The sequence below is a fragment of the Scardinius erythrophthalmus genome (genome assembly GCF_964197995.2).
Source record: "Scardinius erythrophthalmus genome assembly, chromosome: 2".
Classification (NCBI taxonomy): domain Eukaryota; kingdom Metazoa; phylum Chordata; class Actinopteri; order Cypriniformes; family Leuciscidae; genus Scardinius; species Scardinius erythrophthalmus.
In genome coordinates this window covers 63,281,523-63,425,701 of record NC_138222.1, presented here as the reverse complement: position 1 = coordinate 63,425,701, position 144,179 = coordinate 63,281,523, and the positions used below count along the sequence as shown (strand labels likewise).

The 144,179-nt window shown below is 39.0% G+C and overlaps 3 protein-coding genes across 11 annotated transcripts; 2 read left to right on the top strand and 1 right to left on the bottom strand.

Annotated features, from left to right (window-relative positions):
• Positions 1-46,869: 46,869 nt before the first annotated feature.
• On the bottom strand, positions 46,870-67,624 carry LOC308682434 (uncharacterized protein). Of its 2 annotated transcripts, none has more exons than XM_081352149.1 (11): positions 67,200-67,624; positions 60,692-60,792; positions 57,734-57,877; positions 57,578-57,647; positions 57,358-57,455; positions 55,982-56,065; positions 55,349-55,410; positions 55,141-55,227; positions 54,993-55,047; positions 48,125-48,313; positions 46,870-47,968 (listed from the first exon to the last, which is right to left on the bottom strand). In XM_081352149.1, the coding sequence occupies exons 1-11, from the start codon at positions 67,237-67,239 to the stop codon at positions 47,099-47,101; spliced, it is 1,800 nt and encodes a 599-aa protein (XP_081208275.1). In that variant the 5' UTR covers positions 67,240-67,624; the 3' UTR covers positions 46,870-47,098. The 2 variants fall into 2 exon arrangements, with proteins under 2 accessions (XP_081208275.1, XP_081208276.1); XM_081352150.1 differs by having other exon boundaries at positions 60,692-60,789.
• A 4,117-nt stretch (positions 67,625-71,741) lies between these two features.
• Positions 71,742-107,427, top strand: LOC308707769 (uncharacterized protein). 2 transcript variants are annotated; one of them, XM_081394426.1, is made up of 10 exons: positions 71,742-71,835; positions 93,895-94,022; positions 94,648-94,714; positions 94,843-94,946; positions 95,556-95,639; positions 96,559-96,620; positions 96,758-96,844; positions 96,965-97,019; positions 105,040-105,228; positions 105,366-107,427. In XM_081394426.1, the coding sequence occupies exons 2-10, from the start codon at positions 93,897-93,899 to the stop codon at positions 106,239-106,241; spliced, it is 1,650 nt and encodes a 549-aa protein (XP_081250552.1). In that variant the 5' UTR covers positions 71,742-71,835; positions 93,895-93,896; the 3' UTR covers positions 106,242-107,427. The 2 variants fall into 2 exon arrangements, with proteins under 2 accessions (XP_081250552.1, XP_081250553.1); XM_081394427.1 differs by lacking the exon at positions 71,742-71,835 and adding an exon at positions 73,174-73,259.
• A 29,741-nt stretch (positions 107,428-137,168) lies between these two features.
• Positions 137,169-143,968, top strand: LOC308686974 (GTPase IMAP family member 9-like). Of its 7 annotated transcripts, none has more exons than XM_081359121.1 (5): positions 137,175-137,276; positions 138,816-138,971; positions 141,012-141,081; positions 141,572-141,606; positions 141,730-143,968. In XM_081359121.1, exons 3-5 carry the CDS (start codon positions 141,038-141,040, stop codon positions 142,836-142,838), a joined length of 1,188 nt encoding a protein of 395 aa, XP_081215247.1. In that variant the 5' UTR covers positions 137,175-137,276; positions 138,816-138,971; positions 141,012-141,037; the 3' UTR covers positions 142,839-143,968. The 7 variants fall into 7 exon arrangements, with proteins under 7 accessions (XP_081215246.1, XP_081215247.1, XP_081215244.1 ...); XM_081359123.1 differs by having other exon boundaries at positions 137,177-137,276; positions 138,816-138,893; XM_081359122.1 differs by having other exon boundaries at positions 137,219-137,276; positions 138,816-139,320.
• The last annotated feature ends 211 nt before the right edge of the window (positions 143,969-144,179 follow it).

Genomic DNA, 144,179 nt, shown 5'->3' with positions numbered 1-144,179 from the left:
CCTACATGGATGTGATGGTCGGATGATTGTTGGTTGGAAACTAAACACTCTGATGTTCTAATCTCTCAAAGCCAGTATGTTTGTTGTTGTCCATCTCTCACGCTGTCTTTGAGCCATAATCCCCTCGAAGCTGAAGATTCTGTTCCTGCATGTATGCACCAGTCCGATGATTGTTTGCTTAAAACTAACATTATGATGTTCTGATCTCTCAAAACCAGTCATGCTTGCCGTTGCCCATCTTTCACGCCATCTTTGAGTCCAAATACACCGAGGACGAGGATTCAGCCCCCGCACGTAAGAGCGTTTTGATGATTGTGTGCTTAAGAACTAAACATCATGTTGTTCTGATCCCCCCAAGCCAGTAAAGTTACTGCCCACATAGCAAATTTTCTCTGGCCCAGCTCCGGCCCACACAACCAGCTTTTGCTTGGCCCACATACCGCAATGAATGACGGTCCTAGTGTGGACCAGGTCTGGATTCCAGACAAAGGCCATACATGGGCCATAACTGGACCAAGTCTCAGCCAAGTTAATTACCCATAACTGGCCCAGAATTGGGCCAGATCAAAATGTAACATTGGAATCAAAACATAACCTTAAGTAAACCATATCAACACCAGTCTTTAACCAGAAAGCCCAAAACTGAGCCACACCTGAGCATGATCGAATTTTTCTGTGGCCCAGCTCTGGCCCACAAAACTTGGCCCACATACCGTAATGAATGACGGTCCTAGTGTGGACCAGGTCTGGATTCCAGACAAGGGCCACACATGGGCCATAACTGGACCAAGTCTCAGCCAAGTTAATTACCCATAACTCCAATACGCTGGACCAGATGAGTTCCACGTCAGCCTCAACACCACCATAACCAAGCCACTTACACACCCCTCCCAGATGAATAGTCACACCAAGACAGTATTCTGAACAAATATTTAATTGTGTTAAACATCAAAGCATCGGCATCTGTTTTTTCACCATGACATTTTTCCGTTGTACAAACTCCTCTCTAAAATGACACTCCTCTGTCAGTTCAGCTAAAAATAAATAAAAACAAAAATAAAACAAGTGCCGTTTTTTTGGTTTATGACGTTTCACTTTAAATGTTACTTGATCATCCATGTTTCTGGTTATCAAGTTTCATTGCCTTGCCTAATGCTTGAACGTCCACGTTTCTGGTCACAAACAAGATTCACTAAACATATAACACTAGAACATGTTTCATCAACAAGTTTCACTTCACAAAACACTTGAACGTCCATGTTTATGGCTAGGAACAAGTAGTACTCTCCAAATGACTCTGAAACAGTCATGATTCTGTCACTGAACAAGTTGAACTCTGGACAGAGCTTTTGAACATCCAAGCCTAAAGCCTGTTAACCAGTCATATTGTCCTTATGCACTTTGCCAGGGGCGTAGCAGCCATTATAAAAGTGGGGGGGACAAAAGCTGTATGTGACCATAGTATGCGACCCAAAGGTGATGTTCATTACAGTTCATTACATTACAATTTTAATAATAAGATAATTAAATGTGTATTTTTTTGTAGATTATCATATACCCTAATGTGTTTCCCACATTATTTTTGTGGGTGGAGCTTAGTACCTCTAGGGGGGTCCGGGGGCATGCCCCCCCGGAAGAAAATTTTGTACATTTTAAAGATAAATTCATTAATCTGGTGCACTTTGAGTCACCCGAGTCCATAATCCACCCGCAAACCGCCCGATGATATTCTCTGATTTAGATATCTGCATCTGATCATCACATTACAATTATTCAAATACTCAGTGTTAAGTATGCTAATATGGTAACATATCACACTGAAGGCTGATTTAAAATGAACATTTATTTAAAATAAAAGTTCTTTTTTTTTGGCAAAATTACATTTCCTTAATAGCCTAAACAGAGACTTTACATTACTCCGTTTAATTTACTCCCTTCAAACTTAAATTGTCAATGTTTCATTACATTACTGTTTGAAAACACCATTTTTTTATACCTTTATAAAGGGCATTGTCCCCCTAATTTTATTAGCCTAAATCTATTTTTTACAGTCTACGGCCTAAATGTATGCTCCACCTTTCCTTTCAAATTCTTAAATTTGATCAATATATTCAATAAAAATAAGACACTAGGCTGTTACCAATCAAATTAAATAATTTACATTGAAAAAGTATAACTGTTTATTTGGATTATTTTAAATATTTTTGAATATACAAATAAGAAAATGTTGAAAAGAATGATACTTTATGAAACTAAACCGCCAGTAGGAGGCGGTAAGCGACCATCTTAATGAGCGAGTCATTGAGTCATTCATTCAAACGATTCGTTCAAACGGCTGATTTATTCAGAATGAGGCAGTTTATGAATGGGTAATTGAATCTTTGACTCAACCGATTCGTTCAAAACGCTGAATCATTCAGTAATGCAACAAGTGTTGCTGTGAGATGCGCGATGGTTCGGCGGTGATCTTTGTTTGGAACTATTTTCGCTGCTGGAACAGAACAAAAACAGTCATTGTGTCTAAAATGTAAGTGACTTAATTTTAACTATTTGTTTATTGAATTGTTATGAAACCAGTCACGGTTTCAATCTTGATGGCATTCAGGAAAACAGCTGGTAGTGTGTAGCCGATATTGTTTCTTAACTAAAATATGTTATAACTGCGCGAGCCTCAACAGCGCACATTAGGCCTATATTATTATCAACTATGGGCTATCAATCGCCAGTTACATTAAATAAAATAAAACCGAATCATCCTCACGTTTGTGATTCCCTGGTTATTTTTTATTTTTATATAAAAATTTGTTTTAATCAGGGCATTTGTCCAGTTGGGCAAGTAGTAGAACTACAATTCTGCGTGTTTGAAAAAAGGATGTAATCGTCCTCTGCTTTTTTTCTGGGGTTCATTTTACCCCAGACGGCCAAACAACAAAGTAGGAACACAAAGAACGAAAATTGCAAGAGCAACAAGAGATTTGAAGCTCATGACAGACACGCAGAGATGATTCGCGCTGTGATTGGCTGAATGTTAGTTCACTCAAGTCTGAGAACATGGGCAGAAATATTGGCGCTCGCTGGGTCAAAAAAAAAAAAAAAAAAAATGCGGGGGACAGAATCACCTGTTTCTAAAAGTGAGGGGGACGTGTCCCCCCCGTCCCCCCCGGTTGCTACGCCCCTGCACTTTGCTCTTCATCCTTTCTTTCCGTCCACCATCTCTGTCTGGGGCCAGATACAGCCATCTTTTAACGGTGGAATCAATGTCTTTCTCTGTGGCATCAGATGTTAGACGGTTACGTCTCACAGCCGCTGAAAAACACAAGCACACATGATGTATAATTAACTTATGCATCATCAGGTAATGTGGATATTGAATCAAATGCAATATTACAACAAAACCTGAACCCAGATTTAAATTCAAATTCTGACTGTCTACTACAGGTGAAAGATCATTCAAGATCATGTTTATTTTTACTTTTTTTTTAATTCAGTGTATGTTTTTGTTATGCAACCTTGAGCTTGTATTGAGGCATATACATAAAATGTTCTCTCCCTCCTTCACTTTCTTAATCTCTAATATAGTGCATTCATGCTCAACCATGCTGGTTCCAGATTTGTTTTTTCCATTCATGCTTTAAACATTTAAGTAAAGAGAGAAAGAGAGAAAAAAATCCTTTGAGGGGTCAATCTCCACACTTAACTTTGATTTGAACTTTGATTTTTTTTTTAACTGGGTAAAAAGACAAAAGGTACAATACTGTGTAATTAAAGGCTTTATAAAAAGAACTGCAACCCAATGAAGCACTACATAATCAAATTAAAAACAGCATGACAGAGTAGTTTTTCAAAAAGAATTCCACTTTCAAACTATTACTTAAAAAATAAAAAAAAATAAAAAAGCAAGCTGATAGCTTAGGTAGAACTGACTACAATCAATTAACAAACTTGTAGCTCACATAAAGTCTGTCTTTGCAGGTTTACAAAATGGTGTTAAAATTTAATTTCAATTTTAGCCTGGAATTTTTACTTCCGGAACCTGACGGTTGCACTATGTTACTTCATCTGCTCTCTCCTTTTCCTCTGCCCTTCTTTTCACCCCTCCTCTTCCCATTTCCTCTTTTTGTCCTCCCATGCTCTCTTCTTCTACTCATCTAAAACTTGAAAATCTATTAAAATAACTTTTTATATTAAAAGTATAAATGACAATTTATATTTGTAAGGATCCACCTACCAGCCACAAAAGGAATCCAGTGGCCTGGTCGAAGGTTTAATGTATATTTTGTCTTTTACTTGCGCTTCTAATTTTTTCAGGATTTAATTTCATTTTTAGTCTATCTCCATGTTCAATCTGACTCTAATTTCAAGTGATCATTTAATTTAGGCAAAATTAATTATTAAAAACTGATCACAAAAATCAATTGTGTGTTAATTTAGATATTTAATTATTCTGGAAATCCAATACTTTCATATTCATATTCATTATTCATTCATTAAGGACCTAACATTGCTCAGAAATTCACTCTGTGAACAGTGAACGCACAGACACAAACTTGCCAGTTCTGTAAATTACTCAGAGAATACATGGTGATTATAATACTTTTAAATACTTAACTACTCAATGCTCAATACTGTTTATTACTTATTGTCAACTTAATTTAAAGGTTGGCAATGTCAAAATTCAACATATTACAGTATACGGATCTTCATAAGTAGGGTTGGGTATTGTTTGAAATTTTCCGGTTCCGATTATGGTTCCATTTAAATGAACTATTATAAAGTGCTACCACCAGACCCGGAGATCGGCTGAATGGATTTGAAAACGGTAAAACTCAACTTTTTAACTCTAGGGAAGTTGGAAAATTAGCCTATTTTCAAAAAAAGTGGAGTGTTCCTTTAAGGATGGGTGAAGGGACAGATGAGCAAATGGTCTTTCTCCCAAATCTTCCCGTCAGATTAGAAACTTTATTGTTTTGTTGGATGTCATGCGTGTTGCGAGAGTTCCTGAGTTTTGGATTCACAAGGAATTGATTTCATAAGGAAATAGTTTCACTCCTTACATATTGGGAATAAATGGCAACTTACCAATCACAACATCTCGTATCTGTAGGCGTAGGAAGCTAATCTTTCCATTCAATCCTCTCATGTTAACTTTCCTCGCCAAGGAGTTGGTAAACAGACCATGCATGATTCTCCAAACAGACTCCTGCACGTTCGCCCCACCTTTAAGAGCCAGTGTGTTTACCTGAAATCATTTATGTAATTAGTTTAAAGCAGTGGTTTAATATTTTAGAACTTCAATCACTAAATACAAAGATTATTATAGTTGAAATTGGTCCAAAAATTATCTCTTTTAAAAAAAAACAAAAAAAACAATTGTGTGACTGTGCACTTAAGAAACTTATTGTGTGCTCCCGAGAAACTGTTTAGGTGCTCACACATTACAATTTCTGGCTAATCTACTGTAACCATTTCCTTTGTGCATCACTGACATTTTACTGTGGGAAAAAGGAGAGCAGAGATGCAAATTAATTAAGGAAGATGGCTTTCATTAAGGCCCTGTACGCATGGATAAGTTTTTTGTTCGTTCAGTGTCAAAAAGAAGTTTGAAATGATCAGCGGTATTCACCTTATTTTTCCCCTAATGCTGAAAACTTTGAACTGTTATAATCAGTTCAGATGTCATTATCTATCACAAACACACTAGTTTGGAAAGAAAATATTTTTACCTTATACAGCATTTGAACAAGCTGGACTTCGAAACATGTTGCGTTTATATATATATATATATATATATATATATATATATATATATATATATATATATATATATATGTGTGTGTGTGTGTGTGTGTGTGTGTATATATATATATATATATATATATAGTCCTACATAATGGAAAGCAGTTTTACAGTATTAAAAATGAAAAACTGTGTCAGTGTTTAATTTCATCAGAAGTACAAGTCTAAAGCCCTCAAAAGCATATTTATCTAGCAGATGTGTCAGTCTGACCATTGGGCTGAACAAAAGATGAGCATCGCCATAGATGACTTATGTTATATAAAGGGGAAGCTCATGAGTCAGCCAATGATAAACAATATGTAGCTAGGTTCAGGCTACATATCCAACAAAATCCAAATCTGCACTTTTCACTGTACCAATTTTTTCTTTTCTTTTTTCTTTTATGAACCATTAACCCTATACATTTTATAAACATGCAGAACAATGCAAACGGAGCCGCTGTGTGCCCCATACAACATCTAGTCATAGTTTTTACAAACAATATGATTACAACAGTGTGATCAGAACATCCAGTGTTCATTATTGTGTGGGCTTTCATGGCTTTGCTTAAACAGTTAGGCCACCAAAAAATAAAGTTTGTTTTAGTTTATAAAGTTGTGAAAAAAAAAATTGTTTTACTTTAGAAAGCCTTTATTAACACCCCAGAGCCATGTGGGTTGCTTTAATGATGGATGGAGGATTCACTTTTTTGGGGGCTTCAACTAAACAAACTAACCAATTCTGTTCATCTGAAAGGTGAAAAAAATGAATACACCAATAATTTTTATTTTTGGGTGACCTATCCCTTAAAGCTAAAGAGAGAAAAAGAAACTTATTTAGAAAATAAAAGCCAGCCACCTAGGATTTAATGTTATAAAAAGAAATGCTCACATACCAATTGCTTATGGAGGTCAGGAGTACTCTGCAGATTGCCCTCCATGTTCTGTAGAGAAGTGAGATCTTTGAGAGGCAACAAATTTCGATCTAGGCCTATCTCTGTCTCCTGACTTGATTGCATACACTGGAGGGTCTTCATGATAATTCGCATTTGGTCCATAAGCATCTCCTGTTTAGTTAATATATTACGAAGAAGAACTAAGAGGAAAAAAAGATAAAAGACAGACAGATTCGGGGTTTTTTTGTTGTCCAAATTTTACTTGCCACACACCTATAGAAAACATAAAATGTCTACATTTAAACAAAATTTAAATTCAGAAACCTATAAATTGCAATTATATACCAAAACACTATTGGTGTTGACATTATTTAATAAGTATAAAAACAACATTACACATGCATTCACATGGGACACAGCAAGCAAGGGAGCACTAAATAGCTATCAATTTTATAGAGGAAGTGTTTTGTGCAGATGACTGTGAGCATGCACAGATTAGGGATGGGCATTTTTGGCAATTTCGATCATCGATAGGTTTCAAAATCGATTAATCGAGTACTCAGGGGGAGGGGCTTGTGCAGGGGAGGGGCAATGCCGTAATGGAGATAATAAAAATCTGTTATGAAAATGAATGTTAAATATAAAAATATGACATGCAAACATGTCTATCAAACATGAACACATGATTATAACAGTTAGATTATGATTATGATGCAGAAATGTTATTAAAAAAGAACCATCTAAAAAAGAATAGCTACCTGAGGTAAAGCTGACTTTATGCCAATAAACTGAAACCCGTTCTATGACACTTCCTATGATATTAATCAGATAACTTGGATACATAACATTGACGTTAACATTACAACTTGTATCTGTACAAAAGGATGCATATGCCAGTGAACTAAGTTATGCACTAGCGAGAGAGAGTAAGAGATGCAAGAGAGAGCGAGAGCAATATGACCGTCTCAAATAACTCAATCATTGTCGGGCATTACACTTGAGCATGAAACTAAACATGTAATATTCAGTGCATTCAGCATGTTAATAAATGTTAATATCCCAATGCATCCTATATTAGATTAATTAGATGTAGCCAACCCAGACATCACTATATGACTTCGAAGCCATGCATTGCTCTCTTCTCACGTCTATACTTTGAACCTCATGCTGTTGCAAGCTAAACAATAAGAGCTCATGGTGCCACCCAAAGTGTTGCTGTAACTAATCAGAATTTTTTTCCACGATCATCGTTTTCATGATTGATCATCGCTGTCACGGCCGAGTACTCGATCACTGTTGCACATCTCTAGCACAGATTGCGGAAAATCACTGGCAATGTTAGAATTAAGCAAAATCAGACAATCCTGAGGCTAATCCCATGACACACTATCAGTGCATTCTCTGTGTGAAAAGGGCTAAACACTAATATACTCACAAATTTGGTGACTGGATGTTTGCTCGATGTCCGTGGTCTGGTGTGGCTCAGGGAGCCTTGAAGGTTCGGATTGCCTTTTTTTATGGATCTCTTTACTTTTGTGGGCTGGTCTTCTGACCTCAATGTTGGCTTGGCTTAAAAAGGTCTCAGTGCTTGATTTACTTGATGTACAACTCTCGGAGAGAACATTCCAGCCTGAGGATAACATAGCAATGCTGGTCTGCTGACTTGAGTGGATCTCAGGAGTGCTGTGGCAATCTGCATACAAGTCAGGACTGTAGCAACTTGGGAGAAGATTGGGACTCTTTTGGCCATGTGGACGAAGATGAGGACTGCTTCGGCCATGTGGGGTAACATCAGGACTTCTTTGGCCATGTGAATGAAGGTCAGTTCTGCCTTGGCCACTAAGGTGGAGGTTGTCTACTGCAGGAGAAATCTGTTCCCTAGAGATCACTGGAGCATTAGGTAAGGCATACCTCCTGCAAAGTACAAAACATCTTAGTCCTTTAACAGCTGTGATAAAATGCACTGTAATTTAAAAAGGCTGATGCTTCTTACTTTTTTTTGGACTTTGTTCCTTTAATGCCTTCCATCTCATCATTGCGGAGGTCAAGAGTACTGTGGAAGATCTTAGGGCAGTTTGGCTTTCCTGGGTCTAATTTGTTGGCATGTCTAGCAATTTTCGGAGCATCAGGTATAGAATACCGTCTGCTTAAAAGTACACAATGTCTTAGTCATTTATCTGCTGTGACAAAATACATTATCATTATAAAAAGCAGAAGCTTCCTACCCTTTTCTTGATTTTGGCTCTTTCAGGTGCTCTTCCATCGCATTATCATCGTCGTCGTCTTCTCCAGGGAAAAGAATGTTCTTGGGTCTATCATCACATTTATCAATTTCAAGATAGGCTTTTTTTTGTAAATGTGGTGCAAAACATTAAACAAACAAACCAAAACCAAACCTACATTCTTTTTCTTTGAAATGTAATTGGTGAGTCTCCTCCATCGGTCTGATCAATGTCTGTGTGATCAACAGCTAGAGGTAGTTTACGTCTAGCTTCCTTGTAGTCATCTGGAAAAACAGCATCACAAAAATAAATTTACAAAGTAAAACTGTGATTTTAACTATTACTTATTACTTTTAACTTATTACTTATAACTATTCAATTTGAAGAAAGTGGTGGCAAAACAACTCACGTGACGTGAAAATAATTCTGGCCTTATGGGGCTTCCAGTCATCTCCAGGACTCTCCTGTGATTTCACAGCTTTTGTTATATCTATCTTATTTGGAGGCCACATGCACTCTCCATTTTTAATCCAGACTGAAGGCACAACTTCAACCTCATTTGTCTTGTCAAAGACAACAATGTGAAACATCTAAAGAGACAAGAATGATATTCCTCAGCCAACTATTATACACAAGCGTCTTCAGAGTTATTTCTCTTGATGCAGGAGTGGAACAACAACAAATTTGTTTCGGAATGGCAATCTCACATACTTCTGCAGCTTCTTTCCTGTCATGAAACACTTGACATTTGTGGAGAGGTTGGAAGCCACATAAATTCCCAACTCTTTTGAATCAATAGGATATTTAAAGAAGTGTTCCACCTGTTTATATTCATTGCCCACAAGGTATACTGCACCTTTATCCTCAACAATGTTTTGGACTAAAACCAACTTATTGTCAATTCTGACACAAGAATCTCTCTCATTGAGCTTCACAACTACATCATCAATCGCAAGAACTTTAAATTGATGAGCTTGTTGCGAGAAGCACTCTGGTACTGGCCCATCCGTATGTTCTTTATCCAATTTTTGAATTGCCTCTTCTACATCACAACTGTAGTTGCTATTTTCTATCTCTGACAATCTACGCATCACCTGAGTCAAAGGATTGCATGGCCCTCGTACCAGTTTTTTGAGTTTTCCTAAGAAATTTTCAAAGGGAAATCCTGATATTAGATCTAGATTGCCATGGATTTTGACATCTTCACTGAGGTGCACCAGGCCATGAATATTATAAACCAAAAACTCTTCACCATAAAGCTGGCCAAAGTGTTCAACAAATGAACGCAACAGAGTATTTGCAAAGTCATTCATCTCCATACAAAATTCTGGACTTGCCAAAATGTACACAGCTACAGACAAAAGCATGAAGTTGTCATAGATTTGAGGCTGTAAAACACCATTCAGCACAACTGGACCAGTGTATAACAAAAATTGGCGTAGCTCTGTTGCTTTCCACCTACATCGATCTGCCAGTGCCCGAGGCCTTCGAGCAAACTCACTTGGAATGTAACTTCTCAGGGCAAGAAGTCTATCTGACACCATGGAAGCTTGAATGGATGATATGCGACAGTGCAAAGGACCGATGGTGCTGATCCACAAGTCTAAAAGACGCCGCATTACACCCAGACAAACCAAGTGCATGTAATCGTGAGGGAAACAAGTGACCATGTCAATGCCAATGTCTATAAGAGGTGAGTGCTGAATGTGGTGTTCTTCATCAGTTGCTTGCCTAAAACTCTCATCGGTTCTGCGCTTTGCATTCACCTCAGGAAATGTCATTCGATTTGATTTCCAGACACCTGTTTGGTGACACTTGTCACATCCATGATAAGCAGTGTGTGACTTCACACCTCTGATGAAGGCTCGGGCAGGGGTATCGCACATGACAGAAACAACATTCAAAAAGAACGTTTTCTGCTTGAACAGAAACCCATCCCTCAATATTTTTAGCTCGTGAACCAGATCATGAAGATAATCAACCAAAGAATTTGGCTTTGAAGTACCACAAAAGAGTCCAATCAACACTGGTGTCTTAGTGTGACCTTGCAGCAAACCAAGAATCGGCCAAAACTGTGTACTAGTACTCTTGAAGAGTGGTAGTCCATCAAAATTCAGCTGTAGTTTGAAGACATGTTTGTCTGCCACAGTATGCCAAACGTTATCAAGGATTTTCCTAAAAGAATTCAGAATTCCACAATAATGGAACACACCACCAGCTATACTGCTAATGTTGTATCTTGTTTTTGTTTTCAGCAACGTTCTTCCATCCTTAGGCAGAGAGGAATGATGGACTTTGAGAATGGTAAGAAGTGCTGACAAAGCAATTAATGAAATTCCAAATTCAATTGCCCAATCTACTAGTGAACACTGCAAATCTCTCTGACTACAAGGATCTCGAAGATCAGACTGGTCCTCAACAGAAGCTGCAGCCTCTTCATGTACTTCCTTATCCTCAACATCTTCTTCAATATTCTGGTGGTCACTTTCTTCATCACTAATTTCCATGTCTGATTCCCCCGAAGCATCAACACAAACACTTAACTCCGAATCGTCCTCCACCTCCCCCTCCCTATGTTCCACATCGTCAATCAATTCACTGACTAGTTTTAGTGCCCTTCTTCTGGAATTGCTCCTATCATTGTACTTCCATACCTTATCCATACCGTGACTTTACAGAAACCTTTTGTTCTTCCTCCTAAAAATAAAAAATAAAAAATACAGATTATTTTGTTTTTAATAGACTATAATGAAATACCAGAAAAAGAGAAGTTTTTTTCAGCCTCTGCTTGCATTCTGAAAAAAAAAGTCTGTAACAATACAGTTGTAATCACGAAAGCAAACTAGCTTTAACAATGAAATGATTAGCAGTTTGATGATTAACTAAAACCAATACATAGACTGTATTGAGGATGCAGTATACTGTATATTTTCGATGCCTAATTACAAATTGTTTAGTTCATTTAAAATAGTTATTATTACTTATTATATTCAAAGTGAAGTAGAATAAAAGAACAAATACCCCTTTTTTCGAGCATTTACTCAATTTCAACATGACAAATTCCAAAATATTGGTCGAAGAATTTTATTTTTATTTTAACATTTAATATACAGTACAGGCCAAAAGTTTGGACAAATTACTATTTTTAATGTTTTTGAAAGAAGTTTCTTCTGCTCATCAAGCTTGCATTTATTTGATCAAAAATACAGAAAATAAATGTAATATTGTGATATATTATTACAATTTAAAATAATTGGTTTTCAATTTATTATACTTTAAATTATCATTTATTTCTGTGATGCAAAGCTGAATTTTCAGGATCATTACTCCAGTCTATCACATGACATGATCCTTTAGAAATCATTCTAATATGATGATTCATTATCAAAGTTGGAAACAGTTCTGCTGCTTAATATTTTTTCATAACCTGTGATACTTTTTTAGGATACTTTGATGAATAAAAAGTAAAATAACATAAAAATAAAAATAAAAAAAAGAAGCAAATGTTTTAAAAACAGAAATCTTTTGTAACAACAATATACAGTACTGGTCAGTAATTTGGGGTCAGTTATTTTTTTCTTTCTTTTTTTGAAATAAATAAATACTTTTATTCAGCAAGGATGTGTTAAATTGATAAAACGTGATCGTAAAGAAGATTTATATTATTAGAAAATATATTTGTTTTATTTTGAATAAATGCAGTTATTTTTAACCTTTTATTCAGCAAATATATTAGACAGCATAACTGTTTCCAGCACTCATAATAAATCAGAATATTAGAATGATTTCTAAAGGATCATCTGATAGACTGGAGTAATGATCCTGAAAATGCAGCTTTGCATCACAGAAATAAATGATAATTTAAAGTATAATAAATTGAAAACCAATTATTTTAAATTGTAATAACATATTAAAATATTAAATATAAAAAAAAAAATTCTGTATTTTTTATCAAATAAATGCAGGATTGATTAGCAGAAAAAACTTCTTTCAAAAACATTAAAAATAGTAATGTTTTGAAACGTTTGGCCTGTACTGTATAGTTTTACAGAAATTTGTTCCAACCACAAATACCATAACATGCAACCCTAACTTGCATCATATGCTAAAGATGATTACATTTAAGTGACATAAAGACAATGACTGACTTTTTGGACATGTTAGTTTATTGTATTTAAAACTGCGTTTAAACATTTGGCGTGCAAATTTTAATTAGAACAGTTTACTATAATTTCGATAGCATGTTCACACATCAATTAATTCAAACTTTACTTAAGTCATTTTACGGACTTAATTAAACTTTAATGATACAAGTTTTCACTTACCAACTCTGCTGGCTTTTTCCCGGTTCAGTGCTTGACCGTTATTGAAGTCTGTGCAAGACTGCAGCGCCCGCCCACTTTTTTGACTGGTTCCGGGAGTATTTTCATTCACTTTTCCTCTTTAGAGATTTGTTGCTTTAAAGCGTTATAAGCCATGAATCATAACAACCAGCTAAAACTTGAATCACAACGTGTACAATATTCGATCCGAAATAAAAATATTTGAAAATTTGTGAAAAATACAAAAGTATGAGACTATATGTGTTAAAGCCAACTGGGTAAATAAAACTACAATCCCATGAAGCACTGCATTTGATAATTGCGCCTTTCGGCCAATTTTGCTCTGATAGGTCAGCTTCGCATTTCCGGGGTTTTGAAATCCTGATTGGCGCAAATTGGGCTAACTGTGTTTCTAGAAATATCTGTCATAAATGGCAACACGTTTCTATCATTTCTCAAATATATTTAATCTCTTTCAATCACATATATGTTCAATTTGTGATCATCTTAATTAACCAACTGGTAACAGAGTAACTTTGAATATTATAATATAATATAATATTGAATGCAGGATGTAATATATCTCATAGAAATGACAGTGGAAAAATGTTAAATTATGAAAAGTCCTAATCTGGTGTACAGTATATGGCATAAAAAAAAATTTGGTCTAAGTTGTTATTTAGCAATGTGCAGGAACTGAAATCAAACAATTACAGTTGATTTTCATAATTCAAATATTTAAATATTTATTGTTGCCTGGATTAACTTAAAGGCATTAGACCCAGGATGTAAACAGGAAGATGAAAATTTCTTTGTGTATTAAAACACTGGAATTTTAATCAAAAATATTTGAAATGGATTTTAAATGTGGGTCAAGATCGGCTTTACTTATGTGGCCCACATATCTATATTTGACATCTGGCCCATGTCTTGGGTGCCGTTTTTAACCCAGTGCCATCTCTACCAAACCCGGGCCATGTTTGGCCCACATGCTGTATGCCAGTTCCAGATGAATGCCAGCTGTGCCAGACGCATGCCAAATCTGGGCCAAATTTGTTTACAGAGTATACATAAAGTCAAATAAAATGTCCTGAAACCTAATCATGTATTGTTTAAGTGGATAGGGCTACATCAAACTGTAAACTGAATGAGAATATGAAAGCAGTGAATGCAAAACATTGTTTGAAATCAGTCATTTATAATATCAGGATATACTATTCTACAATATAAAATATAATATCATACATCATAATCGCCTGTCATATATGAGGCATGAATATAATTTTACATATAAACACACATAATTAAATACGCAACATGAGCTTATGTTATGCATTTTAAAAATATATTTTCAAAATGTATTTCAATATATTTTACAGTGTTTCACATATATGTGAATATATTGCCTTTCTGTATGGGAAAACATTGGGATTTTACTCAAAAATATTTGAAAAGGATTTTAAATGTGGCTCAAGATCAGCCATACATATATGGCCCACATATCTATATTTGACATCTGGGCCAAATACTCCATTTGACATCTGGCCCATGTCTTGGGTGCCGTCTTAAATCCAGTGCCATCTCTGCCAAACCCGGGCCATGTTTGGCCCACATGCTGTATGCCAGTGCCGGATGAATGCCAGCTGTGCCAGACACATGCCAAATCTGGGCCAAATTTGTTTGCTGACTGGGTGTTTGTTGTCATCCATCTTCCTGGCTGCCCCCGAGTTATAGTCACATCGAAGACGAGGAACCTGGTCGGAGCTACGAGCAAAGGCCCTAGTTCACTGAGTGTGTGGATTGCAGTGCTTATGGTGGATATTTGCACGTGTGAAGTTTTTGGAGTGCCTAGTTGAATACACGAGTGTGTGTTCGTGCCTTTGACCTGTTGGATCGCCTAACTCAAGGGGCGTTGTGTCTTGCTAACCAGTGCTTGTTGAGTGTGTATTATACCCTGGATTCAATTGTCTGGCATCATGACGTGATCTACAGAAGAGAATTGATTTAGAATTTATATGTTATGATTTCAATCAGTTATAATTATTCAGTTATTATAATAGGGGTTGATAAAGGAATGTTATTGGCTCGTGGCCAGTATAAGAGTGTTGGCCCGATTGACAGAACAGCCTTTTGGGCCAGTTCAGTGCTAAACATTTCACAATCCTTTATCTTGTATGATGTTTTTTTTTTGTTTTTGTTTTTTTCTAATTCGACAACAAGTTTATGTTGTTTATCTGGCTAAGATAAGGAAAAAAAAAAAAACAGATTAAGGAAGAAAATCTTACCGCTTCCCCTCTGGTCGATTCCCATCACCTGTATTTGATAAGCATTTTCAAAGATTTTAATAATGAATAACAGACAAAATAAATCACTTTTTACTTATTTTAATATTATTCATGACAATCAATTTCTGTGATTACAAAATAATGTGGTAATTTACAGACTCACATATAAAATTAATAGGACAATCATTACTGTGATCTGAAGCATCGCTGTCATCACTGCAGTCAGAGTTATTGTGAAGTTGATCCATCTTAAAAAAAAAAAAAAAAAAAAAAAAAAACTTTTACTGTCTCTTAACCCTCTGGGGACCAAGCTGTTTTTGGGGTCCTTGAGATGTTCTGACATGCCTTGATATTTGTGCTTTTTTCAGTTATTTATAAACATGTTAATGGCAAAGGTGTAAATTCACTCTATATAGCACAAACAGGGCTACCATAATATGCGAGAAACGTGTATGTAGATGTTTGTATTTTTAAGAGAATAATGTTTATGCGTGGTTATTGGAAAAAAATAAAATGAAAGTTGCTGATTTAAGAACACAAAACACATATTAAATATGTGTCCACAAGACTTTTGACTAATTGATGTTTTCCCTTTAAGTTCTAGCTTCAAAATTATGTGAAAATCATCCTGCCTAATTGTTCACATAAAACACTACATTGATTTAAACATTGTAAAACAGTTTTTTTGTCAGAAGAGGTTTATGCGTGGGAGTGGTAATGGGTCATCAATATTAATGAGATTCAGACCAGGGGTGTGACATAGACGCTCCCCCAAGTGCTAATGGGCCATCAGGTGAGGCAGCCTGAACAAAGAATGAGGAGATTCAAATGTTTTGTTTTTCAATCTGTTTTAATGTAATTTTGTAAAAACAAAAGTAAAGGCAGGTATCTCACAGTAAATGCTTATGCCCCGTTGATGCGGGCTCTAAGCAAATCAAATGTGACCAAAATAAATAATCAGTCGGCTATAAACAAAGCAATTGTGAGCGATAAATAAACAAAAGTAAAAGGCAGGTATCTCACAGTAAATGCTTATGCCCCGTTGATGCGGATGCCACAAGCAAAGGAAATGTGAGGAAAATAAACAAAAGTTGCAGTGGAAGCGAGAGTGAACAAGCTACATTCCTTTTAAAAAAAAGTTGAAAACTATTTTTATCATATATTTTACAGAGTACTATTCCAGCACATGCATAACTGATGGACATTTAGCAATGCTGATAAAGCAACACAATATAAGCTCTTTTATATTAACATTACCAATCAATAATTGTTATATTGTGCATGCATAACAACACATTTGTTGCAAAGCCACACAGGCACATATAGGCTACATTTGTATCATCACTAAGTATATAAACAAAATGTAACTACCATCTGTAAAATAGTAGGTAAATATGTACTTACTCTTTTTGATTTTTGTTGCTGCGTGTCCTCGTTGCAGTGGAAGGCGAGAGTGAACAAGCTACATTCCTTTTAAAAAAAGTTACAAAACATATGTAACATCAACCAATCTCCAAAAATAAATAATAAAGTCATACAGGCTCATAATATTAACACTAAGTATAAACAAAATTGAACTAACATCTGTAAAATAGTGGGTAAATATGTACTTACTCTTTCTGATTTCTGACTGTGTTGCTAAGCGCACTCCGAGTTGCAGGCGGAGGTAGTGATGAAGCTACATTCCTTTTAAAAAAGTTGAAGAATATTATTACATAAATATAACTATAGTAGCATTAGTCTATAATGAATAACTGATGTAAATAATTTTAGACGTGTGCAATAAGCCTATATGCGTGTCAATGGGCCATTAACGGAGAGGCACACCGCAAACATTAGCCTAACACATTTGTGCACTTCATTAACTGGGTATATTTACACATTTCAGCACATTTACACACATTTAAAACTGATATTTGCGAGTATGCATCGTTAATGATAATGAGGCAGCATTTATATAGTCAAAATATAATCTAAACACCTACTAGGCCTACTTTCTAAAATAATTTCTAAATTCTATCTTTCATACATAATGATCTAAACATATCATTTAGGCTACACATACAAATACAAATTTTCTAACCAAGGGGTGTAGCATATGTACACAAAAAAAAAAAAAAAAAAAAAACATTTTTGATGTTGAAATGGTACAAGATATTAAATTCATGGTATAGATATGCACTTTCATTAGATCGTGTTGAATAAAGGTAGATATCAAATGTCAATACTCTGGATGGCAAGTCCAGCCTGTATAATATGTAAGCTCATGTTTTGAATAACTTGTCAACTAATGCAAGTAAGAATACATACTTACTCATCCGAAATTCTATCCACGGCTGCATCAAGTCGCTCTTCAAAATACAAACGGTCGTCATCAGAGTAGTCGCGCTCCTCTTCTGATGAAAATCTGGACTCTTCGTCGCTAGTATCCAGGACGAACTGAAGGGCTTCCGCACCGGTGTACCGTGTCATCTTCCCAACGCGCAGGTGACGAAATGATGAAACTTGAAGCGTTTAATACATTTGCTTGGGGGCGTTTACCTGTTTTGCATAGATGGCTTAGCACATTATCTTGTGAATAGCGCGCTCCGTGAGTAGGCGTGAACGAATTAAAGTCAATGAGCTCGTAATAAGCTCGACTGGAATCGCTCTCTTTTTATACAGATTACAGAAGCTGATAATATTTGTTTTTTATATAAATGACTTCATTTAAAAGCTGCGATCTCAAGCTTTATGCCCGTGGGTCTGTTTGCCTGTTTGACTGAATTTTCGCGGAGTTATAGATCATTTTCGAACGCGTTTCAAATGGGAGTTTACATACAGAGAGAAGGCAGACATCGCATCATGTTAAAGTTTCTTTATTTGTCAAAAAGCAAAACACTTTATCTTTATTGTGAGTATACAGAAAAAAAAAAGAAACTGAACAGGATCGATTGATGTAGAACACGAAAATTAAAGCTCAAAATTAACAGAACATTTTGTGTTTATTTTTCATTGCTAAAAAAAAAAATGAGCAAAACGCGCCGGCGCGTTCTTGGTCCCCAGAGGGTTAAGCAGTGTTGGGCAGTAGCGTTGTTGCTACAAGTGGTGATGTTACTAGTTTACATTTCTCTAGTGTGGTTGTAGCATCGCCGTTTTCTGAATCAAATAGCTTTTCAGAAGCTAAGCTCTTTTTTAATAGTGCGGCAGCGTCCACACCACACTAGCTACAGAACCAAGCATTTCTAAAGCTCAAGCTCAAATCGGAAATACATCTGCTAAGTGTAACTGATGCTGGATCAGTATGTGACCACACACACACACACACACACACACACACACATTTTTTTTACCACACACACACACACACACACACACACACACACACACATATATATATATACACTCACCTAAAGGATTATTAGGAACACCATACTAATACTGTGTTTGACCCCCTTTCGCCTTCAGAACTGCCTTAATTCTAAGTGGCATTGATTCAACAAGGTGCTGAAAGCATTCTTTAGAAATGTTGGCCCATATTGGTAGGATAGCATCTTGCAGTTGATAGAGATTTGTGGGATGCACATCCAGGGCACGAAGCTCCCGTTCCACCACATCCCAAAGATGCTCTATTGGGTTGAGATCTGGTGACTGTGGGGGCCATTTCAGTACAGTGAACTCATTGTCATGTTTAAGAAACCAATTTGAAATGATTCAAGCTTTGTGACATGGTGCATTATCCTGCTGGAAGTAGCCATCAGAGGATGGGTACATGGTGGTCATAAAGGGATGGACATGGTCAGAAACAATGCTCAGGTAGGCCGTGGCATTTAAACGATGCCCAATTGGCACTAAGGGGCCTAAAGTGTGCCAAGAAAACATCCCCCACACCATTACACCACCACCACCAGCCTGCACAGTGGTAACAAGGCATGATGGATCCATGTTCTCATTCTGTTTACGCCAAATTCTGACTCTACCATCTGAATGTCTCAACAGAAATCGAGACTCATCAGACCAGGCAACATTTTTCCAGTCTTCAACTGTCCAATTTTGGTGAGCTTGTGCAAATTGTAGCCTCTTTTTCCTATTTGTAGTGGAGATGAGTGGTACCCGGTGGGGTCTTCTGCTGTTGTAGCCCATCCGCCTCAAGGTTGTGCGTGTTGTGGCTTCACAAATGCTTTGCTGCATACCTCGGTTGTAACGAGTGGTTATTTCAGTCAAAGTTGCTCTTCTATCAGCTTGACTCAGTCGGCCCATTCTCCTCTGACCTCTAGCATCAACAAGGCATTTTCGCCCACAGGACTGCCGCATACAGGATGTTTTTCCCTTTTCACACCATTCTTTGTAAACCCTAGAAATGGTTGTGCGTGAAAATCCCAGTAACTGAGCAGATTGTGAAATACTCAGACCGGCCCGTCTGGCACCGACAACCATGCCACGCTCAAAATTGCTTAAATCACCTTTCTTTCCCATTCTGACATTCAGTTTGGAGTTCAGGAGATTGTCTTGACCAGGACCACACCCCTAAATGCATTGAAGCAACTGCCATGTGATTAGTTGATTAGATAATTGCATTAATGAGAAATTGAACAGGTGTTCCTAATAATCCTTTAGGTGAGTGTATATATATATATATATATATATATATATATATATATATATATATATATATATATATAACATGATTATAATGATAAAGCTTTTTCCTGAAGTCACTGAATTGAAACATGTTTTTCCACACCAATCAATGTCCTTCTGTATATTTCATACATTGCATTATTGTGATATTGTTCATTATTAGGAGATTTGTGAGATGTTTTCAGTTTATCATCATTTCATCACATGACTTAAATCAATGAGAGTCTGACTATCATTCTCACAGTTTACTTTAAACATATTGCATTTCCTTATAAAGAAACTGCATTTCATATCTCATTTATCTCTGGTTGAGGTTTGACTTTTGGACCCTGGATGAAAATGAAAGCATTTAGAGGTGTTTTGAAGCAGTATAATATCTTTTATTATGAAACTTTGAACCTTTGCTTATGTATGTAGCTTATCTGATAATACAATAGACAAACTGCAACGTATGTTTCTGACAATAATTAACCACATTTCACTGTCCTCAGATCACTGCAATAGAAGCTCCACCGCTGTACATTATTGTGCACAGGTACTGTACTTATGTACAATCATATATTATGATTTATATAATAAATTCAGAGCTATTTAAAGCAGCCCCTTACAAAAAATAAATATACTTCAAGTACATTTGTTTATGTATACTTATAAGTTAAGTTCAAGTTATATTTTTAAGAATACTTTATGTAGTACTATACTAATATCAATGTACAAGAAGTATACTGGTAAGTTTTCAATACTGCTAATGACTAAACTGGCCTACTTTTTATTGTAAAACAATATACTTTTAAGTGTACTTTAAGTATAACAGTAGAAAACTTGAGTACACAACTAGTTTACAGCTAAGTTTTTCGTTTGTACTGCAACTAGTATAAGAAAATGTCTCGGGTTACGACTGTAACCCTTGTTCCCCGAGAAGGGAACGAGACACTGCGTCGTCGTCGTGACGACACTTTGGGAACACCCCCAGCGTAATGCATCTGAAGCATGAATGAAATCTGTCCAATCCTGATTGGTGCTGCGTCATGACGTAGTAGATGACGGCATAACCGGAAGATACAAAGGGACGCCGGCACAAACATACATTAGCTATTTGCGATGAAGCAAGCGCTCTGACCGTGATAGGTGTGGCGACGAGACGCAGTGTCTCGTTCCCTTCTCGGGGAACAAGGGTTACAGCCGTAACCCGAGACGTTCCCCTTCGAGGGAACTCGCACTGCGTCGTCGTCGTGACGACACTTTGGGAACGTAATACCCACTATGCCACACCTTAATCACACCTGCCCTAGTATGAAGCTGAGAACCAGGCATACTTAGGACGAGAGCACTCTGGCGCCAGGCGTTACAGGGAGTTGCAGACTGTAAAAACGTATGAAGGTGTGCGGGGTGGCCCACCCGGCCGCCTCGCAGATCTCCTGAAGCGAGACGCCAGAAAGGAGGGCCACCGAGGAGGCCATGCCCCTGGTGGAATGAGCCCTCACGGCCATAGGTGAAGGCAAATTGCGCACCTGATAAGCCGTGGCTATAGCCTGGACAATCCAATTGCTGATTGTCTGTTTAGATGCAGGCAGCCCTTTCTTGGGTGAACCAAAGCACACCAACAACTGGTCTGACTTCCTCCATTGAGAAGACTTCTCCAAATAAACCCTCAGGGCTCTGACTGGGCAGAGCAGGTGAAGTCTCCCCTCTTCCGCCGTCCCATGAGGTGGAGGATGGAAGGCCTGAAGAACCACTGACCGTGCCACATTCGATGGCACCTTGGGCACATTGCCCGGTCTAGGATGTAAGATGGCCTTATCTCCGCCAAGGGCAAACTCCAGGCAAGTTGGCGTTATAGCCAAGGCCTGGAGATCCCCCACTCTCCTCAGAGAAGTGATAGCAAGGAGAAAGGCCACCTTAAGGGTCAGGTTCTTTGCCTCAGCCGACTCTAGTGGCTCGAAGGGGGCCTCAGCCAACCCTTCAAGTACCACCGCCAGGTCCCAATTTGGGACTCTGGAGCGAGCCGCAGGCCTCATCCTCCGAGCCCCACGGAGGAAACGTACAACCAGATGGTGCTTCCCCAAGGGCCCATCACCTACAGGTGAGTGGAAAGCCCCAATGGCAGCCACATACACCTTAAGTGTGGACGGGGTAAGACCGGCGGAGAAACGATCTTGGAGGAACTCCAGCACTGAAGCCACTGGGCAGTTAACTGGGTCCACCTCACGCTCTCTACACCAAGTGGAAAACACATTCCACTTCAGGCTGTACAGTCTCCTGGTGGAAGGAGCCCTGGAGCTGAGTAGGGTCTCGACAACACCTGCTGACAGGCCAGCCTCTAGGTACCGAGCCCCCTCAGGGGCCAGACCCAGAGGTTCCACAGCTCTGGCCGGGGGTGAAATATTGTGCCCCCTGCCTGCGACAACAGATCCCTCCTCAGAGGGACCTGCCACGGGAGGCCTTCCAGCAGTGCTACAATGTCCGAGAACCATACCCGGGTCGGCCAGCGAGGTGCTACTAAGAGTAGGCTGATCCCCTCCTGGTTGACCCGCTCCAAGACTCCCGGGAGCAGAGCGATCGGGGGAAATGCGTACAGACGCAGCCTCGGCCACGTCTGCATCATAGCGTCCAGCCCCAGCGGAGCTGGATGCCTGAGAGAGAACCACAGTGGACAGTGGGACGTCTCTTGAGACGCTTCCTACTTCCACTGGCCCGAATCTCACGCACATGGCTTCCACCACCTTGGGGTGGAGTCGCCACTCCCCGGGCCTCAGCCCCTGCCTCGACAGGACGTCTGCTCCCTGATTTTGGTCCCCGGGGACGTACATCGCTCTGAGAGACGACAGTTTCCCCTGGGACCACAGAAGGATCTGGTGTGCCAGTCTGCATAGAGGGCGCGACCTCAGACCCCCCTGATGATTCAGATACGCGACTACAGATGTGTTGTCCGAGCGTATCAGGACATGGTGGCCGCGGAGGTCCGGGAAAAAGCTCCTCAGAGCTTTGTAGACCGCCAGCATTTCCAGGCAGTTGATGTGCCAGGAAGAATGCCCGGTCTCCCACAGACCTCTCGCAAAGCGGCCGTCCATGACCGCGCCCCAACCAGTGAGGGAGGCATCTGTTGAAACGGTTTTCCAGCAACATGATGCTCCCAGCACCGGTCCCTGGGACAGGAACCAAGGTTTCCTTGCAAATGCCAAACGAAGGCATTTGCGCGTTACCCTGATCATACGGAACGGATTTCCCCTCGGGGAAAACCCCTTGGCTCTCAACCACCACTGTAGGGGTCTCATGTGTAGCAGGCCAAAAGGTATGACGTTGGACGCTGCTGCCATGAGCCCCAGCAGTCTCTGAAACTGCTTCACAGTGAGGTTGTGGCCTAGCTTTGCTCTGGAGACCATCATCCGTATTGATTCCACGCGCGCGGGAGACATTTGTGCCCGCATCGTCGTGGAGTCCCATACAACTCCCAGGAACGTAGTCCTCTGGGAGGACGTCAACACACTCTTTTTTGTGTTGAGTCTCAGCCCCAAGCACCTGATATGGGCCAGAACGACATCTCGATGCCGAACTGCCATCTCGCGCGACTTGGCCAATATTAGCCAGTCATCTATATAGTTGAGAACACGGATGCCCTGGAGTCTCAATGGAGCCAGCACTGCATCCATGCACTTGGTGAAGGTGCGAGGGGAGAGAGCTAGGCCAAAGGGAAGAACCCGATATTGGTACGCTTCGCCCCCGAAAGCGAACCTCAGGAACTTCCTGTGACATGGAAGGATGGATATATGGAAGTATGCGTCCTTCAGATCTATCGTGACGAACCAGTCCTCGAACTGGATCTGACTCACGATGGCTGGAATTGTGAGCATCTTGAACCTGAATCTCCTCAGAGAACGATTCAAGTGCCTGAGATCTATTATTGGACGCAACCCCCCTTCCTTCTTGGGAACTATGAAGTACCGGCTGTAGAACCCGGACTCCCTGTCTGGCAGAGGAACACGTTCTATGGCCTCCTTGACCAACAGGGATTGAACTTCCTGTTCCATAACCCGAACCTGCTCCGGGCCGACCACAGTCCAGACCACCCCGTTGAACTTTGGTGGAGGGGAGTTGAACTGCAGTCTGTAACCCAGCTCTACAGTACGCAGGGCCCACGCAGATATATTCGGAAGGCATGACCATGCGCCGAGATAATCTACTAAGGGAACCAGCCTCTCGAGGCTGGCCTCGGGTGTCAACCGAGACTCGTTCCCGACCCCCTGAAGCGGCTGACCGGCAGGGAGCAGTCGGGAATGATTTTCGGTGTGCGGACGCGTTCGCTGCCCAGCCACAGGTCTTTCTAGAGGTTGCTGGGGCGGCGTGCGTACGCGGGAAATCAGTGTGGCCCGAAGCGTGCTGGACGGCGGGAACACAGCACTGATTTCCCGAGAGCTCCGGGAGGGAGGCGACCTCAATCGCTCCACCCCGGGGGGGGACAGCTCTCAGCGGTCCGGCCGCAACTAGGACCGCTTAGAGGAAGCCTTCTTTGCCTGAAGGACGGTCCTCAGATCGACCTTAGGCTCCTAAGGCTTACCTCGAGAGCGCCGCCTCCTTTGCCAGGCTCCCTCGGGAGGGGCGCGGGTGGCGACACTCTCTTTTTGCACCTGTCGGTGCGAGGAGCTGGTAGACGGCCGAGGCTGCCCTTTAGAGGCAGCCTTCCTCGAGGAGCCGGAGCGACGGGGGAGATATTGCTGGAAGGCCGCCGACTGCTTTCTCACCTCCTGAAACCTCCCGACGACGGTATCAACCGCGCCGCCGAAAAGGCCAGAAGGCGAGATCGGGGAATCTAAGAGAAAATGTTTCTCCTTCTCTTTCATCCCCGACAAATTCAGCCACAAATGTCTCTCCACACACACCAAACCAGCCATGGAGCGGCCGATGGCACGGGCCGTCTCCTTGGTGATGCGGAGAGAAAAATCGGTGGCCTTCCTGGGCTCCACTATATCTTCTGGAGAGGGACCCTGGCCCTCATCCAGCTCCTTGAGGAGGTCGGCCTGGTATGCCTGCAACACCGCCATGGTGTGCAGATAGCTACCAGCCCGCCCGGCCGCCATATAAGCCCTGCCCACCAGCGCTGATGTATCGCGGCACGGCTTAGTGGGCAGTATTGGGGCCTTAAGGGACGATGCGACCTCGGGAGAAAGGTAGCTCGCGAGAGCCTCCTCCACCCGAGGCATTGTCCCATAACCACACTCAGCCGCCCCCAATACGTTAGCAAAATCAAGTACTGGGGGGGTTGGAGAGCCTGGCTGAGTATGGTTTGTCCCATGACTTGCACAACTCATTGTGCAAGTCAGGGAAAAATGGAAGGCCCCGGCGTGGAGGTTGAGATTTGCGCTTGAAAAACCTCTCACATCCAGCTTACTAGGCGGCTGGATTTGAGGTTCTTCTTGTGGCCAATCGATGTTAAGCTTGGCCACAGCCACTCGCTACAGGCGGCTCTCGAGGGAACAGGCGGCTCTCGAGGCTCACGCTGAGACAGTGCACACACAGCTGGTGTGTGTCCGAGCCCGAAAGATAGCGCGGACACGGATCCACACACACCTTCTGAACTGCTCGCTTGCCATGCTTATAAACTGCTTGTGAAACTGTATGAGGACAGACAACACCAAATAAGACTGACAGAAACACAGAGCGCTTTAGCTGAAGAGAAAAAAGCTAATGTGTGTTTGTGCCAGCGTCCCTTTGTATCTTCCGGTTATGCCGTCATCTACTATGTCATGACGCAGCACCAATCAGGATTGGACAGATTTCATTCATGCTTCAGATGCGTTACGCTGGGGGCATTCCCAAAGTGTCGTCACGACGACGACGCAGTGCGAGTTCCCTCGAAGGGGAACTTTAATGTATACTGATAGGTTACTATAATACTTGTAGCACATTTTTTATTTTATCAAAGTACACTTTTAAGTATACTCTCAGTAAACTACCAATTAAGTAGTTGTATGCTGCAGTTTTCGTTGAGTGAACATAACATCCTACTTATAGATTACTATGTATATATTATTTTTGCACTTTAAGTATACTACTACTACTAATTATAATAATACGTTTTATTTATATAGCTCTTTTAAAGGACGCTTTACAATGAACAAGCAACAATAATGGCAATGGACAATGATAACAAACAAAACAACAGTAGGTAGATGAGAGTAAAAGTACTACAATGTTCCTATTTAGATATAGATTTTTTATACTTGAAACATCCCTTTAGCTGTACTTTAACTCTCCATTTTAAAAATACTTTATTCTAGCTTCATGCATCCTTTTTTATCTACACTTGAATGTGGGTAAGTGTAATAAAAAAAAGCAACATTTATATGATGCATATTCGTCAAAGACTACTTTAAGGATCTAAGCTCATGGTCACGGCGCAAGTGCACTTAGGGCGTCTGAATCCACTTTTGCAAGTTTAACGACAGGAAAAATGGTCGGCGCTCCCGGCGCATGGTATAAAACGGTTTTCCTTATTCTCTTAATTAGTAATGGGTGTGTTTTGTCTCTATTTTCTTAATGAGTAATGGGTGCGTTTCGTCTCCATTCTCTTAATGAGGAATGGGTGTGTTTTGGGCTTTACGTGCAGTAAACCAATCAGAGTCTCATCTCCCATTCCCTTTAAATGCCAGTTGCACTCGCGCCATCGTGGATCCGTTATTTACATGAAGGAATTTGATACTGAACGCGTCTCCAGAGCGCAAACTGGATTCCATCATATCTTTATGTACACAATATTAACCTTTTATATTTTAATACTTTTTTTTTTATATTTGGCATGTTTGTGTGCAACTGCGCGTCCCTGTGTGTGTAATAAGCAGAGTGTGTGTAATAAACAGAGTGTAGGCACACTGTAAAAAAAAAAAAAAAATCCTAATTTTACAGAGAATAACTACATTTTTTTGAGTATTTTTCTGTTATTTTAAATCATATTCAAAACTCTGTAAAATTACAAACAATATCTGTAAATTAATTAATTGACTGTTAATTTAAGGATTATATCATTAATTACAAATTACAGTGATTCTTATTTCTTCACATGACAATTACTGTATTATCTATACAGTATTTTTCTGTTTTCTTTAAATTACATACAAAACTCTGTAAAATTACAAACAATATCTGTACATTAATTAATTGACTGTTAATTTAAGGATTATATCATTAATTACAAATTACAGTAATTCTTATTTTTTTCACAGAACAATTACTGTATTATTTATACAGTATTTTTCTGTTTTTTTTAAATTACATACAAAGTTGTGTAAAATTACAATCAAACTGTGTAATTAAATATGTACATATGTCCTTGTAATTTTTAAAGTAAATGTTATTAGTTTTAGATGTAAGTGTATTTTTACATTTAAACTCTGTAATTCTGGATACAAATTTAATGCAAGCAAACTGCACAATTATTGTTAAATTGACCTTGCTGGTCAGACAGCAGGCCAACAGGGTTCATGGTGGAACATAAATGTGCGTTTAGGTCCTCCTGGGAAGTTTGTATTCATGAGGTTTTACTATTTATTTTTTATGTTTTAAATTAATTTATGAAGCCACTGTATCATTAGGAATAGCAGCTACGCTAATTCTTTTCTATTTGCTTCTCTGTTTTATCTCGGGATGCCCATTCTGAGTTAACTAGAGAGTGTGTCAGCTCCATTTTGGATCCAGTCTATTATGAAGACTTCAGGGGCCGTATTCACAAAGCATTTTATCTTACCACTAGGAGTACTCCTAAATCGCACTAAAAGATTTTAGCTAGGAGTTTTCTCTTAAAAGTTATTCACAACGCCTTTCAGACCTACTCTTAGTAAAGAAAAATGACAACTCCTAAACTAAGAGTGAGTCTTTGTTGCTATGGATGACGTCATTACTCATGCACGAGCTTGACTGAAGTGACCACCTTGATTGGCTGATGATTGTAACGCGGGAATGATTCCAAACCCCTCCCCTACGATGATGATTGACAGGTGACAGGTCTGAGAATGCGTGCGCTACACAAGTAGTGCGAAGGACGAAGATGATGAATAACTGAATAAATAGCCTAAATGAATAAAGAGTAAGGAAAAACAAATAGCCTAGTAGCCTAATGAAACATATGGATTGATGCAATATCTTTGCAACGTTATTGAATTAATCTGTCACTATATGCCTCTGCCTACGTTTGCAAAGAGAAGAACATTTTAATTTGATTCACAATCAAACGTTACAATTAGTTTACATGCAATGAATGAGTAGCCTAGTTTTGGTTGTTGTTGGTGGCGTTATTGCATCCCTAGTTATGCCTACAATGCAAAATTGTTCCCTCGCGATTGGAAGCTCCTGTAGCCGCCGCGCACGCATTTCAAAACATCGCAACGTGAAATGCCACAAAAAGCGGTTTGTGAATAGGTCTTAGTGAGTTAGGAGTCCTCTCGACTTCTTTTAAGCTGTCCCAGGCTTAGGTGCTACTTTTAGGGCTAAAATGCTTTGTGAATTACTCTTAGTCAAAAAAATTAGGAGTCCTAAAGTTACGAGTGACACGCCCATTATTTTTAGGAGTTGCTCCTAAATTCGCCAGTTAGGAGCTACTTTTAGCCTTAAAATTCTTTGTGAATACGGCCCCTGATGAAGCAAACTCTGAATCAACATGCACCAATGCTACATTGTTCTATATATCCTAAACATTTGATAACATGTATTTATTGCCTCAATAAGCTCATTGTTTCTGCCTTTACATTGTTAGTTAACTGTGTGATTTGTATATGTACATTTGTGAAATACATAATTTAGACAGTTACCTCTGATAACAGATTACTCTAAATTGTAACGTAGACTCATGCCTTTTCTGTTAAGCTGCTTTGAAACGAAAAGTGTCATTGTGTATTGTGAAAAGCGCAATACAAATGAATGTGAATTGAATTAAATTAAAGTGAATATAAACAGGTGGGACAAAATCAGATATGGTCAAAAGATCCGATCTGTGCATTAAGAGCTGCAGTGTAAATGCAGCTGTTCTCATGTTAAACTCATTCTGGTTCAGGATTTCATTTCGCCCTCTAGTGGACATTGAGCATATTACAAATATAGAGAACATAAGTTGAAGCAACTAAGGCATATTTCAAGAGATGGAACATGACAAAATATTAACATATTATAAAACATATAACATAAAATATCAAATATTAATTTGTTTTTCAGGTTAAATGGGTTAAACTTCTTTTTAAAGGATTGTTAGACCAGGGCTTCCCAGGAACATGGTTGGGGACCCCTGGTCTATCTCAGAGCTTCTCAAACCTCACCACATTGTCTGTCTTCCTCATCAGACACACCCAATTCAACTCGTAGAGTCTCAACTAATGAGCTGATGACTTGAATCAGGTGTGTTAGATGAGGGAGACATGCAAAATGTGATGTTGTGAGCGGTCCTGGAGAGGTTTGAGAAGCACTGGTCTAGACAATATATAAAAGACCTCCATCTATCCACTGCTCCATTCGTCAGAGCTCAGGGAACAAGTGTAAGACATCGGGACTACCGCTTGGCAATGGATCATTCTGTGAAGGTCTGATTACATGTGCATCCCCCAGACATGTGATTTCATCCAATTCATCCTGCAATGGAAAATGTTTATATTTTAGATAAAATGAGAAAAACCCTTCCAGGTGGACAGGCTGAGGTGGAGTGATGAGCTATGATGCTGGAGACCAGGGGCCGTATTCACAAAGCATTTTATCTTACCACTAGGAGTACTCCTAAATCGCACTAAAAGATTCTAGGAGTTTTCTCTTAGAAGTTATTCACGACGCCTTTCAGACCTACTCTTAGTAAAGAAAAATGACAACTCCTAAACTAAGAGTGAGTCTTCGTTGCTATGGATGACGTCATTACTCATGCACGAGCTTGACTGAAGTGACCACCTTGATTGGCTGATGATTGTAACGCGGGAATGATTCCAAACACCTCCCCTACGATGATGAGTGACAGGTGACAGGTCTGAGAGTGCGTGCGCTACACAAGTATTGCGAAGGACGGAAGATGATGAATAACTGAATAAATAGCCTAAATGAATAAAGAGTAAAGGCGGGCATACACTGTGCGATGTCTGTGCGATTTCAGCAAGGAACCTACTCACACTGAACGAGTAGATCGCATGCGATGTAAAGCCAAAGCAAAGGATTTGTGTGCTCAAACTGTACGGTCCGAACGTCGAGCTGCGACTTGACTGCTCACACTATACGTGTGAAATATGCGCGAATCAGCGCGATAAATCCTCGTGCCGGGTTGCGCCTATGGACGATATCAGCCTATCCAGAGATATTATCAAAACAAGCATCAGCTATCAATATCAAGAAGATTTAGCATTTCCAATTTATATATTAAATTATTAGTAGGCTAGTATTATTGTATTATTATTATTATTATTATTATTAGGGAAGGCTACTTTTATTATTAAACTGATAGGCTATTATAATTAAATTGCCACGCAACAAATTTCATAGCGCATCACCGCATAACCAACGCGCTGTGAGGATAATAAAATATTAGCCTACATAGAAGCTTTACTTCTGCTCATTAAAAATTATACATATAATTAATTATTAACAGTCTATAATATGTCCGAACACTGCAATAATTCATCAATGAAAATTAAAAACAGCTTTATTTAAATTTTTTTTTTAATAATAATAAAAGAGGCAAAGTGTACATCGCAGGTGGCTTGGAAGAAGTGGGTAATGGTTAATCCATTTTGCAACACGAACTGGAGGTAAGCAACAGTAATAGCTTTGAACTACAGAACTTAAAGATCTCCCTTTTTTTTTTTTTTTTTTTTTTTTTGCTGCAGATGAAACTGTTTTCGCGCAGGTGCAGTGAGGGAAAAAACACTGAGTTTAGGGCAATCGGTTCATAGCTCTGCTTCAACTGTGCGATATAGTCACGAGGAGCGACCAAAATTTCTAACATGCCAGAAATTCATCCGACCATCCGATTGCCGGTCGTGAGAGGTTAATCGCCTCTCGTTTCCCTCTGTACACTGCACGAACACGGCACGACAAACGACGCACGACAAAGCTGAAAATCGGCCCGACCCGAAAAAGAGTCGCACGAGTCAGAATTCGGCTCAAAATCGGACGAAAATCGCACAGTGTATGCCCGCCTTAAGGCAAAACAAATAGCCTAGTAGCCTAATGAAACATATGGATTGATGCACTATCTTTGCAACATTATTGAATTAATCTGTCACTGCCTACGTTTGCAAAGAGAAGAACATTTTAATTTGATTCACAATGAAACGTTACAAATAGTTTACATGCAATGAGTAGCCTATAGTTTTGGTTGTTGTTGGTGGCGTTATTGCATCCCTAGTTATGCCTACAATGCAAAATTGTTCCCTCGCGATTGGAAGCTCCTGTAGCCGCCGCGTACGCATTTCAAAACATCGCAACGTGAAATGCCACAAAAAGCGGTTTGTGAATAGATCTTAGTGAGTTAGGAGTCCTCTCGACTTCTTTTAAGCTGTCCCAGGCTTAGGTGCTACTTTTAGGGCTAAAATGCTTCGTGAATTACTCTTAGTCAAAAAAATTAGGAGTCCTAAAGTTACGAGTGACACGCCCATTATTTTTAGGAGTTGCTCCTAAATTCGCCAGTTAGGAGCTACTTTTAGCCTTAAAATTCTTTGTGAATACGGCCCCAGAAGACCTGAGGCAGATCCACACAACTGAGTGAGTTAGAGAAGTCAAGGGCTGAAGGGAACCAGCAGAGTCAAATAGCACGACGACGGAGAAATACTCAAATAAGCTTTATTTAATAATACAAGATCACTCAAAACACAGGAATACGTATAGGAGACAACACTTCAGATTTAACATTGAAGTTAACGAGAATCGAAACACGGGGATATTAATACAAGGAACAAACAAAAGATACTAGAACGCATACAGAATCTGATAATCAATGATTAAAGGCTTCATTAAAAGATTAAAAGTTTTTTCTACATTTTTTTTTCTAAATTTGTTTAAACTTTCTTTATATACCAATACAAAATAAAAATGTAAGTACTCTGAAAAAGAGAGTATAAAAATTGAGTGTCTGTAGTCCTCTCAAAAGCGCAATAAACACAGCTAGGCTAGGTCACTGTGAAACTTACGACTTTGACTTGAGACCGCACTAACCAAGGCCCTCAATGAGGTTTCCATCTCTCTCGGTCCACAAATTATTACTGGAGAGGGAGACTATGTGTTTCATCTCGAGTGGGACACTCTGAACAAAATAACGACAAATATTCATGGCTCAAATGTGGTGAACTGGATCGGTGGACGTTACAAGTACCTTTAGAGGCAAAGGGAAGGTTGGGCCTCTGAAAAAGCTGCAGAGTAATCCAAAGTACCATGCAGCCTTCAAGTGAGTATTTTAGTAAGATATTCTGTAGCATGTAATGGCAATTAATGCTGAACATAGGTATTGATACATTGTGACTTTCTAATACTATAATTATTTATGTCCTCAGAAAACTTGGTGATCAGTGGTCTGTGGAGCCAGATGTGGTGGAGGACATCGTGGCATTTACATGTGTAATGTATGGCCAGGCACTCGAAAAATATAATACCAATATAATGGTTTGAATAGTAACTCCTTATTATGGGAGATGTTCATTTGGACCAACATGTGACAATATTTCAAGTAGGGATCATCAACATTTGCTTATTAGACATCTTAAAGACCATAAAAATACAAAAGTTAGAAAACATATATCAATAGGGAAGGAGTTCCAGTGATCCAATGTCACAGATTTTTTAATTTTTTTTGCGTTTATTTGAGTTTTAATGCACCATACATCATCTAATCATGACAATCCTCATATATATTCCTCATGTAAAGACGAAGGGGAAATGGGGTGGATCGTGTCTGTAGGATGTATTGTTTAGATTCTATGTAGATGTAAAGTTTTCATTTTTCACAGCCGAAAATCAAGCACGGACACAAAATATGATACAAAGAAAATCACATACGGGACAATAATTTGCGTGGGGAACATCAAAATTCCTTTACCTTTGTAACCGCTGTCCACTTTAGTGGCATGCAGCTATATATATATGAATAATAGGAGGGGCCAACCAAACTAAAAACGTATTGTTGCAAAATCTTAATATGTTCCCCAGTGTGTAGCCACCAACAATAAAGACAAGAATTAACTTTTTATACCTTTATATCAATTTAGGAAACAGAAGAAACAAACAGAAAAATGCATTTATATGAAAATGAATTGAAATGAAACCAGTTCAACAAATGAAAGCAGTATCTACACAGATGGTCTGTAAAAAGAAAGACTCAATCAATAGAAAAGAATGACAAATGAAAATAAATAAAACTATCTAATCAGTTCAATCTTGTAGCTGAGTGATTCTTTGAGCAATTATGGAATCACTACAAAGAAAGTTGACATATAGTCAATTTTGAGGATGATGTCCAAATCCAAAAAAAAAACTTCAAATGCTCTTCCAGTAATCCAAGAAAATCCACAATAAACAAAATAGTCCACAGAGTCTCATTCTGGTACTTAGGATATTTGATAATCCACAAGGTAATGCAGTGAGATCAATCCATTAGAAACCACTTGATGTCCATTTCAGTAGAGCCTTAGCCTTATACATCAAAATGAAACAACTGCACAACATTAGGAAGAACAAAACTTACATGATTGAACTGGAAACAAAGTTTCTCAATCAGGACTCCAATGAGTGTTGCAGGAGGTGCTTGGATAAAACCATGCTTCCCTCTTCCAAACAAACTGACTCCTTCTTCTTCTTCTTCTTTCGTTTTTTGGCGCATTGCATTCTCAGTGCATACCGCCACCTACCTTTGCTGTTATGCAGTCATGATTTCTTATAATCAGCTTTTCCTTTTTTCTTTTTTCACTCTCACTTGCCTCTTCCTCACAAATCAATCCTTATATATAATTATTTGATGCTCCATCTCATTCCATTTCCCATATCCGATCTGGCGCTGCGTGTTCAGCTCCTCCAGACCGGCCTATGAAATCTGGAATAGACCAAAGCATCCTTATATTAAATCCTTTCACTTAAACCCGTAGTATATATGTATTCTATTAACATTCTGAATCCTACTCTATCTCTATTAAAATCATAACCTAACAAATATGCCAAATCCTTATTAACCTTCCCTCTTTCGTTTAAATATGATATCAACTCCTTCCTTTCCTCATCAAACCTTTTACAATCGAATATCACATGCTCTACTGTTTCTTTCTCCCCACAATTCTCACATAAACCAGTCTCATGAACTCCAAGAGTGATGCGTTCAATCTTGAGTGTCCAAGTCTCATCCTAGTCATTATAACCTCTTCTTTCCTATTTCTACCATTTATACATTTCTTACCTACAATTTTTTTAATATTATATAAATGCCGCCCCTTATTATCTGTATTCCAATTTTCCTGCCACTCTTTAATAATATTTTCCTTAATAATAGATTTGATTTCGCCTTTACTTAATGGAACATTAAAATCTATTTCTTCCCTTTTTAAAGCATTTTTTGCTAATTCATCAGCAGATTCATTACCAGCTATTCCTGCATGCGCTGGCACCCAGCAGAAAATTCAACTTCTATTCCTATCCTTTGTATTCTCCATAATAATGAAAATATTTCACACATCAAATCTTCTCTAGCAGTACAATAAGTAAACAGTGATGTTAAAACAGAAGCAGAGTCAGAGCATATGACTACTCTGTCCGGTTTTACCTCCTCTACCCATGTTAATCCTATTATAATAGCGACCATTTCAACAGTATAAATTGACAATTTAGATGTTAATCGTTTAATTATTGATATTTTAAACTCTGGAATATACACTCCTATTCCTGTAATCCCTGATCTTGGTTCTTTAGATCCATCAGTATAGATGTGCATACTTGCATAATCTTTCCTGTATGTATTTATTAACTTGGTACTTAATCATACCAATTTCCTCCTATTCCCGTTTCTTATCTAATATTCCTAAATCAATTTTAACCTCAGAAACAATCCATTTCGGAACCTCTCCCCATACAGGTGACACACTACTTTCCATATTAGCAATCTGATATTTCTCTGCTAACTGCTTTATCTTCCATCCATATCCTCTCTCGTTACTTAAATATTCCCAACAATTATTTAAAACATCTTTAGCTATACTTTCTCCAGTGTAACTCTTTAAGGATGTCCAAAATACCAAAGACAATTGAACTCTCCGTAATTTCAATGGCATTTCATTCGCTTCTACTAATAATGCATTGACTGGTGTTGTTTTAACTGCTCCTAAGCATATTCTGATAGCTCTATATTGAATTCTATCTAACTTTATTAACAATGATTCTGACGCTGACCCATAAATCATGCATCCATAATCAACTGTCGATCTTATCAAGGCTTGATAAATTGTTATCATTGAGTCTCTTTCTGCTCCCCATTCTTTCCCAGCTATTGCCCTCATCACATTTAAAACCCTCCTGCATTTTTTATCTATTTCCTCAATATGTTTATTCCAGGTATATCTCCCATCTAACCACATTCCTAAATATTTAAAACTTTTAACTTAACTGACTCCTTCTATACTACTACCCTTTTAAATACAAGAGGTTCAAACGCTCATGCGCCCCCTAGTGGTGAGTAAGAAGAAAAAATATCAAAGTAACAGCTAATACTGTTACACCTTAAGCATTACAAAAAACTACGTTAAAAAATATACATTTCAGGGGTGCAGGTCATTTTTCAATATTTTCTAAATATTATTTCTCTGGTGATATCCTTGATAGAAAAACCTACTGATAGAAACACGATCATCCATGGTTTCTCTGATCATCTTGTTCTTTTGAAGAGAGTCAGGGCACAATAAGGCAGTGTCTCCTCAAAAATGAGAGAGAAAATTCATTTTGGAATTAAAGACAGAATAATGAATAAATCATTCACATTGTTTACTTGATTAGAAATGTAATAAAGTAATGCATTTGTCAATTTTGTATGCAATATGAAAGTTTGAATGCATTTAAAGTATGAACCAATGTATTAATTTCTTACACTTCATAAGAACTGTTCTGTCAGGCGCTTCACTGTGTGCAAGTTAAAATTACCTTACAATCTACGCAATCATTAAAGACATTTCTCCTTATTTAGAACCTTCTTGCCATAAAGGGTTCTTTAATATTAAGTCAATAACTCTTGAGTTTTATCTAAAACTTCATTGAACCTTTTTTTTTTTTTTTTTACAGCCTAATAAAGAGTTTTAAATGTCTTACTGTATGTTTGAAATTATTTCTTTATTTACATTTTTATTTTAATTGCTAAAACATGCTTTCATTTAAAGGGGTCATATAATGCCATTTTTGTACAAGCTAATATGATTCTTTAGGGTCTAAATTAAAAGTTTGTAATATGCTTTAATTAAAAATTCTCATTAGTATTGTAAGGAAACACTCATTTTACCTGGTCAAAAACAGCTCTGTTTTCAGCACGCTGTTTAAGTGCATGCGTCTTTAAATGATAATGAGCTTTGCTCACCCCGCACCTCTGTTCTGTGCGGACACCGTTTGTAACACAATAACACAATAACCAGAGCCCGTCTACGGACATTCTCTGACAATAACTAGACTTGTAGTCAAGACCGCCTAAACCGAGACCAAGACACTACCAAGACCAGAGGGTATCGAGACCAAGACAAGACCAAGACCAAGACCAAGACAGACCAAGTCAAGACCAAGACCAAGTCGAGACCAAGACCGAGACCAAGTCGAGACCGGAGGGAAAAAAATAGACTAGTGTTGAAGCTAAGCAATATGAATTCAAGAACAGCAGCATAGGGTTCAGCCGCAGTTTACATTCAAAACATATTAGATGGTATTACCTCAACTACACAGGCAGAACAATACAGAGACAGACCATCATGTCATGTGTGTGACTGTGAGCTCACTGTAAATGTTTTTGCAGGGTGAGATCAACTATGTGTAGCAATTGCATGACGGCTGTTACTGCACTATTAGAGGATTGAGACTCCCTTAACTTTTGTGTAGTGTTGAGGACTGACATGACTGGTACTGACTGGTTCATCTGACAAAACATTAAACACCTCAAACACCATCTTGCTCCTCCAACAACTGTCTAAAGAATGAGAAATATGTAACCAATTGAAATTATACTTAATGTGTAGATAAAATCGTAACATCAAATTAAAGATACGCAATTATAAACTTGGATTAGGCCTAATGTTTAGTCAACACAACAGAGATATGCAGATGATATTTAAAAGACCATTTATTTAGTCTAACACCATCTTAAATACAATACTGTAATCAAACAACACACACACATGCACACACACACACACACACACACACACACACACACACAGAGAGAGAGAGATCTCAAAGACACAAATTCATCTAAGCAAATGCCTGCCTATCTCTGCCGATTTCGGAGTCTCCAAATTAATTCATTCTGCAACTTTTAAATACATAATAAAATGTTTAAAAACGAAATTATCAACGCTATCTCACGACCAATTCGTACGAATTCGTACGAATGATAAAAAGTTGGCTAATTCGTACTAATTCGTACGACCTCACTCGTACGAATTTGTACGATTTGTCTAAACCCACGTGATGGGTAGGTTTAGGGGCGGGGTCAGGGGTCATTCGTATGAATTCATGCGAATTGGCCAATTCGTAAAATATGTACGATTTTGCAAAAATTAACTAATTCGTACGACTCACGAGTCAGGTCGTATGAATTCGTACGAATAAGCCACCTCGTAGAATGTGTACGTTTTCCCGTGAGATCGGGCTGGAAATTATAGGCTTATAAGTGCGGGATCCGAAAGTTGGTTGTTTTGTCGCTATGGTTACACACACACACACACACACACACACACACACACACACAACGTTGGCGGTGCGCTGACTGCGCTCAAAGTCATCTGTCAGTTGTGCAGTTACCCAAAATCTCCTGAATGAAGTTTACCCACGAACAAGAACCGGTTCGTGGGTAAACAGAGGTAAGTGTACTGCAGTTGATCAGTTCATTTCTGTGTTTACTGAAGTTAAAGAGTTCGAGATCAGTTGAAGCAATAGTTTATGAACTGCTGTTTAGTCCACATGTGAACATAAACATTTATTTTTAGTATTGATGGATTTTCATTTCCTGTCCTCCACAAATTCAGCAGATGATAATGTATGTAATGAAGTGCATATGGAGACATCTCTTTTGTTTTGATCTGCATATATTATGTAGTTTTATTGTTTCAGATTTCCGAGACAGATGATGTATGAAGTTGCAGACAACCAGTGCTGTGATCTTACAATTTCTACTGTAATTCTTTCAAAACAGTCATGTTGCAAGCCATCCATTTTGACAGTTGTTTCAACAAGAGGTTGAAAGTGATGCATTGTTACTGTATTCATTTGTCTCCTGTACACACTCTAGGAATAAAGCCCTGCTATGCATGCATTATTAAATGTTCTTGTCAGAATTAAAAGATTCAAATACATAATTATATTTGATGTACACATTTTATTAATTTGAAAGTTTCTGAATCCTTTGGGAATAAAATATATATATATAAAATGACTTAATCATGATTAATGTCTGTTACATATGAAGATCATGAACTGACAATCTTAAGTATGAAGCACAACATTCAGTACAGATAAATATACGTCTCTTCCAGAGTTATGAGATCCAGTCAGAGTCTTCTTTGCTTTTAAAGTATATATAAGTGCAATACATCAAGTGAAAAGTTAACAAATTAATTGTGTTCAGTCCAGTCATCACTAGACCTCTCTGTTAGGACATATCAGATTTTGGTCTGATATTTAAAATAGTAAAACCCTATAGTACAAGAGGTGCAGACAGAGGAAGTGGGAGATTAAGTGATGGTATTTGAATAGAGTTTACTGAATAATCGTAGTTGCATAATCTTAATTGCTTCTATGTATACCTTTGTCTGATCAGCATAAAATCAGATTTGCCTATTTTACTAGGCTAAGTAAAATTAATGCTTCACAACATTGTCCTGTGACACTAAAAATCTTGAGATGACAATACAGCACATAACATAAATGAATGTTGAATATATTGGTAACACTATACAGTAAAGTTCATTAGTTAACATTAATGTATTAACTAACCATGATGCAATACATTTGTTGCTGTGTTTGTAAATATTTGTTAACGTTAGTTAAAAATACAGCTGTTCATTCACAGTGCATTAACTAATGTTAACAAGATTTTTATGAAGTAATGTTGAAATTAACATTAACAAAACTGTATATGTGCAGTTCATTATTAGTTCATGTTAACTAATGAAACGTTATTGTAAAGTGTTACCAATTAAGACATTAATAAAAAAAAGTAAAGTAAAAAAGAGAATAAAGAAACAACATGAATTAAGATGTTCGTGACTGCTATCCAGATGTCATGCCAAAGGTGAGTAATCCTGAAAAATGCAGGGAAACAACAAGCGTTTAATAATTTACCAACATACACAAATGGCAAATAAACAATGGGTGCTCATTAAGATAGGTCTATTCACTAGTATTTAAAGAACAATCTCGATGAGGCCAGTGCTAAGAGAGCTAGGGTGGGTATTAGATGATTGTTTTGCATTCATTAGCGTGATTGTTGTAGCTGTGAGAGCTGTCTGTACCTGTGGCTAAAATACAACAAAACAAGTATCATTCTTCATTTTTGACACGATATGGGACATCTGATTACCACAGCACTTGCTTACATCAGTTAATAGTTCATAAACTATTGCTTCAACGGATCTCGAACTCTTTAACTTCAGGAAACACAGAAATGAACTGATCAACTGCAGTGCACATACCTCTGCTCAGCCACGAACCGGTTCTTGGTCGAAAGCTGATGACGTAACATGCCGGTAGGCCCGCCCTCACGTGATACCAAATGGTCGATCGATAAGCTTAAATCTGATTGGCTAAAGAGTACGACTCATCTGTGTAGGAGGAGTTTGCTGCCAGGAAAGTCTCAAAAACACACACACACAAATCCAAGGTGATTCACACGTGGATGACGATTTGTACATTCATATTCAAGGATAAACTCGTACATTTTAAACATTCAAAGGTTTTTGTGCACAGTTGTATATCTACGAATTGTGTTTTGCATTTGTGAAATGTAATTTATGAATATCTAATTTTATTTTGCGCATTTGAATTGCTTTTTGTTCAAATATTTTTTTTCACGCACGTGAATTTTTTTTGTGTGTGCCTGAATTAGGTTTCATGCATGTGAAATTGTCTACGCATGAGTGAATCATGTTTTTTGCGTAAATTATATTTGAGACTATTCTGCCTCCATACATTCTGCTCAGCACTCCAGCTATCAACAATGAACGTGCCGGTCGGCGCGTGCTATGATTGATAGCTCGCTCACGAGGGCGAGAGGGCGGGTCTGTGTTTGAAACGCTGCTGTCAATCAGCCATCGTGGGAGGGGCGTCGATATTGTGACAGCTTGATTTGAGACAGGAGGAAACATATAAGAAGATTTAAAAAAAAAACACTGGATGGATTTTTATCACTTTATAATGGTTGTGTACAGGCACTGCCAACACACATTTCAGTACAATCAACTTGTAAAAGTGCATGTACCATTATATGACCCCTTTAAAAAAAGAAACTGAAATCAGCAGGAAGTCATGCAAACATGGAAATGAAATCCTGTTTACATTGATCACATCCTGCATGGTCACTAATGTCTGATTATACTGTATCATGTGAATCTGAACAGCACCACCTGTTTACTCCACCTCCTTTTCAAATAAGAAGCCTGATATTAAATTAAAATCATTAAGGATTCTCTCTGTTTATTGTAACTCCATCCATTCTCCAAACCACTTCTCCTATATAAAGACCAGATAATGTTAAACAAACATTCTTTTAATGTTACTGGAAGAACTGTCGTGGAAATTTTAAACTGTATATTAAACTAACCATGTTTATAACATCTAACCTTATTTAACATCTAACATTGGAACAGGATGTACTGTACGAAACCAATGGAAAACTTGTGTCTTTGACTGTGCGTATGTATGTAAAAATAACTTAGTTTTGGGAAATGAAACTAGACAGTCTGTTAGAATCTTGTGATTACAGATGAAGTCACCACAAGATCAGAGTTTGCTTTACCTAGTAACAGAGGGGTTTGCATATGAAGAACCAATCAAATAGTGGGGATATTATGTAATGCAGCCTGACATTTATGTCATACCTCTATACTATAAAAAACTGTTGTATATGTGTTTTACGGTGGGATGTCTCAATGGAATTTGTCTGAGATCCTCCGGCCTTGATTCTTCTTGGGAGAGTTCTCTGAGAACTGCTCGAAGACTCTCCCGGCCGTTATTAAAGCATTTAGAGGACATTTGCTGGAAGTCTGTCTGTTCATTTCTGCTGTGCAGCAGGTCAGTTTAGGGAATCAAGTAAGTTAGAGTAAGAAACTCGGCCAGATGTCGACTGAAGACGCAAGAGCTGGAGTATAAAGGTTATTAAGTGTCGATTGTAGACGCTCTGTGTCGATGAGTAGACGCAACAGTTTTATTATTTATTAAGTGTCGATTGTAGACGCTCTGTGTCGATGAGTAGACACAACAGTTTTATTATTTATTAAGTGTCGATTAGTAGACGCTCTGTGTCGACAGTAGACGCAACAGTTTTATTTTAGATAGTCAGGTTAAAGGAAATTCCTTTACAGAACATTTGTTCATAACTTTAAGAGAACCTTGACAGAACGTTAGTAAACGTTGTGAGAATGTTCCCTGTTAGCTGGGTACCAGCTTCTGTTAGGAATGCTCATGCGTACGATTGTTTTAAGAAACTTCAAGACATTTTTTTTGTCAAGTTTTTAATGTGTAATTATTACTGTGATTTTTGATATTATACACTGTATTATTTGTAGCACTTTGTGTATAAGAAAGGTGCATTACAAATAACATGTATTATTAAAACAAACACAGTCCAAATGATTCTTATTAATGCTTTAATTGACCATTAATTTAAATGACAAATACATTTATATTTTCCAGAAAATTGACATCCCTAATTGCAATTACACTGCAGAGGGAAAATATACATATAAATCACAGACACTCACAAAGACTGGCATACACAAAAAGACAACATTTTGGCCTTACATGTTTCCTTTTTATCAACATGTATTAAGTAACAACATGTAGTTTTTCAACCTTCATAATATATTTCCAAGACCCTTGTGATGGTACATCGACTTACAATAGGTTGAATGACACGTCTGCCAGAGCCTGACGGGGTCTGTATCGCTTTTACTGGCACTATGTAACTTCGGGGTGCGGGTAGTAACCAGAGCCAAAAAGAACTACAAAATTCGACTGCTTTACGGCATACGTCACTTCGCCCACTACTTCCTCAAATTCGGCCGTGACAGGCCAACCAGCGCGTTTGTTTTCGTGCGTCTGTTTTCGTCATGGCTGAAGCAGCAGCGAAACGTAAGAAGTCCAAGGTTTTGTCGGAGTAGAGTCGGAAGAGGAAAAGGGAGAGTGATAAACTGAAAGGCAGGACGAGGATCAATATTGGTCGAGCGTTTGCTCGCTGGCGTGAGCTTATCATCAGACCGATGCTGACTTGGCCGTCATGCTGTTGAACAAGTAAGTAAATTGCTTGCATACTATCTTTAGTTTTTCTAATCTGTTGTCTGCCTGGCTACGTTACGGAAACTATCTGGTCCTCCATTTATCTTCATGAATCAGCTAACGTTAGTAGATGAGCGAATTATCAATCTGGAAGCTAGTAAACACTAACATGCTAGTTTTAGATGGTTAGGATGCTATCGCTTAGCCTGGCTAACGTCAGACCACTTTCTCTTTGAGACGTGGTCTGGATACTACATGTTCATTTTCTCGTATTTGAGGCGTGGTTTACGAATGCCCAGAGCCGTTTATTGGGCGCTACAAAATGTCTATCAAATGCGCCTGTACGTAGCTCATAGCCAATCGTTTCAATTTATACCAGATGACGTAAGTAGAGCGACAGATATTCAACGAAGAAGACGACGATGGGTCAGAGATTTATGTGTACACCAGAGTCCTGCACGGGTCCGATTGTGTAAATCCGCACCCGACCCGTTTTCCAACAGCAGCACTAATAAAAATCTGCACCGACCCGCTTAAAATAGAACCGACACCCGACCCGCACCCGAAATAAAATCAGTTTAGACTATCACATTATAGACACTTACAAAAATGTTTATTGCCAGGTCATACAGAAGTTATTACACGACAATTAACACAAGGACAACTTCAGCCGAAGCTGTCAAAAGGCCGATACATGAAGAACATGGCTAACGTTACCACACAAATCGAACAGACGCGGCTACACCACTATATGCCACGCAATTTCGTCTAGCCTACATCTGACAATTTTGGGTTCAAACACGCCCTGCACACCACACATACTAACAGTGTTAAATATGAAAAATACCGTTTGATAGAACGGCTTTGTTACCAGTTATCTGCGTGCTTCCTCAGGGATGAAGTTCCACATTTGCGGCTATCCAACACGAAAATGTTTGCAGCAAAGCTTTTTACAATATTTTCTTCAGATAACTCCAAACTTCTCCCACACACTGGACTTGATTTTTGATGACGTATTGTCGACAACTTTACAATCATTCTCCACTAGCTATTCTTTTCTTCAACTCCTCAGCATCCATCTCGACGACTGCAAGCAGATCGCGCGCGCGGTTATGATGAATTTTTAAAAGTGGAAGTAGCCTAGGTAACGTTATAGATCCTGGGAGGGGTGGCGCGTCGGCACAAATAAACTGATGTGGATTTTAAATTATTTTATCAACTTAAAATACAGGCATATTTTTGTAGATGTGTTTGTTTGCTAAACTAAATATGCATATATTTTTACGTCTGTCATGTTGTATCCATAGATAAACTGCTTCGGTCGGTGTGTCGCATATACTTCGTCATCGTCTTGCTGCTCCCTCCCCGTTCTGTGATTGGTTCCCTATTTCAGGGGAAAAATTAGCCCATGGTAGCCAGACTACCTTGCAGCGTGAATAAAATCACGCTGCTCAAGGCAGTATGGGGAAACCCAGGCTAGCTATCGCTATCATTCTCGTTCAGATTTGAGCATTAATTGCAATCGACATGCAAATCACAAATGTTTGAGTTAAAATGTTTAGTCTACTAAACATGTATAAATTATGAAAGGAGGAAGATTAATAATATTATCATTGCCCATATGAAAAAAAACTGCATGCTTCTTCATATACAGTAACAGCCCGTTCTCATCCCAAGTCGTCATATACTGACGCTTTCAAAATTTCTTCAATATCTGACGCACAAAGCACCCTTTAGCGTCCATATGAGACGCATAACCCTACCACAGACCTAAACCTACCCATAACCGAAGCGTCTCATATGGACGCTAAGGGTGCTTTGTGCGTCGGATATTGAAGAATGTTTGAAAGTGACGATTTGGGGATGAGAATGCGTTGACAGTAACCGTAAATCATTTTACGACAGCGGTAATGGACAATTCCGCTTCCAACCTTTAGGGCGACCGCAGAGGAAAAGTTCCATGTTGTTGCTTTAAGAAATAAAAACTCTACTCTAAATAGAAAAAGTCCCAATATATTCCCAACATGCTTAATCACTGGAGAATAGCAAGTGCATCAAGATAGAAATAAAGATAACCAAACTAGAAATTACTTTATCATGAAAACCCAGAATATATTTAAGAGAAAGTATTCACAGTGCTTCACTTTTTCCACATTTTTTTTTTTTTTTTATGTTACAGCCTTATTTCAAAATGGATTAAATTCATTATTTTCCTCAATTCTACAAACAATACTCAATAATGACAATGTGAAAGAAGTTTGTTTGAAGTCTTTGCAAATTTATAAAAAAAAAAAAAAAAACACATGTACATAAGTATTCACAGCCTTTCCTCAATACTTTGTTGAAGCACCTTTGGCACCAATTACAGCCTCAAGTCTTTTTAAATACGATGCTACAAGCTTGGCACACCTATTTTTGGGCAGTTTCTCCCATTCTTCTTTGCAGAACCTCTCAAGCTCCATCAGGTTGGATGGGGAGCGTAAGTGCATAGTCATTTTCAGATCTCTCCAGAAATGTTCAATCGGGTTCACATCTGGGCTCTGGCTGGACCACTCAAGGACATTCACAGAGTCGTCCTGTAGCCACACCTTTGTTATCTTGGCTGTGTGCTTAGGGTCGTTGTCCTGTTGGAACCGTCGCCCCAGTCTCTGGAGCAGGTTTTCATCAAGGATGTCTCTGTACATTGCTGCATTCATCTTTCCCTCGATCCTGAGTAGTCTCCCAGTTCCTGCCGCTGAAAAACATCCTGATGCTGCCACCACCATGCTTCACTGTAGGGATGGTTTTGGCCAGGTGATGAGCGGTGCCTGGTTTTCTCCAGACATGACGCTTGCCATTCAGGCCAAAGAGTTCAATCTTTGTTTTATCAGACCAGAGAATTCTGTTTCTCATGGTCTGAGAGTCCTTCAGGTGCCTTTTGGCAAACTCCAGGTGGGCTGTCATGCACCTTTAACTGAGGATTGGCTTCCGCCTGGACACTCTACCATAGAGGCCTGATTGGTGGAGAGCTGCAGAAATGGTTGTTCTCGCTGGAGCTCTGTCAGAGTGACAATCGGGTTCTTGGTCTCCTCCCTGACTAAGGCCCTTCACCCCCGATCGCTCAGTTCGGCCAGGCGGACGGCTCTAGGAAGAGTCCTGGTGGTTCCAAACTTCTTCCATTTATGGATGATGGAGGCCACTGTGCTCATTGGGACCTTCAATGGTGCAGAATTATTTCTATCCCCTCCCCCAGATCTGTCCCCTCCCCCAGATCTGTCCCATCCCCCAGATCTGTCCCATCCCCCAGATCTGTCCCCTCCCCCAGATCTGTCCCCTCCCCCCAGATCTGTCCCCTCCCCCAGATCTGTCCCCTCCCCCAGATCTGTCCCCTCCCCCAGATCTGTCCCATCCCCCAGATCTATCCCCTCCCCCAGATCTATCCCCTCCCCCAGATCTGTCCCCTCCCCCAGATCTGTCCCCTCCCCCAGATCTGTCCCATCCCCCAGATCTGTCCCCTCCCCCATATCTGTCCCCTCCCCCAGATCTATCCCCTCCCCCATATCTGTCCCCTCCCCCAGATCTATCCCCTCCCCCAGATCTATCCCCTCCCCCAGATCTGTCCCCTCCCCCAGATCTGTCCCCTCCCCCAGATCTATCCCCTCCCCCAGATCTGTCCCCTCCCCCAGATCTGTCCCCTCCCCCAGATCTGTCCCATCCCCCAGATCTGTCCCCTCCCCCATATCTGTCCCCTCCCCCAGATCTATCCCCTCCCCCATATCTGTCCCCTCCCCCAGATCTATCCCCTCCCCCAGATCTGTCCCTCAATACAATCCTGTTTTTGCAGTCTACAGATAATTCCTTGGACTTCATGGCTTGGTTTGTGCTCTGAAACGCATTGTTAACTGTGGGACCTTGTATAGACAGGTGTGTGCCTTTCCAAATCATGTCCAATCAACTGAATTCACCACAGGTGGACTCCAATCAAGTTGTAGAAACATCTCAAGGATGATCAGTGGAAACAGAAGGCTCCTGAGCTCAGTTTTGAGTGTCATTGCAAAGGCTGTGAATACTCATGAACTTGATTTTTCCATTTTTTATTTTTAATACATTTGCAAAAATTTCAAACAAACTTCTTACATGTTGTCATTATTGGAAATTGTTTGTAGAATTTTGAGGAAAGTAATGAATTTAATCCATCTTGGAATAAGGCTGTAACATAACAAAATGTAGAAAAAGTGAAGCGCTGTGAATACTTTCCGGATGCACTGTATGTCTATGATAAAATAACATACTGAGCATTATAAACTCTCGTAATTCCTAGTAATCTGTGTTTATATGTCCGGTTCTAGGTTTTGCAGTTCAACATTTAATTCATCAAGAATCTTTGTTAGCTCCTCTTTTGTCTTCCTTATTTTTGTAACAAATCTCATGATCTCAGACTGCAGCTCTTGCACATTTCTTGTGTCGTTAGTGGACACAGGGGTTTGGTTGCTTTCAGACTCTGTATTGGTTGCTGCAATTTCTGATTCTTGTTGAGTCGCTATTGAAGCATAATCTCTGCGGAGTTTGTGAATTTCTTTGGCGTCGAGGGCAATGAAGAGGATGTCAACAGCTACAAATAGTCCAGTCAAAACCCCTGTTGCTGCTTCAGCCACACGAACGGCTCTTGCAGTCTGAGCTGCAACTCTCCCAACATTTGCAACTTGAGTTAAGCGGATAAGCTCTGCAATCCCTCCCAGTCCTCGTCCAAGTCGAGCCCCGATATTTGCCCAATCTGCCCCAGATTGTGTATTGGACCACGATTCCCTGCTTTCAGAAAGCACCTTTCGAGTTATCACTGCTATTTGGATGTTTTGGATGCAGCTGCTTGTGGAGGCTATTTTTTCTTGTAACTCTGTTATGATCATTTTGATCTTTTGGCGGTCTGTGCGCTGGTTGACCATCTTTGTTATGTTACTCGCACCAGATGCTACTCCACCAGCTACAGCTACACCGATTCCCACTCCTGTTACTATCAGAGAAGCTCCGAGAGTGAACGGAGTCAGAATAAGCCCAACTATAGATGTGATTCCTCCAGCCAATCCCACTACACCTCCTGCAAGGCTGCCTACGGTTGTGTTGTAGTGGACCTTCTCCAAACCTTTGGCCAGCTCTTCAAGAACATTTAGCCTCCCATAAAGCTCTTCAATAGTTTGTGTGCTCTGAAAGAAATCAAGTTTAATGAAATAAAATTTTTGTTTGACGGTTCAGTGTTTTGTTTAATTTCATTGTGCCCGTGTATAAAACATGGTTACTTTAGGAGACTACAGCAAAATGTATGAAAAGTATAAAAGTTACATTTTAATTACTCAACTCACCTTTTCATAAAGGTGTTTAATGATAAAGGGCCTCATCAAGATTTCACTGACAGACGGGCGATTCGCTGGATCGATCTGAAGTGTGTCTTTTACCAGCTGACGAAGGTCCTCAGAGAAGGTTCTAGGAAGAGCTTCATAGGAGCAGTTGAGTATCTTTGAAATAATATCAACTGTGCTTATTCCTGTAAACTAAAGACAGACAAAAATATGAGGTCACTAGTTGTCACAATACAGATTGTATCAAAGCAGTTTTAAAGAAAAAGCACGTTTCAAGATCCACGTCATGGTCAAGTTTTTCCTTAGCCCTTGTCAAGACCCAAATTAGCGTTTGATTACTGTAATCAAGGGGTTTTCAAAGTGTGGTGCGTGCCTCCCCCTGACATAGACTTTTTTTTAATTAATCCAAAAATTAAAGATCTGTCATTTACTCACTCTGTCATTCCAAATCTGTGAGACTTTCGTTCATCTTCTAAACACAAATGAAGATATCTTTAATGAAATCAGAGTGATTTCTGTCCCTCCATTGACAGCTATGCAACTACCACTTTGACGTTTCAAAAAGTTCATAAAGACTACGTTCAGACTGCAGGTAAATGTGGCCCAAATCTGATTATTTTTGCTCAAATGTGACTTAGATCTGTTTTCTTATGACAGTGTGAACAGAATCTGATGTTTTCAATTTTGATTTATGCCACTTTCATATTGTGGTCCAAAATCAGATGCAACCTGATCGGAATTATTGCGATAAAAATGCAGGTTAAGTTGTTCTCGGGTGGACAATGTACAACAAGAGCAGGCATTATCTATATGTATCTTCCAGTGACGTACAACCATCACGCAGTGGGATTTGAATAACAAACGAATTGTATAGGCGATTCTATCTTTTGGAAGACCAGGGCTGTGTTTCCGTTGTCTCTCAGCGCGCTACGAAGACTCTTCAAGGTATAACTTAACTAAAGGTATACCATTTCTAGGCGTGTTCCCTGAACCATACCTGAGGACGCTGCTTAAGATATCCCTTCTTACGTGTGACGTTACCTGTCCGTGGTGATGCTGCTCAATTTGTTGATATCGATGGCTCGAGAATCAATTATTCTCTCATGCAGGGGCTGCTTCACTGCATTATGTGAGAAAGTGGTGTTCTTTATAAAAGAAGCACTTCAGAAATAGTTGAAATTGCATTTATTAGGACTCATGGGATATTATAAAAAAAAAAATACTATAATACAAACTATAATAGCCTAGCCTACATATTTCAAAATTGTATCATATATTGCTGCCATAATAACCATTTCAAATTTTTATGTGCTTTCTTCTCTTCCCCATTTTTGTTCACTGAGGTGGAGCTGCGATGAAATATTGTTCTTTAAATACTTTCCAGCATTTCAGTAATAAAAGTGTACATCTTACGTACGGTGCTCGGCAGCGATCAAAAAGGATTTAAACAGTTAATTTTAAATCTCTTCTTGTAAACTCAGAGATGTGGATTCAGACGGCAATTAAATTACCACACGACACGACCTGTTTGTCAAAAAACAGGTAATTTGGCCAGGGATTTTTACGCGGGTTGGGTGAGAAAAAACACAGACATTCTGGATTGAGACGGCACTAAAATCACAGACTTACCCGTCAATGTTAAAAATACCGTATGACCCCATGAGAAACAATTAGCATCTGAATAGGACGTAACTGACAGTATGCTTTCACTGGCCTCACTGGCACTGCATCGCTGCCATAGTTTGAGCAAACTTCCCACCACAATCATTTCCTTTAAATAGACTATTAAGCCTTTAATGGTTTGCAGGCTGATGTACCTTAGGATAATATAATTAAAAATCTAACAACAATCAGTGTAATGACAATTTTATTCTTTGCATGAAAACACTTGAATTAGCCTAATTGAACACTGTCTGGGTGTATTAAAACTTCAGAATTAAATTCGTATAGACCTGCAACAGTGATAAGGTAAAGCTAAGGCCCCATCCACACTACTGCGTTTTAGTTTAGAAACGGAGAATTAAAACGAATACGATCTCCGTCCACACCAGCGTTTTAGTTGCGTATTAGAATTGATCTCCGTCCACATTAAAACGACTGAAAACGCGGACTATTCACCAACACTGGGCATGCGCGTGCCGGTGTAAACCTAGAGACTTTCAAACATCAAAATGTAATTTATTAATATGTATTTGTGTCAAAATGACAACATTCTATTTTGCCTGGAAACGCTTCCAACATGCTTGCGTGTCGCATGAAAAATAGGTGTCGGTTCTATTTCTAGCATGCACGCGTTTTCCGCGCGAGCCGCGCCTGAGACGCAACAGTTTCTGACTGTAAGAAACTGTTCCAGCGGGTGGAGTTTACTGGTACTGAATATTACCTGTGAATACTCCATGACTGATGACACCCAATCATAGAGCCGAGCGTGAGCCTCTGCGTCATCATTTCTAAAGTCCTCCGTTTTGACCCATCTTCACTAAAAGGCCCTCCGGAGATTCAAAACGCAAAATGGGGTCGGCAGCGTTTCTAAACTTCTCCGTTTTAGGTCTTCGTTTTTGCTGTTTTAGTCTGGACGGGAGGTGCAAACGTAACAAAAGGTCTCCCTTTCTAAACGAAAACGCAGTAGTGTGGATGGGGCCTAAGAGTGGTCCAGACCAATCTTCCGAATGTATGACTTACAGAAGGTATACTTAAAGCTGAAGTCGGCAAGATATATTTTTTTTTATCATATTCAGTGAAACCGAAACTATGCTCTGACAGAACAAAAAAGACGGTTCTACCTCTACCTAGAGCCTGTTTGTTTGGCAAAAATCCACCGCTCCCAGTTCTTCTGGTCCAATCAGCGCAGGGCTGTGTGAAATCTGACTGTCAATCACAGTTTGTGCACACGCCACAGATCCCCCCTCCCCCCTCGCGCACATACTTACAATATCACATGCACACGCCTGAAGTTCGCAGGAGTAGCCAGAGCGAGTTGAGTGACGCTATCAAGTACGCCGCTGTTCCATTTGAAGAATAACCGGACTTGCGTCCTCCCGTCCTCGGGAGTTCGTTCTCCTGAGTCGAACTTGGCAAGTCCAAACTACCAAGGACGCAAGTCCGAAGTTTGCATACTTGGTATTGAGAAACGGCTTCAGACTTGCACTCTCAGACTTGCACGCTCAGACACCAGCGCTTCCTCTGCCTGTGACGTCACTTGCAATCGACACAAATTAACCGGAAATATGTTTCAGCAGTAAATATTGTTATATTATTTATTTTTTATAAAAATACATTTATAAATTATATATATATATATATATATATATATATATATATATATATATATATATATATATATATATATATATATATATATATATATTAATATAAGCATATTTTTTGTTATTAAACATTGTATCGTTAAAGTTGGTATTATACCTTATATTGCTATCATATACTGTTGTGTACCAACATTAACACAACATTTACCCAAAATCATGTTTAATCGGAGATACTAGATTTATGACTTGGGAGCAGGGAGATACGAGGTTCATTGATAGTACGGACACAGACGTCGCTGCCGTCAGCAGTGTTCATCAAAGTCTGCGGTCGCGTTGAGCCTTTTGACAAGAGATAAGGTTTTAAGAGCTATTCAAATCTAATGATTGTGGTTACATACATCTTCCTAAACTCCATTTTAAACGTTTAAGAGATATGAGTGATGCAATACCAAAATACTAGGCTGTCTAATAGGCGGAAATTAGCCTAATCTGCACGCAAATTTACCTTCGTGGCTCACGGGCTTCCTTCTGCACCGAAGCATTACAGCTATCGATTTTTAACAAAACATGCCTACTCAAATGTATCTAACCTAACTATTTTCACTCATTATTGTCTAAAAAACATACAGAATTATCCAAAGATAGGCTTACTTGGCGCCAGTAACTTAGGCAGACCTTTTTTCTCCCATAAATAAAACCTGCTACTTGGGGTATTTTACATGCACAGTGCCAACTTCGAGTCAGTAAAATAATAATAAAAACAATAATTTAATGCTGGTATCCAAAACATTTAATTCAATTCAAGTATTATTAGATACCTTTTAAAACTTCAATGCACACGTGTAATAAGTAGACATTTAAAATACATCAATAACTGATATCATAGTTTAACACAGATAAAATCTGAGTTAAGGCTTGCTTTACGTGTTTCTCGACGAGGATTTCTTAATCGCTGCGACTTTCAATCCTGATGGAGACAAAATGCCGCGGAGTGAAGAAGAGGTGGAGTTATGAGGATTCTCAGACAGTTGAAGTATCCAATGGAGTTAAGAGATTTGCTCTCTAGCTATTTTCAACACTTTAGATTGGTTAATAATTTGTGAAAATAACAGAACCACGTGGGGACTGACCAATAGCATCGATTTGTGAAAAAATATGAAATTGACAAACTTTGGACATACGAGGTTTCCGCCAGACAGCGACGATATATATTTATTTATATGTATATAGGCTACTTACAGAAACGATTTTTGAACGACATTGGGAGCTGTTCTCAATCCGACACAAACCACACTATGCGTCGATTGCAAGTGACGTCACTTGCAGAGGAAGCGCTGGTGTCTGAGCGTGCAGGTCTGAGAGTGCAAGTCTGGGAGTGCAAGTGCAGGTCTGCAGCCAGACCCTTCTCGGGTGAATACACCTCGTCTTTCCTTAATTTAAGACCTATTCAAACTAAAATTAAGGCATTTATTACACTATTTGAGAAATGAAAGCCTATTTACGGCCTTAAAATTATGAAAAGTGAATTTAAGACATTATAAGGACAGACTGGAACCCTGCAATTGACGGAAATCCGTCGTAGCGACGGAGAACTTTAATCCCTGATGAAAGTATTGATTTATTTCAAAAAAAGAAAGAAAAAAAAATACTGACCAGTAGTGTATATTGTTGTTACAAAAGTTTTTTTTTTTTACTTTTTATTCATCAAAGTATCCTAAAAAAGTATCACAGGTTATGAAAAAATATTAAGCAGCAGAACTGTTTCCAACTTTGATAATGAATCATCATATTAGAGTGATTTCTAAAGGATCATATAGACTGGAGTAATGATCCTGAAAATTCAGCTTTGCATCACAGAAATAAATGATAATTTGAAGTATAATAAATTGAAAACCAATTATTTTAAATTGTAATAATATATCACAATATTACATTTTTTTTTTCCTGTATTTTTGATCAAATAAATGCAGGTTTGATGAGCAGAAGAAACTTCTTTCAAAAACATTAAAAATAGTAATGTTTCCAAACTTTTGACCTGTACTGTATATGAAAAACTATTATAGGGGCACTTTAAACCCAGATGAGATATGTCCTTAAGGTACTTTCTCCCCTCTACTGAGAGTGAACAGACTCCACACCAGCTTTGCCCTCTTCGGGCCCTTAGGGTGTACATAGAGCGCTTTAGCCAATTCAGGCAGTCGGAGCAGCTGTTTGTATGCTTCAGAGGCCGTTCTAAAGGGCTGCCAATCACGGAGCACAGACTGTCCCACTGGATAGTAGACGATATAGCACTACCTCACAAGTCCTTAAACTTGCAGTGCCCTATTGAGGTGTGGGCCCACTCCACCAGGGGAATGAACTCCTCTTGGGCCTGGCCTAGTGGAATATCCATCACTGATATCTGTGTGGAGGCCGGTTGGTCCTTCCCGAAACGATATCGAAAGTGAAATTTCTGGTTACTGATGTAACCTTGGTTTCCTGAGAGAATGGGAAGGAGCATTGTGTAGCTTGTGCGAGTCGACACTGCTGCTTAATTGTGTTTTAACATACAAATGAGTGGCTCAAAAACAGAAGTGTTGAATAGGGGTTGAATAATTATGACATAACTATATTAAAAAAATCCTATATAATAACATTATCACCTTTGCCACTAAACTGCTAAAGCGTTTACATTCATAAATTATTACAGAGTGCATTATTACAGGGGTTGATTATTTTTTAATTGCAATATATAATTTAATGTTTTATGAAAGCTTGAACCAAACATACATTCAAACCACAATATATTCAGACACATTCAACATTTCTCACATTATCACAGTTTATTCGCTATAGTTTAGAAAATCAAGCGTAGCGTCAGTTCTGGCAGGTCACGTTAGTCAAGCTCGCATCAGCTGACCCTCAACTGATCCACATCTACCTAACATGACGCCTATCACTGTATTCATATAAGCTCCTTCAGTATTATCAGGAGCTCATTACCCTCCTCCCTCCCCAGCTCCTCCTCTCGTCCAGTCAGGATTTGGCATTCTGGTTCTCTTTGAATCAGAATAAATTCTGAAATTATGCTGTACTTTAAAATCTTGAATTAATAATATCTGCATGCATTTGTTGGTTCTGTTCTGTTTACCCCAAAGGGGGGTTATTGCTGCTCTCCTGCTCTTATCTATGCTAGGCTGCATGGATGCGCAGGGAGTTCTCGCCCAGAACAGAACCATACCGCCAATCCAAACTGTATGCTAATTGTCAATCATATTTGACGACAGTGGTCCTGACAGAGATGGTTATACTATATGACAAGATCTCAGATTTAAACTGTGTTCAAATTAATCTTGATAATGTCAGATGTCAGATAACTTTGAGCAAAACATGGTCAGGTCAAAGTGTCTGAAACATTTTTTGGTACCAACATTTTTATAAATTTACTGGTAGTCACTGTATGAAGAATGTTTGGGTATTATATGTCACAGTTTACTTTATTTTGCTATCCTCATATACACAAATGAACTCTAGTGTCCTGCACCCACTAGTAAAAATATATCACAAATTATATCTGGTGTCTGAATCCTTTTTGTTTGACTGTATCTGATAAAAGAAAATCTTACCGCACACTTCCGCATGCACATCTCATAGATGACACATCCCAGACTCCAAATTTCACTGCAAAAAAGCGAAGGTTAGATTTTCAGTGTTCATTCATGGAAAATGTATTATAAGAATAATATAAACATTGATAATGTAATATGTTATTACGATTTCTCATCATAAGGGTTGCCATTCAAATTCTCAGGTGCAACGTATGAGAGAGCTTCAGTTTCTGCTGTCTGTGCTTTAGTGGACCTGACAAAAACAGAAATACATGGTTCAGATCATAATGCACACACACATATGAACTATTCCTTTTATTACATGTTATTTAACGTACAAGTCATGTCTTGAATCAAAGGAGCACATACAGTACCATTCACGAATCGCTCCAAACTCCCCAAGACGAATGGTTCCACATGCAGTGAAAAATATGCTCTGCCATAAGAAAACACACATTGAGTATGTTATAGCTGCAATATTAGTTTAAAATAATAAATGGTGATTATTCTCATGCTTAAATGATTATTAATATGATTCTTGTGTGACTTTCCTAATTTTGAAATTTCAGAAATTTGCCTTCAAGTGTATTCAACACACAGTATGTTCTGTCGGTCAGCATGTAGTGAATTTTAACTAAGTAATTTCCTAATCATTCAATTTCTAAATATTTGTTGTATGTGTTATTTTGTAGGCTGGTGCTGTTATTGTAACCAGTCTTTAATCCAGTCAGACCAGAATGTCAAATTAGCTTTCCTGTGTTTTAAAAGTGCAGTGAAGCCCAAGTTGTTTGAGTAAAAGTTCAGTAATGACAATCTGATTAAAGACTGCAATTAATTAAACAAAATTATTTAAAAGCAAATGTATGCATGAATTTATAGGTCACAATAAGATATGTAGATGAAAATTCATCTCTATGTTCTAAATCCATGTTAATATATAAACATGCATTTAGCAAATAGAGGTGAATTTTCATTTAATGCCTAATTTAACTATATTGCATTTATACCTTGGGCTGCAGGTTTTTATGTAGGATCTGCTGATCATGAAGGTGCTTTAATGCCATGCAGATCTTCACAGTCCAGTCCAGAATCTAGAAATGGGGGGGGGGGGGGGTATACATACTATAATGTATTTTGAAAGTATACTTTCAATGCATTGTTACAATGATCATTTCCAGCACACAATTAAAATATACCTAAAATATATTTTTAATAAAATGCAAATAAATACACTTTTAAAAAATAAACTGAATTTTCACTTCAAGTATATTTTTCTAAAATATATTTTTTTTATAAAAGTTTCATTATTTAAAAGTGTGTTAAAAGTTGTATTGTGAAAATAGGTAAAAGCATGAGGCTGATATAATTTTAATATATTTTACATTTTTGATAGTATACTTGCAATGTACTAATGAAAAAGGGAATATTAAGGGGATATTTCAACTACAATAAAGTATACTTTTCTTTCACTAGGGTTGACTCATACCCCGCACACTCTCATAGCTCCAACGTCAGGCAAATGTCAAGTTTTGGTTAGAATAAACCATAAAAGAAAAGTTTTAAAAAAGGTGAAATGCATGGCGGTACACTTATTACAAATAGACAAAATCAACTGATATTTATTTTCTCTTGCTTTTTTGCCCTAACAAACACAGTTACAGCAGCCAGAACATTAAAAACTAAAGTCAAGAGTCAAACTACACCTCTAAACGAAACTCAAATCAAACTATTATTTTCAATAAAACAACAACAACAAAACCTCTGTAAATTCTCAATAAGAACTTCTGTAGACATATAACAGAAATAAAGTCAGTCTGGTTAGTAATAAGTGAAGCTGGTAATGCTGTTTGTGGAGTTGTTTAATCCTCCTCTGCTGAGATCTTGAGAGATTTAATGTGTCGCCATGTATTTTACCCTTTTTGCAGTGGCGTGCTAAAATTCAACATCTGTCTGACATTGGAGTTTGACTTAAAACAATCGCTGGGTTTCGACGTCAACCCGACTTTCATTTTCAGCCTCACTCTGACTGACTTTGGATTAGTTTGGATTAGTTGGAGTTCAACGTCTTCAGGCATCATTTTTATTTCTTGATTGAGAAGCTGTTTCACTAAGATATGCGGCACAATAGGGAAGTCTATTGCAACTTTAATTTCTTGCCAACTTTAAAGATTCCAATAGAAAAAACATAATATAGAAAACAACCACACCACGCAAACACTGCAACAAAATTCCAATATTAGTTCATATTTACAGATAACATGTTAAATTTGTAGATAAATGCTTTAATTTAGGGGAAAAATGGGGAAAACTGTTAGTTTAACAGTTAGTTCTCTAAATCAAGGTAATGGGTTCAATTTCACCATCTGTAAATCTACAAACATACCTCAGAATATATAACTGTTCCCTGCAATTGAAGTTTTGTTATCTCTGTGAGATCTCCACCCTCACAGTGATCCAGTAAAAGGTACAAGCAGTCACGATCTGAAAGCAGATTCATTCATTATGGTGTGCCTTAAAATAATTCAATAATATTTACACCTAAGTGTGAATACTGTATGTAGATAGATTAATATCAAAGTGTGACGTTTAAAGTTTATTTTAACCTGTGATGATTTCCTTGTGATGGACGATGTGTGGATGACTGAGCTTTTGGAGAAATTTTGATACGGCATCCTAAAAACATAAACAGACATATATATGAATATCAGAATTTCTGTCTTTCAATTTAAATATCATTAGAAACAAAGTATCCATCTTACCTGGTTAGCATTCAGCTTTTTAATGACAAACTGATCACCACCTTCATTCTTCACCAGCATCATCTTGTCTTGTTCACTCACTAGTTCGTAGCCACTAGCTTTTAGAACTGACTGTTTGCTGCCCATCTCTGAAATTTTCTGCAACTGTTTAAGAAAAGCATTGGTAAGAAGATTCACAGACATTTTTTTTTTTTAAACAGTTCATGAAAGTTTAAGCATTTAATTCTGTATTTTTGTAAGTTTTTTTAATGACTAAAACAAACAAATTGTTGATGTTGCCAGACCAGTTTAAAATGGAACACCAGAATAAGTTTTTATGATTTTTATGAAACTGTAAAATCAATTCAGCTATTAGTACTCATATGCAGTAATGAATACTTCAATAATTTTGGTACACAAAAAAATAATCCTTTAATTTTTTTTTTTTTTATTTAAATTATGTTTTATTAACAAGGTTCGGGAGGAGCACGTTCAGATAATTAACACAGGTGGAGAGCACTCAGCAATCAATGATAAGAGGTGTATATACACTCAGCAGTCTCACCTCATTCCATTGACAGTTTTTGCAGCATCCCTCCACCACCCCTTCTCCACGCTTCTAGTCCTAAACACTTACATACGGGGGGAGTACTCTGGATTCGGGCCAAACTCCGAGCTCAGAGCCCTCCCTCCGGACAGCACGCCAAATACGCATTAAACTTTACCCCTTCAAATTATATGTAAGTGTGAACTCGTGAATTAATAGTAACATTCCATCAAATTGAATTGAATAATCCATACATACAGTGCCAAGAATAAGTGAACACACCCATGCTAAAGTTGACTAAAAAGAGGAATAAAAAATCATCTTTTGGAAATTGAACTTAATGCCTTATTAAAAAAAATGAGGAAAACTCCAACCTTTAAGGACACCAATATACTTTGTGAATGACTAATGTATAAATAAATAAATTTTCTTCCTTAAAATACAGGGTGCATAAGTCTGGACACCCCTATGTTAAATTCCCATAGAGGCAGGCAGATTTTTATTTTTAAAGGCCAGTTACTTCATGGATCCAGGATACTATGCATCCTGATAAAGTTCCCTTGGCCTTTGGAATTAAAATAGCCGCACATCATCACATAGCCTTCACCATACCTAGAGATTGACAAGGGGTACTTTCCATAAGATCATCTCTCAATGCAAATCAAACCAGCTATTAGGCTAACTGAAATAAAACCATGCTCAGCCTTAGTAGATTATGTCGTATCCATTGTTACCGCACATCTGCGTCAGGTTATTGAGTGGAGCATAGGGCACACGACTTGCATTTGGCACTAATTCAAGTGTACTTGGTATTGTAAAGACTAAAAAGGGATGTTCCATTTAAGACAGCAAAATGTTGCTCGACCAACCTAAATAGGGTGAGTCTTACCTCTGTTTAATGTAATGTTACTCTAGCTAAGTGTACGTGGGAAACCATGGCATGACCAAACCAAAGCTACGAGAAGTAATATGGCCGGCTTATATCTGTAGTAGTGGCCAGGACCTCTGACTAGAGATAGTGTTATTTTAATTCAAGTGTATACAAATCATGGGGGCTATATAAAGTATCTTAAGATTGAGTAAGCGTGAATGCGACCATCTGGTATAACCCAATTACCTCTGTTTAGTGACCAAAACTGACAGGTTTGTGATTGTAGGCCTGCATAAAATTTAGGGCGAGTCAGATAAAAGTTTAATTGGAATTAAATTACTTTACCACAATGAAGAGACAGCAACACGCAGTAAACCTTCATCCCCTTATCAGAAACTGTCGTTGGACCGATTAGGCAGGCCTTACAACGTCATGACGCAACACCAATCATGATTGGCCTAGTGTCATTCCCTCTTCAGAGGCACTACGCTGGGGGACGTTCCCCAAAGTGTCGTTCCGATGCAGTCAAGTTATGACACTAAACTGAAGTTATACCTGATGTACTTTAAGAACAGCTGTGGTCTGTGTGTAATGTAAACAAGGCTGCCCAATTATTTCTGATGTCGATCACCCAACCCTGAGCATATTTGTGCCAGTGATGTGTGTGCTTTAGTCCTGTTTCAACCAAAATGGTACAATAAAGATTAAAGAAAGAAATCAGCTGATAGAGGTTAAATCAGCTGATAGAGGTTGTGTTTTCAATGAGAATGTGAGTGCTCACATCAGGATTGCGCTATCGTACTGTTTGTGTAATCATTTTCCTGTGCGCTTTGGCACCAAAGAGATCAGTTTCCTGAAAGAGCATACATGGTTTGACACTGCATCTTTTTCAAGATTCAAAGCGTGTGTTTCTGGATGCGGTCGTTTCCTAATCTCATCTGACGGCCACGATCACTGTATCACATGCCTGGGCTTAAGCGTGCTGAAACTGTGTTCGTGAGTGGTTCATGTTTTCTCAGGAGAGCATGACCTGTCTGCACCGGCTGACAGCGTGGGTTGTCATCATGGCAACCCAGTGAGCGACGTTCGGTCGCCTTAGATGTGCAGTCGAGGCTCAAGTGCCTCAAATGAGGTGGAGTCCCCTCACCTATACTCCGATCCAGTTCCTCTTCTGGTGCACCAGGGAATAGCCAGGGTGACCTGAGGATTACATTGAGTGCTTCCCCGCCCAGTAACCAATCCCTGTAGGCCCCTCACTCCTCTATTGAATGCTGAGACTCCATTTGTCGGTGGTTTATGTTCTCTCATGAGAGCATAACTGCAAAAAATATATTTTAATTCAGCCAAGAGGCAACGCCATGATGTATTAATCTTCTACTGGTCCAGATCGTCAAGTGTCGCAAATTCGCAGGCCAGAGTTCACCAAACTTTTTGTCTATTGACATTTTTTGCTTGCGTTTCCAATCTGATGCATTAGCATTGTTGTATTTTTATACTGCTGAAACCTCTTAATGCCTCTAAAACATTCCCATAACCTGTTATAATCATAAATTGTCCTTACCTGCAGGTTAAAGATGCTAGACGTTGTTTCAGGGTCCTCGGCGGTGTCCCGGCTCAGTCCTGGATTCGGTTGCACTGGGATTTTGCTAGTATCAATATCTACTAACAAAATAAAGAAATTTCTAGGAAAAATCACTCCGAGACAAAAGTTTTCTGAATCACCAAAAAAAAAAAGTTTTGTTTTACTTAAAAAAGTTTCAGAATAATACAAAGACAACAATTCATAGATTCAAAGATAAAGATATCAGAAATGTGTGTAGGTCTTCACCCGAATTGTAGCCCAAAGAAACAGGAAACAAAGCTTTTTATATGTTTTTTGTTATTGGGGCTGTCTTAAGACTTTGGGGCTGTCATCATAATGCAGCAATTCCTTATATGGTAAACAACTAGCCTTGAAATTGTCCAAGGTTATAACAAGTTTGCAAGAAGCACCCATACATCTTATTTTTTGTAGCTTGCGCTAGAAAGCTTAATATACATCTGACCGTTCCTTCACCTGCACCTGTCAAAACCACATCCTACAACTAATAGATTTTGCCTATGTCACAATATGAGGTCGATCTGGCCTTGGACATGGTGATGAAAAAAAGAAAAAAGTTTTTGCATTGGCTTGCATGACTTTTGCGTTCTTTGTGAGCGAATGCAAAGTTTCTCGGGGGAACGCACAAGTTTTGCAAGCAAACCCACCAATCAAGAAATCTCCTTTAAATCACTTTGAGCCCCATTAACAGCATGCTGATTTTGTGTTTGCAACCTCTATGAAACAGAAATAGTGTTTATAGTTTTGAGATAATTTTTTTCTTTAACAAATTGCATTATGCTTTCTAGGATTTTTTATTTGATTTTTAGTGTCTACGCAATTTAGTAAAACAATAATGTAACAATAATCTTAATAATGTCCTAAATATTATTTCCAACATTTGCAGATATTCAGCACAGAAACATACACTCATAATGAATGGTAAGAAAAAAAAAAAAAAAAAAAAAAGATCAGCACTTAAAACAATCTTTACTTACCAGAATGTCTTTTTTCAAATAGAGTCTAAACCTGCAAGAAAAATGGTTCTTCTTGGAAAAACAGGAGATGGCAAAAGCAGCAGTGGAAATACAATTCTCAGAGAACAAAGATTCACAACTGAATGTTCACCTGAATCTTTAACAGCTGAATGCAAATCAGGAGATGCGACGGTTGGTGGAAGAACAGTCACAGATATTGACACACCTGGAATCTTTGACACACGTCTTGATGAGGAAGTCGTAAAATCTGAGATCATTAGATCCATTATTGTCACGGTTCATGAATTCATTGCTTTTTCCTTGTCTCGTGTGACTGTTGTATTGTGTGTTAATTAGTGTGGGTGTGTCCTCTGATCATTGCTCATCAGCAGCGCTAGCTGATTCACATCTAATTCACCTTTATATTCTCTGTGACTGGTGTCCTCTGTTGTCAGAACTTTGTGGTGTATGCAGTGTTTGTTCCTGTCCTGTTTTGGCTGTGACCTGTGTTCCTGTGGAGTTTTCATCATGTCTTCGTCTCAACTCACCTTCGTCATCTTCCTGGATTTGGATCGTCACTTCTGCCATCACCCTTCACCAGCTGGTTGCCTATTGAAGTCCCTGTGTCACTCTCCCACCCCAGTGTGTCGTGTTGTGACTGACCACTCTGTTTATTTCTCAATAAACATACTTTTTACCTGCTATTGTCTCCTCTCTTGCGATCATGACAGAAGGTTCTGACCGGACCATGGAGGCAGCAGGTGGACCCACATTCAAAGTGGATGATTTCATCGCGCATAGTATCAACCGGATGGATTCTCAAGGAGAGAGTATTGCGAACATGGGGTGGCGGTACAAGCTTTAGTGACACAGGTGTCCAAGCTCACCCAGAAATTCCAAAAGCTTAGGAGTCCCGCTGCGCCACCCACACCGCCAGTTCAACCCGCACCATTGGAGTCGCCCTTCCAGTCAGAACCTCGTCTGCCGGTTCCGGAGGCATACTCAGGTGAACCCAATTATTGCAGAGCGTTTTTGGTAATTATTGGTAGAGCTCGGCTTTCCCGGGAGGAGAGGGAGAGGCGAAGATCCCAGAGACTCTGTTTGTACTGTGGAGGAGCGGGCAACTTTCTTAACACCTGCCCAGTAAAAGGCCAAGCCCGGTAGTAACATTGAGGCTACTCACTCATTGAGCCGGCACTCACAACTGTCATGCTCTTTTGGACTCGAGAGCTGAGGGAAACTTTATGGGCCGTAAGCTTGCACATAAGCTTCACATCCCCGTCACCACACTGACTCACAGCATATCTGTCAACGCACTTAACGGTCAAAGTCTCCCCAGCATCGCACTCACCACCGAACCCATAACTCTCACCACATCTGCCAACCACACTGAGAATTTATCATTCCTCCTCATGAACCCCTGGCACCCGTAGTCCTTGGTCACCCCTGGCTCACATTACACAACCCCAGAGTGGACTGGCGCCTGAGCTCCATCTCCGCATGGAGCACTCAATGTTGTCTTGTCAAAGTCTTGTCTTGCGTCTGCCTGTCAGTCTGTACCTGTGTCTGTGTTTCAGGAGGAGGCCGTGGATTTATCTAACGTGCCCGTTGAGTACCTAGACCTGAAGGAGGTGTTCAGTAAGTCTCGTGCTGCTTCTCTCCCTCTGCACCGTCCCTGAGACTATAGATTATAGATTATGCTATAGATTTACTGCCAGGTAAGTCTCTGCCTAAAGGCAAGTTATACTCACTTTCTGTTCCTGAGAGGGAGGCCATGGAGAAATATATTTCTGATTTTCTAGCAACAGTTCATCCGGCCTTCCTCTTCACCTGTGGGGGCAGGGTTCTTTTTTGTGGGTAAGAAGGACGGCTCTCTGCGACCTTGTATTGATTAACGGGGATTGAATAACATCACAGTATAGAATACTTATCCTTTGCCGTTGACGTCTTCAGCTTTCGAGAGGTTGCAGGGAGCATCAGTCTTCACAAAATTGGATTTACGGAATGCCTATCATTTGGTTCGCATCAGGAAGGGGGACAAATGTAAGACTGCTTTTGACACCCCCAGGGGCCACTTTGAATATTTGGTCATGCCGTTTGGTTTGTCCAACTCCCCAGCAGTCTTCCAGGCACTCGTCAATGATGTGCTGCGAGATATGGTAGATCAGTGAGGTTTACAGAGCCCTACTTAGGTTTCTGGGGTTCGCCAATTTCTATCTGTGTTTTATTCGCAATTTCAGCCAACTAGCCGCTCCTCTGCTCTGACTGCCTTGACCTCCCCCAGAACTACGTTCAGGTGGTCCGATACAGCGGAGGCTGTATTCGCCAAACTGAAAAGTCGCTTTGTTTCGGCTCCCATCTTGATAGCCCCTGATCCCTCACGTCAGTTTGTGGTGGAGGTCAACGCATCAGAGGTGGGGGTAGGCGCAGTTATGTAACTATGACATTGGTAACAGAGAGTTGTTGGCAGTCAAGTTGGCGTTAGAATTTGTTAGAAGGGTTGGGGGGTACCTTTTACCATCTGGACCAATCACAAGAACTTGGAATATATCAGAACCGCCAAAAGACTCAACTCCAGGCAGGCTCGTGGGCTCTTTTTTTCGGTCGTTTTGATTTTTCTCTCTCGTACCGCCCGGGTTCCAAAAATATCAAACCCGATTCTTTATCGCGTATTTTTGACCATTCCGAACGCCCGTCCACTCCCAAAGCATTTTACCAGAGACCCTATTTGTCTCCAAACTCACATGGGAGATCGAGTCGAAGGTCAAGACGGCCTTAGAAGGGGTAACGCCTCTGCCCGAAGGCCCACCGAACCGATTATTTGTACCGGAGGGATTACGGTCTGACATTATTCAGTTATTCAGTTCATTGTTCTAACGTAGCTTGTCATCCAGGAGTTAATCACACCAATTTTTTGGTCAACGATTCTGGTGGCCATTAATGGCTCGTGACATTCGCAGTTTTGTCTTGGCTTGCTCGGTTTGTGCCACTGGTAAGACTTCCAATCGACCCCCAGATGAGTTACTCCAACCGCTGTCTGTCCCTTCGAGACCCTGGTCCCACATTGCGCTAGATTTTTTTACCGCCCTCGCGCCCTCGCAGGGCATGACGGTTGTTTTGACCGTAGTGGACCGGTTCTCGAAGGCGGCTCATTTTATTCCCTTGCCTAAATTACCCTCTGCCAAGGAGACAGCGGTGGCTGTGGTTGACCACGTTTTTCGCTTACATGGCCTCCCGATAGATGTGGTCTCTGACAGGGGTCCCCAATTTGTGTCCAAATTTTGGCGAGAATTTTGTAGATTACTGGGAGCGACTGTCAGTCTGTCCTCTGGGTTTCATCCCCAGAGCAATGGCCAAACCGAGAGAGCCAACCAGGATTTGGAAAGCAGTGTTGCGATCTTTGTTATCCAAGAATCCTTCCTCCTGGAGTCAGCCGATCTCAATAGTTGAGTACGCACATACCTCGTTACCAGTGTCATCCACGGGCCTATCTCCATTTGAGTGTAGTGTAGGTTACCAGCCTCCAGTTTTTCCCAGCCTGGAATCCGAAGTCGCGGTCCCCTCTGCACACGCCTTCGTCCAGAGGTGTCACCGCACGCGGACCAGAGTGAGACTCTGCTCCAGGTGGGGAGCACCAAGGCTAGGGCTGATCGCCACCGGTCGAAGCCTCCCGTATACGTCGTTGGTCAAATAGTGTGGCTTTCAACCAAGAACATTTCACTCCGTTCCGTGTCTTACAAACTAGCTCCCAAATTTATCGGCCTGTTTTCTGTCACCAAGATCATTAATCCGGTGGCAGTCCGCCTCAAACTTCCTCCGGCGATTCCTCACTCCGTTCCGTGTCTTACAAACTAGCTCCCAAATTTATCGGCCCGTTTTCTGTCACCAAGATCATTAATCCGGTGGCAGTCCGCCTCAAACTTCCTCCGGTGTACAGGAGAATTAATTCCGTCTTCCATGTATCCAAATTAAAACCCGTGTTTTATTCTCGCATTAACCCGCCGGCCCCAGTTCCCCCTCCTACGCGACTCATAGATGGGGAACATACTTTTTCGGTTAACCGTATTCTGGACTCGAGACGGAGGGGACACGGATTCCAGTATCTGGTGGACTAGGAAGGTTACGGTCCGAAGGAGAAAAGTTGGGTTCCTGCTAGGGACATCCTGGATCACTCCCTTATCGATGATTACAATCGACAGGTAAGGGTGTCTGGGAACACCAGGCGGCGTTCCTAGGAGGGGGGGTACTGTCACGGTTCATGAATTCACTGCTTTTTTCTTTGTCTCGTGTGACTGTTGTATTGTGTGTTAATTAGTGTGGATGTGTCCTCTGATCATTGCTCATCAGCAGCGCTAACTGATTCACATCTAATTTATCTTTATATTCTCTGTCAAGTCAAGTCAAGTATATTTGTATAGCGCTTTTCACAATACAAATTGTATCAAAGCAGCTTCACAGTATTAAATTAAAATAATACAACAAGGTTTGTTTCTAGTGGAATTTATTGATTGATAAAATTAAATTAAATATCCCCCAAATATCCCCAACTGAGCAAGCCAAAGGCAACAGTGGCAAGGAACCGAAAAACTCCAAGTGACCTAATGGTGACCTAAAACTCCATCAGGTGACCTAATGGAGAAAAAAAAAACCTTGGGAGAACCCAGGCTCAGTCGGGGGCCAGTTCTCCTCTGGCGTTTATGATCTAGAGACCGGATTTAACTGTAAGATTAAAAATATTATATGAATGCCTGGCTGAAGAGATGCGTCTTTAATCTAGTTTTAAACTGGGAGAGCGAGTCTGAGCAACGAACAGTATCAGGAAGACTATTCCAGAGTTTTGGAGCTAAATGTGAAAATGCTCTCCCTCCTTTGGTGGATCTGGATATCCTAGGTATGACCAAAAGCCTCGAATTTAGTGATCTTAAAGAGCGCGATGGATTTTAGGGCGATAGAAGATCCATTAAATACACTGGAGCTAAGCCGTTTAGGGCTTTATAAGTCAGTAGCAATACCTTGTATTTAATACGGGACTTTATAGGTAACCAATGCAGTGATGATAAAATCGGTGTTATATGATCATATTTTCTTGATCTAGTCAAAACTCTAGCGGCTGCATTTTGGACTAACTATAGCTTGTTTATTGAGGATGCAGGACAACCAGCTAATAAAGCATTACAGTAATCTAGTCTCGAGGTCATGAATGCATGAACTAACTTTTCTGCATCAGAAACAGATAGCATATTACGTAGCTTAGCAATGTTTCTAAGGTGGAAAAAGGCTGTTTTTGTAACATATGAAATATGATTTTCAAAAGACAGGTTGCAGTCTAGTATAACACCCAGGTCTTTTAATGTAGAGGATAAAGTAACAGGACATCCTACTATGTTAAATGTATCTGTGACTGGTGTCCTCTGTTGTCAGAACCTTGTGGTGTATGCAGTGTTTGTTCCTGTCCTGTTTGGCTGTGACCTGTGTTCCTGTGGAGTTTTCGTCGTGTCTTCGTCTCAACTCACCTTCGTCATCTTCCTGGATTTGGATCGTCACTTCTGCCATCACCCTTCACCAGCTGGTTGCCTATTGAAGTCCCTGTGTCACTCTCCCACCCCAGTGTGTCGTGTTGTGACTGACCACTCTGTTTATTTCTCAACAAACATACTTTTTACCTGCTATTGTCTCCTCTCTTGCGATTATGACAGTTATTGAATGTGGAAAATCCATGTGGATGTGGATAAATTTCTCATGTGATCTGTATGTGATAGTTTGTCTGTTAATAGATAGTGTACATACAGTAGGATGATGATACTTCACGAAGAAGGCAATATTGTATAGTAGAGAAACCACTAAGGTCCATTGTAGGCAAATGTAACCCTAATACAAGTAAAGCTTCTCTCGCTGCACTCTCAAACACACACACACACACACACACACACACACACGCAAACACACGCACGGACGCAAACACACACACCGGGCATAGCAGGGTGGAGCTTGAATTGTTTAACCAATCACAATTACCTGTTCATGACTGCTCAACAATTGCTAGGCAGATTTACTAAATTCAGGTCATATGCAGCATTATGACTGGAGGAATGATATAATATACAATAATGTCACACAATAATAATATAATAATATAAGCTATTGACAGTGGTTTGAGGTGGTAATGTTGCTCACTGCTCTGTGTGTTAAGTGGCATGTTTGAATTAATTGAACTCACATGGCTGAATTCATCATTTTTGGTGTCTTAAATCATCCTTAAAGATATTGCTTAATTTTATTTAACCCTTACTTGTAACATTATTATTTTTTTCTTTATGTTCAGCATTATTTTTTCATAATTTTCATTGACAATTTTCCAATGAAGTAGTATCATCCTACTGTATGTACATTATCTATTAACACATAACTATCATATACAGATCACATGAGACATATCAACCAGTATAATATCTTTCTAAGATATTTTGTAATTTGATGTGTAAATGCATTATATAAATCTGTTAGATTTATGCACCTGTGATTGGACACATTTGACAGAAATTGTTTCTCATGATCTTACAATGTTATTGATCTAAAGGCTTCTGCTTAATGCTTTAAATTAGTTTTGTGGACGAATGAAATAGTTTTTCATAAATGCCATAGACAATATAGAGAGAGGCAGAAGAGACAGAACTATGAAGGTATTTTGAAGTAAAACATCTAAGCATCTGTGACAGTGGAATTAGTTGTAGAGATGTGTGTAATGTTGGGACTCGTAACGACAAGAAACAAACAAGGAGAGAGGACGACTTGTTCACAACATTGTCAACACTTTACTTATTTTCTTTTTAACAGCAGACAATTCTCTCTCACAGCCTCTAGTGGACTGGCCCAGTATTGCAGTTTATGAACATTATCCAGCCCTATTTCCATTCATTTATGAATTATGCCCTCAAACTATAAATGTATTTCTGGTATCAGCACATGAATAAACACATGAACACATTCAACAAATGTTTTCAATTACTTCCCTACTATAACACTGTTCCCTTATTCACTCTTTTTTTCTTCTCTTTTTTTCCTTTACTCTAGTCTTTAAACCACAGAGGAGGCTGTGTAGCCCGTGTGCTCTTAAGCAACAGACATCAACATTTCAGCAACAGACTGGTGTACCCTCAGTGCAAGACATTGCTGTAACAACACTATGTAGCTCTTATTGTATCTATTTTTTTTCTATCTAGTATTTTTATTCAATGTTTTTCCTTTTTTTTTTTGGAGCTGCTGTAATAAGTGAATTTCCCTGGTGTGGGATTAATAAAGTCTACTTACTTGCTTACTTAACTGACTCAAGTACTGCATTTTCAGTTCAATGGTTAACCTGATTATCTCTAATGCAGTTTGAGTGTATTCTGGAACCAGAGACAAGTGAGCCACGCTCCATTTCTTTCCATCGCTAAAGACAATCAATGGTCCCAGTTTCTTAAACACTGACAACAGAACAATGAATTTCCCTCCAGCCTTTGGTCCATGCATAGGCTTTCTTGCACGTACACAATCTCCACACTTGAAGGGTGGTGGTCTAGCTCCACATTTCATCTTTTGCTGAACCCGCTGCACACAGTCACGTATGCAATTGTCACTTCCTCACCACAAGCTGTTGTGGTTGACAGAGTGTTTAACTTTGTGCCCATCTTTCTCCCTCTTAACAGTTCAAAAGGTGATACTCCTGTGGTTGTGTGCGGCGTAGTTCTGTAGTTCAGGAGGAAATCTGTGGCCGCTTGTTTCCCTGGAAGTTGTTGCATTTCAGCTATTTGGATGCAGTACTTTAAAACACGAGTCCATCTCTCCACAGTCAGTTCAGGTACCATAACTTCTTTCACTTCTTTGACAGCAGCAGATTTACATACCTTTGCAAAATGTCCTTTCTTTCCACACTGATGACGTGGCAGACGCAGCCAGACAAGTGTGTGCGTTGGCCAAGTGAGTATTTGATCCACAGTGAAAACAACATCTTTTATTTGAAGTCTGTGGCTTTCTTGTCTGTAGTGGCATTTTATCACACTTTTGTTTACCTCGTTTGAAATTGGCCTTTGTCCTCGAGATGGCTTGAACCTGGGCAGGAGATGAACCAGTAGTTGAAAGAAGTGTAGCATTTTGTACTGCCGATTCGACTTGAAGCGCTAACAATAGAGCGCTCCAACTTAAGTTCAGACTCAATTAACAGTCTGTCTCTCACCGGGGCCAGAAAAGCCCGTTCAATTAGTTGGTCCTTTAGCATTTCATCCTTCATTCCTCTGAACTGACAATCCACCGCTAGATGATGTAACTCCGTTATATACTGACTCACGGTTTCATCTGTCTGAATTTATGCCATGTAGCAACAACATTCACTCCATGAGGACGCACGCCACGCCATGGCCTCATCTTAAGTCGTAAACCCCCGTTTGGCAGCGTATAGAGAAGTCTCTGGCCCTCCATACTGAGACAATGTAATAGAACTGTACGAAGTCTAACATCAGGTCATGCGTCACCTTGCACTCCAATGGCAAGCAAGTAGTTTTGGAAAATTTTCTTCCATGTAGAAAACGGTATAGCAGGCTCTCCTACTGTCGGAAGAAAAAATGCAGGCATGGGTACGTATGCGGACAACGGTAAGCACACACTGCTTGGTTTATGGTTTGTGTATCTGCAGCCTGCAGAGTCCGTTTCCCTTTTTGAATGACGAATATAGATGAATATATCTGCAGAAACAGACACTTGAAAAACTCTCACCAGTGCCGGAGCACACAGGGGAATGATCGCACTGACAGGGATGGTGCAGCCTGTACCAGTGAAGCACTCTCTCTCTTCGCCCTCAACCGGCCGTCAGACAAACAAACAGAAATATGATCATGTGATGCTGTTAAAACAGCAGTTTGCGGCGGCTGAAATTTTGACAGTCAAAAGTAGTCGATCTCCGAATGCAACGTAATGAACTGACTTCATATGAAGAAATGTCATGAACTTGTAATTTCAATGAAAAGCATGATGACTTAGATAAAAAATGATCCGTGAATTTATATGGACAAAAGCTATAGGAGCTTTTCATCTTTACTCTCCTAATGTTACGTTGCATTCGGAGATTGACTACTTTTGACTGACAGAATTAAATCCACCGGAAACACTGATAAAGTGAGTCATACGAAACCTTTCTCTTTAGTAAACTTTGTGTACACAAACAATGTAGTCAATTCTCAAGTTCATGTGTAGAGCCCCTGGTGGTACTTCGAGCACAGTTTCATGTTGTGTCGAGCCTCCTTTTTTGGTGCTATCATAGACGTGCCCCACGCACTCCCATTCAAAAAGCATTTTGACCTAAAACGAAAATACGGTCAATCTTAAAAGTGCCGTTTCCATTCTAATTATGCTTTTACAAGTTTGACTCGGGTAGATTAACAAAAAGACCCTAGGTTCAATTTTGGCGAAAATTGTACAAAAGCTCCCATTATATTGAATGAAGCTCTGCATATAGTGTCTCTAAACCTCAGTGATCGTTTTCATTTGTACTTTTACTTAAATAGAGTGTTTTACTGCTAAAGAAATGTATTTTAAATCAATAAATTGACTTATTTGTATAACAAAAGTCTGCCTCCTGGGACATTGATTTATAACGCTGACCAAGAACACACCACAGAAGTCTTCTGTCTGACTGTAAGTATTTTTAAGTGCTTTAATTTAGGTCAGATTCGACTATTACCTAACCTGAGAATAATAAAAATAAGGTAAAGGTGTCAAATTACGCACAGTGAAACAGTATTTGTTCGTTCAAGAGCAAGAAGACACGAAAGAGAACAGAAAAACATATATAAAATAATTATAAGGGTATAATGATTTAGGGGCTCCACAGTTTTGTGACCAGATGAGCAAGTTTAAGAACCGGAGAGAAATGTTTTTAACCTTGTGAAATAATGTCATGGCATCATAGATAAGAAATATCAGGTTGCTTTTGGGTAAGATATGGAACTACAAATCAAAAGTGAAAGCAAAAAATAAGTGTGTGTGCAAGTCTTTCCACTAGTCTCCACCCTCACAATGACAGAAGGGTATATAATGGACATGAGCCTGTGTGTCGCTATAAAATATATATAAATATCACTGAAAGAACTTTTACAAGTGAGGAAACTCTTAAAGGTGAGCAACATATTCTGATATTATTTAGACATAATACAAATTGTGTCATAATATTAAAGAACATATTGGATTTAGTGTTTCAGTGTTAATAGTGAGTGTTGCTGCAGCTGGGCTAATCCAAATTAAAATTAACCCAAAATTAACTCATTACACTTCATTAAATGTTTAAACAAGCAAGACATTTGTTTAATTTCAAGATCTGAGGTGAATTATCCATTGTTGCTTTTACAGAGCAAGCTGGAGCACTAAATGATATTCAAAGTCACATTACACGCTTTTAAAATTTAATAAAGCACACAAACAGTAACTGAGATTATCATTGACACACTTTGTGTTTGTTGTTCCAGCGCGACGTCAGAAAAATAGAAACCGTTTTTCTAAAATAGAATTGTCGCGTGTCGCCGTCGCGGCTGGTTAGGACAAACTCTCTACATGGAAAAATAACTTTTATTGCACGTTTCGTTGCGTGTATTTAGGACACGGTGTAAACCTCCTCTACGCTCTGCATTACTCAGAGTGATCTGTGATACACTGTACGCTTCAGTATCTCAGTCCACTCTTCAAACATATGAGTAAAACAACAATTCCAAAACATTACAATATAATTTGGCCGTGGTAATACTGTACAAAGAGAACGAAACAACATAAGTAAATGTTTTATATTACCCACTTAATAACAATCAAATAACGATCAGCTCCTACACACCAACACAAACTTCACAAGGGCTGAAATCCCCAACATTATGTTGCACACTGTGTAAATAATAACATCAAATAATAATCACAAGAAATTTACATGAGACATTTAAAAAAAATGAAGTGTATAACATTTCTTAACGCCCAATGAACAGGCCGACACCATATCAGCACGGACATTACACACAAGATAACTTTTTAAACATGACAGTTCTCCGAATTGACACAAAAAAATATAGATCCACAAATGTTATTCATCAAAAATATAAGCACAAAACATCTTTACCCACGGATTAACTCAAATTCTCTACAATTTCCCGAGAGTGCTCTCTCGCTCTGCCCAAATGGTGAGAGCGTGTGCGCATCGTATCGTACTCAACACACACAGGACCCATCCCCCAACTCGGGCAAGAAGGGCCTCAGTTACCATGGCTTATAACTGATAAGAAGGTTTATTGCTCCAAAAAAAATGTCACGTGGAAAAAGCAGAGGCCATATAAAAGACCAAACCCAAAGCCCTTAAAACAGACTTTCCTGCATTCATTTATAGACCAACTGATATATAAATGAACATGCATCCCAGGACACTGTGTGAATGATTTACTGTCTTGTGTAGTGTCTTTTTATTGTTTATTATTACAGGGACAGTTGCATATTAATAAACATTTCTGTCAATATGCCAGAGTTAGCCAGAAGGCTCTTCTTCATCTGCAGTCCCTAGACAGAAGGTAAAAGTCACTCTAAAAGAGAATTACATGTTTACATAACAATATAAAAATTACAATACATTTAGTAAGAAATACTAATATGTTCAAATGTACAATCGAAACACAGCAAACCATCAATCAAACGAACATCAGACAAAAACATGACACACACACATACACACACACACATACACACACAAGGCAAGAAGCCAGCAGTGGGCAGCGAGAGCAGGTCTAGAAGTAAGTTAATGTTGACAGCTCTGATAATCAATGAGCCATTTCTTTAACTGGATCCTTCTGTGGGCCCAGGGGAAACTCCTTTCTTTGAGGGCTATGTATATCCCGGGGTATTGAAATCAGGGGGCAGACATCCTGTCGAGGTAGGGGCCGAGGCCCAAGGAATGGAGACTCCACCCCGAGGTGGTGGAGCTCCTTTGGAGGAATTTCAGTCGTGCCGAGGTAGTCCTGTTCGCTCCCAGGGAGACATCACACTGTCCACTGTGGTTCTTCCTGAGCCATCCAGCCCCTCTGGGGTTGGATGCCATGGTGCAGGCGTGGCCGAGGTCACGTCTGTACGCATTTCCCCTGATTGCTCTGCTCCCAGGAGTTCTGGAAAGGGAGTTTGAAGTGGAGATTATTTACTTCTTGGTGCGTAGAACACCAGTTGGACCCAGTTAACTGCCCGGTGGGTGCAGTGCTGGAGTTCCTGCAGGAGCGCTTCTCCGCAGGGTTATCCCCCTCCACACTGAAGATGTACGTGGCGGCACTAGCGGCTTACTACGTCCCTTTGAGTGGAGTCTCTTTGGGGAGACACCCACTGATAACACGCTTTCTTTGTGGCACTTTGAGGCTGAGGCCAGCAGTTCGCACGAGGGTGCCAACTTCGACTAACGGTCTGATGCTGCTGCGGCCTCTGCATTTTAATTGCTGAACGACTCCCGCGACTCAGAGTGTTGCGATCTTCACAATTTTAATCAGGATTCCTTTGGATATAAGCATGCTGTTTTCCTTTACTACATTCTTTTCACTGGTCTATGCTAAAACTGGATTCTGTGGAACACTGGAATCAAGGCTGTGGAACACCAACATGGTAAGGTACTCATATTCTGAGCTTTTTTCATTGGATCATCATCTGCCTCCCAGCACCTGTATTATTAAAACTTTGCGATCATTCAAACTTTTGCATCGGGCAAGATATTTGCATCGTGGCTCCCGCCGATGTTTCTATCCTTCGCCTGCTGGAATAAATGTACTTCACTCCTCATCTAGGCGTTCAAGACATCTTAACTCTCGTGGCATCTGTTCATCTAACTTACATTTTCCTCAGAAGACGTTGCAGAATCGCGTAAAGAACGCAAGTTCTAAAATTAGACTCGCTCAAAAAAATGTACGTTCAATGAACAAGAAAGCCGCGCTGCTTTACGATATAATATTGGATAGAAAACTTGATTTTCTCTGTCTCTGTGAGACACGGCATAAACCAAATGACTTTTACAACCTTAATTTAGCCAAACCACCTGGATTCACATACACTGACTAGACACACTGGTAAAGGTGGTGGTCTTGCTATTCTATACAGATCTGATTTGTCTATTGCAGAAGTTACAACACCTGCTGTGTCATCTTTTGAATGCCTGACTATCAAAGTTAACAGCGCTTCACTAGTACTAGTTGTTTTAATCTATCGCCCACCTAAGGCTGATGTGAGGTTCTTTTCTGAACTTGCAGAATTATTGACTATGCTAAGTCCTATTGGTCCAGACATGCTGCTATTAGGGGACCTGAATATTCATGTTGACAATCCAGACTGTTCCTCTGCAGCTGCCTTCCTGCATGTGTAAATCCCTATTCGCACGGGATTAGTATTACCTAGGGACCTCCGGTAATTTGTAATAATCGCAGAGGTCGTCTGTGATTTGTATCCCGTGCGAATCTGCCATGTCTGTAAAAATGTCTGTAAAAATTCCCCCGAAAATTACCTACCGTATTTCGGCCAACACAGGGGTCCTCTGATAATACCAGTCCCGTGTGAATCCCCATGTCTGTGATTTGGGCTGTTTTTCTGTGAGCCTATCGTTTCCTAAAGAACGTAATAACCATTATGGGCCGTTTAACAGTCCATTTTACGTCTGTATTAAAACTTTATTAACAATGAAATCTCTTGATATGCTCTACTCCAATCCGATTATAGTTTTTCTCCTATAAAAACTATGAAGTGCTGCAAAAGAGAAAACAAACTACAGTAAAGACGTGAATCGGAAGCTCAACTCGGACCGTTGTCATGGAAACGTCAAATTAAGCATTTTGGCGCAACATGGAAGCTCTTTTGGAAAGTTTGGACGCTTTTTGTGGTAGTGTAACTTAGTAGTCTGTATCGTGGAGCATTTCTTTGTCTCACACGGCCTCTAAAGATCCATCCTGTAAGTATCTTAAGAAATCAAAGTGTGAAAGAGTAAAAATGATATAAAATGAAATAAACCAAATAAAATGAATAGAAAAATAAGCATATCGCGACGTTTCGGTATTTATAATACCTTCTTCAGGCAGGCTTGTTGTAAATATGGACAAAGAATAAAAGAAAAAGAAGATATATTATATATTTATACAATAATATGATATTCTATAATATATATAATATATTTCTCTAATAAATTGGTTTTAAATAAGTTCTTTTTTTGAATTGCAATACTGCAGCGCGATCTTCGTTTCAGCACATTCAGCTAGTGAAGTGTGAATGGGTGGGTGCACGCTGTAAAGTCCATAAACTCAAGGGAATTACGAACATTTATTTGCCCGTGTGAATGAGCCACCAAAAACACAGACGTCAGGGAGTAATTTCTTAATTACAGAGGTCCAGGGGTAATACTAATCCCGTGCGAATAGGGCTTAAGAGTGTTTTAACTTTTTTCAACTCATAAATCTGGACATACATTGGACCTGGTATGTTCTGTGGGTATTGGTATAGATCAGCTTTCAAAGGATGAAGTTCATTTTAGTGATCATAAATTACTGACAAGTGAATTTACCATCTCTGCCTCCCTGCAGTCTTCTAAACAGCTTTTCATATCCTTTGGAAATATTAGGAATATTGACCCTGAAACGATTTCTAACCTTGTTGCGGAGCTTCCTGTGCTTGGCTCTATTGACTGTTACAACTCTGCACTTTCCTCAATTCTTAATGCTGTTGCACCAGTGAAAGAACGAGTTGTATCTTTTTCCAAGTCGTCTCCCTGGTACACAAATGATCTGCGTGCACTTAAAGTTGAAGGAAGGAAGATTGAGCGGTTGTATAATAAATCAGGCCTCACCGTTCACAAACTAATGTTTGAACAACACCAGCTGCAGTATCATCTTGCTTTGAAGACTAGCAGAGAGGCATATTATTCTCATGTTATCAATAAAGGTGCTGTTTGTCCTAGGACGTTATTTAAGACAATTGATAGCCTTTTTAAATCTCAAATGAAAACTGTCTGTCCTTCTGATGAGATGTGTAATAATTTCAACAAATATTTTACAGAGAAAGTTCAGAGTATTTATAGCTCCATCTCCTTTGACTCTCCTTTGCTGACTAGTGAGTCTTACTAAAAAAACTTTGCTACTGTCAATGTAGACAATGTTTTTAAATTGATCATGACCATGAGTTCATCCACGTGCTTTCTTGACCCCTTGCCTACTGAGGTTCAAAAAAAGGGTTTACCACATGTCTGCCCTTCCATCACTGAAATTATTAATAACTCCCTAGCCACTGGCCAGGTTCCTCCGGCCCTTAAGGTGGCCGCTATCACACCTGTTCTAAAAAAAAAACTGGCTGTGATGTTCAAAATTTAGCTAACTACAGGCCTATTGCGAACCTGCCCTTTGTGGCAAAGGTTCTCGAACAAGTTGTTGTTGGTCAATTACAGCAATATCTGTCCAATAACAACTTATTGGAACCGTTTCAGTCTGGTTTCAGATCTGGACACAGCACTGAGACTGCACTTGTAAGGGTCACCAACGACCTACTTGTTTCCGCTGACACTGGTGCTTGCAGCATTTTAGTCCTGCTAGACATTAGCGCAGCTTTTGACACTATATGTCATATTATCCTCCTTAGCAGGTTGCATGTGTTGTTAGGCATCTCTGGTGTCGTGTTCAAATGGTTTGAGTCCTATTTAGCAGATCGTTTTCAGTATGTTTGCATGGGGAAAAATAAATTTGAGGCCACATTAGTTCAGCAGGGTGTCCCGCAGGGGTCAGTGCTAGGGCCGACTTTGTTCTGCATTTATATGCTCCCACTTGGTGACATTATTAGAAAATACGGTCTTGGGTTTCATTGTTAAGCTGATGACACGCAGATCTATGTTAACACACTCCCGGATCTTAATCTTGAAATCACAGCTCTGAGCGCATGTATGGAAGAAATAAAGTTATGGATGCATGCCAATTATCTTAAACTTAATGAATCAAAAACAGAATTTCTACTTGTTGGTATGCCGACAGCCTTGCACAAGTGTAACTGTCAAAATCTGATCACTGATTTTGATTTACTGGCCCCAGCATCACAGGTGCGAAATTTAGGTGTTATTTTTGATTCACATTTGTCTTTTGATGCCCATATCAATTTGGTTTCAAAATCAGCTTTTTTTCATCTAAAAAATATTGCCAGAATTCGGCCTTTTATATCCCTGCCAGATGCGGAAAAGCTTATCCATGCATTTATCACGTCGAGACTGGATTACTGTAATGCACTATACTCTGGTTTCCCTGATAAACATATTAAGAAATTACAGTATATCCAAAACTCGGCAACACGTGTATTAACACACACAACTGTTCAGCAGCATATTTCCCCTGTTCTTTACGAACTCCATTGGCTTCCAGTAATGGCACGTATTGATTTTAAAATCCTGATTTTAACATATAAAGCCATTCATGGGATTGCACCGGAATACCTTTGTGATCTAGTTGCTCCTTACAATCCTAATCATTCTCTCCGCTCGTCTGACTCTTCTTCTCTACAGCAGCCCACATTCAAATTAAAGTCGATGGGTGATCGCTCCTTTACGGCTACCACCCCACGACTGTGGAATAAACTTCTTTTTGCGATTAAAAATTCCCCAACTCTGGACTGCTTTAAGAGGTCTCTAAAGACCCATCTTTTTAAAAATGCTTATTGTCTTTGAAGTGTATCTTATTCATTTTTTTTTTTTTTTTTTTTTTTTTTTTCTGGTTGTATTTATTGTTTAACTATTTTATATTATGTTTACTATATTGTGTAGCGCTTTGGGTTGGAGAAAAGCGCATTACAAATAAAATGCATCATCATCATCATCATCATCATCATCATCAACATGGGACCTGGCCGTCTTTTAGAATGCCTCTCCCTAGCTCAGTTTGAGCCCATTGAAGAGATTTCTGAGAAATGTATTACTCTCAAGACTATCTTTCTTCTTGCTATTTCGTCTCTCAAAAGTATTGGAGACATTCAAGCACTCTCGGTTTCTACCTCGTGCCTGGAATCCTTGCTTGGCATAGTAAAGGTCTTTCTCCATCCTAGACCGGGCTATGTTCCTAAGGTCCCAACCAATATTGTTAGGCCAATAATACTGCAAGCTTTCTGTCCTCCTCCTTTTCTGACGTCAGACCAAGAGAAACTTATCTGCTCTGCCCAGTTAGGGCATTAGATGCTTACGTCCACAGAGCTGTGGAGGAAGTCTGAACAGTTGTTTGTTTGCTTTGGATCACCCAGGAAAGGGTGTCCTGCATCTAAGCAGAGTTTGAGCAAGTGGGTGGTTGAGGCTATCTCACTTGCTTATGAGTCGGCTGGTCAGCCTTCACCTTTGGCTGTACAAGCTTACTCGACTAGGAGCCCATACACAAAAGAAATATATTTAAATATATTTTCAAGTGTCAAAAATATATGTGGCATGTATTCCAAATACATTGACGTTGTTCACTTATATTTATCATTTTGAAATATATTCTGAAATATGACAAAAATATATGATGTTAAGTGTGAAATATATTTACATTTATAACATGTAATGTAAAATATATGACAAAATATATGGTCATAAAATGTTTAGCTTGCTAAAGAAGGGTCGAAAATGTATTTTGATCACAGTAATTCCTCTACCTTTTCCCCTATACACAACAGTAGGCTACCATATTTCACTACTGTATTATGACACACATAATAAATACTGTACTTACATTTAAATGACTGCAATGTAAAATGACAGATAGTTGCTTTCCTAGGACTATTAGGCCATATTAGGTGGCACGTATACCTAACACTAAGTGCAATTACTAGATTTATTGTTGTTTTATTGACATCTTTCTTGAAGTCATTTAAATATTGAAAATATGCACAATATTTATGATGCAAGTATAACAGTGACACTCCAACAGTGAAGTGCACTTAAACAATAGATAGAACTCAGTGTCTAACACTGCATACACACACTATTAAATAACTGTATTCAATTCTGTAAAAATAAGGGAAAAAACTCTGCATTCTGTGTGTTATTTTATAGATAAAATTGTCATTTTAGGCCAATAAAGTCGATAAAGGGGCAGCCGTGGCCTACTGGTTAGGGCTTTGGGCTTGTAACTGAAGGGTTGCTGGTTCGATCCCCGACCAGTAGGAAAAATGTGGGTGGGGGAAGTGGTAGAGCACTGCTCTCCCATACCCACATCCACAGCTGAAGTGGTCTATCTAAAAAAAATAAACTCAAAATGTGTTGTTTGCTTGTGAAAATGTAAACTTTTTCAATTTCAAATGAAACCATTTGCAAAAGTTAAAACATATATGAACATATATTTACATATATTTAACTAAAATATATTTATTGGGCCAATATCAAATATTTGCATATATTCCAAAAATATATTTTGAAAATATATTTCAAATATATTTCTTTTGTGTATGGGAGTATGGCTGTTTATAGCTTTATTGTCAGGAGTTTCACTACATGATGTTTGTGATGCTGCAGGCTGGTCCTTACCGCACACATTCATCAGATTCTATGATCTTGACCTCAGCCCCACTCCAGGGGCGCAGGTGCTTCGTCCGAATGTGCGCTCTGACTTCACACTGACGGGCATTTGCTCTTATGACGACGTGGGTATTAGCGTTCCCGCAGCGCTTTGACACAGCTCGAGTTCCCTTGAAAGGGAACGTCTCGGTTACGTATGTAACCCTAGTTCCCTGAAGAGGGAACGAGACGCTGCGTCACCCTGCCATACTCCCGGCATGCCTGTAATCGACTTGCTTCAGCCTATTAGAAGCTGACGCTGTTTGGTCCAGGTGTGCTTTATAGTTTCCTGGTCGATGATGTCACTTGACGTTCCGTCACGCCTTTGGACTGGTTTCATCCGTGCTTCATGACGCAATCACGCAGAGGCGTTCCCGCAGCGCTTTGCCGCAGCGTCTCGTTCCCTCTTCAGGGAACTAGGGTTACATATTAGTCCATGAGCCAGGGGGGTTGATCGGTATCAACGGGGGGGGGCAAATGCTATCATTGTTTTTTGGCAAGGTATACACCCCTAGTATTAGAAAAATCACGATAGCAGTGCAGCGATGGTAGCGAAATCACTTTTTTCAGCTCATGAAGTTACTAACCCCCTAAAATAAATTCTGTTTTTGAAATCTGGTGTTTATCTGGTTTAGGCTCATGCTAGGGATATTGTCAATATTCTATAATATGGTGCTTGGTATCGTTGGAAAGGGGACCTTTTAGGCTTTCATTTAAGCCCAGTACTGAATCTGTCTGACAAACACAGAGGTCACAAGACTTCTTTAAACCAGAAATAACCCACATTTTTTCACAATTTCCGCCTAAACTGTATGCTTTCTTTTATCCCTGTGGCATGAAAGAACACCACGGACACAAAACTCAACAACTTCAATACTCAAGGCAGTCTGATGACTCAGAAAATGTATAATATACCCATACTATTTATTTGTGAGAGCCATTAGACTTCTGCAGCCAGCACAAGTCTTCAAAATAGAATAGAGCCAATAGAATGGACAAATAGAATACCCTATTAGTCCAGGGCCAAATGGCCTATTTATTCATGTACAGTTGTAATAAAAAGTAATTGTTTCAATAGTGTTGTCAGCATAACACTTGTAGGGGAGAGTGGGGTGAGTTGTGCCAGTTTTTACTCAAAGTGACTTTAAAGTGAGGCCATGGCAGTAATGCCTTCAACTTAAGGATGTACATATATTTCAGGATGTGGTGCATCCCTGAGAACAATAACTTTGGATCTGAAATAAATTGTTTCAGAAATATAGCTTTTGGAAAAAAAGTGGTCTCATGGCACAACTTGCCCCTGGTGTGGGGGAAGTTGTGCCTTTGGGGGAATACATTGGGGGTAAATTGTGCCAGTGATTTCTGAAGTAAAACAGAACATTTTAATGTTATGAACCATACTGCTATATGAAAGCAAGATAAATTCAATACAAAATTACTAATTTAAAGTTTATTTTTATTGTCACCCTGGAATACCATAGCATGTGTTTTTCCTATATATGGTCAATTGCATGGATTTTGTATTGAACATAACTCTGGATCACAGTGTCATAGAGACAAGGGGGCGGGCTCATTTTACTCAGACGACCAATAAGTCTCTCAGGATCATTGTGAAGCTATCAAGCTACACCCTAGCAACCATTTAGAGCACCATAGCAACACAATATATGATATTTGTGATATCATTTCAGGCAAAAAGGCTTTGGCAATAGATGCCTGTTGACATAGCGCTGTCTGTCAATTATGTAACATATAAGAATAAAGTGACTAGGCTAATTTCTAAACATCCTGACATAGGCCACTTAAAAACGGAATAAAACTTCTCTTTAATAACATAGAGAAAACTCAAAACTGAAATCAGTGTTAGCTAAATTAAACAAATTTTGGGCAGGCCCAAGTAAAACAATGATGAGGCATGCCCATCTCCTCACTTCTCAAGATTATCCCCTGTGAGTATGTAGGTCTAGGTGGTCTGGATCTGGCACAACTTAACCCAGGCCCTTTGGCACAAATCACCCCAGACCCACAAGTTTGAAAAACTAGCATGATCCAGCAGTTAAGAGCTAACATCATGCTAACTGTATAGACTCATTGTGTAGCCTAATAAAGCACTAAAACATGTGTGAAATGTTTTCAAACTTGTCTATAATTGTTCAGACACTACAATCAAAAAACCTTAATCATAGAAATTTTACTTTGAAAGGGAAAAAACAGTTTTTTGCTCTAAAATATGCTTAACTCTCATGCCATGTGTCTCCCGTCTTTGGAGGACGAGTAAAAGTGATTGCTTTTCAAAATTATGTGGACACATGACCAATTTCTTCTATGGTTTTCCAGAAAAAAGGGTGGAACTACTTCCCCCCTGGCACAAATCACCCCACTCTCCCCTAAGTGGTTTAACAAAATGTTTCTATTGGATGTTTCTAATTGGTGGGGAATAGTAGCAATGACTTAAGGCCTCATTATACTTCTGCGTCGGACATACGCCGGAGCCTATACGCCGTAGGCAACGTGTTGGTTTTAATTTATACTTCTGTGTCGTTGTCCGCGTTGACGCGCACCTGGGCAGCATGAAACCCTGAGGGAGGGGTTCTGGCAGACCAATCACAGCGCTTGTGTCCGCGTAGAATTGACGCGTTGTTACATTTTTGGAGAGGTGCACGTCAGGGTACGCTGAAGGGTACGCGCGCTACACACAGCCTACGACGTAGCTGCGGTGGCAGTTCGACGCAGAAGTATAAAACAGGCTTAATGTAAGCTTGCCGTTTTTAGCAGGCTAGCTATCTAGCAGGCTAGCTAGCTTGCAGGTTAAACTGGCTGTCATTGATTAATCATAGACTGGCATAGATTAATCTATGAAACAGTGTAACAGTAACTGCTACAGTGCAGTCAGGGCTCTCAAGTGTCACATGACAGTCACTCATTTCGGTCTTTTGTCACGCCCTTTCGCCACACATTGTATTTCTCATGCGGAAAAACTATTTATAATATATTTAATGCCGCAGCGCCCAAAATGTCTCTGGCCGCGCCAGTCTCATTATGGAACCGGCAGGAATCAATCGCTGTAAAAATCTATTATTGTCTATCCATTATAAAAGTGCATCTATCCATTATAGAAGTGCATCTATCCATCATAAAAGTGCATCTATCCATCATAAAAGAGCATCTCTCCATTATAAAAGTGCATCTATACATCATAAAAGTGCATCTATCCATTATAAAAGTGCATCTATCCATCATAAAAGTGCATCTATCCATCATAAGAGTGCATCTATCCATCATAAAAGAGCATCTATCCATTATAAAAGTGCATCTATCCATTATAGAAGTGCATCTATCCATCATAAAAGTGCATCTATCCATCATAAAAGAGCATCTCTCCATTATAAAAGTGCATCTATACATCATAAAAGTGCATCTATCCATTATAAAAGTGCATCTATCCATCATAAAAGTGCATCTATCCATCATAAGAGTGCATCTATCCATCATAAAAGAGCATCTATCCATTATAAAAGTGCATCTATCCATTATAAAGGTCCATCTATCCATTATAAAGGTGCATCTATCCATTATAAAGGTGCATCTATCCATTATAAAAGAGCATCTATCCATTATAAAAGTGCATCTATCCATCATAAAAGTGCATCTATCCATCATAAAAGTGCATCTATCCATCATAAAAGTGCATCTATCCATCATAAAAGAGCATCTATCCATTATAAAAGTGCATCTATACATCATAAAAGTGCATCTATCCATTATAAAAGAGCATCTCTCCATCATAAAAGTGCATCTCTCATCATAAAAGTGCATCTATCCATAATAAAAGTGCATCTATCCATTATAAAAGAGCATCTATCCATTATAAAAGAGCATCTCTCCATCATAAAAGTGCATCTCTCCATCATAAAAGTGCATCTCTCCATCATAAAAGTGCATCTATACATCATAAAAGTCCATCTATCCATTATAAAAGAGCATCATAAAAGTCCATCTATCCATTATAAAAGAGCATCTATATAAAAGTGCATATATCCATCATAAAAGTGCATCTCTTCATCATAAAAGTGCATGTCTTCATGTTAATTTTATGAAGTATACTTAAGTAATTTAAGTATATTTTTTAAGTATACTTTATGTAGTAAGTATACTAATACCAATGTGTACTTGTAGTAAACTTGTGTACTATTTCAATACTGATTGGGACTAAATTGGCCCACTTTTAGTATTTGTAGTATTTGTAAGAGTAGTAAACTAAGTACACAACTAGGTTTCTCATTTGTAATGCATCTGTACTACAAGTTACTTACAAGTATACTAGTAGTTTACTATTTTAATACAAGTAGTACATTTTTTAGTTTATGAAAGTACACACTGAAGTGTACTCTCAGAAAAACGTCTCAGGTTACGTATGTAACCCTGGTTCCCTGAGAGGGAACGAGACGCTGCGTCGAGACGCGGTGGGAACGCCCTGCGTGATTGCGTCGTGAAGCACGTGTATAATCAGTCCAATGGAGAGACGAGACGTCATAGGCGGGTGACGTCATCGACCAGGAAGCTATAAAGCAGCGCTGAAAACAGACCGCGACAGCTTCTGAAAAGCCGAAGCAAGTCGATCACAGGCATGCAGGGAGTATGGCAGGGCGACGCAGCGTCTCGTTCCCTCTCAGGGAACCAGGGTTACATACGTAACCTGAGACGTTCCCTTTCAAGGGAACTCGAGCTGCGTCGAGACGCGGTGGGAACCCTATACCCACGACGCCATATGACAAATGCCTGTTCTGTATGAAGACCATGCGCACACTAGGAACAAGCACCGTAGACCCTGGAGTGGAGCCTAGGACCAAGTCATAAATCTAACAAATGTATGCGGTGAGGACCAGCCTGCCGTATTACAGATGTCATAGAGTGAAACTCCTGTTAATAAAGCCTTAGAGGCAGCCATACTCCTGGTAGAATGGGCCGGGACAGCCAAAGGTGAAGGCTGTCCGGCTGCTTCATAAGCAAGTGAGATAGCCTCAACTACTCACTTGCTCATTATCTGTTTAGATGCAGGGCAACCTATCTTACATGTAGGTAACCCGAAGCAGACGAATAATTGCTTTTATATATACGCCACAGGGCAGCTCTGTGGATATAAGCACCCAAAGCCCGGACAGGGCATAACAGATTAAGTTCTTCCTGATCTGGGGTATGAAGGTGGAGGACAGAAGGCCTGCAGCACAAATGACCCGCACATTTAGTAGGGACCTAGGAATACAACCCGGCAAGGGGTGAAGAAAGACTATCACCATACCAGGTGCAAATCCAAGTACGTGCAGGCCTTTGCCTCTATGTACCACGGAGAAGACGAAATAAGGATCTCTCCTCAGAGATAACCCAGCAAAGAAACATTCATTGCAGAAATCAAGTACTGTACCATAGGGCAGATAACAAGATTCAGAAGGCGTTCTCCGCACCAGGCAGAGAAAAGTTTCCATTTCAGTTCATATTCAGTCTTCTCGTGAAGGGAGCTCTAGACTGGAGTATGGTCTCCACGACCTCAGTCGAGAGACCTGAATCTATGAGCTGGGCCCCCTCAGAGGCCGAGCCCACAGTATCCATAACTCCGGATGAGAGTAACTCCCAGGAGCAAAGATATCGAGAAATGCGTACAGGTGTAGCCTCAACCACACCTCATACGTTGCATCCAGTTCAAGCAGAGCTGGATGCATCAGGGAGAATCACATAGGGCAATATGTTGTATAAACGATGCGAAAGATAGACTTGAGTCTTGACCGAAGTTCTCCCAAAGGAGCTCCACCACCTCGGGGTGAAATCTCCATTCCCCAGGCCTCAGCCCCTGCCTCAACAGGATATCTGCTCTGATATACGAGACCATCAGTGTGTTGTCCGGAAGGACAAGCACATGGTGACCTCTCAGGTCTGGCAGGAAGTATTTGAAAGCTCGAAATACCGCCATCATTTCTAGCCGATTTATATGCCAGAACGTTAATGGTCCTGCCAAAGACCTTTCGCCGAGCGGCCACTCATGACCGCCCGCCATCCCGTGAGGGAGGCATCCGTCGAAAGCGTTACGCGTCGACAAGAAGCCCCCAGCACTGGGCCTTGGGTGAGGAACCAAGGTTTCTTCCACATGACCAAGGCACGAAGGCATCGCCGCGTGACCTTGATCGTGCGAAATGGATTTCCCCTCGGAGAAAACCCCTTGGTCCTGAGCCACCACTGCAGAGGTCTCATGTACAGAAGGCCAAAAGTAATTACGTTGGACGCAGCTGCCATGAGCCCCAACAGTCTGAAACTGTTCCACAGTGAGTGACTGGCCTAGTTTTACCCCAGTTACGGCCAAGCCGCAACCCCAACATCTTTAAATGAGACAGAACGACACCTCGATGCCGAACTGCCATCTGCTCAGATTGAGCTAGGATCAACCAATCATAGATAAAGTATAATACGCAAATGCCCTGGAGTCTCAGAGGAGCCAGAGCTGCATTCACGCATATTGTAAAGGTGCGGGGTGATAAAACGGCCGAATGGAAGAACCCGATACTGGTATGCTTTGCCCCCGAAAGCAAACCTCAGGAACCTCCTGTGATGAGGATGGAAAGATAAGTAAACGTCCTTCAAGTCTATTGTGACAAACCAGTCCTCGGACTGAATCTGTGACACAATCATATTAGCTTAAGCATACTTTGAACTTGAGATTCTGAAACCTGCTGTTTAATTGACGCAGGTCTAGAATAGGACACAACCCCTCATCCCCTTTCGGAACAATGAAGTAACGGCTGTAAAACCCTGACTGTCTGCTGGGAGGAGGAACCCCTTCTATAGCTCCTTTTGCAGAAGTGTCAGTACTTCCTGCTCCATAAGCAGAGCCTGCTCGGGGTCCACCACTGTGGGGAGGACCCCTAGAAATCTGGGCGGACGAGAACCGAACTGAATTCTGAAACCCTTTTCTATAGTGTGCAGGACCCACTGAAAAATATGTGGCAGTAGTTTCCACGCTGCCAGAAATTCTACTAGGGGAACCAGTCTCTCGAGACTGGCCTCTGGATTTGGTTGAACAGTCACTTTGGTGCCCTGAAACGGCGAACCGGCAGGGAACAACCGAACTGACCGTTCTACGCCCCTCCTCGGAGGATCGCATGGGGACGCTGACACCTCGGTGCCCTGAACGGAGAACCGGCAGGGAACAACCGAACTGGCAGCGCTGCGACCCTCCTCAGAGAGTCGCACCCCAGAGGGTGCCGAGGAGAAACGATTTCTCAAAACCGTCCCTGCCCCGGAGGAACCTTAAGAAGCCTGATAGCCTCAGCGTCAGGACTTCTTATTTAAGTTTATTTGAGATAACGACAGTCCTCAGATCTTGCCTACCTCTAACTAGCTTTGTTCCTACGACCCTCCTCAGAGGATCGTTAGAAAAAGCAGGCACCTCAGCGCCCTGAAACGGCGAACCGGCAGGGAAACCAAACTGACTGCTCTACGACCCTCCTCGGAGGATCGTTTGGGGATGCTGACACCTCGGTGTCCTGAAACGGCGAACCGGCAGGAAAACCGAACTGGCAGCGCTGCGACCCTCCTCAGAGAGTCGCACCCCAGAGGGCGCCGAGGAGAAACGATTTCTCAAAACCATCCCTACCCCGGAGGGGACCACCCTCAGAAGCCTGCAGCCTCAGCGTCAGGGCTTCTTACAATTTTGCTATTTTAGAGATTAAACAGTCCTCAGATCTTGCATATCCCTAACTGGCTAGACTGCGACCGCCACCCAGGTCCCCCTCGATTGTGGATGAGCCTGAATGGCGAATCTCTGTTTTGCCGCACTCTATGCTGCGAGGAGCTTAGTAGGCTGAGACTGCTCCCGCCCAGCAGTCTCAGGAACATTAGATCGGTGAGGAAGAAACCTCTGGAACGCCCCTGAAGAGTTTATTTCTTCGTCTCTTGAAAGCGGAGCGTCCAGAAGAACAGACATATTTTATTATCTTTATTTTTCTTTACATCAGAAAAACTATATATACACATTTATATAAATATAAATATATATCACTCCGTGGCCACCAGCAGGAAACAACCGAACTGGCAGCGCTGCGACCCTCCTCAGAGAGTCGCCCCCCAGAGGACGCCGAGGAGAAACGATTTCTCGAAACCGTCCCTCCCCGGTATAGTTTATCTGTTGCGCAACGCAATTCTCGAATAGCGTCAGTGCTGACATCCTCACATTCATCCATGTTCTTATATACTTTACCCACCAGTGCTGCCTAATAATATTTATCTATTATTTTATGATGGCTGGTGGGTAACGTCGGGGTTATGATGACGCCGACCCGGGTGAGAGATAGCTCGCAAGCGTCTCTTTAACCCGAGGCACTGTCATACCAAGATACTTAATACCCATAGCATTACAATAGTAAAAGTTTAGGGATAAAACACAAATAGAAACCGGTTTATTCCATGATCTCGATACCTCAGTGTGGAGATAGGGAAAAACGGCACTCCCCGACGAGGAGGCTTGAAATATAGAGTTTTCCTTATATTTTCACTCTCATGTTCGGCTGGCCAGTAATATTTAACTTGGCAACAGCACTAGATAAAACCTCCTTTTATAAGCTCCTCTTTATTCAACAGAGTTATGAGCTGACTTTATTTATTTATTGAAAACTCATAAACATCTGCTTTATTTTTCTTTTATTTATTTATTTATTTTTTAAACAAAAACACTAACGATACCAATTCCTCGGAACTGGAAATCGCAGGATGAATGCCTCATCCCGGGGAGGAGAAACTGCAGAGCGTGCTTCTCCCCGAGATAAAGCACTGGATCCAACAGGTGTTTGTTAGTTAACATAACCATTTGCGATCCCCAAGATGCGCGTCGACGCCGTGCCTCGGCAGCAGCGGGACCCGCGCCTCGGGGGGCGCGCACCGAACCGTCCTCCTCGAAGAACGGCCGGCGGGAGCGGAGCGTCCTCACGGACAGCTTCTCGCAATGCTCACAGTCAGCCCCCTCGAGAACTGACTGTTGGCATGCTCCACTCCCAAACAAGCAACACAAAGCTTTTTACTCTGGAGTGTGTGTCCCCACCCGTGATATAACGTGGGCAGAGAACAACACAACGCTTGCTTGCTCTCCTTTTTTGCCATAATATATATATATTGCAACTTGACAGACAACAATAAATATGACAAGGACAGAATACACAGATCGCTTGCTGAAGGCACAGAAGCTGTCGCGGTCTGTTTTCAGCGCTGCTTTATAGCTTCCTGGTCGATGACGTCACCCGCCTATGACGTCTCGTCTCTCCATTGGACTGATTATACACGTGCTTCACGACGCAATCACGCAGGGCGTTCCCACCGCGTCTCGACGCAGCTCGAGTTCCCTTGAAAGGGAACTACTAGTTTCGTAGTTTATACTGCAAGTATACTTGTACGTTTTCTTTAAGTGAACATAACATTATACTTATAGTTTACTATTTACTGTATATATTATTTTTGCACTTGAAAAATAACTTTAACTGTACTTTAATTTTAAAAATATTTTATTAGCTTCATGCATCCTTTTTTAATCAACGCTTGAATGTCAGTAAGTTTCATAAAGAAAGGCAACATTTTAAACAAAAAAGTATAATTAGAGTAAATTGTTATACACTACCAGTGGACTAGCCTACACAAAAATTCAGATATGCAGAATTAGAAACATATCTGTTTTATATCAATATTCTAATCAATATTTTCAAACAATGTAAGTTTCATAAAACTGTATATGAAAAACTATGTAAAAAAAATATATATTGAATTGACTACTCAATCAAAAGAGTTAACACAACTACAAGACAAGTATACTTTGATTTCTTAATTATTCTTTTAAGTATATCTGGATCAAAAGATTGAGTTCAAGTACAGGCCAAATATACCCGGGCCCGTATTCATAAAGAATCTTAATGCAAAGAGTAGCTCCTAGTGACAAAATTCAAAGAAAATTCTTAGAAATGTGGGCGTTTACTCTTAAAATTAAAGAACAAATCCCAGTAAAGAAAAAAGTAATTCAGAAACCATCTTAACCCTTAAAAGAGGTCTTAAGGTCAAAATTGTTAGGAGTACGGACGAGGACTTTTCAGAGGCTGAAGAGATTCTTTAGCAGAGGAGAACATGGCAGAAAGACGAAGAGGGAGAAGAAATGTGTTGCAGACAATGGGACTCAATGACAGTGAGTTAATAAGACGCTATAGATTAGATCGTGCAGGGATCATGTTTGTGACTGATCTTATTAGATCACATGTAATTTCTAAGTGAAGGCTTAGAATAGACCATATACTTCCCTTCTTGGACAACCAGCCAATCACAGTCTTCAGATTGTGTCATACATAGCAACGGGGTCAACCCCGCCTCCTCACTAAGATGAAAGTTTTTGTCTTTTCCTTGCTCAGAGTTGCTCTCAGATCGGCCCCGAAACGCTCTTAAGCTAAGACTCTATATGTAAAAGTTTTTAAGCTACATTAAGAGTTTTCTGAGAGGATTCTTAGAATCTTTATGAATACGGGCCCTGGACTTTTCTCTCAGTATAAATCAAGTACACTGAAGTGTAATTTTAATTATATTTCTGAGAAGTACATAAAATGTAGACTGAAAGTATACTTTCTTATTTTAAGTTTAAAAGAAGTATACTAAGTGTGAAAAACACCAAGCTTACATTAGCTACTGCTACTATTCCCCACCAATTCACAAGCACAAGAGAAAAAGTATTTTGTACTTACATTTAATACCCCTGGAACTCAATGGAAGTTGATTGAAGATGGCATAGTTGGTAGTGTTGTTATAACCAGTCAACTGAACAAACAATCTTTTCACAAAACTGACAAAACCTTGTCAAACTGTCAAAATCCATCAACATTCCGTGCATGAGCTACTTTCTGACATTCTGACATGAAAGTGGGTGAATATCAAAATACATGATAGAAACATTTTGTTAAACCACTTACAAGTGTTATGTTGACAACACTATTGAAACAATTACTTTTTATTACAACTGTACATGAATAAATAGGCCATTTGGCCCTGGACTAATAGGGTATTCTATTTGTCCATTCTATTGGCTCTATTCTATTTTGAAGACTTGTGCTGGCTGCAGAAGTCTAATTTAAGGCTCTAACAAATAAATAGTATGGGTATATTATACATTTTCTGAGTCATCAGACTGCCTTGAGTATTGAAGTTGTTGAGTTTTGTGTCCGTGGTGTTCTTTCATGCCACAGGGATAAAAGAAAGCATACAGTTTAGGCGGAAATTGTGAAAAAATGTGTGTTATTTCTGGTTTAAAGAAGTCATGTGACCTCTCTGTTTGTCAGACAGATTCAGCACTGGGCTTAAATGAAAGCCTAAAAGGTCCCCTTTCCAACGATACCAAGCACCATATTATAGAATATTGACAATATCCCTAGCATGAGCCTAAACCAGATATACACCAGATTTCAAAAACGGAATTTATTTTAGGGGGTTAGTAACTTCATGAGCTGAAAAAAGTGATTTCGCTACCATCGCTGCACTGCTATCGTGATTTTTCTAATACTAGGGGTGTATACCTTGCCAAAAAACAATGATAGCATTTGCCCCCCCAGATGATACCGGTGGACCAAATTTGGGGCCCTGGCTCATGGACTATATGTAACCGAGACGTTCTTCAACAATGTATCGTACTATGGTAGTTAAAGGGATAGTTCACTTTGAAATTAATTTTTGATATGTTTTAGCTTACCTCAAGGGCATCCAAGATGTAGGTGTCTTTGTTTCTGCAGTAGTTTCAATTTTTATATTTTTAGGTCAAACCGTTCTTGTCTGTCAGTCATATAATGCAGGTCTATGGTCACTGTCTCAAAGAGCATGCACAAAGTCCAAATTAAACAATTCCCCATCGTAAGTACACATTGATGGCCTAAGACACGAAACGAGCGGTTTGTGTGAGAAAACGAACAGTATTTATATCGTTGTTATCTCTTGAAAACAGCACATGTCCAAATGATCTGACGGCGAGGGCGGGTATAGATATATACATAGATGTCGCCTTGGCTACGGTTTCGTCCCAATGAACTGCAGTAGCGAAGGTGACATCTAGTGTATACATCTATACCCGCCCGCGAGCGGGTATAGATGTATACACTAGATGTCGCTAGGCTACGGTTTCGTTCCAATGAACTGCAGTAGCCAAGGCGACATCTATGTATATATCTATACCCGCCCGCGCCGTCAGATCATTTGGACATGTGCTGTTTTCAAGAGATAACAACGATATAAATACTGTTCGTTTTCTCACACAAACCGCTCGTTTCGTGTCTTAGGCCATCAGTGTGTACTTACGATGGGGAATTGTTTAATTTGGACGATGGGGAATTGTTTTAATTTGGACTCTGTGCTTGTGTTTTGAGACAGTGACCATCGACCTGCATTATATGACTGACAGACAAGAACGGTTTGACCTAAAAATATCCAAATTGAAACTACTGCGTAAAAAAAGACACCTACATCTTGGATGCCCTTGAGGTAAGCTAAAACATACCAAAATTTATTTTCAAAGTGAACTATCCCTTTAAGCAGCAAGTTATGTCCTTGTACGGGAAACGCACCCCAGTTCGTTACGTCCGACATAACTTCAAATGTGACCTACTGAAAGGGAACTCAGTAGCTACTTGCAATAGTTGAGTGACTTTCTGCAACAAGTCATTAGTCCTATTTATAACCTTATAGCCCGCCATATTGGTTTTCGGACATTTTGGACATTGAACTTGACATTGTCTTACCATCTCAGCTCCAAAATTGATAGATGCATTCATTCATTCATTCATTCATTCATTCATTCATTCATTCATTCATTCGTTCGTTTAATCATTAATTAATTAATTAATTTAACAGATATTTTATACTAAATGTCTTTCAAAAGAGTAATGCTGTTATACAACACATGGGATTTTATTTATTTTTTTGAAAACCACAAACCCTTTATACTGTATTCGCCAAATATCTGTCAAAGTGAAACATAACTGCTGTATTTAATGACAAATATCTTGTAAGTCTTAAAATAATATTATTGAAGATAATATCAACCATTTCTAAAGACAGGAACAGACAGGTTTTTGCTCCAAGTTGTTTTCATTTTTCAGGAAAGGAAAATCAATTCCAAAAGATTTATTCAGATGGAATAAGTAATTTTAAAAATACATTACTTAAAATATTTGCACTGCATTTTTATTATAATTTTTCAAAATTGTCAGTCTGATTTCAGAAAGATTGTTGTTAATTATGAAAAGATGAAAAGAACTGATAAGAACTTATAAGAATGTAAATGTATACCTTGAAATGCAATGTAGGCTAAGTCGCTTTGGATAAAAGTGTCTGCCAAATGCATAAATGAAAATGTAATTATGGTCACAAAATATTGTTCTAAGGAAACAAACGATGTCTCACCAATGCCCTTTAAATGGATTGATTTGATTCCATTGCTCACAATGAAAGTATCTGCTTAATTATTTACCCTTGTATCCTTGTATATTTAATACAAAAAGCAAAATTTCCATAAAAAACAAATCTTTGGTTATAGCTAAAATACACAAATATATTCTCTTTTAAAAACATTCAACATTGATTTTCAGCAATGGGGAGCAACCTGTCAGCTCTAAAAGCCCAAGGCTACACATTAGTTAGTGAAGAGGAGAATAAGATCCTGGTGAAAAATGAAGATGGTGACCAGTTTGTCATTAAAAAGTTGAGCGCTAACCAGGTAAGATAGACTGTTTGATTAGAATGATATTTGAGAGTTAAATGGAGAGAAAGAGCATATACACATATGTGACCCTGGATCACAAAACCAGTCACGAGTCGCACGGGTATATTTGTGGCAAAAGCCAACAATACATTGTATGGGTCAGAATTATCGATTTCTCTTTTATGCCAAAAATGATTAGGATATTAAGTAAAGATCATGTTCCAAGAAGATATTTTGTACATTTCTTACCGTAAATGTATAAAATATTTATTTTTGTGAGTGAATGCAGCACAATCGCTAACATAAATGGAGAACTTTAAAGGAGATTTTCTCAATGTTTTGATTATTTTGCACCATCAGATTCCAGAGTTTCCAATAGTCGTATCTCGCCCAAATATTGTCCTATCCTAACAAACCACACATCAATGGAAAGCTTATTTATTCAGATTTCAGATGATGTATAAATCAAAATTACCCATGTAGAGCAAACATTTTTGTGGTCCAGGGTCACATATTATTAAATGTGAATTTTAAATATTAACCGGTAACTGTTAATTTCCTATTTATAAATGTAAATCTACTTCGAAACAATCTGTATTGTGAAGTACATGTGGCTCAATGAGTGTCTGTCTGTTTTTAGGTCGAATCAAATTTTCTCCTCCAGCTCAACCATCCACACATCGTCCATCATAAGGAAATCATCAGAGGTTCAGAAAAAATTCTAAATTAACTCTATTCATGTACATTTATCTGCATTAGCCACATTCAGGGCTAAATCAATTATTAAATATTAGCATATTTAAATGACTTTAAACTGTAATGAATCTGTTTTCAGATCGTGACTGTTTGTATCTTGTACTGGAGCACTGTGAGGGTGGAGATCTCGCTCAGAAAATCAAACACAAAAAGGAGGGAAACTTTACATTTTCTGAGAATGAGGTATGATTGTAGATTGATTGTAAAACTTTACCCATTAGCAAGGCATTGGAAACTTTGCTCCTGATTTTTCTTTGTCTTCAGGATTACTACAAAATACAAGCAGGTGTGCTTGATTAGTGTTGGAGCTAATATCTGCAGGACACTGGCTCTCCAGGAGCAGAGATGTCCATCACAGCATTAGCATGATTTATTAAACTAGCTTCAACCCTAAAATGTCTGAACCGGCTAATCTAGGTTATTAGGATGTTGTAGCGGGTTGGAGCTAAACAGGGTGTTGAACAACCCAACCCTATATCATGACATTCATATATTGTAAGTTCATCCTGAGATGTACGTCAGAGAACACCTGGGCAACCAGTTTCCCACATACCAGTAAAACATGAATGTATATCGTATTATATGCAGCACCTTGTGAAAGTATGCCCATGTGTTGGTCACAGTTTGGTTTTTGCTCTGGTATGCATTCTCTGCTGTTAGGCCTTATATAGACAGGTGTGTGCCATTACTAACTATGTGTGCCATTAAAAATACTTTAACCGCTTGCTGTCAATATCAAATATTGCCCCTTAACATAATAACTTTGTACATTAACATTTTACTGATTTACAGATTCTGGACTGGACTGTGAAGATCTGCATGGCTTTAAAGTATCTGCATGATCAACAGATCCTGCATAAAAACCTGCTGCCTGAGGTACAGTACAGATTTAATTCAGATAATTTATACATATCATCTATATGGATCAAGGGTGTGCTGGGGCCTATAATTCAGTTAAAATGCTCTGAACATGTATCTTATTTGGCTTTAGACTTGTTTATTCTTATGTGTGATTTGTAAAGACTAATTAGAATGAATATAGGCCTAAGCAGCAACATAGAATACACAGTGGTTAAGACTGGTTGAGAAATCAAGAAGAAATCCAGGACGTGAAAACACAAATGCAGAAACTCAGACAAACTAAGTCACTCTGAGACAACCGACAAATATGAACTGAAACACAAGGCTTTAAATGCAAGAGATAATGTCAACTCAACAAGTCACAGTCGAACAAGAAATACAGTAAACAAAATAAAGGTGTGTTATGAGATAAATATGAGACTCGCAGAACTCAATTACAACTTGTAAACTTCCTACTTGTTCCTACTTGTTTACAAGAGTAAGAGAGTTCCTACTTGTACCTGGTGACTGCTGTTGATTAAATTTGGAGTTGATAGTGTTGTCGTAGAAACGTATAATTCCATTTCCAAGAACGTGAACTGCTCTGCGTACAACATCATGTGTTGTCATCTCATATTTACGGTAATTATGACATGGCGGAACACAGCATAAACCACAGGGGAAGGAAATACATGCAAGAGTTCATGACAAATCAAAATGAGAGTCCTGGGAACATAACTGGACAGAATACACACAGACACAAATCTCGCAAACTGTATTACTCTATTATCGTATTACTTTATGTTTTTTTTTTTTTTACTGTAAATGCAAACATTTTTTTTTTTTTTTTTAATAGCATGAGAATAAAAGAGATAGTCAAAGCATTGCTAGAAAATGCTTTCACTCATTACCAGCATTTTCTGACTTACAAAATATATCTGTTTTCGTACGACAGAACATATTCTTCACTACATTTGGAGCCATTCGTCTTGGGGAGTTTGGAGTAATTCATCAACGGTACTGTTTGCTTTTTTTGATTAAAAACGTGACTTGTCAGGAACTCTTCAACACATAATACAAGAAATACAGAATAGTTCATATATGTGTGTGCTTTATGATCTGTATTAACGACCATGTCTTCCCATTTCAATCAGTTTCGCTGAAGAACAGACAGCAAAAAATAAACCTTCTTCATATATTGCACCTGAGATTTGGAATGCTAAACCTTATGATGCAAAAACGTAATAAACATCCACAAATTGCAATATTGACTAGCTATTAATACATATGTATTTTTACTTTATTTTTTCATACTGAATACTTAAACCCTTGGCCGTAATAACTTTAACCTTTTTTTACAGTGAAATTTGGAGTTTGGGATGTGTCATCTATGAGCTGTGCATGCTGAAGTGTGCGGTGAGATTTTCCTTTCATCAGATAGAGAGAGAGTCAATATATAGTCAATTATATGACAGTATAATAAATTAAGAAATGCCAATGCAGTATTAAGTAAAAATTGCATTAATTAATTAGTTACCCAGTTTAAAAAATCATAAAAGTTGGCTTAAAAAAAAAAGTAATTTCCTTTTAGACAAACCAATTAATCATCAACCAATATATGTTCAAACCAAAGTAATATGGAAATAACTTTGCATTGTCCAACATGTCAAGGTTGTCCTGTTTATTCACTGTTGGAACATTGCATTTGTAATATCAAAAACAAAGGTTCAAATGCCATAGGGTTAACAAAAGAAAATATTTTTTTGGAGAAACATAACATGTTTTTTTGCACCACCAGGATATTCCAGAAAGCAAGGTTATCTTACTTTTAGACATACCCTGAACTCTCGATTGAGTAACCCAAACCTTGTTTACTCGAGGTATGCTGGTTCCAAAAACGTGTCCGGGTGTCACGAATTCAGCCTCTGTGGCTCCCTCCGCTCACCACCAGAGGTCACCATCACCTGAGTACTAACTCTGTGGACCTCATTTCCCATATGCCCCGTACCTGTGACTGATTTCACTCACAGGTGTTTCCCATTGACTCACAGGTGTTTTCCATTGACTCTCTTCTATTTAAACTGTTCTCCCAGCTTCCTCATTGCGAAGTCTTGTCTTGCCATGCAAACATTTCTGAGCGTTTATTCCGTGTGTGATTTCCCGTGTATGACCTGGACTGTTTACTGGACTCTGATTCTTTGCTGCCTGCCTATTCTGATTCCATCTGCCTTGTCATTTGATTATCCTGTGTGTTTGCCGCCTGCCCTGATCTCCAGCCTGAACTCTGACTTTGATTCTGCCTTATCTACATTGTGTCTGAAGCCCGTGATTGAACTCTGCCTGTTAGACTTGCATTCTGTTTTAATAAAGCTGCATATGGATCCTCACGACACTGACTCCTCGTTACAGAAGACTTCGCCTGAGCTCAATCCAGCAGCATTCTACCACTTCACCACCGAGGTCACGGCTCAAGCATCGGTCCTGGCCACACACCAGGAGCAGCTCAACTGATTAACCTTGCTTACTGAGGAACTGGTAAAGGCATTACAAACACTTCGTCTCCAAGTACCCAGCGATCCTGCTCCACCCCCCACTCCACCTCAGGCACATGCTATTCCCAATACCACCAGCCCTCGTCTCGCCTTCCCAGAAAAATTTGATGGATCTCCAGACAGATGTAAGGGATTCTTACTTCAATGTTCTATGTTTGTCAATCAGCAACCCATGTTGTACCCTGCAGATGAGAATCGCATTGCATTTGTGTGTTCGCTTCTCACGGGGAGAGCGTTGGATTGGGCTACTGCAGTATGGAGTGAGGATAGATCAACCTTCCCTTCATTTAGAGCTTGTATTCAACGCTTCAAAGAGGTGTTTGAGCACTCCGTTGGAGGAAAGGAAGCGGGTGAGCAATTGCTATCTCTCCGGCAAGGAAGGGGTTCGGCAGCGGATTATGCTCTATCCTTTCGCACTCTCGCAGCTCAGACGGGGTGGCCAGATGATCCTCTCAAGCTACACTACCGTAAAGGCTTGTCTATGGAGTTACAGTCTGAACTTGCCTGTCGCGATGAGGGAAAATCACTGGAGCAATTCATCGAACTGTCCATCAAGATCGACAATCTCCTTCGATCTCGTCGCACCAACCGCCTGCCCACTTCTTCCATGACACTTTCAACAGTTAATTCAGACGTAGAACCCATGCAAATTGGCTTAACACGCATCAGCGAGGAGGAGAGAGAGAGAAGCATTCGACAGAGCTTATGTTTGTACTGCGGATTACCGGGACATCTAAGAGCAACCTGTCCTACTCGTCCACCCCGCAATCCCACAGTGGTGAGTTCAGTTCCCAAATCCACTACTAGTTTAGAGATTGCAGTCACTCTGGAGATAAATGGGAGAATCATTGAGACAGTAGCATTGATTGACTCGGGGGCTGCAGGAAACTTCATCGATATGTCTTTTGCAAAAAATAATAATATTCCCCTTGTTCCCTATGACTCTCACTTGGCAGTCGCAGCGCTAGATGGCCGACCTCTGGGCTCCGGTTGTATCAAATTCACCACCGAAGATCTGCAGTTGAGCACCGGAGTCCTCCACACTGAAACCATCCGTCTGTTTGTCTTTCAATCACCACAAAATCCCATCATCCTCGGTCTTCCTTGGCTGGAGCTGCACAACCCCTCTATCTCATGGACTAAGAAACAAATCACTCAATGGTCAGAGTTCTGTCTTCACAACTGTCTTCACAACATGCCTGTCAAGAAGAGGAGCGAGACTTCTTTAACAGATTCACTGCCTAGTGTCTATCAGGATCTAGCCGAAGCGTTCAGCAAGGAAAAAGCATCACACTTACCTCCTCACCGAGCCAGTGACTGTGCCATAGATCTCCTCCCAGGATCACAACCTCCCAAGGGCAGAGTCTTTCCACTGTCACAACCTGAAGCAGAAGCTATGAAATCCTACATTCAGGAGGAACTCGCCAAAGGTTTCATCCGTCCCTCCTCGTCACCCGCATCAGCAGGCTTCTTCTTTGTCAAGAAGAAAGATGGAGGTCTTCGTCCCTGTATCGACTATCGATCTCTCAACGACATCACAACCAAGTTCCGTTATCCTCTACCACTCGTCCCGGCAGCTCTCGAACAACTCAGACAAGCAAGATATTTCACCAAACTGGACCTTCGTTGTGCCTATAATCTCATTCGCATTCGTGAAGGGGACGAATGGAAGACCGCATTCTCCACCACGACGGGGCACTACGAATATCTTGTTATGCCGTTCGGCCTGTCCAATAGTCCTTCCGTGTTTCAGGCTTTCATTAATGATGTTTTCAGAGACATGCTGAACCAAGGGGTAATTGTTTACATTGATGACATCCTGATTTACTCCGAAACTTATGAGGAGCATGTTAAACACGTCAGAGCAGTCCTGAAACGTCTCATTCAACACCAACTGTACGCCAAGGCAGAGAAGTGCGAGTTCCACCAGGAAACCATCTCCTTTCTCGGGTATGTGATTAGCTCTGGAGGGGTTGCCATGGACGAGAGGAAGGTACAGGCGGTAGTTCACTGGTCCCAACCTACCACTCTCAAGGAACTACAACGCTTCTTAGGATTTGCCAATTTCTATCGGCGGTTCATCCGTAACTTCAGCAGTATCGCTGCCCCTATGACATCCATGATCAAAAAAGGAATCCAACGTCTAACCTGGTCTTCAGCAGCTATAGCAGCGTTCCGTTCACTAAGAGAGAAATTCACAACCGCTCCCATCCTGCACCATCCCGATCCCGAACGTGAATTCGTAGTGGAAGTAGATGCTTCCAGCACAGGCATTGGGGCAGTGCTTTCACAACGCCAGGGTGAACCTCCCAAACTTTTCCCCTGTGCGTTCTTCTCCCGTAAATTGAACTCCACCGAACAGAATTATGACGTTGGCAACCGCGAACTTCTCGCAATGAAGGCAGCATTCGAGGAGTGGCGTCACTGGCTGGAGGGGGCTAAACATCCATTCACTGTTCTCACTGATCATCGTAACCTAGAGTATCTGAAATCAGCCAAACGACTCAACCATCGACAAGCCAGATGGTCACTCTTTTTCACCAGTTTCGATTTCAAAGTTACTTATCATCCAGGCTCTCAAAATACTAAGGCGGATGCTCTCTCTCGACTTCATGAGTCGGACCTCCTATCGCCAGATCAAGAACCCATCATCCCATCCACTATCATTCTCGCACCTGTGCAGTGGGACATACTAACCGAAATCGCAGAAGCCCAGGTCACCGAGCCACCACCGGCCGAGACCCCACCAAACCTCACGTACGTTCCACAGGCCCTAAGACAGAGAGTTATGCAAATGGTACACAATAACCCTAGTTCCGGTCATCCAGGTATAACGGCTACAGTACAACTCCTCAACAATAAGTTCTGGTGGTCCTCTATACGATCGGACACCATCACGTTCATTCAGAATTGCACCGTCTGCAATACCTCCAAATCTCCGCGTCAATTACCTGCTGGCCTTCTTCATCCATTACCCATCCCACAAAGACCATGGTCACACATCGCCATTGACTTCGTGACTGACCTACCACTCTCTCAGGGCCACACTACCATTCTCACGGTAATTGATCGCTTCTCTAAAGCCTGCAGACTGATACCTCTTCCCAAACTCCCCACTGCCCTGGAAACTGCTGAAGTTCTCTGCAATAATGTATTTAGATTCTATGGTCTACCGGAGGATGTAGTCTCTGATCGGGGTCCGCAGTTCACCTCCCGAGTCTGGTCCGCTTTCTGTCAGCTACTGAACATTAATGTCAGCCTAACCTCCGGATACCATCCTGAAGCCAACGGTCAAGTGGAAAGATTAAATCAGGAACTCACCCGTTTCCTTCGCTCATACTGCCAGAAGAATCAGTCCGACTGGAGTCGCTATCTGCTATGGGCCGAGTATGCTCAAAATTCACTCTGCAAGCCATCTACAGGTCTCACCCCCTTCCAATGCATCCTAGGCTTCCAACCCCCATTGTTTCCGTGGTCTGGAGAACCCTCGGACTTACCTGCAATTAACTCATGGTTACAACGCAGTGAGGAGACGTGGAACAGTGCTCATGTCCATCTACAAAGAGCAGTTCATCGCACCAGAGAACAGGCCAATCGTCATCGGCGAACCAATCCCATCTACCAACCAGGGCAATGGGTTTGGTTGTCCACCCGTGACATACGGCTCCGGTTACCCTGCAAGAAGCTCAGTCCCAGGTACGTGGGTCCTTTCAAAATCATTAGACAAATCACTCCAGTTTCATTTAGATTAGCCTTACCTAACCATTATCGTATCTCACCCACTTTTCATGTCTCCTTGCTCAAGCCCGCTGGTGGTCCGAGTGGAGAGGAGGTCCTAGATGAGGCTGGTGACCAGAGAGCTCCTCCCATCATCATCGACGGCCAGGAGGCTTACCGGGTCCACGAAATCCTGGACTCTCGTCGTCGGGGCAGGTTCCTCCAGTACCTCGTGGACTGGGAGGGATATGGTCCAGAGGAGAGGTCCTGGATCAATGCTGATGATGTTCTAGACCCTTCACTCACTACTGATTTCCACAGAGACCTAGTAACAAACTGAGGACAGAACTGCCTTCCTTGACTCCCCAATCTCCACTGGTCTCATCGGCCCATGGTCTTTGCAGGCAATGCACCACTTCTTGCCCAAATGCTCCAGCTCTGCTACATTGAGTGGCCAGAAGACAATGCCGACTCAGCAGCCAGCCAAGCCAGCGACAGATCAGCCACCTCCGCCTGAGCACTGAGGTTAAGTCTCTCTGCAGCCAGACCACTCTCCAAAAAGTTGTGAGTGTTCCTCCAAACACCCTGTTCAGTTTTGGCTGTTGGAGTAAATGTTGCAGTTGCAGGCTATGGGCCCATGTAAGTTCACGCACCCATGCAATTGACTGCTGTTACAGCAAACAAAAACAAAAAAAACATCTACCGGCGTCACCTCCTTGCCCAAATACAGTGAGCTGTCTCCCAAAATGATTCAGCCCCTAGCCACTGGACCGAGGCTTGGAAGCCATCCCCTGTCTGTCAAAATGGGTATGGTGACATAAGGTTTTTCACTCCAATTCACTCACAGACCACCCCACTTTGTGGACGTAGTCAATTATTCATTGAAGAGCAACGTGGCTTACATCCTCCGTGCCGAATTGATGAGTTTACTGTTGTTGGGAGCTGTGGAAATAGTTTCTCCGCCCTACAGCGAGTCAGGCTTTTACAGCCTCTTCTTCCTCGTTCCCAAGAAGGATGGCTCATCCGAGGAAGAATTATTCTCTCACATATCTGTGATCCTCAGCCATCTGAAATGCCTAGGACTCAGACTAAATTCAGCCAAGAGCTTACTTTCTCACAGCCAGAAAATAAGGGCATGGCTAACTCACGAGCATGCTCAGGCGTTTCAGTGGCTAGCCTCTTCATTTAGAGCAGGGGCCTTTTCCCCATTCAGAACTTTTCAGAGATTGCTAGGCCTTATGGTCTCTGCTTCACCAGTACTTCCATTGGGCCTGCTGTATATGCTCCCCCTATTGGCTGAAACCCCAGGTCCAAGCTCACGCATCGCATTCTGGTTGCCTCCACGTAAAGGTGGACCATGGCTGCATCAGAGCCCCGGCCCCTTGGAAAGACCCCAATCGTAACCAGATTGGAGTAAGCATGGGGTTGGTCTCGACGAGGAAGGTGGTCTTCACTGACGCTTCCAACACAGGTTGGGGAGCTCTGTGGGAGGGCAGACCGACTTTCGGCTCATGGTCGAACATGAAAAAGCGGCAGCATATCAATTGTCTGGAAATGATGGCAGTTTTTCTGGCCCTCAAGACCTTCCTACCAGACCTGATAGGACACCATGCCTTAGTCCAGTCGAACAACATGGCGGTAGTGTTCTACATAAACCACCATGGCGGACTCAGGTCACGGCCTCTGTACAGCCTAGCCCAATGCCTTCTATTATGGACACAGTGCAACCTGCGCTTTCTGAGAGAGGTGCCGGGCAGACTGAACCAGGGAACATACATGCTATCCCGGGGCAACAATCTCCAGGGGAATTGTCCCTCCATCCCCAGACGGTTCAAACAATCTGAAGCATCTTCGGCCAGGCAGAGGTCGACCTCTTCACACCCCGGAAGGCAACTCTCACTGCCCAATATTATTTACGAAGAACACAGATGAGCAGGACAATCTGGCATCCCCGACCCAAGATGCAGGCCCTCCCTTTATGGCCCCTCAATGGGAACTTACGGACCTTCCAGCGAGAGTCCATAGTACTATCTCAGAGGCTAGAACTCCATCCACGAGATCTCTCTACGCTCTTAAGTGGTCTGTCTTCTCTGACTGGTGTTCAGTCCAGAACCAGGACCCTTTCTCATGTGAAGTAACTCTGGTACTCTGCTTCCTACAAAAGCTAATGGACGCAGGTCGCACTCCACTCTCAAAGTCTATGTGGCGGCCATTGCAGCACACCACGCTCCTGTGGCCGGAAGTCCACCTTCGCCAGATTTTACAACTTGGAGGTCCCTCAGGCACAAATCCTCTCTGTCTAGTTGGAGTTGACCTCATAGCTAGCTCATCCCGCTATTACCCTTCCAGAGGCTCCCTTTTTCCTGGGCATATCTTGCTCTTCGCTAGCCCTACCGCCTAGGGACCCTCACTTGAACCTCATTTACATTTTTAAGCCTTGCCAACAGAATGAAAGTTTCTTAACAAAGATTGCATCATTATATAGTGAAATGGCCATGGGATTACAAATTGCAGTTTTAATGGGTTTCAATGGGGACATTTTTGTCCAAAAGGCGCTGAGAGGAACTATTTTGTGTACCTAGTGCAGGATTCTCATTAAAGTAAAATGGTGGTGAAATAGTAAAATTCCAATAAAAATACACACCTGTGCCAAATTTTATGCAGTTAGCATTAACACAGGCTAAGTGATCAAAAAACAACTGAAAAAGACAAAAATGTCCATAAGGATGCACAACATTAGGTTAATCAAGCGAGTATTCAGAGTATGTTTGATGGTAAGATAACCTTGCTTTCTGGAATACCTCGCTGGTGATTATTTTACCCGAAACTGATATTTTGGCAAGTAACATTTTGGAAAAATGTAAGAAGTCACAACTTGTAAGATAAACTTGAAAGATTTGAATGTGCCACATGTTCTCTTTTACAAATCAACCATAGTTTTTTTTAATTATTTTTTTTTTATCAATTGTTTTTCTTTCTTTCATGGGACAAAACAAAATTATTTTACAAAATATCATGTCTGCTCCTCTCTCTCTTTCTTTGCATTGATTTACAAATGTGTTTGGTTGATTGTTTTGTCTCAGTGGGAATACTGGTTGGATGTTTGTGTTTGAGCTCACTGATAAATGAAAGATTTTACTTACTCTTTACCATTTGTTTGTGTGTAGTTTCCTGCAATTCTCACAGTTGAGACTGTTCAAAAGATACTCGCATCTTCCTATGAATCTCTTCCTGAGACCTTCTCTGAGGATCTTCGTCAGCTAGTAAAAGACACACTTCAGGCAGATCCAGCGAACCGCCCGTCTGTCAGTGATATCTTGACCAGGCCTTTCATCATTAATTGTCTTCGTGAAAAGGTGAGTTACCTTATTATAATATTTAATTGTTCTTTCAATTTGCTATAAAAAAGTACATATGGCACTGGTTCTAAACAAAAAGAAAAAAAGAAAAAGAAAAGATTTCCTTTGATGAAATTTGGCTTTATTTTTTCCAGAACATACAAACTATTAACACTCTTTATAGAACTCTGGAGGTACTGAGATCCCTGGCTGATGATTTGGAAAGAGTCCATTTCAACACAACTGTAGGCAGTCTGACAGGAGGTGTAATTGGATTGGCTGGAGGAATCACATCTTTAGTTGGTCTTGGTCTCTCTCCATTTACTCTCGGAGCCTCTCTGATAGTAACAGGAGTGGGAATCGGTACAGCGGTAGCTGGTGGAGTAACAGCTGGTGTGAGCAACATAACAGACATGGTTAACCAGCGCACAAACCGACAAAAGATCAAAATGCTCATAAAAGAGTTAGAAGAAAAAATTGCCTCCACAATTTGCTGTATCCAAAACATCCAAATAGCAGTGGAAACTTTAGAAACACAGTTTTCCACAAGCAATGGCTCGTTTTCCAATGCAGAACCTGGGGCCAATGCTGGAGCTCGACTTGGACGAGGACTGGGAGGAATTCCGGAGATTCTCCGCGTCATTGAAGTTGTAAATGTTGGGAAAGTTGCAGCTCAGGCTGCGGGAGTCGTCCATGTGGCTGAAGCAGCTACTTTAGTTTTATCTGCACTTTTTGTAGCTGTTGACATCATCTTCGTTTTTCTCAACTCCAGAGAAATCCACAACATCTGCCAAGATTACGCTTTAAGAGCGAGTCAACGAGAATCAAGATCCACCAGCAACCAAACCACTGGGTCGACTGGGAACACATCAGATAACAGCAACACAACAGATCTGCTGCCCGCATACACTCGACAAGCAGAAAAGATGAAGTCTAAGACCATGAAATTTGTCACAAAAATAAAGGAGACAACAGAGGAGCTTCAAGCAATCCTGGACACACTACGAGATGCAATGAACCTAAATTCTTAGCCGCCAAACACGGACAACTAAGAATTATTGTATGAGAGGTGGTGGTTTGTTACTCTCGGTATATTCTAAAATCATAGATCTCTTTATTGATTATAGTAGTAGCAAAGGTTAGGTAATGATATCAGTATATTCTGGGCTTTCTTGATGTAATATCTAAATCCATATCAATAGTTTGAGTAACAATCAGAGAAGTTTTTTATGAAGCAATAAAGGAAGCATTTAAGCTTGCTGCACTCATTTAATTATGTTAATAATATACTACATATAAGGACTTCTTGCCTTTATTTTCTTGATGTTTTGGAAATCAGAAAACAAGAGCATAAAACATTTTTCTGTTTTTCTGTATGCGAGCCCTTGTGCAAAAGAAATGTACTTAATTGTATTGAAAGTATACTTTTTTGTGCTTCAAATAATAAAAGTATACTTTTTAAAAAGTGCACTTGCAGATAATATACTATAATTAAAATTAAAGACCACTTAAGTGTACTTAAATGGAATACACTTTAATGACAATATTTCTTAACACACTTAAGTGCACTTTTTACAAATGCGCTTTGTAATAATATCTAATTAAGCTTAACTTAAAGTACACTTTCTTGACAATTTTTCTAAACACACTTAAGTGTACTTTTTAAAAATGCACTTTGCAATAATGTCTAATTAAGTTTTACTTAATTTACACTTTATTCACAATAGTTCTAGACACACTTGTGTACTTTTTAAAAATGCACATTATAATAATGTCTAATTTAATTTAAAGAAAGTACACTTTCATGATAATATTTCTAAACACACTTAAGTGCATGTTTAAAAAAAATTCACTTTTTAATAATGTCTACTTAAGTTTTACTTAAACATACATTTTAAATAATTATGATTTTATAGTGTTTTAAAGTTAAAGTTTTAAGTTATTGAAGGAAATTTATTTTGATGTATTGACTAATATACTAAATAAAATAAGAATTTTAATGGAAAATAATTGATTTTAATTTCAACTCGTGTGTTGTCCAAAAATAATTTGTTAATGTATTTTAAATGTGTTTAGTTTATAATATATACTGTGTGCATTAATGCACTCGAAATTTATTTTTCCAATACATTTGCTTATACAGTATAATCCAATACAACTTATTGTTGACATTTTTGTCAGTTTTCTACATAATATTTGACAATAAAATCTAATTTATGAGAGGAGTCGTCTCAGTTACTAACGTAACCTCGGTTCTCTCTAGATGAGGGAACGAGTGTTGCGTAAGCTAGCTTACGCTACGGGAAAATAAGTATTGAGCGAAGGGGAAGGGTCTGGAACAGCGCCCGGCCACTCTTCGCTCCCCGAGGCGAGAAGAGAGCAGCTGTCCTCTTCCGCGTTGTCTCCCTCGAACTCATCGGGCATGGTGGGCATGGTGGGCACGGTGGGCGGGGCGGCAGGGGCCGGGTGCTGACCATCTGTGAGCGAGGCGGGAGATTCAGTCAGCGAAGCACACGGGGATACCGCCGGCGTGCATTCGTGAGGGAAATCACCTTCCGGAGGTCTCTGAGAGCGGCACTTCTTACGGCATGGCCCAGACGAGAGAGGCGGAAGAGATGGGTCCACATCAAACACGGCCAGTCGAGCTTGCCGACTGGCAGGATATTTGACTGGCAGGTATCTGGCAGGCCGAATATTTGACTCCTGCCCTGAGAGCAGCGCGTAATACACTAAAAATAACAGCGATTTGAATCTATTGAGTACTCCTGCCCTGAGAGCAGCGCGTAATACACTAAAATAACAGCAATTTGAATCTATTGAGTACTCCTGCCCTGAGAGCAGCGCGTAATACACTAAAATAACAGCAATTTGAATCTATTGAGTACTCCTGCCCTAAGAGCAGCGCGTAATACACTAAAATAACAGCAATTTGAATCTATTGAGTACTCCTGTCCTGAGAGCAGCGCGTAATACCCTAACATAACAGCGATTTGAATCTATTGAGTACTCCTGCCCTGAGAGCAGCGCGTAATACACTAAAATAACAGCAATTTGAATCTATTGAGTACTCCTGCCCTGAGAGCAGCGCGTAATACACTAACATAACAGCGATTTGAATCTATTGAGTACTCCTGCACTGAGAGCAGCGCATAATACACTAAAATAACAGCAATTTGAATCTATTGAGTACTCCTGTCCTGAGAGCAGCTAGTAATACACTAACATAACAGCGATTTGACTCTATTGAGTACTCCTGCCCTGAGAGCAGCGCGTAATACACTAAAAATAACAGCGATTTGAATCTATTGAGTACTCCTGTCCTGAGAGCAGCGCGTAATACACTAAAATAACAGCAATTTGAATCTATTGAGTACTCCTGCCCTGAGAGCAGCGCGTAATACACTAAAATAACAGCAATTTGAATCTATTGAGTACTCCTGTCCTGAGAGCAGCGCGTAATACACTAACATAACAGCGATTTGAATCTATTGAGTACTCCTGCCCTGAGAGCAGCGCGTAATACACTAACATAACAGCGATTTGACTCTATTGAGTACTCCTGCCCTGAGAGCAGCGCGTAATACACTAAAATAACAGCGATTTGACTCTATTGAGTACTCCTGCCCTGAGAGCAGCGCGTAATACACTAAAATAACAGCAGTTTGAATCTATTGAGTACTCCTGCCCTGAGAGCAGCGCGTAATACACTAACATAACAGCGATTTGAATCTATTGAGTACTCCTGCCCTGAGAGCAGCGCGTAATACACTAAAATAACAGCGATTTGACTCTATTGAGTACTCCTGCCCTGAGAGCAGCGCGTAATACACTAACATAACAGCGATTTGACTCTATTGAGTACTCCTGCCCTGAGAGCAGCTCGTAATACACTAACATAACAGCGATTTGACTCTATTGAGTACTCCTGCCCTGAGAGCAGCGCGTAATACACTAACATAACAGCGATTTGACTCTATTGAGTACTCCTGCCCTGAGAGCAGCACGTAATACACTAAAATAACAGCGATTTGACTCTATTGAGTACTCCTGCCCTGAGAGCAGCGCGTAATACACTAAAATAACAGCAATTTGAATCTATTGAGTACTCCTGTCCTGAGAGCAGCGCGTAATACACTAACATAACAGCGATTTGAATCTATTGAGTACTCCTGCCCTGAGAGCAGCACGTAATACACTAAAATAACAGCGATTTGAATCTATTGAGTACTCCTGCCCTGAGAGCAGCTCGTAATACACTAAAATAACAGCAGTTTGAATCTATTGAGTACTCCTGCCCTGAGAGCAGCGCGTAATACACTAAAATAACAGCGATTTGAATCTATTGAGTACTCCTGCCCTGAGAGCAGCGCGTAATACACTAAAATGGTGTGGGTCCTAATGCCCCAGTGTAGTGACGAGGACACTATACTGCTAAAAGAGCACCATCCTTCGGATGAGACGTTAAACCGAGGTCCTGACTCTCTGTGGTCATTAAAAATCCCAAGATGTCTTTCGAAAGAGTAGGGGTGTAATCCCGGCATCCTGGCCAAATTTGCCCATTGGCCCCTGTCCATCATGGCCTCCTAATCATCCCCATATATATATATACTGATTTGCTTCATCACGGTCTCCTCTCCACCAGTAAGCTGGTGTGTGGTGGGCGTTCTGGCGCAATATGGCTGCCGTCGCATCATCCAGGTGGATGCTGCACATCGGTGGTGGTTGAGGAGATTCCCCCTTCTATGTAAAGCGCTTTGAGTGCCGAGAAAAGCGCTATATAAATGTAATGAATTATTAATTATTATTATTATTATTAAAATAACAGCGATTTGAATCTATTGAGTACTCCTGCGCTGAGAGCAGCACGTAATACACTAAAATAACAGCGATTTGAATCTATTGAGTACTCCTGCCCTGAGAGCAGCACGTAATACACTAAAATAACAGCGATTTGAATCTATTGAGTACTCCTGTCCTGAGAGCAGCGCGTAATACACTAACATAACAGCGATTTGAATCTATTGAGTACTCCTGCCCTGAGAGCAGCGCGTAATACACTAAAATAACAGCGATTTGACTCTATTGAGTACTCCTGCCCTGAGAGCAGCGCGTAATACACTAACATAACAGCGATTTGACTCTATTGAGTACTCCTGCCCTGAGAGCAGCGCGTAATACACTAACATAACAGCGATTTGAATCTATTGAGTACTCCTGCCCTGAGAGCAGCACGTAATACACTAACATAACAGCGATTTGAATCTATTGAGTACTCCTGCCCTGAGAGCAGCGCGTAATACACTAACATAACAGCGATTTGAATCTATTGAGTACTCCTGCCCTGAGAGCAGCACGTAATACACTAAAATAACAGCGATTTGACTCTATTGAGTACTCCTGCCCTGAGAGCAGCGCGTAATACACTAACATAACAGCGATTTGAATCTATTGAGTACTCCTGCCCTGAGAGCAGCGCGTAATACACTAAAATAACAGCGATTTGAATCTATTGAGTACTCCTGCCCTGAGAGCAGCGCGTAATACACTAAAATAAGAGCAATCTGAATCTATCGCGTACTCCTGCCCTGAGAGCAGCGCTAAGGCGGGAGATGTATAAGTTTGACTGTTGAAATATCGCGGAAAATTTGAACGACTTCTGTTCTCGCATATCAATTTAACAGACAGCGAGGTAGCATTGGAAAAGCATGTTTTAACACCAGTTACCCCATAAGCAGCTTTGTTTTGGTCGACTGATGAAACAGTCAAATCAAAATGCATACAATACGATATTTAGACGATGATTAGTTCTGTGCATTTTTAAATGTTCGCTTATTATCTTAGTAAACGTTAGAGGATGTTGAATTATAACAAAATATAGTTGTAAATTCACTTACCTTGCAATAAATGCGTTCTCCCACGAACATCTGTCTTTTATTCCGACATTTCCTCAAGAATCCCTCCGCAGTGCATCTCAAATTCAAACGTCAAAAAACCCCGCCCTTGCTTCAGTTTCATTGGTTGAAGCTGTAAACCAATCATTTTCCTTTCTGCCCTCAGAACATGTTTGAGTAAGTAAAACTCCCATCTGCAAAAAATACCCGCTGACTTCTACCAGAGAGATAACTGCATATCAAGGACACAGACTGATGTGAAAACCCATACACGGGTTCCTTGTATACAAACAATACCAGATGTGTGCGCATCCAGGAGGCAGAAAACCGCTAGCTGTTATGCCGACTTCTGTAAAAGAACATTGTAATTAACGTAGATTTCGCATTGTTTGTAATTTCTTGTTGACTCAATAATAAACTGCAATTTCAGAGTTGGATCTGTTTGTTTGTGTCTCATATTAATATAACATTATGTAAAACGTCCAACTGTTTACGAATCAAAATCCAGACATACTGTGATGCATGTATGAATTATCATGTTAGACTAAGTTAGTAATGTAATAGCCAATGTTAGCAGTGCAGCATCTATAGAGCCCGAATTTGCTTTTATATAAATTAACCTTGTTTACTTTACTTTACGACCTGCAACATGTCATGACACATATAACGTTACTTTAGTGTAAATCAAAGATTTGACGATGGATTATGTGGGAAGCCATAGTACCTCCGACCGTGGCGATTATATTATTAAACTTATTCTCAGCAATGGTGAGATATTGCCGGATCCCTACGCAATACATGACGATCTTTGGATTGTGGATGACAAGAAGTGGCCAGCAATTGTATGGCCTGATATAGGATAATTATCTTATTCAGACACCAAGTGTGTACAAGAGAAATGATTAGAGCGTACAAATCCCTTGATGCATATAACTACGCTATGTGGTCATGTGCAGCTCGTCAAATTATGAATAGAAAGAATATAACATACAACTTCCTCCTTCTGTCCCACTCTTCCATTCGCCTAGATTTGGAGTTACTTACAACACGTTTAATTTAAATGAGAAGATAAAACACAACAGATAGGCCTGCATGTAAATAAATTACGCAACAACTCCTTGGCATTTTGACTTAGGGACAACACCACCACTTTGCTACTAGCCTAAACCCTTTACTCCGGTACGAAGACCACGGGTCTTTTGCCTCTTGGTTGCGTGCGCAAGCAGTGATGACGTCGCCGAGAAATCCATGTATAACACTTAAGCTTAGACAGTAAAATGTCATGGTCAATAATCAAAAGCTGCTGTGAAATCCAGCAGCACAGCACCCACAAGCTTTTTGTCATCCATAAAAGTTAGCCACTGGTCTACTATTTGTACCAATGCAGTGTTAGTGGAGTGTCCTGGCTTATAAGCATGCTGTGAATTGGAGAACAAATTATTTGATACAAAATACTGCATCATTTGATTAAAAAGTAACTTTTCAAATATTTTGCTCAATATAGGGAGAATATTAATAGGCTCTATGCACGATCGCTTCCGCGTTTTGTCTCAGCCCGCCCAGTTACATCCGGTGCTGCGTCAGAAGCAGTTTTTGCATTAGGTGGAGATAATGGCAAATTACACTCGCTGTTTACAAAAACTTCCAGCGGTTAACGTGAATGAAGTTAACAATATTGTGAGGCAGTTAAACTGTCACACATATGAGTAAAAAAGAGAAGTTCTTTAAATTATAAATTACGAGCTACATCAACAACTTTGAGGGTGAGTATTCTCTCATATCGCGCGAAATCCGACTAGCGAATCAGTTTCTAAAATCGTTGTCTCCGTTTCTGAGAAAATGATTTTTATTTAAGTGAATTGTCCTATAGAACGCGCTATGCGGAAGTAAAGACGCTGGCTGAGATCCTACCGGAAATACGTCAGCAGCGTTCGTGCATAGAGCCTATTGGTCTACAATTTGATTCGGTGAGACCTAATCTATCATCTTTCACTAAAGGTATAATTTTAGACTGCTTCCAAATTTCCGGAAACACCCCACTTAGCACAGATCTATTAAAAATGTGACTGATAGGCTTGCACAAGATATTAGCAACAGTTTTAAAATTTTTGCCATCCAAATGATCTATACCTGCAGTTTTTTTTTTCCTCTGGGAGAGAGAGCAACATCTTTTCAACAAATTCCTCTTTAACTGTACCAAATGTCAATGAACAAGATTTATTCCTCATAATGTTCTTCACAATACTACAAGGTGAATCCTTAGGGTATGATAACATACTAGATCTTAAATTTGCAGTTTTCTTTATAAAACAGTCATTCAAATGATTTGCTATATCCAAAGGTTTAGTAATTATTTCTGCTGCTGTTTCCAAGTACATATTAGAACACTTTGTTTTTTTACACATTAATTCATTTATAACTTTCCACAATTGCTTACTATTATTTGATGAGTTACTAATCTTCTGGCTAAAATATATTTTCTTTTTTAATCTATTTAACTTTGTCACTTTATTTCTCAACTTACAATAATACCTTTCATCCATATCACTTTTAGATTTTAGAGTTTCAGCTTTGGCATTATCCCTTTCCCTCATTATAGATTTTACCTCGGAATCTAACCAAGGAGCATTATTGCCTTTTATCGACCTTTTTCTAATCGGTGCATGTTTGTATATTTTATATTTTTATTTGTATATTCAAATAAATGTAACCAAAGCACAAATGAATGGACACCATTTTGAAAGCATATTCCAATATTTAATGTCAAACTGTTTAAAGACAAATGTAGCGCCAAAACTACAGCACAAAAGTATAAAAATCAGTTAATTAAAAATATCCAGAGACAGGGGCAATCTATTATAGTGACACATACATTAACGTTACAAAATTGCTATGATGAAGTTATATATTTACAAACCAAGAGATGAGATTCAACTTTGTTATGTGAAAATACATTTGTTACTTTGCTTTAAAGAACAAACAGGCAAAAACATAAGCACAACATTTTACATTCTCAACTTTCATTCTATATCCTTGTGATTATTGGTCACTTTTATTGTAACTATGCAATGAATATGTCCTTTAGCAAAACACCTGATGAACACTGACACTTTTTTATAAAGGCATTAGGCAGAAATCAAGTACAGTTTATGAAGCTGAAAGAGAAAACAAAATGCTTTAACAATATGGAAAAAGATAAATCACTATTTTCAATATTGGTTCTGCATATATCAAAGAGATCCTGAGGAGGAGTGGGACTCCACATGAAGACTTTCAGAAACTGTGACAGAGCAAAGGGTGCACCTCGCTGGACACATCCTACGCATGCCCAAACAACACCACCCAAACACGGCATCTGCACGAGATGGAATCGTGAATCTTCGTACGATTAAGGGGCGTCCCGCCCCGTCCCGCCCCGTCCCGATGACATTAACTATAAAACATTTCTGCGTGCAATGCATACGCATTTTCCATCAATAGAAGTTTAACGGGAGGGTTTTGCGTATGAACGCAAAATGTGACTGCGTGCAATGCATACGCATTTTCCTTCAATAGAAGTTTAACGGGAGGGTTTTGCGTATGAACGCAAAATGTGACTGCGTGCAATGCATACGCATTTTCCATCAATAGAAGTTTAACGGGAGGGTTTTGCGTATGAACGCAAAATGTGACTGCGTGCAATGCATACGCATTTTCCTTCAATAGAAGTTTAACGGGAGGGTTTTGCGTACCATATGAACGCGAAATGTGACTTTGGCGTGTAAATACTACGCCAAATGAAAATGAAAACTCGTGGTATATACGCAGTAGTAAGAGACTGGGTTGCGCTGTCCGAGGATTACTGTACTCGGTCTTTCTTCTTTCCCCCCTTCAGATTGGCCAAGGATCCAGCTGATTACTGGCAATTTGGTGGAGGATTATTCTTTAGCTGCTACATTGCACTTTCACTTCTGGTACGGATTCATTGGCCTTTTGTGTTATTTTTTTTATTTTACTTGATTTAATAAATTACTTTTAATTAGTACAATGTATGTTAGGATTCTGAATTAAAACAGTGTAATGTTCTCCACAAATATTATCAGAAATACATAATTGTTGAAACAATATAAACCTGCATTGAAAGATATAAAGAACAACAGACCTCAACCCTCTCAGCTCAACACCACAATTTGTTGATTTCTTCATCTGTTTTAAGGATGAAATCATGACCTTATGATTATAGTAACCGTAACTGATACATGGGAGTAATATTACATTTTTTACAATTCCACCTTGGGGCTCTGAAGAATTTCTTGTGTAAATGTACATCTGAATACATAAAATATGTGTTTTAGAATGGATAGTGTTGTATACTTTGTTTTCTACCCGACAAATTTAACTGTAAAGTGAAAATCTTGTATATGATTTATTTTGTATTCAATGTTTTTGCTTTTATTTATAGGATAGTTGCAGACAGCGGGCACGAAGTGAAGAGGAAGTGATGGCATCGGAATGGACCTCGAGCTGGGACTCTGTCGGAGCACTGCACAAGGCTGTCACACTTTATTGAGAATTTAAATTTTTTTTTTTTTTTTACTGTACACTTTAAATATTAATGTTTAATTTAAGGGTTACTGTAATTGAACAAAAACTGTCTTTAAATATTCCATTTAGATGTTTACTTCTACAGGTTTTTAACATTACTTTGAAAACGCTGCAATTTAAAGTTTGAGATGTTTTTAATTTATTTATTTTTGTATTTTTAGACTTGTTTTTTCAGAATAAAACTTTTTACAATCTTGAGCACGTTAACTCATTATTTAATGTGTTTAATTAAGCCATTGCCGCCAGTCATTTGACAGTTAACAATTTGTATTGTACAGTATGGACAGTTAATCACAAATTCAGTAAGCATTGTCATGACTCATGTTCCAACTGCAAACTAGGTTGTAATTGAATGTACAATTGTATTATTCCATCATGAACGGTAAGACGGTGAAACAACGTCACAATATCAACGTTGATTCAATGTGCAAAATCGAAAGGTAATTCAACGTTGATTCAACGTCGACAGAAGACCATAACCCGAAAGGTAAGAGTGAAACGACGTCGCGATTTCAACGGTGAATCAACGTTGTTCTTCCGCGGTGAAACGACGTCACAATATCAACGTTGATCCGTTTTGCAAAATCGAAAGGTAATTCACCGTTGATTCAACCATGGTAGGCCTACCTGACGTTGTTTCAACGGTGAATCAACGTTGAAATGCCGGCTGGGGTCCCTTGTGAGAGGATTTTTTTCAAAGGCTGGAGAAATTATCTAGCCTGGCAAGCCAGACCTACATCAAGATGTTAGGTCTGGCAACTCACCATAGACACGGTTCAATCCGTGGGGCGGGATAAACGGTTGTCTCTCAAAATCCCTCTGCACGCAATAGTACAGCGCTACAACCAATCAGAGCAACAAGCGGAGCTAATCTGTATCAGAGCCATAGAGAGAATGAATAGAGAATCTCTCTATGGCTCTGATCAGTATATTAAACTTTTTCCGTATACAGTCGGCAAAACTCCGAACACATCTTCCTTTTTTTTTAAATGTCACGGCCAAAGCAGATTCAAAAGATCTCTGTTCACCAGCAGCAGCCGCCATTCTTTGTTTTCAAGGTTCCCTAACCGTTGCAACTCTGTCGTCATTATGTTAAGCCCGCCCCACCGACTCTATACACAACGTGATTGGCCTGACCCAATTTAGGTTTTTGCAGCAAAAAGGTCTATGGAGAGTTGCTAGACTACCCTGGCTGCAAAATACATTTTATGTAGCCTAGCTAGATTTCTAGGCTAGAAATTATCTGTAAAAAAAAAAAAAAAAAAAAAAAAAGTAGGCTTAAGTCCTTCCACAGTGGAGAAATTCATATTTTTGAATAAAAATCTATACAAAATTGAGACATCGTGGCTCAGTTTCTTTTATTAATATTAATTTTTCATGACCAAAATAACATTATATTATGCACAGTGAGGAGCCTATAGGTTACAAGCTTAGCCTATTAGAAAAATACAGTAATAAAAAAATCAACAATTTTTTGAATGGCTTGTTGTCAAGGTAGTTTCAGATCAACACCTGCAAGTGACCACTAGGTGTCACCGTTGAGACGGGTGTCGGATTGTTTCGAAGCCTCGACACAATATGGCACATTTGCTTCAACTGTTTCATGAAGCCTCGATCTGCCCACCACTAGCTCCCATACAAAGTTTAATGATGATAATACAAAATAATAATCAGACAGGAACTGCAACACATACTAAATGCAATATAGACCGAACAGAGAATGAATGTGAGAGATGAACTTATATAGCAAACACAAACGAGGATAATTAATAGAACAGCTGAAACCACTGAACTATTGATGACGGTTACTATGGAGACAGAGGAGTGGCGGGAGTCTGAACAAGGAAACACGTGACAAATTCAACAAACTGAAAGTCCATGAACAAAACTAACAGAATGGTGACATGTCTAAATGATACAATATAAAGTAAATAATTACAAATTCAACAAACACAAATTACAAATTAATTACAAATAAAACAGAAAAAAAAAACAACAACAAGGAAGACACTTATCAATTAGCAGTAAATAATCTAATGAAATAATAGGTTACTGAATAAGGAATATGAAGAACCAATCAGTAATTTCATTTCATTTCATTTATTAAGATCCCCATTAGCGCCTGAAATCTCAGTTGCTATTCTTCCTGGGGTCTCCTCTTCATTACATCACAAATTTACATAATTCATAATTTTATACATAATTCACACACACACTCACCCACTCACACCCATCACAAACTGGAATTCATCTACAATAGCCCAATGCAATTAAATAAGTAAACAAACAAACAAAAAATGCTATACATTTGAACATATAATCCATAAATAGCTCTCCAACACAAACAAAAACATCTTTCCATATTACCATACTCTTCCAGCATCATGACTCTTGTGTGAACAGAAACAATTTTAATTTCTTTTTAAAACAATTTCTGTTATTTTCCAATATCAAAAATCCTGGTAATCCATTCCATGCAACCATGGCCCGATAAAAAACTGTTCTCTGAAACTGATTAGTTCTGACTTGAGGCAGAACACATCGCATTCCTGTTGTTTGTCTTGTACAGTAATTATGTTGATCAGCAAAAAATGTTAATTTTCTGTAAATTATTTCAGGAGTTTTTGTTTCAATGATATTATGAATAAATGATAAAAGACAATATTTCAATCTATATTTTACAGTTAACCATGCCAAATTATTATGCATTGTGATTATATTAGTTGTATATGGACAACCCAAAACAATACGTGCCACTTTATTCTGTGCGACTTGCAATTTGTATAAATTATTTTCATTGGTATTTGACCAAACAACTGACGCATAGTCTAAATGAACTAATACTAAAGATTGGGCTAATCGTTTGGTCAGCCATTCGGGAATAAATTTCTTACAGTATCTGATTGTTCCCATACTACGACCCATTCTTTGCAATATTTTATTTATCTGGCTATTCCAAGACAATGAGCTATCCACAATTACACCCAATAGATGAATTTCTTCTACTTGCTGAATCACATTTCCTCCTATATCTAAGTGCAATGTTAATGATGGCTTAAGAAAATATTTTGACCCAAGTATCATACATTTTGTTTTACCTGCATTAACAAGTAATTTATTGTCAGTAATCCATTGTATGACCAAGTCTAACTCCATATTTAACATAATATTCAGTTGATCTATATCTCTTGCTGATTGACACAATGTTGTGTCATCTGCATACATTGCCATGGTTGCATGTTTAATTACAAGTGGAAAATCATTTGTGAAAACGGAAAATAAAAGGGGTCCTAAACAACTACCCTGGGGCACCCCACAACTCATTTCTTCCACCTCAGAGTAGCTACCATTAAAGTAAACTGTATACTTACGGTTTCTAAGATAACTTTCAATCCATCTAACAGCAGTTGGTTCAAATCCATAACAAACTAACTTTTTTAATAAAATATTATGGTCTAGAACATCAAAGGCTGCACTTAGATCTAAAAATACTGTGCCCACTAAATTCTTATTATCAATTTCCTGTAGCCAATAGTCAGTTAACTGAGTGAGTGCTGTTGTTGTGGAATGACCCATTTTATAAGCATGCTGATACATTGTGTTTAACCCATTTACTTCCAAATACTCTTGTATTTGATCATACACAACTTTTTCCATCACTTTGCTTACTGCCGGTAATAAACTTATTGGTCTGCTATTCTGACCTGAAAACTGTTCTTTGTTATTTTTTATTAAAGGTAAAATTTTTGCTTTTTTCCATTGTGAGGGAAAAACACCTGCTGTTAAACTCAGATTAATGATATGAGAAATGGGCAAAGCAATGACATCTACCACCATCTTCAACAGTTTAACTTCTAAATGATCTATTCCACAGGGTTTATCTTTACTTGCTTGTAATATTTTCTTCACATTATCCTCTGTTACAGTGTAAAATTTGAATGTGCAATCTTTTGTTTTCATTATCCTATTTGATATTAGATCGTATGAGATATTTTCATCTTGTCCCAAATCCATGGCTTGTCTAATTTTTTGTATTTTATTCTTAAAAAAATGGCTCAAATAATTAGCAATCTCTTTTGGTCTAGTAAGACAAATCCCATCAGCCTCTAATGATGTTGTATTACGTTTTGTTTTCCTTCCCAGTAATTCATTAAGTGTTTTCCATACCTTTGCACTGTCCATTCCAGCATCTCTTAATTTATTTTGATAATATATTTGTTTTTTACGTTTGTTCATTTTAGTCACCTGATTTCTAAATTTCCGATACTTATTCCACTGAACCACATCATTCTGTTTAATCGCTTCTGCTTTAGCTTGATTTCTGTGCCTCATATATTCTTTGAGCTCTTGATCCAGCCATGGAGTTGAGACATTTCTTACAGTTTGTTTCCTTAAAGGAGCATGTTTATCTATTACTCTGGTTATCAAATTATCAAAAATGGCCACAGCTCTATCAGGATTCTGCTGCTGTATAACCTCCAACCAATCTACACTCCTCATTTCTTCTACGAAATCATTCTCTTTAAACTTTTTATATGTCCTTTTATGAATAAAATTTTGACCGGATTTAGATACTTTTGTAATTCTTTTCACAGCTATTAAATTATGGTCACTGCAACCGACTGAAATAGAAACTGCCTCCGAACATAAATCTTTTGCATTTGTAAAAATTAAATCAATGAGAGTTGCTGAATATGTACCATCAGCTTTCAAATTTACTCGTGTATAATCCTTAACTATTTGAGACAGATTACAAGTATTAGCTAAAGAAAGTAATTTACCCTTTGATGTACAATTCGTAGACTTCCAATCTATATTAAAATCTCCTAAAAAGTAGATTTCATCTCCCATTTCACATGCTTTATCCAACATTTCACATATTTGATCCAAATACATTACAGTAGCATTTGGTGGTCTATAACAGCATCCGATAAGAACAGGCTTTACATAAGGTAATTGTAACTGTACCCATATTACTTCAACTCCTGGTATATTAAGATCTCCTCTAACTTTGGCTGGAATATTAGTTTTAATATAACAAGCTACTCCTCCTCCATACAAATTTCTGTCCTGCCTAAATAAATTATAGCCATCTATATTCAATACAGAACTATTAATAGTAATATTTGTCTGGAGTCTGTTTTTCTCATATTTTCTTTATTATTATTATTAATAATAACATATAAACATATAGACTTCAACGACAGACAAAATAAAAACCCATACTGTTAACTCAAATGAAATATACATGTATGTATATGTGTGTGAGTGTATATGTTACCGGCAAAGTGTGTAATCCGGCATTCTATAGAATGCCTAGGTAATGTATAGAATTAGGTAATGTATTTTTGCCAAAAACCATCAGACATTCTATACATTGCCTAGGCATTCTATACAATACCGGGATTTCACACTTTGCCGGTAACATATATATATATATATATATATATATATATATATATATATATATATATATATATATATATATATATACACACACACACACACACACACATATATATATAGTTATTATTTTATTTTGATTTACATTTTTTTCCAATCAAAATTTCACATGGAAAACAATCAGAAACACAAGAACAAGACTGATCATATAATGTGAAAATAATAAGCATTGTTTCCATATTTATTTACATTTTTGTTCGTCTTCTGTGTCTTTGCCAGGATTGAGAGGAAGTGTTGTTTCACAGCATTTTGTTAAATAAAAATGTCTATGACATCTTTAATTATTTTCACAATCTTCTTAAACTGATCAACTACTGCTTTTATCTGAAGAATAAATTTCAGCGTTTTTGATGAGATTTCTTCTTCTTTTCTCTTGTCATCAAGAGCAAACAACCCAGCGTGGAGTGCGGCAGCGAACGCTGCTGCCATATGGACTTCTTTGGCTTTGACAGGCCCTGCAGTCTCATGCGCAGCTTTGACAGCCTTCAAATACACACAGATTTGTTTGGCAGCAATCTTTAATACGTCCTCAGCACCTCTTGCTGGTCTCTGAATGTCAAACTTATTTAATTCCTCTGTGATGTTATAAATTGTATTTACAAGCTTTCCCATTGGGTTTACTGTGTTCTGTAACTCAATGATGATCTTCTCAGTCTTCTCACGCAGGGTTTTCTGCCTGACCTTGATAGTGATGTTTGATGCTGCACTTGTTACTCCTCCAGCTACTCCAGCAACAACACCAGCACCAGTAAGAGCTAAAGAAGCACCTAATGTGAACGGGGCCAAACACACTCCTGCTATGGCTGCGATTCCTCCAGCGGCTCCAACTGATGATCCGACCAAACTGCCCATTGTAGTGTTCTTGTGCATGGACTCAAGTTCATCAGCGGCGTCATCCAGCTCCTTTATTTCATCATCGAGTGTTTGATGATTTCTGTCAAATTCTGACTTTAGTTCTTCAATGCTTCTTTTCAATTCAAGGTTTAAGTTTCCTGAAATATATCAAACGTTTTATCAGGATTGGAGTATTTCAAAAGTATTTGAATGCTTTTCAGTTTTATTGGCCTCAAAAAGATAACATATTCTGTTAACATACATTATATGACAAATTACTATAAAATAATTTGTACAAGTGTTTAACCACTAAAGGTTTTCCATGATGTAGCTTTAAAAATATTGCTGTACTTCTAATAACATAAATAAACTGATTTAATCACAAGACAAGCTTACTGTGGAAAAATGGATTCTTCTGGTTGAAATTCATCACCAGCATTACACAAGATTATGGTAATAAATAATGGGCCATATAAGTCACTTTTAAATTTGTCTATATTTTCAATTGCAATTTGTTACCCGCACCTAGCCTGGGAAAACCCAGACAAACTTCCTGCAAATTTAGATTTGCTCTGCAAGTAGTCTGGCAAAGAGCTCATTCAAGCCGATTTCTAATCCGCCCAAGTTGAGGCACCAATCAGAAACGTTGAGGCGGGCTTTACACGATGACGATCGCTCTGATTGGTTTTAGGTCTATCCAATTGTGCCCAGAGGCATTTGAGCGACGTCCGTTGGTGAAGCGCACCAACTTTTAAATGCATTATTATATTCAAATTGCTACACATGAGGACAGTCTCCATGAAAGACCCACTGGCAGATGAACGTGCTACTACATTTCTCTCCGAAACGGTAGGAAATTAAATTAGATTTGAAGGATAACTCCGGTGAAAAATGAACCTAGGGGTAATTAACACGTTTACCGAGTCGATCGTTCCCTGGGATGCGTTTTCATGATAATCGAATGTAAAGAGTTTTATCTCTAAAAACAGATTAGCTTATAACACTAGTATATGGGGCACAGTAAGTAAAAGTAAATCGCTAGTTAATACCACTAACAAGGCTCAAAATAGCCTCACACTAACACGGTAGCATAATGAGGGTCCCTACATACAAACCGAAGCATTGAGAACTTTGTAAGTGTACAGACAGTTTAATAAGAAGATACTTTATAAAGCCAGTATATTATGCGTTTACAGGCAGGAGCCTGTAGGAGCCTTTTGTTGATTTGACTCTAATAAAATATGTGTAGCGCTGTCATTTTTTGTCGGATTCCAACAAATCATGAATCATTTTGAAGAAAAAAAATTAAGCTCAGAAGAGAGAATCACGATTTTAGCACTGAATTTCATCGATCAATCGATATTATATACACATACACAGGACTAAATAAAATAATAATATGTTTTCAAATAAATTTAGTACAAACACAAATTGTCATTTTCTGAGGGTGATTTGATGTTTAAAGTTGATCAAATTCATCATGAAAAGTACTTACTGAATGAAGGAGGGTGTCCAATGCTATTATTTGAGGATCCACTGTCATCACTGTCAGCACTGGCATCAGAGAGTTGGTGATGCATCTTTAGGGTGGAAAAAATATGTACTCTTAATATGCATCTATAATTCTGTGGTAACTTGTTATTGAATTTCTGAGCATGACACATTACTGTTTTTTTCCTTGCACAGTAAAAGTGGAGCTTGAGGCTCACTCCATTCGCGAAACCATTCACACATGTACCGAATCTTCAGACCAAGTCTGCAAAACAAGCATATGGAATTATTCTTGTGCCAATAATATTGAACGTAACTTTTCAAGAAACTAATGGAAATATAAATTGAAACTGAATAAAATATCTTTGAAACTGAAAAAGAATAAATCGGAGGCAAATTTTTTTACTTCGTTTTTAATACACTGCATGTTTTGCTAACTATTTCTCATATTTCAATCGCTGATCTGAACTTACAAATGCGCTTCCAGAGTTTTCATTTGCGCTTCTGAAGTTTTCGTTTATGCTTCTGAAGTTTTCATTTACGCTTCTGGAGTTTTCGTTCGCCGTTCTGACACATTTCTCTCGTGGGGGCGGGGCTAGTGGCAGTGTGTTCTCATTGGCTACTGAGGTTTTGACTGACAGCTTATTCACCTGGAAGTGAAGACGTCAGTGTTGTGTTTACATCTTACAGTCTATGGTTTACATGTGTGGATTTAAGCGTCTGTAATCGCAGCTTTCTATTTCATTTGAGTGATATTAAGTTTATATCTGTATTTATTTGCTGCTACACTATATTGTTGAGATGATTTCTTATAGAAGGAATAGTACAGACGAATGATATCATTATCATTAGTCATCGTCGCTATCAGGATACTGGATAGCCTACTCGTGGTAAGTCTGATTTTTTAAAAATACTATACTAATACTATTTATAATACAGTACTGGCTTTTTTCAGGTGGAGAGGCATTTTAGAGCTCAGTGAGAGACCATAACATTATACAGCTGTGTTGTCTTGATTTAACTTAGCCCAATCATTAACTTACATGACTTGTTTATCTAACGTTACATTCGGTTACAGTCTTCGATTAGATCATATTTCCCCCCAGCCACCCCAAACATCATTGGGCTAGAGTACTGTACAGTATCTGTACTGTAGCCTAAAGTACAAAAAGTACTGTATCAGTCAATGACCGATGCCATAGGACCAGAGCGCAGTCAATCACTGCCTGATTCAACTTTGGCAATGTAAAGCCTTTTTTTTACCATGCCAATAAAGCTATTTAAACCTGAATTTCTCAATAGCTGATTAATTTGCAATGCAGAGTTTTTGAAAGAGGAGACCACAGACCACGTCTCATTCATATATGTGAACACTCAATTATTCTGAAGTATCGCCCTGGTCGCAATATTTATTCTGATTACTTTTGTGTGATAAAGGTGACTGATAAAGCTATTATAGCTAGTATGAGTAACACAATGCTTTTTCTGTGTCCATATTTGACTAATAACAATAATGCAAAAAATTGCACTTCAAATGAACATTTCTGAGAAAAATGTTTAATCTTTAACAGTCTTTAATAATAAATATATGTCCAAATTAAAAACTTAAAACATGCAAGTAATTATGACTGAAAACATCCAGCAACTAGGGAATACACAGCCATGGATATATGTTTATATATAGGGCAATACAGCCATCTACTGGTTACACAACAGTATTACAGATGATAAATGCTGCATGACTCCGAGGTAAATATTTAGTACTGTAAAATCTCTTAAAACATTTATATAATTTGTTTGGAATAAATATTTTTGTTACTGTAAATATTAAATATATTGTTACTGTATGTGGGAGTTCAAATCAGTTTGTATTATTAGATTATAATACATTTCCTCTCTCATTTTCCAGGGAGTGGAGCAACTTTTCCATAAACAAAATTCTGATGCTGACACAGAGGATGGAGTGATAGTACCAGAGATCCACTGTCCCTATCAGACAATAATCTTACTTTGTTCAGACACATCACCTTTGAATGACTGGGATCTTGATCTTCAGACACCTGATTTATTTCATTTTAATATTAGAAACTAGCAAATGTTTCAATTTCCTCTAGATTAAAACAAACATAGTTTACAAGTACACAAGAGGTTTCACTTTATTCTTATTAGTCTATGCTGATCTTGGATTAGCATACCAACAGCATATGAATGTTAAGGGCATAGTTCACCCAAAAATAAAATTCTCACTTATTTTACTCACCCTCATGCTGTCCCAGATGCATTTTACTTTCTTTCTACAGATAAACACGAATTAAGATTGTAAGGAAAGTAATCCATCTCTGCGAGTCCTAAAGACGCTTTAAACCACACACAGTGAGCGTGACGGTAATCCATGCGACCTCAGTGGATGAATCAATGCCTTCTGAAGTCAAACAACAGGCTAGATAAAAGAAATACTAATATTGTAAACTGTTTAAACTATTAAAAATCACTTCTGACCAACTGTCTTACGTACATGGGTTACAATCCACTTGTATTATATGGACTCACAAAGATGGATTATTTCCTTTAAAATCTTTGTCTATGTTTATGTGAAGAAGAAAGTCATATACATCTGGGATGGCATGAAGGAGAGTAAATGATGAGAGAATTCTCATGTTTTGGGTGGACTATCCTTGTACTGCTTGTGTCCAGTCACTGCTTTGCTATTGTACTGCAACAGGAACTGTTCAAAGAATCATTGCATCATTATGACCGCCGTTAGCATAGCTAGCGAAAGCGGTCATATAGGGATTGTTTTTTTTTTTGTTTTTTTTTGTCATCTACTGAATTTTTCGTCAACGATACCAGGGACACCGAAACACGGGGGAACATGAAATTTGGTGGGCATGTAGCCCCACTAGACTTTTACGGAAAAATTTTGTTTGGTCCCCGGGGGCCACTCTCCCCCCCCGCGCCCCACACACAGACAGACATGCACATACTACTACTTTTTTTAGGTATCAGCCATATACCCGATTTACCAATACCCAATGTGTTATGCTTGGGCAGTATACTAATGAGGTGGGTGGGACATGTTTCATGCCATGTTAGATCACATCCTGAGAGTCTACGCTTTCAGAAAATATATAGTTTAAATAGTTGAATCAGTTTTCTCTTCATGGTACAGACCAAAATGTATTATGTGTACACTTTCTTCACCTAAATCCATAAAATCCCATTAATTTCAATGGGACATTTACTTAAATGTTCTACTAGGTACAGTGGGAATGAGTTTAATTTTGTAGCATGAAAAAGACTTGCTTGAACACAATAAGTGTGTTTTTGAAACTCATTTTTATAATACATTATGTAGGGAAAACCACTGTTATGAATGTGACATTTTCACATTATGGATGTTAAGTGTCTAAACTAATGACTTTTGATATAAAACTTAAATAGTAATAGCAAATAATTACAAAACTCTAAATTATCCATGATCCACGGGAATACTCCAGACAGTCTTTTAAAATATACAACTTATATACATAAACACGCAATACAGCCAAATTGCTCCACGTCATTTATTTTTGTGGAAAGCCAGTGCAGGCCTGAGCGGCGGTCATATTTTGTACCGCCATGCGGTACATCTAGTTTAAAATGTATATGAATTTTTTTCATGTATTCTGTATTTGTAATTGTGCATTTTGTATAGTAATGTATATCATGAGAATACTGTGCATTACATGTATATTATGCAGTTAATGTTTTGTGGATTCTGGTCTTTCCTGTCACAACATAACTGCATCCAAGACTTTCACTTTGATACTTATATGCTTTAGTGACAATAAAGAATGTAAATTTATTGGAATTCATATTTTCAATTACATTCATTTAACTGGTTGTAGAAGTCACAACTGAAACGGTTGATGATTGTTAAAATATATTTACAATTTTAAATGTTAGAAGATAGTATTAATTAAATGAAATAACTAAATACAATTATCAGTAAAAAAATGGCAACAAGAACATTCTTTGTGTGACATATGTAATGAAATGTATCATTTGAGGTCTGTATCATCTGACATGAGGCCACGATTGTAATTTTCATATTGTTTAAATTCCTCTTATTTAAGTGATCATTAATTTTGATGGTGTAAATGTGTATCATGCTAACAATGAGTAGTGTGATGGCCATGGTTGCCAACCTTGATTACCTGAAGTGAAACTTTCTTGACGGCTGAATATATCACACATGTTTGCTAGTATTCTCTTTAAATTGTAACAGCTCAACCTAATCAGAGCCTAACAAGCAGAATAATCATCAGGAATAAACAAATATTCTCTGAAAACATTGGACACTACAATATTTTAAGTATTATATACAGTACTTTAATGTACAATTACACCTGAATAGACTGAATAGATCTCTTGTGCTCCTAAAAGCTTCTGTCGACAAAGTAGTAGCAGCAGGTAAATACAGATAAAAAAAAAAAAAAAACATAACTTAATATCACTAAAATGAAATAGAAAGCTGCGATTACAGACGCTTAAATCCACACATGTAAACACAACACTGACGTCTTCACTTCCAGGTGAAGAAGCTGTCAGTCAAAACCTCAGTAGCCAATGAGAACACACTGCCACTAGCCCCGCCCCCACGAGAGAAATGTGTCAGAACGGCGAACAAAAACTCCAGAAGCGTAAATGAAAACTTCAGAAGCATAAACGAAAACTTCAGAAGCGCAAATGAAAACTCTGGAAGCGCATTTGTAAGTTCAGATCAGCGATTGAAATATGAGAAATAGTTAGCAAAACATGCAGTGTATTAAAAACGAAGTAAAAAAATTTGCCTGCGATTTATTCTTTTTCAGTTTCAAAGATATTTTATTCAGTTTCAATTTATATTTCCATTAGTTTCTTGAAAAGCTACGTTCATTTTTATTGGCACAAGAATAATTCCATAACAATGCTGCCACAAATCACGTGAGTCGCAAGCTCGCAACTGTGTGGGCGTATCTCCGCAAAGTGGGTGTTGTAGCCTAAACTCAACTCTGAAAAAATAGTCTGCAATAGGAGTGCAAATGTAATAAGTTTCGCCCTTTCGGACCTCAGTTTTCAGAGTTTCAAAACTTTTTTTCACCTATTCGCACACCAGTTTTCAGATCACCATTTACAAGGTTTCAACCCTGGAAAACAAACTAATACAGTGGGAGAACACTGACAAATTTGAAACTCTGAAAAATTGTTTGCGCAACATCGTAAAAAAAATGTTGCAGTTCTGAAGAAGGAAATCTCAAAAACAACATAATGTTTGCAGAGATATATATATATATATATTTTTTACATTTTGCAAGCTTGCAAATCTTATTTTTCGATCTTGCAAAACTGTTTTTTGTAAGATTTTGAGTTTTCGAACACTTAGTTTCAACCTTTCAGAACTTTATTTACAGTTTTGAATCATGGCAGGATATTAATCCCATAAGTATTTTGTAAGTTAATATTCAACATTATTACATGGCTTGGCTGAATTCCAATGTAGAATGCGGTCTGTTATTTCTTGATAACAGACCGCTGCGAAGTATAACAGACCGTTGCCATGAAAAACAGACCGTTGCTATGGACGCGGAACGGACTATTTTCTTTGGCGGAAGCAATACAATCGTTTTTAAATCAATAAACTCCTTTTTAAATAAATAATTTGTGTCAAATTATTTATTTATTTTGTAGGTAGCCATGTAATAAGCGGGATAATGTATAGTGAGCCGGTTGTTATAGTGAATAACAACCCCTTCAGGCTGATTCAAGATCCCTCCGCTTCGCGTCGGGATCCCGTTCAGCCTGTTGGGGTTGTTATTCACTATAACAACCGGCTCACTATACATTATCCCTTACATATCACAGTATCACTTTGTTGGGTTACATATTCATGGTTTGTGATTTAATTTGTTGTTGGCGTTGTATTTTACAGCATTTGTTAAATTTTCTGACCATGAGAATTGCATGCTGCCGTTGATGTGCAGGAGCCATGTATGGAGACTCCATGTATGGAGGTTTAGTTTATGTTATTTATTTTTCTCTTGAGAATTATTGTTGTCAGACTTGTGCCTGTATAACTTTTATAAGATTTATTTTCTTTGGTTTGATTTTGTTTTATATAATGTATTTATTTAGTTTGATTTTGTCATTTTATTTAATTATAAAACAGCTAGTGTGTGATTTATTTTTATATTTCAGAGAAAAAAAATCATTTTATTTAAATACATTTTTTGTGTGTGTTTTCAGTCAAACTGAAACTGTTGGTTGAGTATTTAAAATTATTTTCAATGGAATAAAATGTTCAAACTCTCAAGATTTGTTTTCATTGTATTATTTATTTTTAATTTTATGCTTTGTTTTTGGGCTATTGAATGCTTGATTCTGATTGGTTGATGAACATTCTAAGGTGTGCAATTATTTTCAGGGAAACGCACAGTTAAAGTAGTTCCAGGCAGGTCTTGGCCGTATTACAGTTCCATATCACCTCAACAAATGATTTCAGTTATTTCAAAGGTCCTTGCATACAACAACAACAACAACAACAACAAAAGAACCAAAACCCACAATGACACTGACCAAGCAAATAAATATAGTAATCAATAGGATAAATAGTTTTTTGCCACAAAATTACGTTTTATTATGTATTATGTATTATATTATATTATATTATATTATATTATATTATATTATATTATATATCTCATAACTGCATTAATAACTGCATTAGTCTGCTGTCACTGGCTCAAGTCTCCATTACTAGCTCTAAAATTACATTTTGGTATTTGGTATTGGTATTATGCCTGTATAACTTTTATAAGATTTATTTTCTTTGGTTTGATTTTGTTTTATATAATGTATTTATTTAGTTTGATTTTGTCATTTTATTTAATTATAAAACAGCTAGTGTGTGATTTATTTTTATATTTCAGAGAAAAAAAATCATTTTATTTAAATAAATTTTTTGTGTGTGTTTTCAGTCAAACTGAAACTGTTGGTTGAGTATTTAAAATTATTTTCAATGGAATAAAATGTTCAAACTCTCAAGATTTGTTTTCATTGTATTATTTATTTTTAATTTTATGCTTTGTTTTTGGGCTATTGAATGCTTGATTCTGATTGGTTGATGAACATTCTAAGGTGTGCAATTATTTTCAGGGAAACGCACAGTTAAAGTAGTTCCAGGCAGGTCTTGGCCATATTACAGTTCCATATCACCTCAACAAATGATTTCAGTTATTTCAAAGGTCCTTGCATACAACAACAACAACAACAACAACAACAAAAGAACCAAAACCCACAATGACACTGACCAAGCAAATAAATATAGTAATCAATAGGATAAATAGTTTTTTGCCACAAAATTACGTTTTATTATGTATTATGTATTATATTATATTATATTATATTATATTATATTATATATCTCATAACTGCATTAATAACTGCATTAGTCTGCTGTCACTGGCTCAAGTCTCCATTACTAGCTCTAAAATTACATTTTGGTATTTGGTATTGGTATTATGCCTGTATAACTTTTATAAGATTTATTTTCTTTGGTTTGATTTTGTTTTATATAATGTATTTATTTAGTTTGATTTTGTCATTTTATTTAATTATAAAACAGCTAGTGTGTGATTTATTTTTATATTTCAGAGGAAAAAACTCATTTTATTTAAATTAATTTTTTTGTGTGTTTTCAGTCAAACTGAAACTGTTGGTTGAGTATTTAAAGTTATTTTCAATTGAATAAAATGTTCAAACTCTCGAGCTTCGTTTTCATTGTATTATTTATTTTTAATTGTATGCTTTGTTTAATGTATAATATTGTTAATCAATCTTAAATATACATTTTCAATTAAATCGTTTAAAACAAAGTCTTTATAATAACGTTGTTTTAAACTTTAAAACGTTCCAAAACACGGAAGTAGCGTAATGCCTTGCCGCGCCCACTTCCGCCCTCAGACTGTCGGGCTGGCGCTGTCGTCCTCAGACTGTTATGATGTAATGGTTCTGCGGTTCTGCAGTCAATGGCGGGGGAAACACTGTGTCATGAATGACATATAATCTTAGTTAATGTTAGCTTCGTCAAACGTTAAGGATAAAGCTAGAGGGATTCTGCCAAGTTTGTACATTTTTGTGACATGCTGAAAATTCAACTGTAAGATTTCATATATTTCTGTTGCTATGCATTATTGGTCAAAATATGTTTGTTACTTTCATTTCTTGTTATTTTGTTTATACATTTTTATATACTAAATTTTACATGAAATGTTACCAAATAAAAAATGTATTTGATGTAATAATAATGGGAAACAATAACAACAATAAATAAAAAGTACAAATGTAAATAGAACTAAAATATTCTGTCAGATATTTGAACTGCACAGGGGACTCAAATGAATCATTATGTTTGACAAAATTGCATGCAAAAAGAGGTCGACGTAAGCACAACTCTTTAGTTTGAATCAACTTTGTAATGAATCAGTTGAATAAAGAATAAATCATGTGTTGAAACTGTATATAATATTTAGAATCTCCCCCTCCTTTGAAATCAAATAACTCTGATTTCTTGTTAAATCGCTGCATAAATAGGAAGATAATTAGTATAATAGAAATGAAGTTCCAAGTGCCCAACCAATGATGGGAACATTATTCAAACATGAATATTTTAGGAAAATCAGCATCGATTTATGAAGTCAGCTTATGTGGTTCTCTCAAATTTTCAGTTGTATTGACATTCAACATTCAAGGTGATGTTGGGAAATCAGTGAATGCAAACAGAGAAAGATAACCGCAAAAGTGGAGTAAATGAGTGAGAAGTCTATTAAGAATGGCTTTGCCTCCTTTTTTTTTTCCTTGACAAAATGGCACTTAAACCTATCAATTAATCTTTACTTAGGTTTTCTAAGTAAAATAAAACATTCATGGTATGTGAATAGTACAGATTTTTACAATTAGGTTAAGACATTAAGTAAAGTTAACTTAAAAGTGTTAGTTAGAATCACTGTTGAATTGTATAGTGTAGTTTGAAACATGCAGTGGTTTTATTCACTCATGGTGACGAACTAGAAGGTCAAACCATCGGGGAATTTGTGAAGAAGAGTCCAAAAATGCAGGAGCTTGTGGATAAATGTGGAGGCCGCTGTTACGGCCTCAGCCTTATGGGTGTTGCCTGTGTGTATTTTTGTGTGTTTGTTTCATTTTCTAATTGGGGTTTCTTTCTGAGTGTAGGCTCCGCCCTTGCGCACCTGTGGCCCGTTGCTCTGATGGCTCGTGCTGAGCATATAAGTGGAGTGTGAAGGAGGGTGAGGCATGCGACGGTGAACTCCGTGCGCGTCATGATGCCTAGCCGCTGGTCACCTCAAGCTGTGTTCTTTGTATTGTGGTACTATTTTGTTTCACTTTTGTTAGTGTTTGTTATGTCTGTGTTGACTTTCGTGTAGAGTAAATGTGTTTACATGGGAAGAGAGAAAAAAATCGAGAGACGTGAGTTTGTGCAGTCATTTATTAGTCTTAATAAATGTTTTAAACTGCTCTTTGCCTTGCGTCTCCTTTTATGTTGCTGAACCCTTTCGAAACGAGCATTTTAACAACCTAGGTTCGTAACACCGCTGTCGTCTCATTGACAATAAATCCTGGAAAAACCGTTGGTGGGATTACAGGAGCATGTTATGGATAATGCAGACACAGGAGAGGAAGACGGCAGGTGAATAGTGACTTTATTAAACAATGGTGCAGTGATGAGGTGAGCAGGTAAAGGAGAGTCCAAATGAAGATCTGGATGGAGAATCAGAGGAAAGGAAGACGCTGGAGACAGTGAGATCACTGAAGGACAAAGGGGAATAGTCCATACACAACAAACGAGGTCTGATGAAGAGCTGTAGTGGAGAGGATGGTGCCAAAGTGCAAATGTGACAGAGCAACAGAGTTCAGGTGAAAAATCAGCTGGAAACCATCGACAAGATGGTGAGAGAGAACGGCTGCTTCAAAGTGTTGAGGAGGAAATTCAAGAGGAGATTGACAACATAAAGGAGGATAACTTGTCTCCAGGAGAAAACTGAGAAAGAGTAAAGGATTGCAGTGGTGACCACAGAAACTAGTGCTGTCCTGGGAATGGCCGTTCCAGTGGCATCACTTGTGGCTTTAATGAGAGCTGTAAAACATATATCAGCAGATGCTTTTGACACTGAAGAATGTGAAAGGGGTTGTTGAAACAGCAGAACAGCTTCCTTCTAACTTACTTCTTACATCTAAGTTTCAAAAGTGTTTTCATTAGTAATGCATGACAATTAACAGGACATATAATGAATACACAAGAAACTGATACACACAAGAAGAAATGCACCGCAATTGCAATATTCACTGAAAGTCTTGTTATATCTCATAATGGAAATATCACTCGTTATATTTTAAACTATAGTAAGGAGGAAATTATAATATAATTAAATATTAAAAATTAACTAAATTATACACAGAAAGCAACATGAAAAACTATAATAATTACAATTATAATTATAATAATTATAATTACTGAATCCGTCTCAGCACAGACTCAACTGTACAAAAGCTCCCATTATAATGAATGAAGCTCTGCATATAGTGTCTCTAAACCTCAGTGATCATTTTCATATTTCTATTTTTACTTAACCCTCCTATTACCTTTGGGGTCAATTTGACCCCATTCAGTGTTTAACGTCTCAAAATACATACTTTAAAAAAATTTTTTTGCTTCAAATTTAAAGACTTTTCCTAATTTAATGGGGACAACTGGGTAAACATAAAATTAACATGATGATAGGTTTTCAATGTTCTGTACGTACTTTTGTAGCATCGGTGTTCTTTGGGGTCAATTTGACCCCAGGCTCATTTTGCTGTATAAAACATATAAGAAATATAAATTTTTTTGTTGTTCACACATTGGTGATTAGGCACAAATCCCACATTTATTCTGAATGATATTGAGGTCATTATAAGTTGAGATTTTATGATCTTCAAAAACCTATCCTCTGCTTTAGGCCCCTAACCTGACATTACCATATAAGCCTACCTGAAGTATTGCGAGAACCACTGATAGTTCACACGATATAGTGGAGGGGGGAATCATAATTCTCACAAGAAATTAGATATTTCCAGTGCCAATTATATATTTCCAGGGAAGGGAAGACATAATTCTTGCAAGAACTTTGATATTTTGTTCCGTGGGGAGGGGAAAACATAATATAGGGGAGGAGCAAATATATGAAAGCTTCCACAGAAGCCTTATAAACCACTTCTCTTTGTGCTTTGTGAGCTCTCTCTTTATGCTCTTTCTCAATTGAAAATTACCTCTTAGCAAAGTTTTTTGGGGGTTTTTTTGGGTTCTATACGGACCTGTTCGCCAGCAAGACACCAGTCGACCCGCTCGAAATGCAGGACGACGCCATACCAGCCATCCCGTCAGTGTTGACCAGTGAGGTCAGGCATGCGATCCAGAACATCCAGAAAGACCGGCGCCAGGGCTGGACGAAATCGAGGCCGAGCTGCTCAAAGAGGGTGGACCGATGCTGTGGGCAGCATTGGCCAGCCGTTTCAGCCGCTACATGGCGCAGAGAAGAACACCAGATCAATGGAAGACGGCCAAGACAGTGCTGTTGTACAAGAAGGGTGACCGCGAACAGCTGAGGAATTATCGGCCAATCTGGCTCCTGCCGACCGTGTACAAGGTCTTCACCAAGGTGCTGTACAACCGACTAGCCAGGCAGTTGGACGAACAACAGCCACCCGAACAGGCCGGCTTCCGGTCTGGCTACAGCACAATGGACCACATCCACGTGCTGAACCAACTGCTCGAACGCTGCCGGAAGTACAAGATGCCCTTGGTACTGGCCTTCATAGACTACGAGAAAGCCTTCGACAGCATAGAGATCAATGCCGTACTGCTCGCCCTACAACAACTGGGCATCTCCTACGAGTACGTGGACCTTTTGCAGGAGCTGAACAGCGGATGCGCCACCAACATCACCCTGTTCGACCGGACACTTCCCACTTGAATGACAGGGTACAGCTGTACAGCTGTAGCCAAATTTGAAATTTTTGCTGCTTCAGTTGTTATGATGTTGATTCACATTTTTCTAGATTATTGTGCAGAGTGATCAGTGGCATTTTACATAATTTCAAAAAGCTTTATCACAAAACCCCAAATTTCACTGTTTTTGTCCTTGGCACCAAATTACCAGCTAACATCATTTTACTAATCATATCATCAGCACATGATTGCTATAAGGAAGGAAGAAGTGCTTCCAATCATTGTGTTCTTCTGTTAGCAATGGTTTCCTCCAAAGAAAGATGGAGGATCATCTTTGCATCAAAATGGCCTCCATTTACCAGATCATCAAGAGCTTCAAGAATAGAGGTTCGGCTGCAGTGAAGAAGGCTTTAGGATGTCCCAGAGTGTCTAGCAAGTACCAGGAACTTCTCCTCCTGAGGAATCAGCTAGGGAATCATGTCACCACCAGTGCAGAACTGCTCAATATTGGCAGCAGGTGGGTGTGAGAGCATCTGCACACACAGCGAGGCCAAGACTTTTGAACAACGACCTGGTGTCAAGAAGGGCAGCAAAGAAGCCACTTCTCACCAATAAAAACATCAAATATTGGCTGAAATTCTGCAGGAAGTACAAAAATTGGGCAGCAGAAGACTGGTGCAAAGTTAATGTGTCTGATTAGAACATCTGGAAAATCGATTGTCTAGAGAAGAAAAGGTGAACGCTACCATGAGTCCTGTGTCGTGCCAACAGTGAGGCATCCTGAGACTATCAATGGGAGTGTCATATTGACCCCAAACCTATCCTTGATAAAATATATTGTATAATATAATAAATAAATAGCTATTAAAACACCAAAAATATATATAATTTTTGAATTTTAGATAAATCAGTGACATTTTATAGTGATTTGCTAATTTGTCCATAGTCGTGCAATAGGTATTCTGGATGTATAAGGGGTGGGGGTGGGGGTGGGGGGTTGGTGGTGTTTTGTTTAAAGGGCTATTTAAGTAGTCAACAAAGAAACATAAAGTACCTGACTTAAACCTTTGGGGAAAAAATCAAATTGTGGGGGTTTAAATTCGTGGGGTCAAATTGACCCCAGTGGGTAAAAGATGTTGGTAGATTTGAGGGTAACAGGAGGGTTAAATAGAGTGTTTTACTGCTGATGAAATACATTGTAAATCAATAAATTGACTTATTTGTATAACAAAGTCTACCTTCTGGGACATTGATTTATAACGCTGGCCAAGAACACACCACAGAAGTCTTCTGTCTGACTGTAAGTATTTTAAAGTGCTTTAATTTAGGTCAGATTCGACTATTACCTAACCTGAGAATAATAAAAATGAGGTAAAGGTGTCAAATTACACACCGTAAAACAGTATTTGTCCATTCAAGAGCAAGAAGACACGAAAGAGAACTAAAAAAACATATATAAAATAATTATAAGGGTATAATGATTTAGGGGCTCCGTAGTTTTGTGATCAGATGAGCAAGTTTAAGAACCGGAGAGAAATGTTTTTAACCTTGTGAAATAATGTCATGGCATCATAGATAAGAAGTTTCAGGTTGCTTTTGGGTAAGATATGGAACTACAAATCAAAAGTGAAAGCAAAAAATAAATGTGTGTGCAAGTCTTTCCACTAGTCTCCACCCTCACAATGACAGAAGGGTATATAATGGACATGAGCCTGTGTGTCACTATAAAATATCTATAAATATCACTGGAAGAACTTCTACAAGTGAGGAAACTCTTGAAGGTGAGCAAGATATTCTGATATTTTTTAGACATAATACAAATTGTGTCATAATATTAAAGCACATATTGGATTTAGTGTTTCAGTGTTAGTAGTGAGTGTTGCTGCAGCTGGGCTAATCCAAATTAAAATGAACCCAAAATTAACTCATTACAGTTCATTAAGTGTTTAAACAAGCAAGACATTTGTTTAATTTCAAGATCTGAGGTGAATTATCCATTGTTGCTTTTACAGAGCAAGCTGGAGCACTAAATTATATTCAAAGTCGCTTTTAACACGCTTTTAACATTTTTAACAGTATCAGAGTCCACTCTTCAAACATAAGAGTAATGCAACAATTCCAAAACATTACAATACAATCCGGCAGTGGTACTACTGTACAACATAAGTAAATGTTTAGTAACACTTTATAATAACTGCATGCTATTAATCATTAGTTAAGCATTAGTAAACAGTTAATTCATCATTTATAAAGCATTAATAGGCATTAAGCAGCTTATAAATACAGCTATAAATGCTTTATCCTTGATTTATAAGCATATCTATAATGTGTTTAATAATTGTATTTTCATACTTTATTAATGATCAATTTATCATTTTTAAATGAAGTATAGAATTATTTACAAACCAGTTACATTATTTACCATTATTTACAAAGCAGATATTTAGGAGTTGTCAGTAGTTCATAAGATAATTTAAGTGTAAGTAAATGTAGTAAATGCAGGTAGTTATAAAGCATTTAGTAGTGGTCAGTTCACTATGTTTGTTATCTAAAGTTATCTATGTTATCTAAAGTGAGGACTATTAATGCTTTGTAAAGCATTAATAAATGAGATTTAAAGGCTCAGTTTTCTTCTAAACAGAAAAAAGAAAGAAACAACACACAGCGATGGCATAACTAGTCCTCACTTTAGATGAGCTCAGAAAATAGTTAACTGACCACTACTAAATGCTTTATAACCCTGAATTACAGTAGAAATACATGTTAATAAAGCATTTATTAAAACAATAAGTAACTATTACTATATGTCTGAATTATAAGTGTATACATTGAAATAGTTTAATCATTCGCTTACACTTTATCTTATGAATCACTGACAACACCTAAACAACTGCTTTGTAAATAATGCTATACTTTATTTAGAAATGATAAACTGATCATTAATAAAGTATGAAAATACAATATTAAACACATTATAAGTATGCTTATAAATCAAGAATAAAGCATTTATAACTGTATTTATAAACTGATTATTAATGTCTATTAATGCTTTACAAATGATGAACTGTTTACTAATGCTTAACTAATGATTAATATCATGCAGTTATTATAAAGTGTTATCAAATGTTTTATATTACCCACTTAATAACACTCAAATAGCGATCAGCTCCTGCACACCACCACCAACTTCACGAGGGCTGAAATCCACAACATTATGTTGCACACTGTGTAAATAATAACATCAAATAATAATCACAAGAAAAGCACAAGACATTTAAAATAAATTAAGTGCATAACATTTCTTATCTCTCAATGAACAGGCCGACACCACATGGTGTGACGTCATATCAGCACAGACATTACACACAAGATGACTTTTTTTTTGCTCTGCCCAAATGGTGAGAGCGTGCGAGCATCGTATCGTACTCAACACACACAGGACCAACAGATCTATAAATGAACATGCATCCCAGGACGTGAATTATTTACTGTCTTGTGTAGTGTCTTTTTATTATTTATTATTACAGGGACAGTGCATATTAATAAACATTGCTGTCAATATGCCAGAATTAGCCAGAAGGCTCTTCTTCATCTGCAGTCCCTATAGACAGAGGGTAAAAGTCACTCTAAAAGAGAATCACATGTTTACATAACAATATAAAAATTACAATACATTTAGTAAGAAATAGTATTTTGTTAAAATGTACAATCGAAACACAGCAAACATCAATCAAACAAACATCAGACAAAAACATGACACACACACACACACACACACACTCACACACAAGAAGCCAGCAGTGGGCAGAGAGAGCAGGTCTAGAAGTAAGTTAATGTTAACAGCTCTGATAATCAATGAGCTTTAACTGGATCCTAAATGATTGTTGTTTTTAATCATCAACGAACACCACTAACCACTCGGTGAGTTGCACAGTTTTGAAAACGAACGTTAAGGATTGTTTTAAGGACATGTTTGTGCATGCCCGTAGCCAGCCACTCTGAGTCAGTCAAAGGCGATTCTAGAAGAGTCAAAAAGTCGAGACAGGAAAAAATTGAAGACCGGAGTATTTTAGTAGGGATACGGCTCTTCCGGTTAGCTTTTTACAATGGCGGAGTCCGATATATGCCGCTGGACCAAATCTCTCCGCAACCTGCCTGAAGTCACATATGACGATGTGGTCCGGATGGTAAATGAAAACTCTCAAGTGGAAAAGCGTGAAAGCCGAGGAATGGCTGTCTACGTCCTGACGCAGAGCAACCCGGTACACTACAACAACAGCTGCGCGTGTTCGCCAGTAAGGTAAACGTTTCTATGGTAACAGCGAGTTGGACCAATCAGCAGACGTTGCTGCTACGCTTAGGATTGTGGGTAGTGTAGTTTTTCTTCATAAGATCGCGAATAAAACATGTTTTTCTTAAAACAAGGTTGATTTCATACAAACTTATAGCTTCTACAGGAGCAAAAACCTTCGTTTCTCAACCTCGTAGCTCGTGGTCAGTCTACCTAGGATGGTTTAGACATTATAGCCGATAATCTAAATCCTTATGGAGAAATATTGTTGACCGGAAGTTCTGAATCCCTACTCCGCGTTCCGGAAGCAGGAAGTGTGACATAGGCATATTGTCAACATTTATGTGTCCACCACTCTACTTCATCCAAAACAAACCAGAAAAGAGACTCAAAGTGCTAAATACCGGACTTATCCTTTAAATAAAGGTGACTGTGAGAACTTAATTGAACATACTCTCATACAGAACTGTCTATAGTAATCACACTTTTATTGTTGTTCAAATTTAATTTTAAACAATTTTATTGCTGTTTTAACAAATTTTACATAAAAGCACCAAAGTCATGCATTAATGCAGAGAGCTAGCCTAGAAATCCAGACCCAAATGTGAAAGATTAAGTGTCTGGCATTGAGTAATGAAAATCGGCCAATTCGAGGGGCGGCACCAAGCACGTGTTTGCAAATCTCACTGCACGCAATTGGATAACACTACGACCAATCACTGTCGTGATTGGGCTGTCACTAGCGCGTTGTCATCTGTTTAGCTCGCCTCTGGCCCGCCTATATCAGATACACCGATGTGATTGGTGCAGCTCGGATACAAGGGCATAATGAGCATCATTACTCAATGCCAGAGTAAACTCGCTGAGCAAATTAAAACTGTGCTCTCGTGAGAACTCTGGATTTCCAGCAGAGAGCTGCGAAAGATGTGCAAAAAATGCATAAAAGTGCATAAATCACAAATATATCACATGCAATGGATTGTCATATAATGGCTCACACAACCTACTTGGCTACAACCTTTGGCTTTGGACCTACCTATTTGCATTACAATTGTGTACAAAAAAAACAACAACCTGATTTGGACCTGGGGCTGTATAAATATTTTTTGTCTGTATGTGTGTATGAGAGAGAAACTCTGGCCTCCTTTTGTGGCTTCTTTTATTTTCTATAAAATGTCAATAGAGCAAAGATAAATAAATGTATATGTGTGTGTGTGTGACACAGACGGCCAGGACTGGGACTATTGAAGTATGGGCAACAGCAACAGAAAAGGTCCAGACAAATCTACTGAGAGGTAAGAGGTTCCTCCTTTTGAGAATTGCATTAATACTTGCAGTGACATTAAAGTATTTATTTATTTATTTATTTATTTATTTATTTATTTATTTATTTATGTTTTTAAATCTTACTATCCAATGCATTTTACTGCATTCTAAAACATTAAAGGCCTATTGTATACTTTTGACTCCACTACTTATTATAAACACACATAATTCCTCAGGATAAAAATCAAACTTGTCAAAACTAAACTGAACAAAGATAATTTAGACTCCAGTTTCAAAAGACTCATAATTCAGTTCATGTTTATTTTGAGCCCCATAAGCAGCATGCTGAATTTGTGTTTGCAACCTGAATGAAATATAATATAGTATAAAATAATGTTTATAATTTTGAGATTTTTATGCTTTCTAGGATATTTGACTTGATTTTAAGCAATTTAGAAAAACAACAATAATGTAACAATAATGTTAATAGTGTCCTGAATATTATTTCTGACATTGCAGATATTCAGCTCAGCAATGTACATGCACAATGAAAGGTAAGAACAGTGTTAATAAAATAATGATACAATCAAATCTGTTTAATATGTATTAACATGCTATAGGTTTTTTTAACAGTATCCAAAACACGTTTTACTTAACAGAGTGTCTTTTTCAAATAGCGTCTAAACCTGCAAGAAAAATAGTTCTTCTTGGAAAAACAGGAGATGGCAAAAGCAGCAGTGGAAATACAATTCTCACTGAACAAATATTCACAACTGAATCTTCACCTGAATCTTTAACAGCTGAATGTAAATCAGGAGTTGCGACGGTTGGTGGAAGAACAGTCAGAGTTATTGACACACCTGGAATCTTTGACACACATCTTAGTGAGAAAGTCGTCAATTATGAGATTATTAAATCCTTTACTGAATGTGCTCCTGCTGTTGATGCCTTTGTCATCGTTCTAAAAGTTGGAAAGTACACAAGACAGGAAGTAGAGATTCTGGATAAAATATCTGAATATTGTGGAGAGGCTATCTTTAAACATGCAGTGGTTTTATTCACTCATGGTGAAGATCTAGAAGGTCAAACCATTGAGGCATTTGTGAAGAAGAGTTCAAAACTGCAGGAGCTTGTGGATAAATGTGGAGGCCGCTGTCACGTCATTGACAATAAACACTGGAATGACTGTCGATTAGGCTACAGGAACAACAGGGTTCATGTGAAAAATATGCTGGAGACCATCGACAAGATGGTGCAAAAGAAAGGCTGCTTCACCAGTGAGCTGCTGTCAAGAGTAGAGGAAGACATTCAAGACGAGATGAATGGTATGGACACTATTCTTTTGACTCCAGAAAAGAAGCGAGAGGCAGCGAAGAAGATTGTTCATAATAAATATCTCATTAGGCTTGCTGGAGTGGCTACAGGGACTCTGGTTGGTGCTTTACTGGGCATCTGTGTCGCAGTGGGATCTGTTGTGGCTTTACTGAAAGCGGCTAAAGCAATAAACACAACTGTTAAAGCTGTAAGCACATTAGCAGGAGGAGCAACAGGAGCAGTAGTGGCGGAGGCAGGAGTTGCTGTAGGAATCGCTGCAGGCGTCATATTCGGAACTGCAGCTCTTGCAGGAGCGATCGGAGGAGGAATAACTGGATACAAAGCAGCAGGAGAAGCTGATTCTGTGCGTGACGCCATGAAGATGGCAGCCGAAGCTAACTGTGAGAATGCAAAAGAGGTTGTTAGAAAGGCAGAACAAATTCCTTCTAAAGTTTATAAGAAACTTCAATAGAATTATTTATTATGAATGGCATACAACAAACTGCTGTTGTAAATTCAACATCTCCATTTATATTTTATAGAACATTCTACATGCATTGTGTACTCCGACTGAAATAATTTCCCTGCGAAAATTTGAGCAGTTATTTCTTTGCTTTTTTGAAGTTTTCCTGTTTTAAAATGTTTAAAATTCCAATGTTCAACCACTGCAAAAACACAATGTTTGACACAGCATTACTAAACATACACTCTTAAAATCTTTCAGTGATTTGGACATATATCAAACTAAATGACTAAAAATCCAACAGTTAATTTTACCTAAAATGTACACGTGTTATTCATTCTCATATCCATTTTCATGAACATTTTGCATCGCACAAACAAATTGTATGTTTAAGATATGCTTAATGTTTCTGTTACATTTCAATTAACATATTCAAGGACAATTTTCTTTTTTTTATATTGATCAGTTTTAATATACTCAGTATATCCTCAATATTCTTCATCTTAAACAACAATGACATTTCAACACAAGTTGGACACAATTAATAATACAAACAGGGAAATCTGTTTTCCCAGAATTCCTTGACAGAGATTGTATAAGGAGAGTAAAGGAGAATTATTTTGTGTATTTTTGCACAGGGTTATTATCTGTTATTGTGTTAATGTGGGATCTGTTATTGATTAAGCTGCATGCTTCATTTGAAAAGCAATAGTGCAGTGATAGTTACACATGTATGCGTGCATTTTTAGTGGATTACTCCTATTGTTTTTTTAATTGATTTCTTCAAATTATTTGAGTTAATTGAGTTTAATTGATTTCTTCAAATTAAAAGTTGTGTACTCATTTTTAGTGGTCATGGTACTAAATGTAGTTATTCAGATTTACTTAAAATTTTACTTACAATTGCTAAATTCATAAGGTATAAGGTAACATAAGGTTTAAGGTTTATATGATCTTGCTAACCTTTCTGAGCCTGTTTGGGTTAAATTGATTTTGCGTGTGCCTGTAATTACTAGTGACTGTTTCATTTAGTTCATGTCCCAAACACATTTGTAATCTCTGTCTCTCTCTCTTTTTTTTTTTTTTTTTGCATTGTGGATACATAATTTGTCTTCAATAAACTCTTTGTTTTGACTGTCTCTCTGTCTCCTTTGTGGTCATTATGATCTCTACTGGACCAAACTGTTCATCTCCAAAATCCTCTAAAAGGTCAATAGAATAAAAATATTCATAAAATGTCCACTTCCAATATTCTAATAACATTAAAATTTTTCTGAAATTAAACAAAGCAATAGACACAACTCTATTGCACAACTCTATAAACGTCAGCAGTTTACATGAGGACATCTT

What these genes read in the sequence shown, in the direction of transcription:
- LOC308682434 (XM_081352149.1), bottom strand. Translation starts at nt 67,239, where the DNA reads ATGGCAGAAGTGACGATCCAAATCCAGGAAGATGACGAAG. An exon ending in GAACAGTTATATATTCTGAG is followed by an intron (nt 56,066 to 57,357) that starts GTATGTTTGTAG and finishes CCCCATTTCTAG; the next exon opens with ATTCTGGACTGGACTGTGAA. An exon ending in TTTGGAGCGATTCGTGAATG is followed by an intron (nt 55,228 to 55,348) that starts GTACTGTATGTG and finishes TGTTTTTGTCAG; the next exon opens with GTCCACTAAAGCACAGACAG.
- LOC308686974 (XM_081359118.1), top strand. Translation starts at nt 141,038, where the DNA reads ATGGGCAACAGCAACAGAAAAGGTCCAGACAAATCTACTGAGAG. An exon ending in CCAGACAAATCTACTGAGAG is followed by an intron (nt 141,082 to 141,571) that starts GTAAGAGGTTCC and finishes CTGACATTGCAG; the next exon opens with ATATTCAGCTCAGCAATGTA. An exon ending in ATGTACATGCACAATGAAAG is followed by an intron (nt 141,607 to 141,711) that starts GTAAGAACAGTG and finishes TTTACTTAACAG; the next exon opens with AGTGTCTTTTTCAAATAGCG.
- LOC308707769 (XM_081394426.1), top strand. Translation starts at nt 93,897, where the DNA reads ATGGGGAGCAACCTGTCAGCTCTAAAAGCCCAAGGCTACACATTAGTT. An exon ending in AAAAGTTGAGCGCTAACCAG is followed by an intron (nt 94,023 to 94,647) that starts GTAAGATAGACT and finishes GTCTGTTTTTAG; the next exon opens with GTCGAATCAAATTTTCTCCT. An exon ending in ATAAAAACCTGCTGCCTGAG is followed by an intron (nt 95,640 to 96,558) that starts GTACAGTACAGA and finishes TTCGTACGACAG; the next exon opens with AACATATTCTTCACTACATT.